Consider the following 121896-nt stretch of genomic DNA (forward strand, 5'->3'; position numbering starts at 1 on the left):
TACTAGCTTATAACCACTCCTACATAGGAGAGACCCACTCAGCAGGTTCTTGTTTATCGCAGGTGCTTGCTGGACATTCTTCAATTGGATGGTTTTCCCTGAAGTGAGCTTCAGATCTACCGTACCAACACCAAGAACAGAAGCACGCATTCCGTTTCCCATTAAGACGCTGGAAGTCCCTGCTGCCTGATATGAAGAAAACAAGGAAGCATCAAAACATACGTGAACATTTGCACCAGTATCAACCCACCAGTCGATAGACTGAAATGCAGAATAATAAACAGGAGATTTACCGTACCCTCCTGAAGTCGAGGCCTCGCCAATGGTCACATTAGTGAACTTTTTGCTCAGTTCAGTGGTCCTGTCCTTGCGGTCAGGACAATCCTTGGCAAAGTGACCAGGATTACCGCACACAAAACAGGTGAGATTCTTCAGATCCTTCTTCTCTGTTTTCTTCTCTGTTTTCTTCTTTTTAAAGCTAGTAACCTTATTCGTCTTGGGACCCTTCTTCTTGTTAAATTGTTTCTTATTTTGAACAAAATTGGCACTGTTCTACACGTTCTTCACCTGCACATCTTTTGCCCTTGCCTTCTCTTCCACATCAAGAGCTGTAATGAGATCTTCAATATAAATCTCTTCTCTTTTGTGCTTCAGAGCTGTAGCAAAATCACGCCACTCTGTAGGAAGTTTAGCAACAATCACTGCTGCAACAAACTTTGGAGGTAAGCACATCCCAAATGTGCAATCTCGCCAACTAGAAGCTGGAGGTCGTGTGCTTGTGTTACAATTGATTTAGCACTGTCCATGCTGAAATCAAAGAACTTTTCGCATACATACAGCCAGCGACCGGCTTCGGCTTCTGCATATTTTTGCTCCAAATCCTTCCACAACATGGTGGCTGATGAGTAATTCATATACACATCATAGAGTTGATCCGCCAAAATGGTGAGGATGCAGCCTAATGCGGTGTTATTCGCATTCTCAAACTACATGGTCTGTTCCTCTGTGATGGGAAACACAGGGTATATCACCCACCACAGCCCCAATGACATGAGCCAAAACTTGGCCCTTGTCTGCCATCTGTGGAAGTTCTCACCTCCAAACCTCTCAGGTTTCATGGCATTAGATGCATTATTTGCCATTGCTAGATCACAGGATTGCGCAAGGAAATTACTCAATGATCCCGCGCAGAACGTAGTCGAACGTGTTGAAGTAGATGTTACAGATCACCAAGCGGTCGCGTGTAGACGCTGCCCAAAAACCTAATTGCCGCCCCGTGCAGGAGTCTCACGGCAGTGGTTTCGGAGATCCCGCTCTCTTCAAGTCCGGTGCATGCTAAACTCAAAGGTCGACGAGGCGCAGCAGCGAGAAGCTCAGCACAACGAGTGGGAAGGTGAGCGTGTGAATGCGTGCCTTTCAACCATGACGTCTCCTGGTTTTATAGGCCTTCATAGTGCATCAATTCCCCTCATCAAGCAATAAAAATTGCCCAATTTAATGACAGAAAATGCTGCAATCAAATAGCAGAAACTGACACACCTTATTACTGTTTAAAACGGCAGTTTCAATCACATTAAAGCGCCATTACGCTCAGCATAAAAAATAGAAACTGCACAAATAATAGCCTGCTGTACACGTACGCGTCACGCTCGTCGCAAGTCACAAGTCACATGATTTTCACGCAAAAAATGTGCGCAAGCTACGCGTGCGTGTAGCAATAGTCTCCTTCTCTCTTATTTTTACCTATTTTGCATAGAGAGGAGACTCCCATATTTAAGCAAGGCAACCTCTCCTTGAATTAGCAATATGGGACTATAGGTTGTGCATGCTTTGGAATTTTTCAGATTAGGCCAAACATGGGCCTAAATCCAACAATATGCAATTGTTTACTTCAACTTTATTAGCAAGATTGCTTCAGCCTTAAAAGCCCCAATTTGATTTGAAATAGTAACTGTGCCACATAATCTGAGAAAGGCAGAGTGTACTTGTATTCTTTACTAGTATAGTACCCGTGCTAACACGACGACTTTATTTTAGAGATGCACATGAAAACAATCAAACGACAATTTTTTTTCATAGTTCAACTTTTACACAATTATATTTGAGCATGTATATAATCCGAGAAACACTTTTGCATAAGAAGGCATAATGCGTTATTTCTCACATTAACCATCTAATTTACATTCTGCCTAAGTCCTTAAACATGCCTTGGAAATCTTCAAGAAAGCTATCAAAACATTCGTTTTCACGGCTCTTCAAAATATCTGCCAAGAATTCTGTCCTCAGTGAAGTTGATAACTGTGCATGACAAGATATAATATGTTTTTTTGAAAATGAAGTAAACAGTGAAATAGATTAAGATTCATGCAAAAAAAATACATAGTTAGGACAGGACGAATGGAACAACAAAAGAATTAGGCCACCAGCGTCAACCATTCGAGTTGACTTTCAAGTTTGTGAAGCTAATATTACCCAGCAAATATATTGCAAGATTGTGACACATTAGTCTAGTACATAGTGCAGTGAGCACTACTTATCCAAGTTACATTACATAGTATACAGTTTTTTAAAATAAATAAAAAGGTGAAAAATAATAAACTCCTCTCCTTTGCTAGAATCAATCTTCCAAGCAATGATAGCACCATTAGCACTCACTGAGTACGTCTCCCTACCACAAACTGCAAACCATGAAGTTTAAATAGAATTCAGTCCTAAGCCTTGAAAAAGAGGAAAAAGGAACGTCATTCAGGACCCGAGATATCAAATTTTCTAGTGCTATATGGCCCTGTTCGGCTTACCCCATATTCGACTTGTTCGTCTTCTTTTTTCAGCTAGAACAGTGTTTTCTCTCTCACAACAATTCAGCGGGAATAATGTTTTCAATCAGTTTCAGCCAAGTTTCAGACCAGCGAACGGGGCCTATGTCTGCAACTTGTCAGTTGTCAACTAAGACAATTCAAGTTATGGACAAATCATAAAATACAGTAACTTATGGCAGTTCGTAACAAACAGTGTCTTGCGCTTGCAAATGAGTAAGTATTGAGGGAAAGATAAACATACCATCTGCAGTGAAGGGCACAAACTCTGTTAACATCCTAAACCACGCTAAAAAGTAGGTGGGCCAAAGATGGTGAAAGGTACTTGTGTGGTTTTTGTAATTGAGTGACAACCTAGGTGGATTAATTGTGTTTATGTGAGATACACAGGTGATTAGTCCACAGGTACATGTGTGTGAGCAACATATGCCATGAAGGTAAAAATGGCTTAGAGATGTTGCAAAGCTCACACATGTGATGATGAAGGAGCTCATTGCAAATGAGACATGACATTGAGTCATGTGATCAAGGTGGAGAAGATCAAGACATAACTTGGCTTGATGGACCGGTTGCAAGCGTGAAGGGCAAGTTGGAGGCTTTGGAGCGATGGACCGCGTGGCGGTGAAGCTTAAGCAAGACTTGGTGCCGATGGACGAAGGCAACGGTGAAAAGCAAATGAAGTCAAGATCAATGAACCAATATGATCACGCGATGATATGAAGTGGATCATATCATTGTTGATCGTGTTGGTGCATGTGTTGCATCGACATTGAAGGAGATGGAATGGAATGCGCAAGGAAAAGGTATAACCTAGGACATTTTATTTCACCGGTCATAGGTGTGTAGAAAAGTTTATGATCGGGTTTAGGATAGATGGCCGTACTATCAAGAGGGACAAACTTGTTTGCATATCGGTCATCTAGTGCCACTCGAGTGATCTAACTTTACATCGTCACTAGGATTGAGTGGCATGGCAAGTTGAGTGGCTAATCCTTTGGAAAATGATTATGAAAATGCTAACACACATACACACGGTGGTGTACACTTGGTGGTGTTGGCATATTTATAAAGGAGAAGAAGATGAAGTTGATGTGGATTAACTCGGTGAAGGAACGGAGGCAAGGGGTCGAAACTCCATCGGCGGAGTGTCCGCCCGTAGAGTGTGGATAGTCCGATGATGCCACCGGCACCCTATACAGAAAAGACAGGGTCTCACAGAGTGGACTGGACGCTGGTCACGTGGTGACCGGACGCTAGGGTCCTACGTCCGGTCAGTGACAGCAGTGAGCGTGTGGTCTCGGTCTCGTGACCGAACGCTGGCGCGAAGAGTGACCGAACACTGGCTGGGCACATCCGGTCAGTACTGACGTATGGTGATGTAGGTGGCGCTAGAGTTAGGCACACGGGCATAGAACTGATCGGACGCTGGTCTGCGTTCGGTCATGGTGGACCGGACACGTCTGGTCGCAAAACCAAGGCTCAGGGAGCTCTCTAGAAATAACTGGACTCAGGCGCAGTAGTGTTAGGTCATTCACTATGCAGCGTCCGGTCGCAACTTAACCATTGAGATTGGGCGGCTCTGGTTGAACATAGAGCGACACGTGGATGGCGTAGGGCAACCGGACGCTGGCAGGGTGCGTCCGGTCGATCTGACCGGAGCGTCCGGTCGTCCCAAAATTTGCCCAGTGAAGGGGTAACGGCTAGTTTGGCCCATAGGCCTATAAATAAAAGGTGGTCTCGGCTATGGCTGGTGCTGAGCACCTCGAAGAACTTTGTGTCCATGCTTGAGAGTGCTTGGGAGCCCTGAGAGAGCGATTCTAGCGTGATTGCATCATGAAGTTGCATCGAGTGGCACTAGGTGACCGAGTTGCATGCCGGTGGTGCTTGTTACTCTTGGAGGTTGCCATCTCCTAGATGGCTTGGTGGTGGTCTCCGTTGAAGCCCGCAAGAAGCTTGTGCGGTGCTCCGAAGAAGAGCTTTGTGAGAGGCATTGTACTCGCCCCGCGGGAGCCGCAAAGAGCAACTCTAGTAAAGCGTGTCATTGAGCTACCCTCACTTTTGGGGTAGGTTCTTGCGGCGCCCGACGTGCGGGCTTGGCGGGTGATGCCAATTAACCACCGAACCACCAAGTGTGCGGTCGACACAATGGGGACTAGCGTGTTGGCAAGCACGTGAACCTCGGGAAAAAATCACCGTGTCAACTTTATTCTTCTTGTTGGTTTGCATCCTCATTACACAAGCTTGTAATTACTTTCATATACATTGTGCTTGTGTAGTTGCTCTTGTAATTAGTTTGCTTGTATAGCTCACTAGTTACCTTCTTGCTTGTGTAGCATAGAAGTAGCTCCCTTGCGTGACTAATTTGGTTTGTGTAACCTTGTTAGTCACTTAGCTTAGTTTGTGTAGCTAAGTATTTGCGCGCTCTAATTTGGCATTGGTTGCCTTGTTATTGAGCATTGCTAGTGAGCTTAGTTGACTTTGTGCTTTTGCTTACTAGCATGTGTAGGAGCTCCCCGTTAGTTAAAGTACTAGTGGCATAGGTTTGTGTGACCTTGCTTCTAGAATTGATTAGGTGAGCTCTAGTTAGCCCAACACCTTTGTTGCTTAATTAGGATCTTTGCAAGGTGCTAGAGAACAAAGATAGAGGGGTGTAGTCTTGGCTAGACCGATAGTATTAATTCCGCACTTGTTTCGGTGAGCCGACGCGATTAATTTTAGAAATGACCATTCACCCCCCCCCCCTCTAGTCCGCCATCTTGACCCTACAGATGGGTACTCTTAGAGATGCTCTAAGTTGTATTCACTGGGAATTTAAGAAGAAGAGTTCAATGCATATATATTCATCTTCCATTGCTTCTATATTTTAAGAAGATAAAACATAGTCTTATTTTAATAAGAACAGAGAACATATGAGGTGATTGAAGATGAGACTGAGAACCGTGACAAAGAAAATTGAACCAATAGTAACAAATACAGGTGCAGGTTCAGACTTCCTGCTTGGTATATCATGTACCTTTTAGAATGATCGTGCATGCGTTAAAGAATTAAGCCATCAATTTGACACAAAAAAGGTGCTGATGTTCAACTGTTTTGTTAAAATTCAGAGTGGTGTAATGATGCCAATGTTCAATAGCAAGGTAGTTCACCGGTTTCTAATTATTCTTTGAACTAAATAAGGTCTAAAGCACATGTCTAATGTACGTGAGAATGAGATGAAGCACACAGCTTTTCTTTTGCCATTTCGTAAGTATCAAATGTATGCTTCCCAATACTTGGTTCTTTTGTTAAAATTCAGAATGGTGTAATGATGCCAATGTTCAATAGCAAGGTAGTTCACCGGTTTCTGATTATGCATTGAACTAAATATTTCAAGTCTGAAGCACATGTCTAATGTACATGAGAATGAGATGAAGCACACAACTTTTCTTTTGCCATTTCCTAAGTATCAAATGTATGCTTCCCAATACTTGGTTGCATCACAAAATTGACAGAATCAGTAGTCTACCAGACGGTTACAAGTATTTGATCAAATTAACAAAATAACAACCCTATAATAGCTGATTAAGCACGGTTCATCTGATTTCAATCACATCAGCCCTAGAAACATGATTGTATACAAGATGTACGATGGTCAACAAACACTCAAGCCAGAACAAGAGAGGGAAAAACCATCCATGTTAATCTCAATTGTGTTACCTTCCATCCTGCACATCCTTGTCGGTGTACAGAACGCGGGTCATGGACGGCGCGGGCGAGTCAGAGAACGAGGCCAGCTCATCAATCTGCGAAAAGAAGCACACGCTGTTGGAAACCAACACCTCACTTCACAGCCATAGCCTGCACATCATGAATGCACCTGACGCTGCAGGCCCTCGGAGTCGACGCGGAAGTCGTTGGAAGGGCCCTCGCCATCGTCGTAGGCGGGGAAGCTAGTGAGCTTCTCCATCGTTCGCCGCATCATCGTGGCCTTCGGCGGCGCTGATGATGCCAATGGGCTTGTTTTTCTTGCTTTCGTTTGGCTTTCCCTCCATTAGCTAGTTGCTGCAACATGCAGAAAAAAGTTAAGAAATTGAATCAATCTAAGAAATCTATAAAACAAGTGTGCATTGAAATACAGGTTCATGACAGTAGGAATTACTCATCTTGAACCATATAAATACACAAGCTTAGTTGATGACAGACAACGGTTTGCAAAAAAATCATTTATACACATCTTGAAATCAAAGAAGGGGACAGTTGATGGCCATATAAAAAAATAAACTATCACGAATCTATGAAAGCTGATTTCTCCTAATTTTTAGTGACTCCTCCATGACCATGAAGACAAGAAAAAGACAAGTGCAAAGATGATCATCCAGGTAGGCATTCGGTCATGAAACAGTCATGCTTAGATTGTCGAATGTCAGACAATGGTTTGCAAAACAAAGATTCTCTTATCAAGTATACATCATATTGTACACTGAATTACAAGTGCTATATCTGACAAGAAAAGTGATAAGAGAAACCTCACAATGCCAAAAGTTCATATAGATAAGCTGCTCCACGATGCATATAGCCAAACCTCCAATTACCAATTATCCGTGACTCATCAAGAAATTAAGTTAAAATGCTGGAAGCTCAAAATGATCCATTTGACCAAATATCAGTAACCCATTAAGGAGACAATACCCAACTCATTAGATCAATCAATCACCTGAAACTCGTGAAATTTGTATTCTACCTACCCAGATCACAGCACTACGACCATAATTAACACGATGGGTTTACACAAAGATGTCAAAACTTTACATCCTAAAATTTCAATCCAGGATGCATTGCATTATATCCCAAATTTCACAACTCAATTCATCTCCACCCAAGAAAACAAACAAATTAACCCAGCTTATTTTCTCTGTCACCTATATAACCAGATCGGGGCCCAATCCCCACCAATTCACGCCTAATTACGGCAAGACTATCCGCAACAGATGGAAACTACTATCGGATCATCACAAAGGAGCGGAGCGGAGCAAAGGGCACTCACGAAGCAGTCGTACTCAATGGTGTAGATGTACTTCTTGGTGACCATGTAGCCGAAGCAGCGACAGACAGAGTCTTTGAAGGAGATGCAGGAGGCCTTGGGCCCCAGGATGCGGTTGATGTCGTTGCGGTTGTAGAACTCGTAGTATTCCCTCGGGGACACGAATGGTCGGTGGATCCTTGGAGTCGCGGTAGTGGGAGGCGGAGGAGTCACGGTCGTCCCGCTTCGTGAGGACGTGGAAGTGAGGGAGGACTCTGCATCCGCCGTGCCCTTTGCCCAAATCCTAGGCGTGGGCACTCCTGCGTGTGGAGCCGCCGCCGCCGTCTCCGATCCCGATCCTGATCCCGACCCTATCTCGCTTCCCCACCTCCGGCTCCGGTGGCTCCGCCCGGCCAGGCAATGCTGTGGCGACAGCGTGGTCGAGGCTGTCTTCAGAAGTGTGGAGCCGTCGACGTAGGGTTTTTGCGTGGGCGCGTGTCCTATTTTTTTCGTTTTCTTTGTTTTTTTTTCGGTGGTACGCGGGTTCGATCGCGGGTGGGTTTGTGGTGGACGCCGGTTGTCGCGTGTTTGAAGCCGCGCGTGTGTGGTTCGGACTTCGGAGGGCGTGTGGGGTGCGGCGGCGTTTGAGGCCTCGCATCAAACGTCGAACGTCAGCCATCGGATTGGGTTTAGATATTTTATTAGCCCTTAATTTTAATGATGACGAATTTCTGTGTGTATTTTTTTGGGTACACGATGGTTGGAGGCTTTCAGCGGGGACGTTTTTCTTGGGAGATCTAGTATAATTTTAATTGGTCCATTATATTAGAAAAAGATTACTAGTCCATAAAAGCATCAATTCATATCATGTCATACTTATTCGACATGTTTCCAAATTTGGGCACAGCAAAATCATATGAGTATTCCAAAAAAAACGTCATTATAACCAGTAATTAAGTACCCTAAGGTTATTGCACTAGGGGAAAAAATGACCATGATCTCTTTAGGAAAATAATAGGAGCGCAGTTAAACACTAACAATGCCATTTAAGAATGTAAAAGTGTGTTATCACTGTTTGAAGTACTTGTTCTGAGGCCAATCTCAGTGGGTGTTTAATGGCCCAGTTACCAACGCACTTATATTTTAGAAACAGTGCAGAAGAGTTTCATCCCCATGAAACTATCTCAGCTCCCATAAAACTTTCATCATCTTTCTTCACCAATACAATGTCATATCAACATATTTAATGTCCATGAAACCCTTATGAAACCTCCATTGAAAATGGCCTGATGCCTTTGAAGCCTTGGAGGGTGTGCTAGGGTCATTGTTTCCCATTGGTTGACAAACAATGCTTCTGGCCAATCAGCTTCCCCCAATCACTCAATTGCAACCCAAATACCATCAGCTGACGTCTTGAACAGGCGTAAGTCTTCCCATTCAACCCAAGAGAAACAGACACTAAGATGCAATATTTAAAAAAAAAACATGTATTAAGGAGGTGTTTGGCACAGCTTCTCTGCTTTTTACTAGAAAAACGTTTGGCAGGGCTCCTCCGAAGGAGCCACTCTCTTCGTTTGAAAATCAGAAGGTGTATTCCATCTCGTTAGGAGGAGGTTTTATGCTTTATCCAACAATTACTCCATTATTATGTCATTATGTGATATAACATCATAATTGTAAACCGGCATATTTCAATATGATATGAATCTATGTCTCACAACAATCGAGCACTAATGTTTAATGTAGGGAAAGCGTGAGATATAATCCAGCAGAGCGGGGTCATAGCAAGCACGTGACTCGTCTCACCCGTCCCAGGAGGCACGGCCCCCGCGGGGAGACGACGGGGCAGACGCGGGCGAGGATGCCACGCCACGCGAACCACGGGTGGTAGGGACCAGGCGGCGCACCACGGTGGAAACTACCGGTGGGTGGGTAGGCGTGGCGGCGTGGGCAGGTATGTGGCGGAGGAATTTTTTATATTTTTAATTCCTTTTTATTTAATATTTTAATAATAATCACACCTAAATTTTTTTACTGATACGACCCTTTTAGTCACGCCAATGCCGCAGGCGCGACCAAATAACGCTGTCGCGCCACATAAATTGACGCGACAATACCTGCTACGTTAGACAACGTCTCGGACATGAAAAATCTTGTCGCGCCACTTCGTTTGTTGTGACTAGGCTTAAACTTAGAAAAATCATAACTTTTCAATACGACGTCGGATGAAGATGATTTTTATATAAAAATTATAGATCTTGACAAGATCTACAACTTTCTAGTCTTGAGTTTTTTTTCCATTTAAGGATGTTAAGATGCTCAAAAAAATATATAAAATTTCAGCAGTATACCCGGGCTAAAATTTTATATTTTTTTCTCGAGCATCTTAACGGCCTCAAATGTAAAATCTCAAAACTATAAAGCTGTAGATCTCATTGAGAGCTACAACTTTGATATAAAAAGTATCTTCATTTGACCCATACAAAAATGATACTATTTTTTCTAATGCGACAAGCGATAGTATGCGATTATTATGCAGCTGAAATTTTATATAATTTTCTTGAGCATCTTAATATTCTCAAATAAAAAAACTCAAAATTAGAAAGTTCTAGATCTCGTCGAGATTTACAATTTTCATATAAAAATCATCTTCATCCGACGTCGTATCGAAGAGTTATGATTTTCAAAGTTTGAGGTCGGAAACGTTGTGTAACGCGGCAGGTGTTGTCGCGCCAATACATGTGGCGCGACAGCGTTATTTGGTCGCGCCAGCAGCACCGGTGTGATCAAAAGGGTCATATCCGCAAAATTTGTTTAGGTGCGATTAAAAAGTATTAAAAAATAAAAATTCTCCTGTGGCGGATGGGTGAATTTTTTTTTTGCGAGGGAGACGTCGCCCGTCCTTCTACGACTTACGCGACTTTAATGGGCCCACCGTTATTTGGATTGTGCACCATTAGATCTAAAGACAAAGTAAATCCTAGGGTTATAATATGAGGTGGGTAAAATTTTTTCATGAAAAGCCACTTGGTCGTTTGAGCCACAACACCTAGTGCCTTGTGAGTGACGACATCTATCTCGCATAGTTTTCATGACATCAGACCAAGGTGGCAATGTATCAAAAAAAACATACCAATGACAGCAGGTGTGAGCTCAATAACATGCCACGAGCTACTACTCCTTCCATGTATTTTTGGCTACCCATCACAGTTCATACTAATCCCTGCTCAAAGAAAATCACGCTCGACGCGTTGGCTACCCATCACAGTTCATACTACTCCTTCCATGTATTCAGGTATTCACAGGAACCAGGAAGCACTCATTAGCAGGTGTGGAGCCTCGACAACGTGGTTGAATTCTTCTCGCCCTACACAAATTTCAGATTAAAAACGACAAAACAAATGAGACACAGTCCAACCATGCATGTTGCTAAAAAAAGGACCAAATTGGAGAATCTCATTTCAAAGCTATGTCCTACATGGTCCTATCACCGAGATTTTGTGCAACAATAAGTGCAATGTAGATGCCAAGCATTTAAGACAAATTTGTAACTAGCTCAAAGAATATTTTCTTATATTTTTAATAGGAGAGAGAAGAGCTATCTCTTGATCAAGAGATAGTCTCATGCACACACTCCAAGATTGTGCAGACATGACGTGTGGGGTCATTCATATTATGAGCTATGTGCTAAGAGCTAGATCATTGGAAGGGTTGTCTCTAAGAGTGCTTAGAGCTAGGTACTAGCCCATACCATTGGAGGAGGCCTAAGTGCAAGTACAATAATTGGCTTATAGCTAAGCTAATTAATATTTTTGCTGACGTGGAAGAGAGAATGAAGGAGAGAGAAGAGAACTTGCTCTTATGCAAGCACCAAGCTGGGCACAAAAGCATAGGTAGTAGTGGGTCCCGATATGAATGTATGTGAGAAGGAATATGAAAGAAAATAGAAATATATAACAATATAAAAAGTTTGTAGACAAATAAAAGACTAACTATTGTGTAGCTTAGCTTTTATAACTTGTCTTATAGCCAAGGACCTTGCTCTAAGGGAAGGTTACTAGTGAAACTCACTGGTACATTAAATACAGGGAATCAAGCAAAACAAGACAAGTTTGAATATTTGACACACTCACCAGATAGGTGATGGCAGGGCTAGAAAATGTTCACTTCACAAAGGACTTCAGTATCCTCAACGCTGCGCAAGCACCTGAAGAGAAGGTCCTTGCATTTGGAATATCCACTGAACCAAGATTCCGCTTCTGTATCCTCAACGCTGCACCAGCACCTGGAGACAAGGTCCTTGCATTTGGAAGTTCCCCTGAACCAAAATTCTGCTTCTGGACCTGAATCGAAGAATGGAGGGAGCATCGATCATTGTATCAGGAGACCTAAGGACTGCAAGCTATATTTAGAATAGAAATAACAGCTAAATAGCTTAGTATGCAGCAATTCAAAACAAGTTCCAAATAGAATAAACATAACCAAAACTATTATAGCTAACTAATTCATCTGATTGAACACTTCAACCAGATTATACAGAATATTCAGCGCTGGGCAAACAGGGCAACTTACAAATTCTGACAGCACAGTTAATAACTCTTGGAGCCTGCTCTTGTGCAGGTATAGGCTCCTTCTCTAATACACGCAACTATGACATGATGAATTCTGGGATGCCAATGTCCTCTTGTAATATTTTCATTTTGGCTAATGCTAGTTAAATATTAAATATGGAACACACATTTGTTTTCAGAAAATTGGTTGGAGAAGCATGGAAATGCTCCTTTTCAGTATTTCTAGGCTGTTACTGAATTGGACAATTCTTTGCCCTCCCGACAAGAAGGATCTATTGGTAGAATATATCAACAAGATAAAGGCAGAAGCGGGCAAGATTTCGTGGCTTCCATTTGGGCGCCTAAACACCACCTGAAGTTTCATAGAGGTGAAAATGAAGGAGTGACCTAGAGTAACAAGGAGCATGAAGACCTGATGGCTGAACTGAAGCTTCCATGGTGGAGTTCTTTGAACATCTCGCTCAACTTGGCCTGAAGACTTGATCCTGATGCTTTGGCTAGTTCTTGATCCAGCTGTTTCTTTTAGAGTAAAGCTATATGTCACTCAGGTGATTTTTGGGCTGCTGTCACTCGATTTTTTTATATTCGCACAATACACATTTGATGTTCACATAGTATATAAGTGATGTTCTATGAAATCTGACAGATTTACATATATTATACATGTGATGTTCTATGATGTTTTTATGATGTTCATATGGTATACAAGTGATGTTTTATAAAATCGCGTTTGGGAGGCATGTAAAGCAACCAAAAATGCCAAGTACCAAAAATAGTACATATAATGTTTATATAATATACATGTGATGTTCTTTGATGTTTTATGTGATGTTCACATGATATACAAGTGATGTTCTATAAAAATCGTATGAAAGAGACGTGTAAATCACTTAGATGTGATATAAACATACTCTTATTTTATGGATATCTAGTATGTTTTCTCTTATTCAGTGTTCTAAGTCCTGGTGGACACATTTTGTGGCTTGAACCCCTGAACTGTAATAACTCTTGGCCTTTTGATTTTAATTGAAAGGCTAGGGACGTATGCCCTTGAACTCTAAAAAAATGTTCTGGCGGTCCTTAATAGCTAAATTTAACCACCAACTTTCAAATAAAATCCACTCAAATGAACGCCAAACTCAGAATTAGAATTTATAACTAAAATATTCCACAAGTTTAATTTTGATGATTTATCATTTGTAGAAAGATATTTCTAAAAACCATAGAAAACATACCCAAAATATGCAATAGGAGAAAGCATAACACAGATCCAAAACAAGCAAATGAAGGAATGCCTACTTACCTGAGGATCCCGGGCCTCAAACCCACATAGACACGGCCTAGGACTAGCAAGCAATTGACATGCAAAGGACAGTTGGGGGGAGGCACAGCCAGGGTGCGGGCGCACCCTCAGCGCATCGGCTTCCCTCCTCCTTCCACATGGCGCTTCTTGGTGAACTCCCCAAGGCGGTTGTATGCGGACATGCGAGGAATATTCCTCCAAACCGACCTTCTCTATGGCCTTCTCTATTGCTATAAATAGAGGGGAGAAGCTCTCCATTCACACACACCACAAGGGCAATCCTCACTCTCTTTGCCAAGATGTAAAAGTAGTATAGGATTAGTTAGGGAGTTAGGGAGAGAAGCTTAAGTTTCGGAAGAGCCCCCAGAGTTCCAGTATAATCTTGTATCAGTTCTTCATAAGGATCAAGAACTTTATATTTATCTTCTCTAAATACTAAATTGTCCTTCATGGTTATCTATTTCTTGCCTTAGTTGGTTAGCTAAAGCATGGTTAGTATAGTGATTTACACCTTGACATGGGATCTCTGCTCGACCAAGTGCTCTAGTTGTCATATGTGGCTAGAGTAGTAATCGATAGTGTAGACGTGGTGTCTAGACTATATATTACTTGAGTTTGCGCTCAACCCCATGGATAGTTGTGCTAGCCCCGGAGGTAACAACTCCGACCAAGCCCCACCACGTTCGGGTTGGTGTTTTCATAGAGCTTTTGGTAGCCTGACCCCGATCACCCTTCCCAGTCTTTTCGAGGATCGAAAAGGAACTGCTGCTCCAAAGTATCTTGGTGTGATCGCTATGTCTGACCTCTGCTTAACTAATCCCTCTGGTTTGAACTACAATAGAACCATAGTAATAGTGAAGTGCATAGGAACCTTGAGCTCTCCCGCTGTCCTCCCATCTTAGCATGTCTGCTCTTTTATCTTATCATGGAGTTCTCCTATGTGTGTCACTTATACAAAACTCCTATTTTACCACTTACCCCACTTTAGTCTAATCGGTATACTAGTTAGTGGATACATGATGGTCAACTATCAAGGTTTTTAACCATTGCTTCCCTGAGGATAAATACGATACCCTAGAATACTCCTGGGTGAAAGCTACAATGGTATCCATGCGCTTGTGGATTTCTCTATTTGCGTTAACAAATACCAACATGTACCACACTCACCTTAGGATTCCTTGGCCATGGGCGCGTGAACTGTGCACTAAGAAAGTGTGGTATTTCCCCTGCCATGTCAGCATTTTCATCAAGTGCGAAGGTTGACCAGTCTTAGCCTTAGATGACCTTAGACCAAACAATTGGTTTTATGGGAGTACATAGACTAAATCTAAAACACCTTTGGTTGTTTCGATTCCTGTTAAAGTTGGAATTATTGGGAAGATATCTTCTTCACGGTTAAACTTTCTTACGAGATAGTAATGCAATTTGGACCGCCCCTATGAGCTCCACCTCTTAATTTTGGGAGATGCAGAAGGATGCATCATATTCAAAGTCAACTCTTCTTCTTCGTCTTCTAAAGTATCACAGGTCCAATCAAGGACTTTATTAGATTTCATAGCTTCAATGCCATAGGTGATGAGCGTGGCACAAGCCTTCCGGACTTCAGGTGGAACAGGCAGCTCATCCTTGTAGGTTGAGAGAGTTTTGCATGCTCTTCTGGCTGCAGGGATTCCCATCTAGACATCATCATGATTACTGGTGGGACACAATCCTTTTTCACTATTGTAGTCTGGGAGGTAGCCTCTAAGCATGGACCGGTTTCTTCCATTTGCTAAGTATGGACAATTATGGGCTTGATGATAATACTCAAAATGTCCATGCTTGTTCTCAATCCCATAATTCCACCCTTCCCTTCCATCAATTGCCAAAGTTACAGAATGATCTTCAAAGGTAATGGTCAAGTAGAAGGTTCCGAACATGGCAGTAGTAAATATCACCATGTCAATTACTTAAAAAAAAGATCACCATGTTAGGCCCTAGCACTAGTATATAAATTTTAATGGAGACGGGCATTGCAACCGCCTCCAATCAAAGGCCTCCGTTAATATAGCATTAATGGAGGTGGACGTCTTAACATGCCCGCCTCCGTTAATGTTATCTAGAAAACCCCAAAAAACTTGCGACTTTGGAAAATCAAACACACGACCTGCCACTCAACACTACCATGTCTCTACCACTGCACCACACACTCATTCATGTCTATATATAATATGCTATATTTTTATATCAATATTTCCAAATCTTATATTGGATATTTTGGCTACTAAATGAACTCAAATGAAAAAAATTTAACAACAAAGTTTAAATCTTGTCAAGTACTACAACTTTGGTATAGGATGTATCTCCATCAGAGATAGTTTGAAAAATTCAAAAAATTGAGTCTCAAAACATTTGACTTTCAAACACATATTTGACACTCTAGATGACTTTAAATAAAAAAACTATCAATATCAAACATGTAGATCAGCTCGGCCACAAGAACTTTGGTATTAACAACGTGAACATTTGAGATCGTTTAGGAATTCTAAATTTTAAATTTTAAAATCTATAACCTTCGAACACACATTTGTAACTCTAAACATCTTCAAATTAAAAACTTTTCAACTACAAAGTTGTAGATTCTATTAAGAACTATAACTTTTGTATAGACCATATCAACATCCGAGATCGTTTGATAATTTTAAATTTTAAATTTTAAAATATGTGCAATTACAACAATATTTTAGAACCCTAAACAGTTTTAATTTAAAAACTTTTCAACTACATGCCTGTTTGGAAGCCTAGTTTTGAGCTCAAAACCGGTGTAAATTACAGGTCTGGAAAATTTTACATGCTCATTCAAAAACTGCTGCTTGGATCAAACAAGAACATGCATGCATATATGTATGATGACTATTTCTTTTGCGAGAAATTATTTGCTTGTTATATAAAAAATATATGATATGAGAGAACAAAACACTAGCTATCTGGTACACACTCTTTAGAACATGTGGTATATAACATGCATATATGTAGTGATGCCTACATTCTTGGAACGGTATGCAGGTACAGTTCATAGAGTTTTTATGTGTATATAAGGTTCAGAACACATGCACTTTCAGAGAGTCTCTATGTGTATTTGAGTTCTCGAAGAAAAGATAGATAGCAATGTCCTTACTTTCTGGTATGTATATTGCAGTCTAGCAAGCTTGGTAACACTAGATTTATGTATGTATCATGTCAGGAGATGGAACAATGGAAGTAACACTTGATTGATTATAGAGATGCATGCCGTGTATCAGAAAGAAAGGGAAAGAGCTAGAGAGGAAAAGGTTGAGATGAATCAGGCTAGATTGGAAGCAGACAACAACAACAACAACAACAAAGCCTTTAAGTCACAAACAAGTTGGGGTAGGCTAGAGTAGAAACCCAGCAGAAGCAATCAAGGTTCAGGCACGTGAATAGCTATCTTCCAAGCACTCCTATCTAATGCTAAGTCTTTGGGTATATTCCATCCTTTCAAGTCTCCTTTTATTGCCTCTACCCAAGTCAACTTCGGTCTTCCTCTGCCTCTCTTCACGTTACTATCCTGGCTTAGGATTCTACTATGCACCGGTGCATCTGGAGGTCTCCGTTGGACATGTCCAAACCATCTCAACCGTTGTTGGACAAGCTTTTCTTCAATTGGTGCTACCCCTAATCTATCACGTATATCATCGTTCCGAACTCGATCCCTTCTTGTATGACCGCAAATCTAACGCAACATACGCATTTCCGCGACACTTATCTGTTGAACATGTCGTCTTTTCGTAGGCCAACATTCTGCACCATACAACATAGCAGGTCTAATCGCCGTCCTATAAAACTTGCCTTTTAGCTTCTGTGGTACCCTTTTGTCACATAGGACACCAGATGCTTGCCGCCACTTCATCCACCCTGCTTTGATTCTATGGCTAACATCTTCATCAATATCCCCGTCTCTCTGTAGCATTGATCCTAAATATCATAAGGTATCCTTCCTAGGCACTACTTGACCTTCCAAACTAATATCTTCCTCCTCTCGAGTAGTAATACCGAAGTCATATCTCATATACTCAGTTTTAGTTCTATCGAGTCTAAAACCTTTTGACTCCAAAGTCTCCCACCATAACTCCAGTTTTTGGTTCAGTCCTGTCCAGCTTTCATCAACTAGCACTACATTGTCCGTGAAAAGCATACACCAAGGGATGTCCCCTTGTATGTCCCTTATGACCTCATCCATCACTAAGGCAAACAAATAAGGGCTCAAAGCTAACCCTTGATGTAGTCCTATCCTAATCGGGAAGTCATCCGTGTCTCCATCACTTGTTCGAACTCTAGTCACAACATTGTTGTACATGTCCTTAATGAGCCCGACGTACTTCGTTGGGACTTTATATTTGTCTAAAGCCCACCACATAACATTCCTTGGTATTTTATCATAAGCCTTCTCCAAGTCAATAAAAACCATGTGTAGGTCTTTCTTCTTCTCCCTATACCGCTCCATAACTTGTCTTATTAAGAAAATGGCTTCCATGGTTGACCTTCCGGGCATGAAACCAAATTGGTTCATAGAGACCCGCATTATTGCTCTCAAGCGATGCTCGATAACTCTCTCCCACAGCTTCATAGTATGGCTCATCAACTTAATTCCCTAGTAATTAGTACAACTTTGAATATCCCCTTTATTCTTGTAGATCGGTACCAATATACTTCTCCTCCACTCATCAGGCATCTTGTTCGATCGAAAAATATGGTTGAACAGCTTGGTTAGCCATACTATAGCTATGTCCCCGAGGCATCTCCACACCTTGATTGGGATACCATCCAGTCCTATCGCCTTACCTCCTTTCATCCTTTTCAACGCCTCTCTAACTTCAGATTCTTGGATTCTCCGCATAAAGCGCCTATTGGTGTCATCAAAAGGGTCATCCAACTAAAAGGTTGTGTCTGTATTCTCACCATTGAACAATTTGTCAAAATACTCTTGCCATCGATGTCGGATCTCATCCTCCTTCACCAAGAGATGCTCCCTTTCATCCTTAATGCACTTAACTTGGTTGAAGTCCCTTGTCTTTCTCTCACGAACCCTAGCCATCCTATAAATGTCCTTCTCTCCTTCCTTCATACTCAAACGTTGGTAAAGATCTTCGTACACTCTACCCTTTGCCACACTTACAGCTCGCTTTGCAGTCTTCTTTGCCACTTTGTACTTCTCTATGTTGTCCACATGCCTATCATGGTACAAGCATCTATAGCACTCTTTCTTCTCCTTAATAGCCCTTTGGACTTCCTCGTTCCACCACCAAGTATCTTTAGCCTCGCCTCCACTTCCTTTGGTTACTCCACACACCTCTGAGGCCACCTTCCGAATGTTAATTGCCATCTTCTCCCACATGTTGTTTATGTCCTCTTCTTCCTTCCAAGATCCCTCTTTGATAACCCTTTCCCTAAATACCTCTGATGTCTCCCCTTTCAGTTTCCACCACTTTGTTCTTTCAATCTTAGCTTGTTTATCCCCACGGGCACGCACCTGAAAATGAAAGTCTGCCACCAAAAGCTTATGTTGAGAAACAACACACTCCCCTGGTATCACCTTGCAACCCAAGCATGCTCGTTTGTCCTTTCTTCTTGTGAGGACAAAGTCAATCTGGCTAGAGTGTTGTCCGCTACTGAAGGTCACTAGATGAGATTCTCTCTTCCTAAAGAAAGTGTTGGCTATAATCAGGTCAAAAGCTACCGCAAAGTCCAGAACTTCCTCCCCCTCCTGATTCCTACTACCATACCCAAAACCTCCATGAACTACCTCGAAACCTGCGCTTGTAGTACCTACATGCCCATTAAGATCTCCTCCTATAAAAAGCTTCTCACTACTAGGTACAGCTCTAATCAGGCCATCTAAGTCTTCCTAGAACTGTCTCTTAGCACTCTCATCGAGGCCTACTTGGGGGCATACGCACTAATTACGTTAAAGACCATATCACCAATGACAAGCTTGACTAAGATAATCCTATCTCCTTGCCTTCTCACTCCCACCACACTATTCATGAGGCTCTCATCAATCAAAACTCCTACTCCATTTCTATTCGCAACTGTCCCAGTGTACCAAAGCTTGAAACCTGTATTATCCACCTCCTTCGCCTTCTGACCCTTCCATTTAGTCTCTTGAACGCATAATATATTTACACGCCTCCTAGTCGCGGTATCAACTAATTCTCTTAACTTACCTGTAAGCGGCCCTTCGCACCCTAGTCGTGGATCCTAGTTGGTTCGACTAGCTTCCTTACCCTTCGCACCCATCGACTCAGATGTGAAGACCCTTGCTCATTTTTCACTACACCCGAGCGCCGATGTAGCGTGCCACTAAGGATGTGACGACCCGATCCTTGCTCACTTGACACTGTGCCCAGATCACGACACGGCACATCACGGGGGTGATGACCCAGCCCTTGCTCATTTAACACCATACCTGGGTTCCGATATGGCATGTCGCTAAGAGGGTTATGCCCCAATGATTTTCTTTCGGGTTTCATCTCCATTAGAATGGCTAGATTTAACATTGGCTCGCCACGCCTAACACAACCCTCCTCCTTTACCAGGGCTTGGGACCTGCTATGTTGAGACAACATAGGCAGAGTTAGATTGGAAGCAGACTGATAGCAGTATTGCTGCAACTTTAATTTGTGATGATGAAGGTACCTTGATAGCTTTTGCTGCCAATACTGCATTTCCTTGTCATGATTTTATCAATCACTAAAACTAATAGAGGAACTATAAACATGACTATTTGTGGAGTACAAAGAAGGCTACACTAGCAATTATTGTCTCCTTTGTTTGGACCAACATGGGCTCTGATATTATGGTTTTTAGCATGGGCACATGAACAACCTTACAATATATAGCTCAATTTTGACTTGATTTTTGTTGCGGATGTTGAAACAATCTATGGCATGGCTCAATTCTTGGATGTTGAAACATACTTATGTATCCCACCAGATTATATGATCCTTCTCTGAACTATCTTTTTTAGTTTGGACATACTCCTATGGAAATGCCTTTTGGACTTCTAATCTTGGCTTTCACTTCCATGATATGAGTGTTAGAAACCACACTAGCTGCTAAATGATGGTCATGCATAGATGTATTTGTTAATTTATGCCATTAACCTTGCACACTCATTTTTAGGTTAACTTTGTATTTAGTCTCCATGTAACTGGTAACATTCATCATTTCTAGTTTTTGACACTAGTTCAATGGTACACTGATTGCTATTCTCGATATGGTTTGGTTTACATATGTAGCAGTCTAGTCAGTCTTATTCAATTTGTAATGGAAACTCTTTGAAAATGATTACTTGTTTGTGTTTTTTATCAATGCTGCACACTCATATTTATAACTCTGTGTTGCAGGTTAGCGGCTTCAAAAAATTTGAAGATCTTGCAAGATCATGGTCTTGTGTGAGCTTTACCAAAAAAAACATCTTTTTGGTCTGAAGCAACCTATATTTCCTTGGATGGGTGATGACATGTAATTATCTCATTTTTTCAATTGAGCAATGACATACCTACTGTGATGCCTAGTTCAGTGATGGCATTTGATCCATCCATAAACATCTATATACCATTTTTTTTAGAATTGTGATGGTAACTGTCGACATGAGACCCACAGGATACCCCACAAGGGAGAGAGAAGGTCTAGTCCGACTAAGATTCTTCCCACGTAATCTTAGTAGTAGAACTATTAAGTAATCCTACTAGGAAATCTCATTGTAAACCGACCAGGACTCTGGCCTCCTGACTATATAAAGGAGGGCAGGGCTCCTGAGAGAAAAAGAACATAACACAACACATCACAATCAATCCAACGCAAAGGCTAACGCCGACTGGACGTAAGGTTATTACTCGATCTACGATCGAGGGCCTGAACCAGGATAAATCGACTGTCTCTTGCGTTAACCATCAAGTTCGGCATACGCCGAAGCCCGAACATACTGCCCTGGGTACCCCCGTGGCAGGCTATCGACAGCTGAAACATCGACAACTAGCGTGCCAGGTAGGGGCTTTCGGTGACTTTGCATCCGAGAGCTCGATGGACCTCGACAACATAATCTTCCCGAGGGGATCAACTTTTATCTTTGGCTCATGGATCTACGAGGCAGACAACAATGGCAAGCTTCAGGGCCATCTCCTCAAAGATCTAGATCAACATAAAGAATTTCCTATTTCAACAACTGCAACGGATCAGCTCACCAGAAGATTCGCGCAGCTCATAGTATCCAATTCAAATCAGATTTCACGACCACTTGTATCTGATTCGAATTCAAGCTCCAAGGTGAAGTTTTATCCGAGTGCTTTCAAGAAACTGAGTTCTTTTTTGGCAAGATTCCAGAGCACAACCCAAAACAACTCGGATTACCCTCAGAGTTCTTTTAAGAAGTCGAGTTCTTTTCCATTTGGGCTCGACAACATGGCAAAATCCTATCAGGGACAGTTTGAAAGATCTTTCAATCCAAGTTTCGGGATACCACTGACAGGAGCTCAGGAGGGTCTCGTGCTAACGATAACATCGCAAGACTGTATCATCCACTGGCCAGGTTCCGTTCCTGAGGGTAGCGGAACCCAACTAGTCGGCACAACAACAACAGCTATTCTACCTTACCAAGAAGGAGACTCGATCTACGATATCGAGGCATCTACTAAAGTTATCAGCGACTCTGACATCATGAAAACTAACGCCAATAACAGAACGACTCATGCACGAGAAGTGCTCATGGTTCGACGTTCGCGGTCACCATTAAATCCCTCAGAAGCACCCGATGTCAGATCATCAGATGAATCAGAATCCAACATATCACCCTTTGCCTAGGGCTACGATGGAGAAACCGAAAGTCAGAAACAAGCTAGAGAAAGAAAAAACAAGTTGAAGCAAGGGCGCCAACACCATGCTAGGCAGCGCAAGGAAGCTTGGATCAAATATGAGTCAGAATTGGCTGAGTACAACAAAAGAAAATCGCAACGAGAAGCCGAAGGAAGACGCACGGCAAATACGCCTTACGATAAGATTCGAGAAGCATTAGAAGAGCTCGGAGCAACTTCACATCCTGGTGAGAAGTATGAACAACTCCAGGACTTGCTCCGATCGACGATCCTGAGAACGCATGAAGAGAGAGCTCGATCAAGACTACCCGCCAGATCAACAACCCACATGCAAGAAGATCAAAATCAAAGGAAATCCGCTTTCGAAAGACTTGGGCCAGGTGGAAGCCATGACGGAGGAAGTAGGAAGGAACATAATCAGGGCCACCGATTTGAACAACCAAAGAAGACTAGGAGTAGGGTACCTACCTAGACAACCTCGCAAGATTATTCCCATCAGAACGACAGTTGGCCATAAGAAGGCGCCGAATCTAAATTCAAAGAAGCCAAGGCACACGACAGGTTCCCCTGTTTCGCGAACAGGCTTGCATTGGTACGATTACCTCACAAATTCAAACCGTCTAACCACTCCAAGTATGATGGCAAAACTGAACCAAGGCAATGGCTCAGAATATATTCACAATCAATTGAACTAGCCGGAGGAGACAACGATATCAAAACCTTTTCTTTCCCATGGCACTAGAGGCCATGCCCCTCCAATGGTTCGACAAACTGAACCCAGGATCTATCAGAAATTGGGAGGATTTGCAAAGAGCTTTTTGTGAGAATTTCGCAGGAATCATTACACACCCAATCACTCATGCAGAACTAAAAGGACTCAAGCAAAAGGGAGGTGAAAGTCTCAGAAATTACTATCGATGATTCGGCGAACTACGAGCTCAAGTGCATGACATAACCGAATGAGAAGTAATTGAAGCTTTCTCTCACGGAATCATGGCTAGGTGGCAATTTCAAGACTTCTGCAAAGAAAATCTGAGAAACAATGAAGAATTCAGACGAATAGTAGAAAAGATGATTACTGTAGAAGAAAAAACACAAGAGAGGTTCCCGGATAGAAGCAACCAGGACAACTTGGACAAGCAAAATCACCGAAATAGCAGACATCAAGAAAGAAAACGTAGACCAGACAATATTGTGGCAATGGCCGACAAATCAAAGAAGTTTTCCAAACCCAGAAGATATGATGACATTGAAAACATACGTTGCCCATTGCACCCTAGTGGGAGGCACACCATCGGAAATTGCTACACTTTCAATGATCGATACACAAGAAAAGATAGTAAGGAAAACACCAAAGAGGACAATCAGAAAAGAGAAGAAGACAACCACGAGGACAAAGGATTCCAAAAACCTAGGGGAACGGTAGCAGTGATCTTCTCAGGGGCTCCGGATTGCAGAAGCAAACACCAAGAAAAACTAGCACTGCGGACCATTATGACAGCAGAACTGGCTACACCAAGATACCTTAATTGGTCACAGTATCCTATCCAATTTACCAGAGAAGACCAATGGACTAGCGTGGGAAACGCAGGCCATTATCCGCTGGTTCTAGATCTGACTATTGCTGGTATGACCGTCACCAAAGTACTAATCGATGGAGGAGCTGGACTCAACATCATCTTTTCAGAAACTCTAAGGAAAATGGGACTACAACTCGCCGGGATGATCACGCCAACAAGCACACCTTTTTACGGAATAGTACCCGGCAAAGTAGCCATGCCACTCGGACAAATTACTTTACCCGTTACCTTTGGAACTCCTTCAAACTACCGAACAGAGTTTATCAAATTTGAGGTCGCCAACTTCGATTCGTCATATCATGCAATCCTCGGACGTCCAGCACTGGCCAAATTCATGGCAATACCACATTATCCGTACTTACTACTTAAGATGGCAGGACCCAACGGTATCCTTTCTCTTCGAAGCGATTTGAAGCGTGCTTTTGACTGCGACATTCAGGCAATCCAAATTGCAGCTAAAGCGCAAGCCGACAATGGAAGAAAAGAAATAGCCGCAATCGCTGCAGAGACAAGCCAAGAAGAATTAGAAATACCGGCTAAAAAGCCCAGCATCATCGCACCACCAAAAGAAGCCGACGTCAAGCAAATCGACTTAGGCACAGGCGATACCTCCAAGACAGCAACCATCAGTGCTCACCTCTCGGCAAAATAGGAACTCGCGCTCACCAACTTTCTTCGGGACAACAAAGATATCTTCGCTTGGAAGCCGGCCGACATGCCAGGAGTCCCAAGGGAGTTGGCTGAGCACAGAATTGATGTTAATGAAAGCTCCAAGCCTGTAAAGCAACGGCTATGATGATTCTCACCCGACAAAAAGGCAGCAATTAAAAAGGAAATAACAAAACTGATGGCAGCCGGATTCATCAGTGAGATCCTTCATCCAGACTGGCTAGCAAACCCGGTCCTTGTGCAGAAGAAAAACACGGACGAGTGGCGCATGTGCATCGATTACACAGATCTCAACAAACATTGCCCAAAAGATCCGTTTGGGCTACCACGCATTGACCAGATAGTTGACTCAACAGCAGGATCTGCACTATTATCTTTTCTCGATTGCTATTCAGGGTATCACCAGATCGCACTAAAAGAACAAGACTAGAGCAAGACATCTTTTATCACCCCGTTTGGTGCCTACTGCTACAAGACCATGTCGTTTGGACTAAAGAACGCTGGCGTCACGTACCAAAGAGCTATCCAGACTTGCCTTGGGAATCAAATCGATGAAAATGTGGAGGCATATGTGGACGATGTGGTGGTGAAAACAAAGAACCCAGACACTCTAATTAAAGATTTAAAGCAAACCTTCGAAAACTTGAAGAGATGGAGATGGAAATTGAACCCAAATAAATGTGTATTCGGAGTTCCCTCAGGACAACTACTCGGATTTTTGGTCAGTCAGCGCGGGATCGAAGCCAGCACCAAGCAAATTCGAGCTATAACAGAAATGGGCCCACCTAGAAGTGTCAAAGATGTGCAGAAACTAACAGGATGCATGGCGGCCCTCAACCGTTTCATATCAAGACTCGACGAAAAGGGGTTACCTTTCTTTAAACTACTAAAGAAGACAGACAAGTTCGAGTGGACAATAGAGGTCGATGAAGCTTTCAAAAAACTTAAAGAATACCTCACCTCGTCGCCTATCCTAACACCTCCAAAGAAAGATGAAGATATGATGCTATATATTGCGGCAACTCCTATCGTAATCAGCATGGCAATAGTCATAGAAAGAGAAGAACAAGGGCGCGTGTATAAAGTGCAACGTCCCGTATACTACATCAGCGAAGTACTGTCAGAATCCAAAATCCGGTACCCGCATGTACAAAAACTACTCTACGCTCTACTCATCACCTCACGGAAGCTTCGCCACTATTTCGAAAGCCACAAGATTACCGTGGTGACAGATTTTCCACTCGGAGACATCCTACACAATAAAGATGCCACGGGGCGCATATCCAAGTGGGCAGTTGAAATCAGAGCTCTTGACATCAATTTCACCCCACGAAAAGCAATCAAATCTCAAGCCCTCACCGATTTTGTGGCCGAATGGACAGAGATTCAACAGCCTTTATCAGATACAATCCTTGACCACTGGAAGATGTACTTTGACGGATCACTCAAACTAGGCGGGGCCGATGCAGGCGTTCTCCTCATTTCTCCAGAAGGAAAACAACTCAAGTACGTCCTTCAGATATTATGGCAAGCTACAAATAACGAAGCAGAATATGAAGCCCTCATCCACGGGCTACGAGTGGCAATTACCCTCGGAATAAAAAGATTACTCATATACGGCGATTCAGCAGTAGTCATCAACCAAGTCAACAAAGATTGGGATTGCACCAAAGAAAACATGGGTGCTTACTGTGCTGAAATACAGAAACTTGAAAAATATTTCCAAGGATTAGAAATTTTACACGTCCTACGCGATTCCAACATTGCAGCAGATGTCCTTGCCAAGCTCAGATCAGACAGAGCAAAGGTTCCACCTGGCGTATTCATAGAAGAGCTATCAGTTCCCTCTATCAAACAACCCGGTGAAACAACACATGAAATTCAGGCTAAAAGCGTTCAGATCTTGGTAATCAACACTTCATAGACCCAAGTTTTCACCGACTATATCAAAGAAAACAAATTACCAGCAGATAAGGCAGAAGCCACCCAAGTTGTTCGCAGAAGCAAAAACTACGTTCTAGTAGGAGATAAACTTTACAGAAGAGCATCATCATCAGGAGTACTCCTAAAATGTGTCTCATTTGAAGAAGGTAAAGAGATCCTAGATGAAATACACTCAGGTTGCTGTGGAAATCATGCCGCCTCAAGGACACTGGTTGGCAAAGCATTTCGCACCGGATTCTACTAGCCAACCGCTTTGAAAGACGTAGAAGAGCTTGTCAGAAAATGCAAAGGTTGCTAAATGTTTGCAAGGCAAGCCCACGTACTAGCTCACAATCTTATCTGCATCCCACCCGCTTGGCCTTTTTTCCTGCTGGGGGCTAGATCAAGTAGGACCCCTGAAAAAAGCAAAAGGCGGCTTCGAGTACATCTTTGTAGCAATCGACAAGTTCACCAAGTGGATTGAATACAAACCACTCGCGAAATACAGCACAACCAAAGCAGTCGAGTTCATCCAAGACATTATGCACCGCTTCGGCATGCCCAATCGAATCATCACAGATCTAGGCTCCCCCTTCGCAGCTACAGAATTCAAGAGCTGGGCACAAGACTGTGGTTTCAGTATAGACTATGCGTCTGTTGCACATCCAGAAGCCAACGGACAAGTAGAAAGGGCTAATGGACTCATACTAGCTGGATTAAAACCAAGGTTATACGAAGAATTAGTGGACTATGGGTCCAAATGGATTGAAGAATTACCAAAAGTAGTATGGGGGCTACGAACTCAAATAAGCAGAGCAACAGGCTACTCACCCTTCTTCTTAGTTTATGGGTCAGAGGCCGTACTGCCCGCTGACTTGATCTGGACATCCCCAAAGATAGAACAATATGATGAAGGAGAAGCAGAACACACAAGAAGATTAGAACTCGATAGCTCAAAAGAAGTCAGAGTAAACGCAACCCTCCAATCAGCCAGATACCTATAAGGTTTAAGATGGCATTACAACAAGAGTACCCAACCTCGATCACTACAAGTCAAAGACTTAGTACTAAGAAGGATATAGAAGACTGACGGACAACATAAGCTACTCAGTCCATGGGAAGGTCCGTTCATTGTCACAAAAGTCACCGGACCAGGCACATACAAGTTAATAACCGAAGATGGAAAAGAAGTCAGCAATACATGGCACATCAGCCAGCTAAGAAGATTCTACGCGTAAAAACAACTCAAGAAAAAACAGATATGCAAGCCACAAGGGACCAACGTTCACAATCGACGAAAAACAATACTCTTCAACAATATATGTAGTAGTTTATACTCATGATCAATAAAGATGATATTCATCCACAGCATTTCTTGTCATGACTTCCAACGAGTTGTTTTCACGAAACAAAAAGCAAAATGGCTGAAAACATGCCTGAGCATCCCGGCCGAGAGCAAAATAGCTGAAAAGACGCTTGAGCCCGCCGATGAGGGTAGCTAAAAGCTAACACCCGAAACAAAAAGCAAAATGGCTGAAAACATGCCTGAGCATCCCGGCCGAGAGCAAAATAGCTGAAAAGACGCTTGAGCCCGCCGATGAGGGTAGCTAAAAGCTAACACCCAAAACAAAAAGCAAAATGGCTGAAAACATGCCTGAGCATCCCGGCCAAGAGCAAAATAGCTGAAAAGACGCTTGAGCCCGCCGATGAGGGTAGCTAAAAGCTAACACCCGAAACAAAAAGCAAAATGGCTGAAAACATGCCTGAGCATCCCGGCCGAGAGCAAAATAGCTGAAAAGACGCTTGAGCCCGTCGATGAGGGTAGCTAAAAGCTAACACCCAAAACAAAAAGCAAAATGACTGAAAACATACCTGGGCATCCCGGCCAAGAGCAAAATAGCTAAAAAGACGCTTGAGCCCGCCGATGAAGGTATCTAAAAGCTAAAACTAGTCGACCAAAACTGAACTTCAAAAGACCCTCCAGCTCTTCGTTCCGAAAAGCAAGAGGCTCAGGGGCTACATCCAGATAGGAATATTTTTTCCTCAGAAAAGCACAAGCGCCAAGTTCATCAAGGCAACATTCTATGCTGAGTCGTTTTTACATAGCGCGGATGAAAGGTTATCAACACAAAGATTTACATCTAACAAGTCATAGCATGGACAAAGCACTCGACGGATCACAAAAGAGGAAGAAAAGAAAAGTACTCGACAAATCGAGGGGTCTCGTCAGAATAACGCACAGAGTTGTTTTGTGGAGCAGAGACAGAAACAGGACAAAGTACTCAGCAAGTCAAGTAACTTCAACCGCACCCAGGCAAAGAATACATCAACAAAAATAAAGAATCTTCATTTAAAGAGGAGTATAATATTACAAGGGGATTGCTCAATCGAATCAGGCGTTGTCATTAGAAAGGGAAATGTCAATATTTAGACTGTCTACAACCCTACTGGCTAGACCTTCGACCTTAGGCTCCATCCTCTCAACGGCATTAAGGTATTCTTGGCTTTCAGCTTCCTCGGCTATCTTGGACAGAGGCGCCTCTGGAGCAAGGACCCGGACCTGGGCTAGCACATTCTTGGTACATACTTGGGCACACTTCTTCGTGAACTCTTGGAAACGAGTCAGAATCCGGGGAATGAACTGCGCCCAAGATTGCCCGTCATCCGCTGGAGTCCGGAGGACATCAGCTACTGAATGAAAAGATTTCCACAAAATGTTCCAATTTTCAGTAGCCGTCGCCAGCTTCCCGGACAAGCCTTCAATAGTTTTTTGAGCCTGCACAAGATCTCTGTCAGCTCCGTGCCTAATCAGCTTAGCAAGGGCAAGTTCTTCCTCAGCATGAGTAATTACCTCCTCAGCTTTATTATGACTAGAGCGGACAAGAGCCTTCATTTCATCGATACTCTCCGAGAGCTTCTGCTTCTCAACTCGGAGAACTAGACAAGACACCCAAGAATAAGCCAGCGGAAAAAGAAGTCAAAATACAAGAAGAAACAGGCAGAACCCGCAGCACCTTTGCATTCATTCTTCGCAGACTCCACCGCAGCATCTCTCTGCTTCTCCGTCTCCACTACCCGGGCACAAAGGGTCTTCTCCTCCTTTTGGTGCATTTGACGCTCTGTCTCCAACTCAGCCCGGAGAAGGTCGAGATCGGCTTTCAGAGCGTCCACCTCAGAAGACAGCTTTCTCTCATTTTCAGATGAGAAAAAGAAGCCAGAATAATCACGAGAAAAAGACTGAGCGAAAAGAGGCAAAAAGAAACAAGGCATAAGGACAGAAGAAGAACAAGCACGTAAAAAATAGTGGCAGTAAAACCTACCTGGAGCTTTTCACCAAAAGAAGTCGCGAGGGTCGACAAGCTCCCCCAGGCTGTGGTCAGCTCCGATAACCGATGAGTGGCATCGAACTGTTGCACCACGCCACCAGAAAAAGAGGGACCACTGGAAGCAAGAGAAGGGGAAGGAAAGGCCGGCTAGGGCAAAGAAGGAGCAACCAAAGCAACCTCTAGAGAAGCCGGAGCCAAACCCTCAGAAGAACCCGGCACGACAGCCACAGTCACCTCCGGAGCGGCCAAATCCGCAACTTCACTAGGTAGCTCCGAAGCCCCCGCAGCAACTTCATCAATAGAATGTTGTGAGTCCTGAGGCTCGGAACTCGTTACCACGGTGGGAGGCAGAGAAGAAGTTGATGGAGAAATGAGAGAAGACGAAACACTAAAAGTGATAAAAAGAAGCACCGATAAGAACCAGAAGAAGGAAGAAAGAAGCCAAAAAGATAAAAGCCAGGATTTACTCACCTGACTACTTTCTTCTTTGCGAAGCCAAAAGAAGGCCTCGCAGGGGAACCACGACGGCGAAAACATCCCCGCCACCCGGCGACGGAAGCGGGATAGCCGACAACGGAGCCATGGAAGAAGCCGGGGCTGGAACCATGAAAGAACTCTACACTAGAGGAGCGGTAGAGCTCAGGACAGAGGCAACCAAAGAACTCGACACCGGAGCTTCAGAAGAAGTCGGCGCGGGAGCCTCGGAAGAACTCACACCCGACCTCCGATTACTTCAAAAAGTTCAAGACTAAAAGTCAAGATAAAGAAGAGAAATTCAATGCAGCAAGAATATGAAAAACAACTCACCGCCGCATGATGAGGGGTACTTCATCATCCTCTTCTCCCTCAGCCAAGGAAACCAGAGCACCTGCTAAAAAGAGAATAAAAAGTACTCGAATCAAGAGAGAAACATGAAAATAAAGGAACAAAGAGTATTAAATGTGCTCACCTAAGAGCATGCTAGCAATGACTAAAGTACCTGAGGGAGTACTTGGTTTGCGAGGCTTCTTGGAGACAGGCAGGCCAGATGAAGACCCATCCGTTCGCCCCCTCTTCGGGACACTGTGAGGACCGCGAGGGACTAGACGAGGAACATATTCTTCATATACATCAACAAATCTGGAAGAAACCCTAGGAAGGGCTGTAGAGGTTTGGGACTTACTAATTGCAGAAGTTCCAGCTGGACGATCCCCAGTCTCCGCCATGGCAGGGAGAACATCAAGGGGGATCAGATCGACAAAGTTCCACCCAAGCTCCTGCGAATAAAGATAAAACACTGAGACAAGGGAAAGCTAAGCAAGAACGGATGCAGCAAGAGTACATAAAGAACTCAAACAAAAAGGTAGACAACTCACAGCTGGGGGCGGGTTGATGGCTGAGAACTCGGAGATGGCAGGAGGAATGACGCTCACTCCTTTCAGCATCTTCTGGAGGTGCTCGAGTACCTCCTCACCGGTCAGCTCAAGAGCTAGGACCATGCGTGAAGGATCCTTGGCCCCAGAATACTCAAAGCCAAGATGCTCCCACTCCTTCAAAGGCTGAACCCGGCGACGGAGAAAGCTCGAAATGATACCAAAGCCGGTCAAACCCTGCTGTTTCAGCATGCTAATCCTATCAAGGAGCGGCTGGATCACTTGAATCTCAGCAGGTGACTCAAGCTTTTTGTCCCATCGGTCATTCACCACAGGACCAGATCCAGAGTGGACGACGAGGGAAGGGATCAAATTGGCAGCGTAAAACCACTCGGCACGCCAATCTTTTACGGAATCGACTAGGTCATAGTCAAAAAATTTAATCTTGAGACCCTGGCAAAACTGAATCCCACAACCACCAAGAACGCTGGTTTCTTCACGGCAGGGTTGGGGTTTCAGACGAAAGAAAAAGCAAAAAAGAGATAGAGAAGGAGGGATCCCAAGGAAGGCTTCACAAAGGTGAACAAAAATAGAAAGATGGAGAACGGCATTGGGGGTTAGATGGTTCAGACTAACCCCAAAATAACCAAGAAACTGATGAAGGAAGGCAGAAGCAGGAAGACAAAGTCCGGCGCGGACAAAGGAGACAAAAAGGACAATCTCACCAGGACCCGGAGCCGGAACCCGATGCTCGCCCGGAACTCTCCATTCAGCGATGACTTTGCTTTGGATCAAGCCATCGCTAACAAGCTCGCACAGCTAGTCTTCGCTTGTTGTTGGAGCCGACCAAACCTTCTGAGCAGCCCTCATGGCCACGAACTCCTGGTTTTCGATCAAAGAAAGGGACGACTCCTCGTCCACAAAGGTCGCCTGAGACTTGCTTGCGGTTTTCTTCTTTCCCATGAACTGGCGGAAGCAAAGAAGGCACTAGGGAAGAGGAAGCTACGATGAAGGTGCTCGAGTGACAGCAATGATGGCGGTGGCGGATTTCAAAAGGCTAGGGTTTAAAGGCAAGAGCTAGGCAGCAAGGGAAAGGAAGATAAAAGGTCTTTAAATAGATTTTTCCAGTAAAAACGGCCCACAAGGCCCGTTAAAACGTAGTGTGAGAACGCAACGGTCCATTTACCGACGTAGCTAAAACGACGGAGGGCATGAATCCACACAACGGTACAAACCAACGGGCAGATTTCAGACTTATCCGCACAGCACCACGATAGGGTTATCAGATAACTACAAGAACAACTCGTCGAACCAAGAAGAAAGAAAAGGCTACCTCGCAAGGAACAAAGTAACCCGGTTATTTAAGAAAGAACTCGGTAATCTCATGAACGACAGGGATCACAGCAGGAAAGTAAAAGACAGCTCAGAAGACAAGATTCGTTACATTACAAGCAACTTCAAAAATAGAAGATTACAAATCTTACAAGACCCAACGAACTTGGCGCCACGAAAAGCAAAGTAGCAAAAAGGAACATGGACATGGCTAGGCTCTGGAACGACTACGTGTCCCAAATTGCTACTCAGAAGGACAGACCGCCATCAGCTACACTGTTTTCTTCAAAGGACGGACGCAGTGCATCCAAGGCGAAAATTGGCAGCATGGCAGGGCAACATGGAGCAGAGAAGGCCGGCGGGCATCTGTCTACCCAAGACCGATGTGATGCTAGATATGGTGTTGATCTGCACTGGACAGTCTCAAGACAGGCGACGAGGATCAACCCAGAACTGCCGGATGAAGGAACAAAGCCCACATCACAAGACTTCCTCCAACTACCACCACGTACATCCTGGCACAATGCTGTCGTGGGATTAGCCTACCTCTAATCCCTATCATAAGACTTCCTCCAGCTACGACAAGACACACAGGAACTACAAAATATGCCCGGGGGCTGCTCTACTTCACAAACTACCATATTCACAACCGCGAAGGTTTTAACAGAATGTCCAATGGATGAAAACAAGCACTCCAGGACAGTATTTATAGACCAAAGGAACGGCGCACATGGACTAGGAGTACCAACGAAATAAGCCTAACAAAGGACACAGTGAAAAGACAGGACTCAATAATGGATGACTCAGGCGAGAGAAAGCAGTACTCGAAGACGGGCATATTCGGAAGAATATACCAGCACAGTACAACCCGTGAACAAAAGGCATTTACACTCAACCACCACCATACAACTACATCTGACAACAGCAGACTATCTAAGAATACGCCAAGACCTCGCATCCGAGTTCTTCCTGAGCAAAACAACACGGATATACGCTCGAGGGCTCGGCCAGCATCATAGCTTAATCAACACTAAGCTAGGGAGTTCGGCCTTCATTTTCAACTACTCCCGGAGGCTCAGAACCAAAGACAAAGGACCAAGAATACAAGAAACTCAAGACTACAACGACGATGATACATCAAGACTCTTCATCCGACTTCTTTTCTAAAGAGAAGAACTCGGAGAAAGCACGAGGCTGCGGGATACAAAGCCCCAGAATTTTTTGAAGACAAGAATCTGGACCCTCCAACTTTTGCAAGCAAAAGCAAGAGGCTTGGGGGCTACACTCAGTGAGTGCAATTTTTACAAAAAATTGCACCCACCCAAAAAGAACCCAGACATAAGCTCGAGGGCTGCATGCCACAAAACTACTCGGACGATGGTTTAAACCAAGACTAAAGGGCCGCTTCGGGAAGATGCCGCAAAACTACTCGGATGACAACATAATCCAAGTCTCGAGGACTACTTCAGAACACAAATTTTCAAACAACATAAAGGATCAAGACCCTCCAACTTTTTGTTCCAAATAGCAAGAGGCTCGGGGGCTATACTCACTTTTTTCTTTGAAAAAGCGCACGTCACCAAAAGACTTCCTCAACACAGACCACTTCAAGACATTACGACGAAAAGAACCCAGAACGAGCCGTGTTCAAGTTCTTTTTGATAAAACTTCAACGAACAATCAGAGCAACTTCAAGACAAGATCCTCCAGCTCCTTATTCCAAATAGCAGGAGGCTCGAGGGCTACAACCAGATGGATGCACTTTTTCTTCAAAAAGCACTCACCACCCGAAGATCCCAAGAAGCGCTACAAGGTTTCACTCCAGAAAGCACTCAGATGACATTTTGTTCCTACTCGACAAGACTTGAAGGAGCAAGGCGAGACTTTCAGAGCTCAACCATGAAGTGCTCGGGGGCTTGTCGACACGGGACCCACAGGATACCCCGCAAGGGAGAGAGAAGGTCTAGTCCGACTAAGATTCTTCCCACGTAATCTTAGTAGTAGAACTATTAAGTAATCCTACTAGGAAATCTCATTGTAAACCGACCAGGACTCTGGCCTCCTAACTATATAAAGGAGGGCAGGGCTCCTGAGGGAAAAGAACGTAACACAACACATCACAATCAATCCAATGCAAAGGCTAACGCCGACTGAATGTAAGGTTATTACTCGATCTATGATCGAGGGCCTGAACCAGGATAAATCGACTATCTCTTGTGTTAACCATCGAGTTCGGCATACGCCGAAGCCCGAATATACTGCCCCGGGTACCCCCGTGGCAGGCTATCGGTGGTGAAACATCGACAGTAACATAGTATAACATTTTTCTTAGAATTGTGATGGGTGACAGTAGTCCTACCATTGCAAAACATACTTGTTAAATAGGCTAGTAACTAATGCATGCAGCATGGGGTATACGAGGATACAACCCTGTTCGCACGTTTGTCTTATGAGCCGTACTATTTCAGTGAACGAATAATATTTTTCTCTCACAACAAATCAGCAAACATTATTTTCAGTTATGGCTTTTTAGCAAAACGAATAGGGCCACAAGCAGAACATGTACGTCACATAGTAGAGCCAAGTATATGGGAGCACGCGTGGTAGAGCAGCTAACAGATGCAATCGGATGACTTTTATCCAAACAGTAGTTTACAAGGGTAAAATAAAACAGTAGCATTCTTGTGCACAACAAATTACAATCAAAAATGGTTTGCACTTGAAAAATAATACTATACTACCAAACAGGACCTAAAAAGTTGTAGATCTTGTTGAGAGCTACAATTTTGATATAAAGTTTGTCTTCGTCCGAGTTTATATGAAAAAGTTATGAATCATTTTTTGTTGCAATCATTAACCGAGGCGGACATCTTAAGACACCTGTTGTGAGGTCAAAACCGTGGCAAGCAATGTTGTTCATCAGGTGTTAGAGTGCATGTCTCTGATGGCTTGGGTGAACTCAAGAACACAAGAATCACAGAGGGGACACAACAGTTTATTTTGGTTTGAGCTATCTAGGCCCTACGTCTAGCAGCCAATAATCTCAAGAGCACCCAAAATCTAGGGGTTACAACAGAGTGTAAGAGAGAAAGAGAGAGATTTGGTAGGGGATCGCTCGGTGTTAATCCTAGGAAGCCTCGCCACCGATGAGGTCTTCCCCATCATCGGAGAGGAGGAAGACGATGGGAGCCATAGAGGAGCTCTCGGTGCCCCTCTCTAAGTTGCTCTGCTCTCGGTGCAGAGCATGAGCTGAACGATGAGGACTCAAATGATCTATCTCTGGGAATTTTCCCCTAGGAATCATCCTCCCCCTCTCTAGGATCCGTCCTCCCCTTATATATCGAGGTTGGTACATGGTGGTTTGAGGGAATTGAGCCTATGGTCTACATGTACCGGAGTCCAAGAGGGTTGAAAGCTCTAGTTTGGTTTTGGTTAATTGATGAAACCCTAAGTGCTAACCTATTTGCTCTAGTGATCATGAGATAGGGAAGCACATTTCAAGTGGTGAAGCAAATGAATGAAGATCATGATGGTGGAGGACATGGTGATGATCAAAGAGCTCAGTCTTGGAAAAGAAGAAAGAGAAAAACAAAAAGCTCAAGGCAAAGGTGAAACTTGATAGGGCCATTTTGTTTTGGTGATCAAGACACCTAGTGGGTGTGATCACATTTAGGATAGATAGCCGTACTATTAAGAGGGGTGAAACTCATCGTGAGATGCGGTTATCAAAGTGCCACTAGATGTTCTAACTTATTGCATATGCATTTAGATTCTAGTGAGTGCTAACACCCTTGAAAATATTTGTGAAAATATGCTAACACACGTGCACAAGGTGAAACACTTAGTGGTTAGCATATTTGATCAAGGGTGGCGAAGTTGGAGAAGAGGAGGCACTATTTTTCACTAACCGGACTCTGGTCCTAGAGTGACCGGATTCGGAGGGTGCGTCCGGTCATTTATAGCAGTGAAGGGCTCGGTCTCAGTGTGAGATCAGAAGCTAAAGGAGAAGTGGACCAGACGTGCAGGGCCTATGTTCGATCAATGTTGACATATAATAACATAGGCTGGTGTGCGAGGCTTGTGAGGATCAGACACAGGGGTGCATCCGGTCACATTCCAGCGGACATGTCCAATTGCTATTTTCTGGCTCTAGAACCTCTCTGGATGTGACCTGACGCTGTTTAGGGGTGCATTCGGCCATCCTCTTAGCGCGTGAAGTCACAACACATAGACAAAGTGGGAGCGCACGAGCAGACACCGGGCGGATGCGTCAGGTCTGGTCACAACTTAATGGTCGAGTGCGTTCAAGTTAGCCGTTGGAGATCAGTAGCTCACGTTTGAAGGTGGTGACACGTGGCAGTAATCCAGCGACCGAACGTTGGGTTGGCTGTGTCTGGTCAAACTAACTGGCGTGTCCGATCACCTCGTGGAGGCAGGCAGTGTGAGCCCAACAGCTCTATTTCATGGGGCTTCTATTTAAGCCCCATGGCCGGCTCTTGCTCACTCTCTTGGCCATTTCTATTGAGAATACATTCCTCGTGTAACTAAGCTCTTTAGTGTAATTAGTTTTGAGAGCTAGCTTGTGTCTTGTCTAGTGGTTAGTGTGGCTCTTTAGTTAGTCTTTGAGAGCACACTAACTTAGTGGTAGTGACTTAGCCTCTTTGTGTGTATTAGAGATCATAGCAACTAAAATTGTGGATAGGAGGCTTGTTTTTTTAGTAGGTGAAAGTGCATTTGCCCCCTATGTGGGTTTTGGTGTATTGATGACATCCAAATTAGGGACTAATGAGATCTTAATGAGATATATTACAGCTTTAGTCCCTTGAAAGTTTCAAAGAGTTGATTTAAGATGAAATGGTATCCCTCAATTTTTCAAGTGCAAAAGGCGAATGAATCCAAAGCACTCTTCATAGCATTTTTATTCTGTTTTGGGTTTACGTATGCCATACTATAAAGAGGGATGCGAGTTTAGGTGGTCTGAGGAAGATAGAGTGCTCAAGCATAAAAATAAAATCTAAAGAGAGACACAAAATCACCTCATGAACACTTAGATATAGTTCATGGTCTTTTGGTAGCCGGAAGTCCCGACGTGAGCCAGGAGTTCCGGCCATCGGAAGTTCCGGCATTTGGTGCCTAAAGTTCCGACACTTGAGGACTTAGCCGTTAGGCCGCATGCGCTCGCTCACCCATCGAAAGTCCCAACAAGAGTCGAGAGTTCCAACTACCGAAGTCCTGGCTCCTGTCGAAAGTCTCGGTGCTTTGGGACTTAGCCCCCTAGCTCGGCTCTGGGTCAGGAGTTTCGACGTGAGTCGGAAGTCCCGACTGCCAGAAGTTTCGGCATTCCACCGGAAGTTCCGGCTCCAGCTATATTGACCACCTTTGACTGCGCCTTGAATAGTGTTTTACATAAGGACCAAAAGTTCCACCGATCTGTGTCGGAACTTCTGACCTAGATCTGAACGGTTGGATTTCACTATGAGTATAAATAGCTCTCTCTTCTCTTCTAACCGGGAACTAATTATTCATTGCTCACCAACCTTCGTCCAAAATAGCTCCCAAGCATTCAAGGCACTCCTCTCCTCTCCCCTTTTCTCCAATCTTTGATCCCCCTAGGGTTTTGGGTGAAAGGAGAGTGGATTGAGTGAGAAAACACTTTGGTGAGCTTGAGCACTTGATTTCTTCATCAAGCTAGTTGGATTTGTGTCTATTACTCTTGGGTTATTGGAACCCTAGCTGGCTAGGCATCGCCCAAGAGCTTCCATCTTGTGAAAGAGCCTTGGGAAGTTTATATTGCCCTTGATTTCTTAGTGAAAAGCACAAGTAGCCTTTGTGATTGCTTTGAGATAGGTAAGGAGGTGAAAGAGACTCCGACCTTGGTGGTCACCTCAACAACGAGGATATAGGAGCTCCTTTGTGGAGTTGCCAAATCTCATGATAAATCTTTATGTCTCATGTGCTTGTTGTTGTTGTGATTTGTTCTATCATATTTGTTCTTGTTGGTTTGTCTTCCTCTCCAGCTCTCCTCTTAGGGTTTGGACTCAATTTATGGAGTGGTGACCTTTCGGCGTTAAAGGAGCAACCCCAACACTTCATCTTACCACTAGGGAGTGGGGTTGTAAGATATCTTTCACTCAAAGTTCATTTTAGCACTTATAGTGAATTTCACGTAGGTGCCGAAACTCTCGGCTGTTTGCGTCAGAACTTCCGGTTGCCGGAAGTTCCGGCCTAAATAGCCAGAACTTCTAACTGTCACTGATATTTGACTTTGAGTTTACATAGAAATTTTTAGATATACCTATTCATCCCCCCTCTAGGCATTGTTTAGATCCTTTCAATTGGTATCGGAGCGGGGTATTCTTTTAGCACTTCACTACGTGAGAAGAAACAACATCAGAGTCTGACAAGATGCAAGCCGATGCCGTCGAGATGGCCAAAAGATAGTTGAAAAGTTGATGGCTGCTCAAGTCAAGTTCTTCCAAGATGAAATGAAAAAGATGCAAGATGAGATGAGCAAGATGAAGGAAGAATTGAGCAAGAAGATTGATGATGCAATAAGTGGCAAGAATGATGCAACAAATGGCAAGAATGAAGCAAACAAAAATGCCACTAGTCATATTGGAGCCAGTGAGCATGCTCATGGGAAGGGAATATATTTAAACATGAACTTCAACTATGGACAACTCATCAAAGGTTCACCTCTACATACTCCTTCTGTCAATATTGGCAAGCCACCTCACTTTGATGGAACAAGATACACCGATTAGTCCTATAAGATGAAGATGCATCTCATTGCCACAAGACTTTAGGAAGTTGTGGATGTTGGTGTGATAATTCCTACCTATGAAGATAGAGAGATAACTCTGGAAGAAGTGCACAATCTCCATCAAAATGCACAAGCCGTAGCTTTGCTTGTGTCAAGCTTAAGTTCGGATGAGTTTAGAAAGGTAAATGGAATGGAAAGTGCAAAGCAAATTTGGGATACTTTGAAAGTGTCATTTGAAGGAGATAAGAGTGTGAGAAAAGGCAACATTAAGTTGCTTCATGGTGAATTGGAAAGATTTGTGTTCTTGCAAAATGAAACTACATAATTCATGTTTGATAGGCTTATGGCATTGGTCAACCACATAAGAGCTCTTGGAAGCACCGAATGGGATGACAACATGGTTGCTAGAAAGATGTTAAGAACCTATAGAGCCAAAAACAATATGCTAGCGTTCGTGATCATGGAAAGGCCTAGTTATGATGAGATGACACCTCAAGAAGTTCTTTCAAAGCTCAAGTATCATGAGTGTCTAGATGAAGATGCAATCAATGATCACAATCAAAATCCTAATGCAATGGGATACAACAAGAATACAGCCCTAAAGGCAACTCAAGCTCATGAAGGCAAACCCTCTAGTCAAGAGAAGAAGAAAGTGAAGGATGATTCCTCAAGTGAAGAAGAAGAGTCCGATGAAGAAGTTGCACTCATCATTAGAAACTTTAGAAAGTTCATAAAGAAGAAGAGCAACCAAAAGACTTATGGTGATGGGAAGAGAAGGAACAAGAAGAGGTTTTGCTATGGTTTTGGTCAAACCAGTCACTTCATAGCTGATTGTCCTAATGAGAAGAAGAAGCACAAGTACGACAAGGATGAAGACAAGAAGAACAAAGGCAAGAGGAGAGGTGAAGCTTATCTTGGTGAAGAGTGGGAGTCAAATGATAGTGACTCAAGTGTTGATAAAAAGAAGAAGAAGGGAGCCACAAATATCGCCATCGACCACTCTTCGTCACCGACCATGATCTTCCTTGATGTAGCACCCGGTTTTAAGAACAAAACCAGATACGCACCATATGTGAGCCTAGGAAGTCAAATCTCACATATAGCTACAAATAAAGGTAATATCAAAAGACAATGCTTAAATACATAGCGTATCAGTATAAAGAATATATCCTCAGAGTATAGATAGTGGAAAGACAACTCCGATCTTCAAGCGAAGTCTCCAAATCCACAGGGATAACTGACTGGTTGATCACAAGCCAAATTCCTCCATACTCTAGCAATCTGTTACCCATCTAAGATTTTTATCCAAATAATTGAAAATAAAGCAAGCATAAGTACATGTCGTACTCAACAAATATAACATGGGGTTCATGAGGCTCAAAAGACTGACACTGGTTAACTGCAATTAGCTTTTAATTATCACAATTTTAGCAAAGGAGTAGCAACAAGTTTATCACAAGCCCATAAACACATGATCAGGTAAACATGAACAATGAATAGCATAAATAGTGATCATTAATGAGCATCTTCGTCATCCATATCATTAGTGATCATCTATTCCGTAAATGTTCCAAGATCGCTTGTGACCGTGAGCACGGCTGATATACCAGTTTTACACTCTACAGAGGTTGTACACTTTCACTGTGAGTTGTGATTTACCCTTTCGCCCGAGGTAGCTAATCTCTTGACCCACTTCCAAGGAAGGTCGGTAGGGTTCACTATGAAGCCTTTCAAAGGTTCGTCTAACAAGTTAGGGCCATTAGATTCACTCGACAAACAGATGTAGAGCCCCCCTTCCTGATGGCACATTGACACGCAGCCTATACACATGGGGACAGAGGCCGCTCTATACCCGATTCGGCAAGCCATTCTTACGCCAATAAAGGTAACCTCTAACAAGCTAGAAAAGGTCCTCATACTGAGCTAAAGCCAGAGCCATGTAGCCCTCACAGCTATACTGTAAGTCCCGGATGATCACTTACAGATAAGTCCTTAGGGAGAGGAATCTAGAGCACCATGAATAGCCCAATGCTCTAACCCCTTGTTCCATGTTGCTAAAAGGCATCTTTTAGTGTTTATTGCATATACCATTAGTCAAGTTACAAGATCATGGTTGTAGTTGAGCAGTAGCATCAAACTACCCAATGCAATACCCCATAGGTGACAAGGTACAAGTACAAAAGACTAGAATATCCTTAGTGGTAGTCAAGGTAGACACATGCAGTATGAATTGAATGATTAAAGGTGAATAGGACAACAAGGAAGGTCCCATGCTATACTTGCCTTAAAACACCGATCCTTCGGTAAGCTTTAATCTTCAATGTTCTTCTTCTTTTTCTTCTTGATCACCACGTATATCTCACCGACTGGACTTAATCATAAAGCACCACACAAGCATCCATACAATCATACATGAAGCAAACAATAGATCTAAATTAGAACAATACACCAAACATCAAATTAAGATGAAAAGTTTGTAAAACGAATCTACGTCTTACTATGAACACACAGACACGAAAAGCACGCTAATCGGAGCTACGGTTAAAAAGATACAACTATCGATAGATTTACTCATAAAACTATTAGCTTCATGTGTCTTAATGGTATAAAAATATATATAAGATATTTTATAGAGATTATAATTAAATTCAAATTTAGATTTGATTTATAAAACTAAAGTGAAACAAATCATATTCTATTTATAAAATCCAGTTGCATAATTATTAATCCAGATATGATTTAAACATGAAATTTTAGAAATAGTAATATGGTAACCACTGTTACTAACATGTAGATCTCGTCGATATGAATCTAACGCAACTTGAATGGACTAAAACGGATCTAAGACGCAGAAGATATGATTTAAACAAGATTTCTTTTAGTCGAATATTAGATTAGATCTAATCATGAATTTTAAAAGTTAAAAACATACTGAACAGTAGTATGAACATGTAGATTATGAAATTACGAACCTAACGCAAGTTGAACGGATCAAATCAGAGTTAAAACGGAGAAGTTATGGCTAAAACAAAATCAGTGGCAATTCTGTAAATAGTTGAAAACGTATTTTGGATCAAACCGACGAAACTACGCTTTTAAAAGAAGAAGACGAAGTCTGAGAAAATATTTTGGATGGCGGTCTTACCTAGGGGTACCTCGGCGGCGTAGGAGGAGCAAGACAGCAACGGCAACGGCGACGGCGACACCAACGGCGAGAGAAAGAGGAGAAAAATATAATTTACTACACGAGGGATTTCCCAAACTAGGGGCTTCCCTTACGGTAGTTTTGGTGTGCTTTGCCCAAGGAGTTGGTTGATATATATAGGAAGAAAAACTCCCCACATCCACGTCAACTAGCGATATGGTACTAATTGATGTTACCCCTTCCACATTTACTAATGGGCCTAAATAATCATTAAAGCCCATTAGTAAATAAATGCATGGGCCTTTAGGTTTTATTAGGATTATTGCACATGGGCTTTGAGCGTTGGGATAAATGAGAGATTTATTATTTTTGGAATTAATTAATTTCATGGATAAAATAATTCTAGAAAAGTCCAGAATTGATATTTAAGCCATGAAAATACTCTGAGACCTCCAAAAATTTGGGGAAAATTTCTAGAGACACTTTAGAACATGATGAACCCAAATAAAGTATTTGGAGCTCATAAAAATATTATTGGGAACTTGGAACATAAAGATTAAGGTGAAGGAGGTAGGAATTAAATTCCAGGAAAAAGCTGGAAAATTCCTAGAGATAGATATTCGTCTACTAAATGTATAAAAAACACACATTTTGCACATAGAAACACGAGGTGCGACCGGCATGAATGCAACAAACATGTTTCTACCTTATGATAAATTTTAAATTAATGAAAATTTTTATTTTCCTATGTTTTCATGTGCACAAAAATTCACAAATAAACCATTTTAACTCTATTTTCAAAAGTGGCAAATTTTGGGGTGTTACAATTCTACCCCCCTTAAGATGAATCTTGTCCCCGAGATTCGGAAGACGTCGACTAGGAGATAGGAATACTCTATCGTTGAATCCTTCTTTACTTCCTAACGTAGTTCCATCATCTTGATAATGATCCCACTTCACTTTGCATACCTGTTAATCTTACTCCAAGTAACTTGTCAAAACTGATTCCAAGATTTTGACAGGTACTCCAATCACTAGGCCACCTTTCCTATAATACCAATTCTCTTTCTTAAAATATCCACCTTCCAACGAAGCCTGACAAATCACTAGGTCCTTGTTTAGTTTTGGTAATTGAGTGACAACCTAGGTGGACTAATTGTGTTTATGTGAGATACACAGGTGATTAGTCCACAGATACATGTGTGTGAGCAACATATGCCATGAAGGTGAAAATGGCTTGGAAATGTTGCAAAGCTCACACATGTGATGATGAAGGAGCTTATTGCACATGAGACATGACATTGAGTCATGTGATCAAGGTGGAGAAGATCAAGACAAGACTTGGCTTGATGGACCGGTTGCAAGCGTGAAGGGCAAGTCGAAGGCTTTGGAGTGATGGACCGCGTGGCGGTGAAGCTTGAGCAAGACTTGGCGCGGATGGACGATGGCAACGGTGAAGAGCAAGTAAAGTCAAGATCGATGAACCAATATGATCACGTGGTGATATGAAGTGGATCATATCATTGTTGATCGTGTTGGTGCATATGTTGCATCGACGTTCAAGGAGATGAAATGGAATGCGCAAGGCAAAGGTATAACCTAGGGCATTTCATTTCACCAGTCATAGGTGTGTAGAGAAGTTTATGACCAGGTTTAGGATAGATGGCCATACTATCAAGAGAGGCAAACTTGTTTGCATATCGGTCATCTAGTGCCACTCGAGTGATCTAACTTTGCATCATCGCTAAGATCGAGTGCGCGTGGCAAGTTGAGTGGCTAACATCCTTTGGGAAATGATTGTGAAAAGCTAACACACATACACATGGTCGTGTACACTTGGTAGTGTTGGCACATCCTTCAGCACTTTTGAGAAAATGGAATGCCTATTTGCTATTGCGTCGGATGCAAATTCTTGTGGTTGGCTCATTGGAGCAAGGGTGAAGAAGTTAGAAGTGAAAATGAGTTGGTTGCAAAGATGTTGGCGTCGGTCAACTGACCGGACGCTGGACCTGAGATGCATTGGACGCTGGTTTCTGCGTCCGGTCAAACTGACATGGCGACACAGTGACTAGGGTTTAGCACCGGACGTTGGTCTGTGTCCGGTCAAGGTGGACCGGACGCGTTCGGTCGAAGAAATATGCCTCGGGTACCTTACTGGAAACGATCGGACACTGGGGTCCAGCATCCAATCAGTTGAAGCTGCTGCATCCGGTCAGGTCAAGTGACCGTTGGAATCGGGACACGTGGCCGTCTGCGGGCGACCGTACGCTGAGGTCCAGCGTCCGGTCAACACGACCGGAGCGTCCGGTCGGCCCGATTTTTGCCTAGTGAAGGGGTAACGGCTAGTTTAGCCCTTGGGGCTATAAATAGAAGTGGCCTTCAGCCATGGCTGGTGCGGAGCACCTTGGGGGACTTTGTGTCCATGCTTGAGAGTGCTTAGGAGCCCTCCATCTCACACATACTTGATAGCGATCATCCGATTGTGTGAGTGAGCGATTCTAGTGCGATTGCATCGTGAGGTTGCATCGAGTGGCACTAGGTAATCGAGTTGCAAGCCGGTGGTGCTTGTTACTCTTGGAGGTTGCCACCTCCTAGACGGCTTGGTGGTGGTCTCCGTGGAAGCCTGCAAGAAGCTTATGCGGCGCTCCGGAGAAGTGCTTGTGAGGGGCATTGTGCTCACCCCGTGGGAACCACGAAGAGCAACTCTAGTAAAGCATGTCATTGAGCTACCCTCACTCAAGGGGTAGGTTCTTGTGGCGCCCGACGTGCGGGCTTAGCGGGTGATGCTAATTAGCTGCCGAACCACCAAGTGAGCGGTCGACACAACGGGGACTAGCGTGTTGGCAAACACATGAACCTTGGGAGAAAAATCATCGTGTCAACCTTGTTCTTCCCATTGGTTTGCATCCCCATTACACAAGCTTGCAATTACTTTTATACATATTAAGCTTGTGTAGTTGCTCTTGTAATTAGATAGCTTGTGTAGCTTGCTAATTACCTTCTTGCTTGTGTAGCATAGAAGTAGCTCTCTTGCATGGCTAATTTGGTTTTAGTAACCTTGTTAGTCACATTGCTTAGTTTGTGTAGCTAAGTATTTGCGCTCTCTAATTAGGCATTGGTTGCCTTGTTATTGAGCATTGCTAGTGAGCTTAGTTAGCTTTGTGCTTTTGCTTACTAGCAAGTGTAGGAGCTCCCTTGTTGCTTAAAGTACTAGCAGCATAGGTTTGTGTGACCTTGCTTCTAGAATTGGTTAGGAGAGCTCTAGCTAGCCCGGCACCTTTGTTGCTTGATTAGTATCTTTGCAAGGTGCTAGTGAACATAGATAGAGGGGTGTAGTCTTGGCTAGACCGATAGTTTTAATTCCGCACTTGTTTCGGTTAGCCAACGTGATTAAGTTTTAAAAAGGACTATTCACCCCCCCTCTAGTCGCCATCTTGACCCTTCACAAGCTTAAGCACTTGATTTCTTCATTAAGCTAGTTGGATTTGCATCTATTACTCTTGGGTTATTGGAACCCTAGCTGGCTAGGTGTCGTCCAAGAGCTTCCATCTTGTGGAAGAGCATTGGAAAGTTTGTATTACCCTTGATTTTTTAGTTAAAAGCTCAAGTAACCTTTGTGGTTGCTTTGAGAGAGGCAAGAAGATGGAAGAGACTCCGACCTTGGTGGTCACCTCAACAACAAGGACGTAGGAGCTCCTTTGTGGAGTTGCCAAACCTTGGGATAAATCCTTGTGTCCCACGTGCTTATTGTTGTTGTGATTTGTTCTATCATATTTGTTCTTGTTAGTTTGTCTTCCTCTCCAACTCTTCTCTTAGGGTTTGGACTTGATTTATGGAGCGGTGACCTTCCGGCATCAAAGGAGCAACCCCAACACTTCACCTTACCACTAGGGAGTGGAGTTGTAAGATATCTTTCACTCAAAGTTCATTTTAGCACTTGTAGTGAATTTCACGTAGGTGCCGGAACTCCCGGCTATTTGCATTGGAACTTCTGGCTGCCGAAAGTTCTGACCCAAACAGTTAGAACTTCTGACTATCATTGATATTTGACTTTGAGTTTACACAGAAATTTTTAGATACGCCTATTCACTCTCTCTCTAAGCATTGTTTAGATCCTTTTAGTAGGCTAGCGCAGCACTTGCTTCACCGTTTAATTGCCTAACATCTTGGCTCAAGTGTTGTTGTAGATTTTTAATAGACTATTTACCCCCCTCTAGCCATTAGGATGGAGCCGTGGTCACCGTGATTTGAGGCTTAACAACTTTCGGTGTCAAAATGGCTCAAATCAACAACACCAAGAAGCCACCCTAATTTAATGGCTCCAATTATCCTTATTGAAAGGCGAAGATGACAACATACATCATGTCAATCAATAGAAATGTGTGAAAGGTGGTGGAGACCAAGATTGAGATAGCCGATTTGGACTCTCACCGCGGTCGAAGAAGTGCTACTCCAAAACAATGACATTGCTCTTAGTGCCATTCATGATGCATTGGATGAGAGAACATTTGAGCAAATCAAGAACATTGAGATGGCTCATGAGGCATGGAAGAAGTTGGAAGAATCATTTGAGGGCACACAAGCAGTGAAGGGTGCCAAGGCATGCATTCTCAAGGAAAAATTTGCTAGCTTCAAGATGAAGGATGATGAGAGTGTGCCGGAGATGTTCTATAGGCTTCAAGTGCTTGTCAATGATCTCAAAGCACTTGAAGAAGAGGTGAAGGACAAGGACTTCTCCTACAAGTTCTTGAGATGCTTGCCATCAAGATTTGGCACATTGGTCACTATTCTAGTGAGGAGTGGTTTGGACACCATGACACCAAACCAAGTGTTGGGAGATGTGATGACTGATGACACCTATAGAGATAATGATGAGAAGGAAGAAAAGAGCAAGGTGAAGAAAGATGACAAAAAGGATGACAAAAATAAGACTGTGGCATTCAAGGCCACCACATCATACAAGGGCAAGGAAAAGCAAGAATCATCAAGTGAAGATGAAGATTTAAGCTTTGATGAGATGGATGATGAGAAGATGGCACTCTTTGTGAAGAGATTTGGCAAGTTCATGGTTGAAAGCCCTAGTTTGGTTTTGAATAATTGATGAAACCTAGGACTAACCTTTGATCTAAGTATGTGAATTAGACAAGGTGGTCCAATCCAAGTGATTGAGCAAAATGAGGTCCATGGAGTTGAAGATGGACATGAGATGATAATGATCAAGCTCAACTTGGAAAAGAAGAAAGAGAAAAACAAAACCAAGGTAATCAAGGCAAAGGTATATGATAGGTTTTATTTTTGGTGATCAAGACACTATAGAGAGTGTGATCACGTTTAGGATCGATAGCCATACTATAAAGAGGGGAAATCTTTGACTAAATGGTTTATCGAGTGTCACTAGGTGACATGACTTCTGCATATTCATTTAGTAACCTAGTGTGCTAACTTTGACCCTTGTAAAATGCTTTAAAAAATGCTAACACATGTGCACTCAAGTTCTACACTTTGTGGCTAGCAAGTTGGAAGCAGGGACGAAGTGGTTGTAGACTTAGAAAATGAAAAGGAGGCAAAGGTGCACTGACTGGACGCTGGCATCGGCTCGACCGGATGCTGGAGCAGCGGAGGAGCTTCGACACATGTTGGTGATTGTTTGTGGCTGGCTCTAGTGATTATGAGGGGTCTTGCACCTTCCCCGGTGAAGCGCCGCAAGGTAGCTCTAGTAAATTACTCGTGTCATTGAGTTACCTCACTTGTGGGTAGGTTCTTGCAGTGTCCAATTGTGTGGACGAGGTTCGTGCAACACCTCTTAGCCACCGAACCACCAAGTATTGGTTGACACAACAGGGACTAGCGTGCCGGCAAGCACGTGTACCTCGAGAGAAAAAATTGGTTGTCTCTTACCCTTTGTTATTCTCCCGATGATTGAATTGGTATTCATCTTGTGATTGGTTCACTCCTCTACACGGCAGTATATTCACCCTACTCACTCATTTACATTCTAGCAAACTAGTTGTAGCAAGCTCTTTAGTGTAGATAGAATTGAAAGCTTACTTTGTAGCTTAAGTTCATCTAGTGGAGCTCTTTAGCGTAGCAAGTGTGAGAGCTCTTTGTGAGTATTGGCTTAGCCAATTGTGTGCCTAGTGATTATAGTAACTAGAATTATTGGATAGGTGGCTTGCAACCCTTGTAGAGCTAGAGCAAGTTTGCATTTCGCTATTTGTCATACTAATCAAATTGCTCTAGTGATCTTATAGATTTTTAAATAGGCTATTCACCCCCCTCTAGCCATATTAGGACCTTTCAAGTGGTATCAGAGCCATGATCACCGTTTGATTGAAGGTTTAACAACCTCGGTGTTAAATTATGGCTTAAGTTATGTTCAACCATGTGGGGGACAAACCACCATTCTTTAATGGCACATGCTATGATTATTGGAAGAGAAAAATGAAGATATATCTTGGTTCAATCAATGATCAAGTGTGGGATGTGACCGAGAGTGACTATGCTATCACTGATCCCGACAATCTCACCAACCAAGACAAGGTCAACAAGTAATGCAATACAATGGCTCTCAACACCATATACAATGCCATTGATTCCAAGGTGCTTGAGCAAATCAAGAATTGTGATAAAGCTAATGAGGTGTGGAAGAGATTGGAAGAAACATGAGGGCACACCGGCGGTGAAGAGTGCCAAGTTGTATATTCTTAAGGACAAGTTGACAAGCTTCAAGATGAAGGAAGATAAGAGCATTCTGGAGATGTTCCATCGATTGCAAGTTATTGTCAATGATTTGAAGGCATTAGGTGAGAAGATCAATGTTGATGATATGTCTCAACAGTTCTTGATGTGTCTACCTCCAAGATTTGAGATATTAAGATTGCTCATCATAAGAGGTGGATTGAAGATCACCCTTAACCAAGTACTAGGTGATGTCGTGACACAAGAGACATACCATGTGGAAAGGAAGGGGGTTGACAAGGATGACAAGAAGGAAGATGAAGACAAGAAGAAGAGTGTAGCATTCAAGGCTAGCTCATCATTCAAGAATAAGGGCAAGTCCAAGAAAGAATCAAGTGATGATGAAGATCTTAGTGACATTGATGATGAAGCTATGGCTCTCTTTGTGCGTAAGATGGGAAAATTCATAAAGAAGAAGGGCTATGGTGCAAGAAAGATAAGAGATCACACCAAGAGCAAATAATATATGAGAAGATGCTATAATTGCAAGAGCTCTGATCATGTTGTAGTGGATTATCCCTACAATAGTAACAATAATGAGGATGAGAAGAAGAAGCACAAGAAGGAAAAGAAGGAGAAGAAGGAGAAGAAGATGACCTTTCAAAAGAAGGGTGGATGCTATGTGGTCACTTGGGATAGTGATGGCTCTTCGGATAGTGATGGCTCTAGTGATGATGACAAGAAATCCATCAAGAAAGCACTAGTAAGCATCACCATTAACAACAAGCCTTCCATCTTCGACACTCCATTGACATGCCTCATGGTAAAGCCTACCAAGGTAAAATATGATGTGAGTGATGATGATGAATGTGAAAGTGATGCTTGTAGGAGTGATGATGATGATGATAAGGAGTACACCAAGGAGGAGCTCATGGACATGTGTGAGCAAGTGCACACTTGCTTTGAGATGAAGAGAAAGAAGTGCAAATAATTGCGCAAGAAAGTCAAATTTCTTGAGCAATCCTTTGATGAGCTCAATGCCACTCATGAGAGGCTAATGGAAGCCCATGAGAAGCTTGAGAAAGCTCACTCTAAGCTTTAAAAGGCTCACTCCTCTCTCATCGAGCAAGCCAAGAAGGAGCAAGTGATTGTGTCATGTGATGTGGGACTAACATGTGATATTATTGATAAATCTTTTTATAAGACCATTGTTGTTGCTCCCACTAACCCTTCTTGTAGCACTACTACTTCAACTTCACCTTTGAGTGATGGTTTCACTTGTGATTCCTCACTAATGGTGAAAAATGAGACCCTCAAGAAGGAGGTGAATGAGCTCACTCGTGCCTTAGTCAATGCCTATGGTGGAGATGCCCACTTGCTAAAGTGCTTGGGTAGCCAAAGGTTTTCTCTCAACAAAGAGGGATTAGGCTATACCCCCATGAAAGGCAAGGTGGCCTTTGTCACTCCTAAAGCTAGCTTTGTGAAGGGAAATGGTCGGTTTTGCAATAGATGCAAGCAAGTTGGGCATATAGAGCAATATTGCAAGACTAACAAGAACAAGCAACCTAATGTATCCTCAATTAGATTTGATTATTGTTACATGCTTATTAAGGGTGCCAATGGTGTAAAGGCTAAGTTCATTGGTACACCAATTATGGGCTCAAAGAAGAAATCCATTTAGGTGCCAAAGATCTTAGTAACTAACCTTCAATGACCCAAACAAGTTTGGGTACCTAAAAAGAATTGATCTTCTTTTGTAGGTCAATTACAAAGCTGGAGGAAGGCATTAGGTGCTTGATAGTGGGTGCACACAATACATGATCGGTGATTCAAGAATGTTCAATTCAATCAATGAAAATGAGAGCAATGGGATTGATAGTATCATATTTAGTGACAATGGCAAAGGCAAGGTCAAAGGTCTTGGTAAGATTGCAATATCCAATGACTTGAGCATTTCCAATGTGCTACTAGTAGAGAGCTTGAACTTCAACCTATTGTCCATAGCTCAATTGTGTGATCTTGGTTTCAAGTGTATATTTGGTGTGGATGATGTAGAGATCATAAGTGTAGATGGCTCTAACTTGATATTCAAAGCATTTAGATATGAGAATCTATACTTGGTTGATTTCAATGCTAGAGAAGCTCAAATTGTCAATATGTTTGCTCACTAAATCTAGCATGGGTTGATTATGGCATAGAAGGCTTGGTCATGTTGGAATAAAACAATTGAACAAGTTGATCAAGTATGACCTAGTTAGAGGCTTGAAGGATGTCACATTTGAAAAGGATAAGCTTTGTAGTGCATGTCAAGCCAGAAAGTAAGTTGGTAACACACATCCTAAGAAGAGCATGGTGAGTACATTTAAGGCATTTGAGTTATTGCACATGGACTTATTTGGGCCAACCACATACACTAGCATTGGTGGAAGCAAATATGGATCTGTGATTGTGGATGATTTCACTAGATACACTTGGGTGTTCTTTCTTGTTGACAAGAGTGATGTATTTGCAACCTTCAAGACATTCATCAAGAGAATTCACAATGAGTTTGAGACAACTATCAAGAAAGTGAGAAGTGACAATGGAAGTGAGTTCAAGAACATAAGAATTGATGAGCTTTGTGATGAGTTTGGAATTAGGCATCAATTCTCGACCAAGTACACTCCTCAATTAAATAGCCTAGTTGAGAGGAAAAATAGAACTTTGATTAACATGGCAAGATCAATGTTGAGTGAGTACAATGTGAGTCATTCATTTTGGGCCAAAGCAATCAACATGGCTTGCGACTATAGCAACCGACTCTATTGTCATCCATTGAAGGAGAAGACCCTATATGAGCTCTTGAATAATAGAAAGCCCAACATTGCATACTTTCAGATTTTTTATTGCAAATGCTATATATTGAAGAAAGGCACAAGATTGAGCAAGTTTGAGAAAAAATGTGATGAAGGCTTCTTGCTTGGTTACTCCACTACTAGCAAGGCTTATAGAGTTTGGAACTTGGCTAGTGGTACTCTTGAGAAAGTGCATGATGTGAAATTTGATGAAACAAATGGTTCCCAAGAGGAAGTGAGAATCTAGATGATGTAAGAGGCACTCAATTGGTCAATGCAATCAAGAACATGAACATTGGTAATATAAGGCCTAGAGAGGTGATTGATGTTGAAGATGACAAGAATCAAGTGCTCTCTAACTCAAATGTGCAAGCTAGTGGTTCTCATGATCAAGTTCAAGCAAGTACTAGTGATGACAAAGTGCAAGATCAACAACAAGAAGTGGCTAGTTCATCATCTCAACCAAGTGATAAATCAAATGCAAGCAATCAAGTGCAAGTGCTCCAACCAACCAATGTTGCAAGAGATCATCCATTGAATTCTATCATTGGTGATATTTCAAGAGGTGTGCAAACAAGATCAAGATTGACATTATTTTGTGAATACTTCTCATTTGTGTCATCCATTGAACTAAAGATGATAGATGAAGCTTTGAAGGATGTTGATTGGGTGAATGCTATGCATGAAGAGCTAAACAATTTCACAAGAAATCAAGTATGGGAGTTAGTTGAGAGGCCTAAGGATCATAATGTGATTGGAACCAAATAGGTCTTTTGAAACAAGCAAGATCAAAATGGGATAGTTGTAAGGAACAAAACAAGATTAGTGGCTCAAGGTTACACTCAAGTTTAAGGTCTTGACTTTGGAGAAACATATGCCCTGATTGAAAAATTAGAAGCAATTAGGATCTTGTTAGCCTATGCTTGTGCTCACAACATCAAGTTGTACCAAATGGATGTGAAGAGTGCATTTCTCAATGGGTACATCAATGAGCTTGTGTATGCTGAGCAACCTCCCAATTTTGAAGATGAGAAGGCCATTTGGGTACCAAAGAACTTAGTGACTAACCTTCAAGGACCCAAACAAGTTTGGGTATCTAAAAAGAATTGATATTCTTTTGTAGGTCAATTATAAAGTCAGAGGAAGGTATTAGGTTCTTGATAGTGGGTGCACTCAACACATAACTGGTGATGCAAAAATGTTCAACTCAAATAACACCAATGATAGCAATAGTTATGATAGTATCACATTTGGTGACTATGGTAAAGGAAAGGTCAAGTGGCATGGTAAGATTGCAATATCCAATGACATGAGTATTTTCAATATGTTGCTAGTAGAGAGCTTGAACTTTAATTTGCTATTCATGGCTCAATTGTGTGATCTTGGATTCAAATGCATATTTGGAGTAGATGAATGTAGAGATCATAAGTGTAGATGGCTCTAACTTGATCTTCAAAGGCTTTAGATATGAGAATCTATACTTAGTTGATTTCAATACTAGTGAAGCTCAATTATCAACATGCTTGTTCACTAAGTCTAGTATGGGTTGGTTATGGCATAGAAGGCTTGGTCATGTTGGAATGACACAAATGAATAGATTGGTTAAGTATGACTTAGGTTAGAGGCTTGAAAGATGTTATGTTTGAGAAGGATAAGCTTTGTAGCTCTAGTCAAGCCAGCAAACAAGTTGGAAACACCCATCCTAAGAAGAGCATTATGAGCACTAGTAAAGCATTTGAGTTGTTCACATGGACTTATTTGGACCTACACAACACACTAGCATCGGTGGAAACAAATATGGCTTTATGATAGTGGATAATTACACTAGATATACTTGGACATTCTTTCTAGTGGACAAGAGTGATGTGTTTGCAACTTTTCAAATCATTTGTCAAGGGCATTCACAACAAGTTTGAAACAATCATCAAGAGAGTTAGAAGTGACAATGGTAGTGAGTTCAAGAACACTAGAATTAATGAGTTATGTGATGAATTTAGAATAGACATCAATTCTCGGTCAAGTACACTCCACAATCAAATGGTCCTTGTTTAGAGGAAGAATAGACCTTGATTGACATGGCAAGATCAATGTTGAGTGAGTATAATGTGAGTCAATCCTTTTGGGCCGAAGCAATCAACATGGCTTGCTATTGTAGCAACCGCTTATATTGTCACCCATTGAAAGAGAAGACACCTTATGAGCTCTTGAATGGTAGAAAGCCCAACATTGCATACTTTCGGGTCTTTGGTTGCAAATGTTATATCTTGAATAAAGGCACTAGATTGGGCAAGTTTGACAAGAAGTGTGATGAAGGATTCTTGCTTGGATACTCAACCACTAGCAAAGCATATAGAGTTTGGAATTTGGCAAGTGATACTCTTGAGGAAGTTCATGATGTTGAAATTGATGAAACCAAGGGTTCCCAAGATGAGAATGAGAACTTGGAAGATGTTAGAGGCATTCAACTTTCAAATGCCATGAAGAACATGGACATTGGTGAATTGAGGCACAGACAAGTGATAGATGAAGAAGATGATCAAGTGCAAGTGCTCTCTAACTCAAATGTGCAAGTTGACACCAATCAAGCACGTTCAAGTGGCTCTCATGACAATGTGCAAGATCAAGTGGCTAGTTCATCATCTTAACCCAATGAGCAAGCAAATGCAAGCAATCAAGTTCCAATACTCCAACCAACTCATATTGCAAAAGATCATCCACTGGACACTATAATTAGAGATATTTCTAGAGGTGTACAAACAAGATCAAGATTGGCTTCATTTTGTGAGCATTTCTCATTTGTGTCATCCATTGAACCAAAGAAGATAGAAGAAGCATTGATGGATGTTGATTGGGTAAATGCAATGCATGAAGAATTGAAAAAACTTCACAAGAAATCAAGTATGGGATCTAGTTGAGAGGCCAAAGGGACATAATGTGATTGTAACCAAATGGGTCTTTAGAAACAAGCAAGATCAAGATGGGATAGTAGTAAGGAACAAATAAGATTGGTAGCACAAGGTTACACTCAAGTGGAAGGTCTTGACTTTAGAGAAACATATGCCCCTAGTTGCTAGATTGGAAGCAATTAGGATCTTACTAGCCTATGCTTATGCCCACAACATCAAGCTCTATCAAATGGATGTCAAGAGTGCATTTCTCAATGGCTACATCAATGAAGAAGTATATGTTGAGCAACCTCCCTAGTTTTGAAGATGACAAAAAGCCCAACCATGTGTACAAGTTGAAGAAAGCATTGTATGATTTGAAGCGAAGCACCTAGAGCATGGTATGAGAGATTGAGGGACTTTCCTACTCTCTAAAGGGTTCATTATGGGAAAGGTTGACACCACTCTTTTCACCAAGAAGATTAGGAAGGACTTGTTTGTGTTGCAAATCTATGTTGATGATATCATATTTAGATCAACCAATCAAGACTTTTGTGAAGAGTTTAGGAAGATGATTGCTAATGAGTTTGAGATGTCCTATGATTGGAGAGTTGAGTTACTTCCTTAGTCTTCAAATCAAGCAAATGATGAATGGTATATTTGTGAGTCAAGGCAAGTACATCAAAGACATGCTCAAGAAGTTTGGAATGGATGATGTCAAAGCAATTAGTACACCTATGGGCACAAATGGAAACTTAGATAGTGATGCAAGTGGCAACATGGTGGATCAAAAGTTGTATCGGTCTATGATTGGAAGCCTACTCTATGTGACCGCATCAAGACCGCATGTCATGTTTAGTGTGTGCATGTCTACCATATTTCAAGACTCACCAAGAGAGAGTCATTTGAAGGCAATAAAGAGAATATTGAGGTACTTGAAGCATACACAATATGTTAGATTGTGGTATCCCAAAGGAGCAAAGTTTGAGCTTGTTGGATATTCGGACTCCGACTATACGGGATGCAAGGTTGAAAGGAAAAGCACTTTGGGCACTTGTCGATTTTTGGGAACACCACTTGTTTCATGGTCATCAAAGAAGCAAAATAGAGTTGCATTATCAATCCGCCAAAGCCGAATACATATCCGCCGGTAGTTGTTGTGCATAAATACTTTAGATGAAGGCCACCTTGAATGACTTTGGAATTAAGTTCAAGAAAGTGACATTGCTATGTGACAATGAGAGTGCAATTCAAGCTAACCAAGAATCCAGTTCAACATGCAAGAACAAAGCTCATTGATGTCCACCACCATTTCATAAGAGATCATTAACAAAAAGGGGACATTTGCATTGAGAGTGTGGACATCGAAGATCAACTAGCTGACATATTCACCAAGCCACTTGATGAGAAGGGGTTTTGCAAGCTAAGGAATGAGTTGAACATATTATATTTCTTAAATATGTGTTGATGCACCCCCACTTATATGACATGCCTCTCCTTCGAGCAATCCAAGGTAAAAGTTGTTTGGCATGGCATACATACTTTGCTAAGGACATGTTTAATGCATCTAGTCATTCCTCACATATAATAGGTTCATTCCTGAAAATAAAATGAATTTGATGCTTGTATGGTACCACTATTGCTTCTATGCTTGACTTAATCTAGTGGTAGCATATGACATGTTTGTGGGCTTGTGAACCTAGTGTTTGATCTAGAAAATGAGCTATAAGTGTTTAACTCAACATGGTCAAGATAACCCTTGAAATGAGGTGTGAAGAAGCTTGTCCTTGGATCAAACCGAGTTAAATATCTTTACCAAGTGTTCTACATTGGACCAAATTTAGGAAAATGATCCCCACCCCATAGATTGACAATGATAATTCTAATCTATCTAAAATTGAACCTTTGTGGTCATTGATGACAAAGGGGGAGAGAAACAAAAATAAAGTGATATGGAGAGAAATTGCAAAGATAAGATGACAAAGGGGGAGAGAAATTGCAAAGATAAGATGACAAATGGGGAGAGATATGAAAGGAAAGGGATCAATTAAAATTTGAGCACACAAGTAGGGGGAGAAAGGAAAGGGATCAATTAAAATTTGAGCACACAAGTAGGGGGAGCAAGCTCATAAACTTGTATGTTGCATTTGAATGTGCATTACATATGTAAGCTTGCATGGCACAAGTTTTAAATTCAATATCCATGCTTGTGTGGTGTATGCTAGTTGTAGGCTTCAATGATGAAATGAGAAACTAGCATGCATAGGATGATAGTTAGATATGCCTTGCTTGTGTTTTTCAAGTGGTACTAGAGCCATGCATATAATGTTGATCTCATGGGGTATCTAGTTCTTTATCTTTGCAAGTGCTATCTAACTAAGAATGGCGCTAAGGATGGTATATTAGTGCACTCCAATTGGTATCACGCTTCAAAGGTCCATCTCTTACACTTTAGCATCATTTGGTAGACATTACTCTCCCACAACTCTAATTCATGCATACGTGCAAGCCTCAAATCTAAACTCTTATCACATATGTAAGGGGAGCTAATGCTACCAATTCGAGTTCATGAAACCTATCCATATCCTTTACACATGGTAAAAATGCTTGGGCAAGCAACATGGATTCAAATTGATTTTAATTCATATCTTTATAAAAGTGTTGTCATCAATTACCAAAAACGGAGAGATTGAAAGCTCTAGTTTGGTTTTGGTTAATTGATGAAACCCTAAGTGCTAACCTATTTGCTCTAGTGATCATGAGATAGAGAAGCACATTCCAAGTGGTGGAGCAAATGAATAAAGATCATGATGATGGAGGCCATGGTGATGATCAAAGAGCTCGGGCTTGGAAAACAAGAAAGAGAAAAACAAAAACCTCAAGGCAAAGGTGAAACTTGATAGGGCCATTTTGTTTTGGTGATCAAGACACCTAGTGGGTGTGATCACATTTAGGATAGATATCCGTACTATTAAGAGGGGTGAAACTCATCGTGAAATGCGGTTATCAAAGTGCCACTAGATGTTCTAACTCATTGCATATGCATTTAGATTCTAGTGAGTGCTAACACCCTTGAAAATATTTGTGAAAATATGCTAAGACATGTACACAAGGTGAAACACTTGGTGATTACCACATTTGATTAAGGGTGGCAAAGTTGGAGAAGAGGAGGTGTTGTTTTTCACTGACCGGACTCTGGTCCCGGAGTGACCGGACTCGAAGGGTGCGTCCGATCATTTATAGTAGTGAAGGGCTCGGTCTTGGTGTGAGACCAGACGCTGAAGGAGAAGTGGACCGGACGCGTAGGGCCTGCAGTCCGGTCATGCTGACGTATGATTGCATAGGCTGGTGTGCGAAGGCTTGTGAGGATCGAACGAAGGGGTGCGTCCGGTCACGTTCCAGCGGACAGCGTCCTGATCGCTATTTTCTGGCTCTAGAACCTCTCTGGATGTGACCTGACGCTGTTCGGGGGTGTGTCTGGTCATCCTCTCGGTGGCATCAGGTCACAGCGTGCAGACAAAGTGGGAGCGTGCAAGCGGACACCGGGCGGCCACGTCAGGTCCTGGCTCGATGCGTCCGGTCACAACTTAACGGTCGAGTGCGTTCAAGTTAGCCATTGGAGATCAGCGGCTCACGTTTGAAGGCGATGACACATGGTAGCAATCTAGTGACCGGACGCTGGGTTGGCTGCGTCCGGTCAAACTAACCGGCTGTGTCGGTCGCCTCGTGGAAGCTGGCAGTGTGAGCCCAATGGCTCTATTTTGTGGGGGCTTCTATTTAAGCCCCATGGCTGGCTCTTGCTCACTCTCTTGGCCATTTCTATTGAGAATACATTCCTAGTGTAGCTAAGCTCTTTAGTGTAATTAGTTTTGAGAGCTAGCTTGTGTCTTGTCTAGTGGTTAGTGTGGCTCTTTAGTTAGTATTTGAGAGCACACTAACTTAGTGGTAGTGACTTAGCCTCTTTGTGTGTATTAGAGATCATAGCAACTAGAATTGAGGATAGGAGGCTTGCATTTTTAGTAGGCTAGCGCAACACTTGCATCGTCGTTTACTTGTCTAACATCTTGGCTAAAGTGTTGCTGTAGATTTTTTTAATAGGCTATTCATCCCCATCTAGCCATTAGGACCTTACAAGGGTCTTGTAGAGGCATCGTGTGGACCGTGACAATGTCGTAGAGCCAAATAAGCTCTGGGCATTGTCTGGCTGCTCTGTTCTGACACACTGAGTGTTAGGTTGTGTCAGCTTGGACCGGCCTTCACCGGGTGCACCTTCTAGAGGCTTCTTGGTGGTGAAGGCGGCCGGCTTGAGGGACTGACACGCGGGCCTAGAAGCCCCCGAGCCCTTGAAGCCAGTGGAGGAGTTTGTCTTCTTGCATCACACCCCGTGCGTGACCCTGTCGGAGGAGCAGCTGATAGCACCGCGCCTACGGGCAGTGCTTGGGAGCCCCCGAGCCTCGGTGGCTCAGGGCGCCTATCTCGAGCCCGGGCTTGGATATCGCTGAAGGCCGAGAGGGAGCCAAGGATCAGGTCCAGACTCCTATCTATCGGGAGCCTGAGGCTCGAGCGAGCCCCCGAGTCCCGAGCAGAGGCAGCGGGCGTGCTCAGGTTTAGGCCCAATACCTTAGCTGGAGGGTGGGCGCGAGCGTACCTGATGGGTATAGCCCCCGAGTGATCCTAGAAGGGTCAGTCGGGGGTCTCTCGGTCGGGAACCTTTCATCTCGAGGTTTAACATACCCCTATGTTAGGATCTCGTCAATGCCCGCCTCCGTAAATCGATTTACGAAGGCGGACGCTTATAATGATCGTCTCCGAAAATAATCCATTAACCAAGGTGGTTGACTTACGGTGTCCGCTTCGGTTAATCCATTAATGGAGGCGGTTGTCGTAAGGCAACCGCCTCGGTTCATCGTGGATTAACCGAGGCGGGCGCGTCCATTAATGATTAACCGAGATGGTTCACTCGGCCGACCCTGCCGCCTCGGTTCATCATGGATTAACCGAGGCGGGCGCGTCCATTAATGATTACCCGAGATGGTCGCTCGACCAGGCCCTACCACGGATTAACTTGCGGCAGCCAAAAAGCCCGCCCGCCTCCATTAAGAAAAGGACAATGCCACGCAAAATCTATTCTGTACTAATGCAATATAGAGCTTACGTCTAGGAGCTGCCCCCTGACGAAGTACCATAGCCTTGTGGCTGGATGCATAAAGGTGTCCAGCCTTTCAGCTTCTGAGCAGGACCATTAAGAGGCCATGTGACAGTGTTAAGAAAATTAGTAGATGTTAAGAATGTTAGACGATATATGAAAAGAAGTATATTGTGCCCATCACTTACAAATATTTGAGTCCCGCCATAGAAATCCATTTAGGCATGAGACTCTTCGGTAGATACAGACAGTAACATTTTTACTCGCTTGTCAATGAGCCCAATTGATTCACTATAGGGTGTAAGCCAAACCTTTTTTTTGTGTCAATTTTCTAATAGGTCGGCGTTTGAATTGGGGGAAATAAGAGTTGTTTCTTAAAAAGAAAGGATTGGAATAGATCATATCCTATGTTTGGTCAGTTGGAGATACTAGATAAATAATAGAGGCAAGTGCTTCACTATAAGTCAAGTTATAAGAGCCAAGCTATACAATAGTTAGCCTTCGATTTGTTTACAAAATTTCTTTATTATTATTATATATTTTCATTTTCTTTCCTATTCCTTCTCACATACATCTCTATTGGAACCCACTACTGCCTATGCTTTCCGTGCCTAGCTTGTTGCTTGCATGACAGCCAAGCTCTCGTCTCTCTCCTTCCTTCTCCCTTCCACATCAGCAAAAATATTGACTAGTTTGGCTATAAGCCAATTGTTGTACTTGCTCTAAGTAAACCAACTACTATATGAATTGGCTAATAAGTGGACATCCGTACAGCCAACTGAAGGTTGTACCTATATATAGAATAAAGAAGGGGCTTAAGCGTTTCTACCCTTGTTTTTAAGCGAAATGGTGATTTTACCCTTGTTTTTTAACTTTGTGAATTTTACCCCTACGATTTTAAAACGAAGGGAAACTTTACCCCTGGTCTATGAAATCCTTCTAACGGTGTTAACTTTTGGACAAAAGGATAATTTTGCCCATGTGTTTTTACCCCTGTTTTATTATAATATTTTTGTTTTTACCCCTGTTTTAAATTAGCAAGTTGACATTTTGTATACATATTTTTTAGAAAAAAATTGACAACATTTCAGCTGACAATCCATAAAAACAGAATTTAACATCACACATATTGCATTAACGACAACAAACCAGATCCATATAACATGCCATCGTAGTACCATATTTAGATGTCAATATAGTGGTCCAAATAATATGTTAAACACCAACATATAGGTCTAAATGACATGTCAAACAAAAGTAGAAACTAGTAGTGAGTTTCCTAGGCAACTAGTAGTGAGCTACATATCAAGCATTGAAACCCAACAAAGTAGCAAGCCTCCCAGAAGTTGCTCCTGTTCCCCTCCTTCCTGTTCCCCTAGCTAAAGCACTTGCACTTTATATGAAAAAGAGCATAACTATGTTAGTAAAGTTACTAAAATATGTAGTCAAGAGAAGCAATGATGGCTTATCTTACTCTGTCTCATTGTTAGTAAAGTTACTAAATACCTCTGCATTAGCCTCAGAAGCACTTTCTTTGGTGATGGCTCTCTTTTTTTTTGGTGGACATTGTTTTTTTTATATGTGGCTGTGGTTGTTTCGTTTGTGGTTGTATCATGTGTGGCTCTCTCGTTTGTGGTAAAGAGAAGCAATGGCGGCAGCTATTTGTGTCAACAACTTTGGTTTGCAAAGTTCTACCTTGCCACCATGATTTTGGGACCACTGTCTGGCAAACTAAAAAACGACTTGCACTCTAATAACAAGTTTCAATTCTCTATGATTTAGCCTACAAATCGTAACAGCTGAATAAACAAGTCAACACATCTACTAATCATTGCTATTTTTCATTGCATTGAAACACACATATCATGAATTGGTGAAATGCCTCGGTTCTTCCATGGCTGACCCGAAGCAGGTCGGAGGCAAGGGGCGTAGGTCGAGGCCACCAGCAACCGAGCAGCGCCACAGCCTACCGCGCCAGCTAGCCGGGGGAGGTGGGGCTAGGCGGCGGGGCGAGCCCCCAGCCATGCCGTCGAGGGCGCGTGCCGGGGGAGCAATCGCGTCGGAGGTACCAGCGCGAGACGGAGGGTAAGGGGGGCGGGGAGAGGGGGAGGGCGACAGGGAGAAGGAGCACCGTCGCTCGGAGCCGCGTCGCCAGTCGGCAACCCTAAGCCGCGCCCGACGTGTTTTTGCGAGTGAAGGCCAATTCGAGCGGGTGCCGAGTAGGAAAACCTTTGAGGGGCATTGTTGTCTTTTGGTCCACCTGCCTTTTCTTTTTCTTTTTTTCTTTTTTGCCATTTAATCCAACCATTACCAACGGCGTTGAAGAGCGGGGTAGACGGCGCCTTCGTTTGAAAATAACGAGAGTAAAATCGCAAAGTTAAAAAAAGAAGGGGTAAAATCACCATTGAGGTTTAGAACAGGGGTAGAAGCACCAAAATCCCAATAAAGAATATTTTACACGTGGAGTGAAGATGATAACAGTTGCTAAACAAACTTGTAATGTCTTGCTTTGGTTTAATCTTTTGAGATAATAATACTCCATTACCATCGGATTAGGTACGGAGTGTCGGGATGAACTGAAGGCGAGGGAACACATTCACACATTTCATCAGTCTGTCAGTGTCAGCTCGCAGATTTGCCGCACTGCATACATCAATGAATGAATGGCCAATCAAAATCATCCCATGCATGGGTTCAGTGGCTCCATTTGCAATGGCAAGCACATTCAACATGTCCAGCGGTAGCTCGTTCACTTCTGTCAACGTTCGGTTTTCAATAATGTACAGCTACTAGTAGTGGTACCAAGGGGTCTGAATCGCCAAGAGATCAGGCTTACCAACACACTGAACGAAGAATGATGGATACACACATCAGCAATGAACTACCTCTAGGTCCACTTCAAAGATGGGAGAACCTGGGTCATTAGCTCCGCTCCTGTGTGTGCCCGCCTCTGCTCAACGCGCACTGATGGAGCAGAGCTCAGGATTGCATATGGGCTCAGACTTGGTCACACCCACCGCAGTTGCCCTTGGTGTTCCAAGCTATGGCGGATGTCGCCATCGACAGCAATGACATGCTTCCTCAGCGCTGTAGCAGTCGGTTTCGTGTTATATTTCACTTGGAACCTTCCGACTGGGCCTGTGTTGTTGTTGACTGAGCCTTCTGGGATAATTTCATCCAAGAACTCATCAGCCACGTCGCCGTCTTCATCAATCCTAAGCCTCCTTGTATACCACCTAAAACCCTGGTGGAAAAAACACATGAACCAGATCATAATTATAATGGATGTTTTGAAATACTGGGTAAAAAGGGTTGCAAGCAGTAAAATTTCAGACAGCTGACAACACTGAATGAATTACTCGTTTTCCTCAAATACAAATTACATACTGAAAAGCACAAACATCCAAAAGCCTTGTGTTTAGTAAGACCATTTTAGCTTGATGCAATCTATGCACATGACTGGAAATAAAGGCACACCATTACATAAAGAAATACAACAGCAGGGGGAAAAGCCTACTATGATAGTGACACACTTTAAAAAAGAAGACGTGTAACACAAAATTTGTTAGGTAAACAGATACACAGATGTTCTTCGACATAACAAGAAAATGTGTTACATCGACTCCTTTTATACAAGATATCCCCTTCTTCTGTAAGGGCCAAAAACATTCACGGAACACGTAATATACACCCAAAAAGATGAACTAATATAATTAAAGTCTGGTATCGAATATCAAGTTTACAAGTTTCATGTCCTACAACAGGAATTACAAGATCTACTTGAATGATAGATGTGTGTGTAATAGGTACAGATGCCCACTTGCTAGTTTTATGTCCTACAATAATAGAACAGTGCTTTGAAACAGGTTGACAATATAGAAATATTAGTTGATGTAGCATTATTTTTCAAAATGTATTATGGAAATTCATTGTGGAATCCACAGGAGGAGATAGTCATACAGGTTGAAAATTGCTATGCTATGAAGAACTTGTTGCCGAACAGGCAGCAAAAGACAGTGTCTCATAATGCCAAATCAAAAGGTTTGGTTCCACCAAACACCTCTCATTTTTGTAACCAAGCAGGAATTCACAGATAACTCATGCCCAAAAATTGGTATACACAACTACAAGCTTTAAAGGGTTGTTTAAAACGATTTACAAATCATAATGTTAAACCTCTTCCACCTCATTGTGGAAGAGGCCGACGCCTGGATCACTTCCGGCTTCACTAGCCTCTCGTCGCTGGTCGCCGCACGCGCCAACTAATGCTACGCGCGCTCGCCCTTTCTGCTCTACGTCGCACCATTGTTCCTTTAGTTAGTACGTCCGCGTAAGTTCCACCGTTTGGCGGTGATCTGTGTTTGTGTTTACCCGCATGCTCGGTAGCACCTCGCCATCTAGTGCTGTTGGGCGTGTACTCAATTTAACTCCTGCTTAATGAAACACGTGCTAAGCACGTTCCCGAAAAAAATAATGTTAATCCTCAGACAATTAACCAACTATGAAATATCTCAACAATCTTTTGTAAACCTCTACAAGTTAGCAATACACATAGATCAGCTAATGAATCATTGATAGCAACAAAAGCACGAGAACTCCATCAAACGAAAATAATGTAGATAACCATAATTGATGTAACCAAATCAAAAGAACTTGCAGACAAAAGAACACTAAAAGCAACCAATTCAGATAAAGGACCAAGACATGGTGACTACTTGATTAGACCGAGATGATCTAAAAGAACCCAAGAGCTATAGCTAAAGTCTAGACATGCCTAGTAGCAAAGGTAACTAGATCACATCAGATATAAAAAAAACAAAGCAGATAAACTCGTAACATGGTTCATTACTTTAATTAGATACCGTCATTGCTTGGTATTATCAGTTTTGAGATAACCAGAATCCAACAATGAGGCAAGCGGATGAAAGGGCGTACCCAGTGCAGAGAGCTCCCGCTCTGTGCGGGGTCTGGGGAAGGGTGTCAGTGGCAAGCCTTACCCTCGCCTATGCAATGCGAGGAGACCGCGACTCGAACCCAGGACCTTCCGGTCACAGGCGGTAAGACTCTACCGCTGGCACCAGGCAAGCGGATGAAACAAGATAAATTATTGAGTGCAGACGGTTTGAAGATATACTTTATCAATCAAATGGATTTTTAGGACAAAGACACAATCACACAACCTAAGGCCCTCCTATGTTCTGAACTACTGATATTTATCATCCATGTAATTTAAAGTAAGACATGGCATGTATACCTTCTCATGCAACAACCCACAGATATAGCACTACAGTAGCACATGTAACCTTAGAGTGAAAGAAACTTGGGCTCAAATTGTTACATCAACTCTTAATGCACTACAGAACACTAGCTGAAGACCATAAGGTCTAACAAAGGTGATCCACATTGGTTATTGCTTGAATTAGGTCGTTCCTACTTAAATTTATCTATGGCCATTTTCCTTGACTATCTTTCTCTTATCTAATCGACTACAAATGATACAAACGAAGTTCAGCAGCGCGAGTTTGCAGCTCTGAGTCCCTGACACTAAAATGAAGTGTACCATTGTTTTCTAAACTGCATGACAATAAGCTGCCATAAAATGCACCATTTGTGTTCAACTACTTCTCTTGGGCATACAATGATTGTCACATAACTAACATGGAAGTAACCCAATTTGATGCTGAGCTAAGGGCTAACTCCTTATCTTCAGTTTTCAGTCCAGAATTCAGATTCACAAAAGGAAAATCATCCATGAAGGACGAGAAGCTAATAGTGCTACCCACTACCCACACTTGTTACATTCTACACATTTGCACTGAATTGGGCAGTGGGGACTAGTAACTTTCGCATAAGCAAGTCCGGTAAGCCATGCCACAAAACCAGTTTGACACGGAACCATCTGCATGTAGTTAATTGTGGTTATCTAAGAGAAATCTTCAAGCCCAGCAATCAACAATTCAGAACGGCTCGAACTCCCACCGGAATTCACGGGAGCCATCCCAGCAAGTCCAAGTCCAGACCTCGGAGCTAGCAGATATTAGCGCAACAGCACACCACAAGCACCATAAAAAGAAGAAAAAGAAAGGGGCCCTTTCCATGAAACCAGATCCCGTTGACTCCGGAGCACAAGTACAACCGACGCCATCATCGCAGAGGGGAAAGGAATCTCCCGGGGGTACCTGCACGCCGCCGTCCCCCTGCGGGCAGGGCACCAGCACGGGCCCGGGCCCCTGCCGCTCGACGGGGACGGGAACCTGGACGCTGAAGCCCCGCCTCGCCCCGTGCGCCGCCGCGGCCGCAGCAGCCCTGTCATGCGGGAGTTCCGCGGCGGCGGCGGCAGAGGACGGGGAGTCCGGGTGGTCGGCGTCGTCCCGCGAGATGCCGAAGAAGCTGCCGATCTTGCGTAAGAAGCCCATCGGCGGCGAGCCCCCCAGTCGATCCGACGGCGGCGCGGTGGGAATGCCAATGGCCCGCCGACGCGATGTGATTATGTGAAGAGTTGGGCAGTGAGTTTTATATATACTCTCTCCGTCTAATCTTAAATTTAGATTTATAGAAACTTATATTAACATGTATATATCTAGATAGATAGGATCAACATAAAAGTATATAATGTAATTAACCTAATAATAATTATTTGATACTATAAATTTTTGTATTTATTTATATATATTTGGTCGAATTTAAGTTTGTTTAACCTCTCTAAGTACGAGATGTGTACTTAGTTTGATATGAAAAAATAGTTTTTATTGCGTAGTAGTGGTGGTGGTGAAAGGAGGAGGACAAGTGGAAAGGGCAAATTATACATCTTTTTCCAATTTCTTATTTTATTTATTTTTACACTTTTATATATCAAGTGTCTGATTTTTTTTTTTTTTGTTGTTGTTGTTATTCAGGTAACATGTAATTTCCATCACTGTTTGGCTATAGAAAAAATTAATTATTGTTTCTTGTGAGTTGTCCTTTCAATTGTACTAGTTATCTTTTTGTGAGTTATTGCCTAAAACTTTCCAACAATTTAGGCACCTCAAATATAAGAGCATCTACAAGAGTTTCCAAAACCCACTCGCAATATAGATTTTTTAGCAAGGTTGAAAAATTTGCTCTCCAAGAACTCCCTATCTCTCCACATTTGGGAAAATCAATCCAATCGTGCGGAAATATACGCGTGTGTATCGACGTGCCAATCTGGAGGTGGAAGGATACAGGAAGAATAAAGAGTATGACATGATCCCTGATACAAATGTAAGAGAGAAAGAAAGTATAAAAGTGGTTGGAAAGATTAAGAAATAGTTCAGGATTCCTAATGTAAAATTGTCTTGAGCGAGGTTTTGGAAACTGGTGGAGAAAGGCCAACAAATATACTCTCAACTTTTTTAGCCACTTACAAAACTCATTGGTGTACCAACTAAATTTTGGGAACTATTGGAGATGCTCTAACAACTCTCTTATTTTTATCCTTATTTTTTTTCTTCATCAAGTTATGATTTTTGTTTGGTTTACTTTTAGATGTATGTAAAAAAGAGCATCATATGAATTATGATGAGAGAGGATATTATAGTTTGGGTAGGGTGTGGTTGAGAACTTTGAGATTGAGACGATGATGCATGAATGAGCAAATTATGAAGAAGGGATGGTGATTATTACTTAACGGAATGAACGAGACATGCAAGTGCATGGACAGCATGATGACTCTTCATGGAGATTAGTGGTCTGAGTAGTGGGGCAAGATAAGTAACGGTGGGTTAAAGGTTGGATTATTATTTTATTTTTATCTTTTTTTTTACAATTGTTAGCTTTTCGATTGAAAATTAATGGCCATGAGACAAACATAAATTGGATGGATATTTTCCATAATTGTGTGGTTGGATTAAGCCATCTTTGAATACATAACCTAGGACACGTATAGGTAGTGGGGATGGGGTTCCTCTTGCCCATGATTTAAAGCTATTTTGTGTAACTCCAAGTTATCTATGTGGCAGACTCAGGAGAATATCCAAGTTCTCCATACAGATATAATTGTAAATTAATACATCGAAGTGTCATCTTCAACTCGATCTAAGTTCTCTCATCTACGGTGCAAATCAATACAATTCTCAATAATCCTAAATTGAAACCCAAATAGCCTATCACATTAAAGGCCAGTTTAATAGGGCTCTTTCTCTGGCTCCTCTTGTAGACAGCTTCTCTTGAGCTGAAGTTGTTTTGAGCAAAAACGGTTCTAATGACAGTTTTGTTATAATTTGTGCCAAATTCGTGAGGACGAGCTAGGAGAAGCCATATTTTCGTCGCTCCGCTCACATAGTATAGAGTTAAGACGGATTCGACTCCTCTATGCTTATTCGTAGGAGCCATTTCTTGGATGGCTGTTTGGCAACGTTTCGGATAGCCTCCCTCCAGGAATCAAGAACAAGAATAATCAAGGACAAATAAATGTAGAGGCACACACAAAAGACTCGACTTTATTCTCAAAGTTATGCTACGTACAATGACTTTCACCAAACAAGTTGGTGCAAGTGGTGACAAGCACCATATGCATGCATCTATATACCTTGCAGTAATGCAAATCATTCACTTATTCATCCCTCTCATAATTCATCCCTCTCCTCCACTCTCCCTATGTATATATATCGACACACATCTAGATACTTTTAAGGGCTTGTTTGATTGTACTTCAGTCCACCACAATCTATGTAGGCCGGAAGGGATTAGGCGAAAAATTGGTTATTTTTTCACCTCGATTCCTTCCAACCTATATGGATTGGAGTGAATTGGAGTGCATATAGATAAGCCCCTCGCTAGATGACATCAGTGATAATGATACGTTCCGATCACACGCTATACATGTGTCATGGCAAGTGAAGTTCGTAATGGTGTGGAAGAGATACTACTGTGATTGATAATCATATACTATTTGGAGTGGAAGTGATGATCATAGAGTATTATGGAATGGAACTAGATAGAGTAATTAATTGGTGATAGGGATGAGCCTGCCGTAGGCCTTGCGATCGTTGTCCTTGGGCACGGTGACGGTGAGCACGCCGTCCTGGAGCGCCGCCTGCACGGCGTCGGTGTTGGCGTTGGGCGGCAGGCGCACGGTGCGGACGAACCGCTCGGAGCTCCGCTCCACGCGGTGCCAGCGGTCGCCCTTCTCCTCTGCGGCGCGCTGCCGCTGCCCGCTGATCTTGAGCACCTTCTCCTCCTCCACTTCCACCTTCACCTCGTCGCGCCGCATCCCGGGGAGGTCCGCCATGAACACGTGCGCCGTCGGCGTCTCCTTCCAGTCCATGCTCGCCGTCGCGAACGGCTGCAGGCCCAGCGCCGGCGCCGCGAACGCCGCCAGCGTGATGGCGTCCACCAGCGGCTGCTCCTTGATGTCGATGCTCACCGGCTCCACTGCCGCGGCCTCCGCGCCGCCGGCGCCGGCGCCACTGCCGGTGCGCGCGGTGTTGCCCTTCTGCTGCTGCCCCTGCTGCTGCTTGCGGCCCAGTATGCTGGTGATCATCGACATGATGATGCCTCGATCTTGATCAGTCGCTGTGTAGTGTAGTCTGTGTATTAGTGCTCACTTATTGGTGGTCCAGTACGTCCATGCCATCTTGTCTATTTATAGACGAGCAAAGGCAAAGTAATACTTCTTGGTTGGTGATGACTTGGTGTATATGCCATCGCATACAGCATGCATATATGGTCTAGCTTCTAGGAGCTTGTATACCTCTTATGTGATGACGATGAGAGATTCTCACGAAAGAGCCCCTCTCTCTCCCCCCGAGGCCCGAGATTAAGTTTTTGAATGACTTGAAAACTTAGGTTTGATTTTTAGTGAGTTAAAACGTTTTCCTTTAAATTAACCGACTTGTTGAAAGAAGTCCAAAAGAATAGCCTAAATCACTGCACCGAAAGCTAACCAACTTCTTCCTGCCGAGATCTGATGAGAACCAACAAATCTAACATAACGTATACTCTTACAGACCCTTTGCAAACCTTATTCCAATACACATCATCAGTCATCACCACCGCACCTTGACCAACATAAAATTAAATCTACGAATAGGCGGGTCCTCCTCCTCTAGCCATTGCTGCTGCTGCGGCAGTGGCGGATAAAAAGATGTTTTTTTTATGAAAAGAAAAGATGATTATGGTTAGGTCTTAGGTGTTTTTTAGAAAAGAAAAGGTGATGATTATCTTGTCTATTTGTACTACCGCACTATGCTTCATATAGAGATGTTATTGAGCTCTTTTATATATTGATTTCCAGATTAAAGCCGGTACTTTCAAGTAGTTTTACTTCTAATTTATTCTGATCATCTGATTTAAGTAAAACATTTTGAAAGTCTATTTACTTAAGGGTAATAGAGTAATTGTTGCCCAACCTTCAAACAGCCGGGAGATCACTCTCATCAACCACGTACGCCACCACCTCCTCTTCCTCCCCATCGTCCATCCAGCATCACGGTCTGTGTCCACGCTTCACGGTCTCACGTTGACGTCCTACTCTCTGGAGCCATGCAACACCAGAACTGAACGGCGCCGTCGTGGAATGGAACTCGACTCCTCCGCCGCTTTCATCACTTCCTCCTTCATGCTACCCGTGCCACCGGCCACGGGCAGCGATGGCCGAGCCGACGTATGATGGATTATGGATCAGAAGAACATTGTGCCACTCATCCATTTTTCCTGCAATATACAATTACTAGATTACCCATAGTCAATCAAACGATAAAAACTATAAAACATGCTGATAATGGTCCCACATTTGTTCTACCAACCCCACCAATTTAGTACGCATTTGGTATCTTTTAGTGCTTTTCCTTTGGTAACTTTAATTATTAGCCATTAGAATTCATCTCACCGGCGATCCTCTTTTTTTTCAACCATAATAAAATTTCTCGCTGTTATTACCAACTTTGCTCAACAACTTGTTTGATGTAGAGTGGCAGAGATAACATACATATATCTCTTGTTATGTTCTCGACAGCATAATTTGTGTACTCACGTTTTTTTTTCACATGAATTTCCCCTTGTTTAAGTACTCAGCGAAGGAACCATGTGTAGTGTATATGGACATGCATCATGTATCATCAACCATTCGACCCCAGGTGCAAATTTGATTTCCCCAAGAAGATATGTGTGGGGTTGTCTGTACATCATACATGGGAATATGAGGTACATGCACATGCACTGGTGCCATGGAATTTTCACAAAGAGGCCGCACAAGCGTGGGAAGCGTGGTTGCCCTCACTCCCACAAGCGAATAGATTGCGTATCCTATAATATCAGACCGAAGTCATATGCACATCTGTTGTCAAAAAAAAAGTCATATGCACATCTGCCTACTTCTTTTGATCGACGTTCTCTCATGTTCTACAAACCTCCAACCAACTTCGTTTTTTAAGCCTCTCTAGAACGTGGGATTCTCAGAATACACGAATAACGTGGGATCCTCAAACGAGAGGCTAGCGCCGGAACTTTCGTACGTCCAGGGCGGGTGCCCGTCCGTTTTCAATAATGATACCTTTATGATGTCTATGGATGCAGCTTCATGCTCTACGGCCATGTTCGCTTCTCTTATAACATGTACTTTTCAGCTTATTTTTTTAGCCGGAACAGTATTTTTTCTCTCACAACAAAACAGCCGGAACAGTGTTTCATCTTGTTTTTTCAGCGAAGCAAACGGGGCCTACGCCTGCTGCCTGCCCATGCATGCAGATTCGTGCTCCACGCTTGACGCCCGCCCATGGATGTAGTTTCGTGCTCCACGCCTGTTGACACGCCCATGTATACAACTTTGTGCTTCATGCCTACTGCCACGCTCGCTTCGCTTCCCGCGCGCATGTGGGGACCACCTTCGCCTGCGTCTCCTTGTCGCGTCTGCTCATGAAACACTTGTAACATAAAGTATTTGCTGCAACATACGTCCGAAACAGATAAAACATTTACAACATACACTCGCAACATATGCGTATGGGCATTGCAACATATGCAACATTCATATAAAATACTTGGAACATACTCCCTCCATACTAAAAAATAAAGTCATTTTGGACAGCGACACGATCTCTAAAGTATAACTTTGACTTCTTGTTTTTATAAAAATATTTATTGAAAAGTGATATATGTATATTTTTATGAAAGTACTTTTCAAGACAAATCTATTTATATGGTTTTCATATTTTCAAACTCAACAACTTAAAAGTTATTCATGATTTATATTCTCAATGTTTGACCCAAGCCTTGTCCAAAACGACTTCATTTTTTAGTACGGAGGGAGTACGTTTGAAACAGCTGAAACATTTGAAACATACACTTGCAACATATGTGTATAGCCAGTGCAACATATGCAACATCCAGATAAAGCACTCGCAACATACGTTTGAAACAGCAGGAAACATTTGAAATATGCAATTGCAAAATACGTGTATAATCATTGCAATATATGCAACACTTATATCTACTTTTGTAACATCCAGATGAAACATATGAACATACATCTGAAACTGCATGAAACATACGGTTGTAACATGTGATCATCTACTTGTTGCCCCCCAATGGACGCTCGTTCACGCGGAGCTTGATGCTGGCATGGAGCTCGATGCTACGGTGCGGAGGTCGGACCTCAGCTATGCGCAACGCGAGTACGAGTGGGAGGCGTAAGGTGCGGCGGAGCGCAGCGCGAGGCGCGGGTGGAGTGCAAGTGCGTGAGGCACGAGATGCGGGGGTAGGCAGGGTCCGTCCCGTCTAAGCCAAATGGACACTCGGTAGAGAGCATTATCAATTCTCAAAATACATGAATAGAAAAAATACAGGATTGAAATTGTATGAAAAACTTACCATCCTACATTGTAGCATTTGGATACAATCTCTACAACTAAAATATTCATAACTATTCCGTCCACAGGTGCAACACCAAAGCCGCTCCATGCGATCAGATCAGGAAGGCAACGCGCACTTGCTCCATGTGATCAGCCCAATCCCCATAATAGCAGCAGCAAATCAGGAAGGCAAAAATCAATTCTCGTAACAATCGTGATCAATTCCGCGATCACCCCACGCTGCCAATCACGCGAGACCGCGCCGTCACCTACACCACGATCTCCCTGGCACTCTACAGTCGCACGGCACCACATCCTCATATCCTCGTGCCTGTCCCTTGCGCCACCTTCACCATCGCACATGTTGTCCGCCGATCAACGCCATCGTTCAATCGTGCCCTGTCCACGTCCTGCCCCATACCGGCCCCGTCTGATGCCCCATCTTGTCCCCATCATCTCAACACCGCTGGAGCGCCCGTTGCCTCACCTGCCCTGCCCGCTAACGCTGGCGTACCCTGCCATGACGCCGAGCTAAGCGACGAGCACCCACCTAGGTACATCACCAGAACCCTATATCCACATCTGTCTTCCCTTCCAGGCTATGCGAAACAGAACACCCAAACCCAAATCCTAACAGCAGCACGTGGCCGAAGACGACCATGGCTAATCCTAGCAGAAGCACACAGACGACGACAACCAGTGGAGCCGTCGCCGAATCACCCCGCTCAAGTCTCCGTGGCGCCGCGCCCTCCCCACTGACGCTGTTGCTTTGCACCGCCGCTGGCCTCAGGTCTCCACCGCGGCTGACACACGCTAGGCATGTGGAATCAGGACGCCGCTCCGATGTTCGTTGCAACAGATCGCTGATCTCGCCACCTGCAGTCCGCGGAGCCTGCAATAGATCGGTGATCATAGGCGAGTGGATGAGCTCCTTAGCGTGAACCACCATCCCACCACTACCTAGCTGGGCAGCACAAGCATCATGCCCTGTGAACTCCTACGTCGCACCGCCATTGCCAGGCGTGAGCTCGCTCCAGGGAACAGCCAGTCCCTGGCCTTGCTCCTCCGCCCTTGGTAAGTCAGTAGGTGAGCTTCCCTGCACCCCTACGCTCCTTCTCCATGCACGTGCGCGCGTAAGGCACACTGCGCAACCGCAAGCTCACGTTGCTGGGAAATGGCCACTGAGCACCGATCGTGCTCTGCTTTGCACGAGCGTTCCTAGCTTGTTAGCTTGATGACATCAGGATGACATGTCCACACTTTCTTGCCAGTTTTCCTTTAGAAGAATAAAAGAGGAAATACATTGGAAATACAAGGACCCATACCCTTCAGCATGGACTCGGTCCATGGTGGACCACTCACACACCACACCGCCGATCCATGGTTCATGGACCTGTCAGTGTTTTATTTTTTATGTGGACATTCTAATAAACATCTTGTTAGTTGATAATAAATTTTCTGAGGATGTTTATGAAACTAGAATAGTCTCCCTTTGCATGATCGGTTATCAAGACCATAATGTTTATAATTACATTTTTCATTACACCATGGTCAACTACTCAACTGGAAGCTAAATGTGCTCCTTTTCTTTTTTTTCTATCTCTGCATTATGGTAATGCTTTAGATTTAGTGCATTTTGGATAGTTCAGAGTGAGCTCATTTGTTTGAACAAGAACATATGTCATGCTGTTTGGGTAATTTGCAGTGAGTTTGTTTGGTTTTAGTCCATCCATTTTGGTTGGAATTTTGAGCTTTTTGCACTGCCTGATGATCGTCAATTCAGTCCTCATCTTGCCATGCAAACCACATTTCATTTCTTTTGCCCACAAAATTTGCTCGTACATAGGTATTGGGCATGAAAAAGTAAGCGGAACAAAACTTTTTTTTTCTAAACACCTGTTGCTATTTACTTGCAAGTTCATAGAGTTGCCTTGATGATATGCAAATACGGATCGCTCATGTCATCTTAATAGGTCCGTTGGGACAAGCGGCCACAAACAACGCCTAATGATCGAAGCACGATAGGAAACTGGTTGTTGAGGCCTCCCCTTAGGGAAAGGCTCCGATGACTGCAATAAGTCTTCTCTGCTGAAATTGATTTTAATCCAAACTTGTGATTACTGGAAAATTGGTAGTTGTTAATATAACTCATCAGCCTCGGCTGTTGCAACCACCTCTAAAAAACAAAAGATTTAGCCATGCTTTTCTATGGTTGGGGATGGGTAGGTTTGAAATCTATGGTGTTGTTTAGATCCTCAATTTTTTGTCAACTTTTTCAGGTACTAAAGTTACTTTGTTTTGAAGACAAGGAAGTTCGATTCTCTGCCCCTACCTCTCCTAAACCTAAGAAACAGAGGGAGTTTATACTGAAGATAAAAAAGGTTCTCGATATATGATTCATTCATCTTTTGACCATTTTAATGTAATAACCGCACATATTTATACTTTTACCTACTTTCTTTCAATCTAACCGGAATCAGAAATTACGTGTTTCAAATGTGTAGAGGTACAATATTAAACCTATGAGTATTAGACAATTCTCAGACTGATCACATGTACATATGAGTGCATAGGTACATGCATAAAATATTATTTCTAATTTAGCAAAATATGGTGTATCATCATTTTGTTTATCGTTTGAGAAAATATTTCATCATTTTGTTTAACTTGCTAGCATGAAATAATTTAGAGCCACTTTGGTTTCATAGTTTATTGTTTACAACTGTAAGAACGATCACATTTTTAGAAGATCGTTATTTCTATATCTAAAAGACTATTTTCTTTTTAAAAAAATTGTCTACATAGTATTTTTAGACCTCTTTCCTGCATGGAGCCTAATGAAAATCACAGTTGTCGCATGCCATTGAGAGACTTGTCAAACCAAATAAATAAAGGTAAATACTGATGTCGATGTGTATATGTATGTGAAAATTTTAACATCTGATAATTAATGATGTTAAGTCTGTCTTCTAAAAAAAAGCAGAAGTTGAAAATGGATCTAATCCACTTCCACAAGTCTCCGATCCTAGGGAACTTAAAAGGCAAAGGGACAGAGCAAGGCTTGCGGAGCATCATGCGGCAATGACTGAAAAACAACGGAGCGAAATTAATAGAAAGCGACGTTAAGCATATCACAAGAAAAAAGTCAATTCTAAAAACGATAAACTATCTATAGGTGACATTATTAGCTTTATTATGTCACACTACATGTAATGCCCGTGTGTTTAATATTAATAATCTAAAATAGCATGCAACTTATTTGTAGATGGTGACGTTGCAACCGACATTGAAAACACAGTTGACACCGAGAATAATGATTGGCTCCATATTAACCAGTCGCACCAACCTGTGTGAATTGGTATGGAGAATACAATATTGCAATATATATATATAGTATATTTAGTAGCCAGCTACAAAATAAGTTATTATGTAGCCACCTCCATTTACGATAATTTTATATACTAATTTACGATAATATCAATACATATTTACGACAGTTGGGTTACTATAACACATGGCGATATTTACCAGTAACGTTAGAGTAAACCACTTAGTAAGGAGTTACTATAATCTCGTAAATTAACATAATAATTATCGTAACTCAAAGTGGCTACAGAATAAGTTATTCTATTGCTAGTTGCAGAGTAGTAGTTCTATATATATATATGTGTGTGTGTGTGTGTGTGGTGTTGTCTAGGATAATGGTGTCACCTTATAATAATGAACAAAATTTCTTATATAGGTGAATACTCGGTGATGAGTGTAGATAATAGTAGCATCATTGACTTGAATAAAACACCATCTACAAAAAACTGTGTGGACACCAATTTAATTCATGATTGTGGTGCCCCTGCTACTTTTGATAAATCCCGTCAATAGTACTTTAGGGAACGATATGTAAATATGACACCAGAACAGATGGAGGCTAGACGCGAACAACAACAAAAAAGTTATAGGGCGCCTGGCGAAAGGGGGTCAAAGTAGCGGGTAATAAAAGACGAAGGGAGATGCAAAAGGACACCCTACACCGGGATTCTATCACCATAGAGAACCCATTATTTGTTTCTGAGCTTGTGTGGCCCACTGTAGGCGCATCTGGAGTTCATGGATCCATGGTGAAATCCAGTGATTGGGCTATCCCAGAGTCTAGTGCAACACCTCTTTATATTCTTCCACCTCATGAGGAGGCCGATGATGAAGGATGCGATGAGTTATTGTCTGGCCATATGACACAAAGATCACATGTTCCATCTGGACAAAGACATGCGTTGTTAACGCGTCGTAACACGATGTTTGAGCGTCGCATTGGTTCGAACACAAGGGCATTTAATAAAGATGGTGACTGCATGGCTGAAGACCGAATGGGTGCTAACACACCCTTGCCTCAATCAATCGTGACCAACAAAGGTATATACTGATGCCTCATTATCCTATTTAGGGGACCTATATACCATATTATACCTAACCGATCCATGGTAATTCCGTGATTAACAGAAAGGGTAGGACCCAACATTCAGGCTACATCATCCACACTGATGGCACCACTGTTTGATGATTGTGAATGCATGGCTGAAGAATACCCGAATGATAACACACCCTTGCCTCAATCAATCCTGACCAACAACGGTAAATACTAATGCCTCATGACCCCATTTAGGTGACCTATATTGTATACCATATTATACCTAACTCAACCATGGTCATTACATGATTATCAGAAAGGACAGGACCTAGCCCTCCACCTACATCAGATGCACCGATGACACCACTATTTGATGACAGTGGTAATTTACACTATTTTGTAACATTCTTTAAACTATTTGAACTCCTTTATTATTTTTACCCATAGTTCTACTAACTCATGTATCTTTGACGGCCATAGATGATGATGAGGGAGATATATTTGAAGAGGATGATGAAGAGGATAAGGGATACATGTTTGTTGGGCAAGGTATTTGTATGAAAGACCGAATATAAATCAAATCTTCCACTACTTTATCTAAACTATTACGGCTTAAATGTTATTTCAGAAGAGGAAGATAATGATGATGTCCAAGACAATGACCTTGAGGAAGACATGACTTATGTCCCTGAAGTACCTGACCGATACGATGAGGTGTATAGTAACATGCCTTCAGATACCCATATGTTAAAACCTGTTGCAAATTGCAAGCACTACGATGCGAAAAGGTTTGAGCATGAACCATGTGGGTTCTGTTGTTGTGACGGAAAGGTCGAGCTCAATGAACTGAACGTACCTAATGAGCTTATGAGGCTTTGGTCAAGTAATGACGTAGATGCTAGGCACTTTCGTAACAACATTAGGTTTTTAAATGGCCATTTCTCTTTCACTTCTCTATATTGTCGCCTCGATAGCGCTACTGCAAGCTGGAAGAACAGTGGCATATACACCATTCGTGCACATGGCCAGATCTATCATAACATAAGGTCATTTGGCAGAGAAGAGGGTAAGGAGCCAAAACATCTTAAGCTTTACTTCTACGACGATGATCCAAGCCTTGAGCACCGCTATCGACGATGTCGTGAAGAGAAGTGCCAAAAAGACAAGGAAGTCATTAAGAGGCTTGTGGCCATCCTTCGTGACAATCCATAGTCACAACATCTTAGGAGTGTGGGCCAAGGCTCACCACCTCTAGGACTATCATGTCACACTAAACCTTGACCAGAGGCTGGACCAGAGAACATACAATGTACCATCAACTTCAGAGGTGGCTGCTGTTTGGATCGAGGGAAGCGAACTCCTTGGTCAGTTCTAGAATAGTGTTGTCCTGCATGGGAAAGATAGAAGCAGACACGACATCCGCTCATATCATGGATGTTGCGATGCTCTTTCATACCCTCTATTCTTCCCTAAGGGTGAGCTTGGGTAGCACATGGATATTCCAAAGAAAGGAGTTAGTATGGAAGAAGTCATCGAGTATCGTGCCCTATAGAAGGCTCGTAGTGGATCAGAAGAAGAAATAGGTTTGTTATTCATTCTTATTTAAATACTTCGCATACATGTACCTCAGTGGTTATTCTACAAACAACTCTAATTCATGGCTATTTTTTGTAGACTCCCCTAGTAGACTATGTGTGTCTGTGCGTGACTACTACTACTACAAGTTTCAGATGCGTCCAGGAATATTTAACTCCATACTATACTGACAAGCGTCTATTCCAGCAGTTTGTAGTCGACACGTACATCAAGATCGAGAGTTCTCAATTAGATTATATACGCAATCATCAAGATGATATTAGGGCCGACCTTTACCAAGGATTGGTTGATAGCCTACATGCTGGTGAAGGTAGAGCAGAAGCTGTTGGAAAACAGATAGTGATGCCTTCATCATTTATTGGAGGCCCACATGACATGAGGCGTCGGTACATGGACGCCATGGCTCTCGTACGGAGGTTTGGTAAACCGGACATCTTCCTGACTATGACATGTAACCCAAAACTAGGATGAGATCAAGCAGTGAACTCTACCCTGGCCAGACACCATAGGATCATCCAGATCTCGTTGTTTGGGTCTTTAGAGCAAAACTACAAGAGCTAAAGGATAGACTACTAAAAAAGGATATCCTTGGAAAGGTGCGAGCACATGTTTATGTTGTGGAGTTCCAGAAGAGGGGTCTGCTGCATGCACATTTTTTGCTAATCATGGATAGGAAGTACAAGATCATGTGTCCAGAGCAGTATGATCGCCTCATCTCAGCTGAGCTCCTAAACAAGAAGAAGTACCCTAGTCTTGTACAAGATGGTTACCAAACATATGATGCATGGCCCTTGCGGACTGCTTAATCATGATTGTCCATGCACAAAGGGTCAGTGATTCCTACAAGAACCATTACCCTAGACCTTTCTGCGATGTCATAGTACAAGGCAAGGATTCATATCCAGTTTACAGACGGCGTGAAGATGGCCGAAAAGAAAAAGTTCAGCGGACACGAGCTTGACAACAGATGGGTCATGCCTTACAACCTGTATCTCCTCCATCTATTCAACTACCACATTAATGTTGAGGCATGTGGGAGCATCAAGGCAGTCAAGTATCTAGTTTAAGTACATTTACAAGGGTCATGATCGGGCGTCTGTGGCTATGAGAGAGGCTGACAAGGAGGATAGTGAAGGGAACGTTGATGAGATCAAGCAGTACAGAGATGCTAGATGGGTAACCTCCCCTAGAAGCCTTGTGGAGGATATACAGGTTTGATTTGAGTGATAGGTACCCTTCTGTTTTGTCCTTACATCTACATCTTCCAGACATGCACATGGTGTCATTTCACCGGCGCTAGGGGATTTGACGAGTGCTTGATCATCCAAGTGCTGACAAGTCAATGCTTACAATGTACTTCGAGAAGAACAGGACAGATGAAACAGCTCGAGGTACATTGTACCAGGACTTTCTGAGTTCTATACGTGGCAAGCACAGGGCAAAGTTTGGCAAAATAGGGTACGTCGTGATACATTATGATAGATTAGAAGAATCGTGTCTGCCAATCCAGCCGAGGGGGAGCGTTACTATCTTAGGGTTCTCCTGAACCACGTGGTAGGTGCAACCTCCTTTGAGTGTCTAAGGACCGTGGATGGCAAAATCCTACCGACCTTCCGTGAAGCTGCAGAAAGAAGGGGCTTAATCGAAGAGGACAACACACTGAACGAGAGTCTCGCTGAGGCAACTGGGTGGATGATGCCATATGCGCTGCGAAGGCTCTTTGCAACAATATTGGTATTTTGTGAGCCTAGTGATATGTTTGGACTGTGGGAGAAACACAAGGAGGCAATGTCGGAGGACTACAGGCGCAATAATCAATCCACCTTCATGGTAGAGCAGATGGTCCTCATGGATATTCAAAAATTGCTACAATCAATGTAGAAGGATATAAAAAAGTACCCACTTCCTGATATTGACGAACACATATGATGCCTCTCGTGATATTCCTAAAGAGATTTTTGAGGAGGCTAGCATTGAGGCTAACGAGGATGGTGTGGCTCTGTCAGACACCCTTAACGAGGAGCAGCGGGCTGCATACGATGAGATCATGTCCTCGGTTGATACCGAGGATGGGGGTCTCTTCTTTGTGGATGGTCCTAGGCGGGACCGAAAAGACTTATCTGTACAGAGCACTTGTCGCTACTATACGTAGTTAGAAAAAGATTGCTGTGGCAACAGCTACATCTGGTGTCACAGCCTCAATAATGCCTGGTGGTAGAACCGCCCACTCGCACTTCAAGATTCCCCTCACCATTGATAATGGGGCCTTTTGTACCTTCACAAACAGAGTGGTACTGCCAAGCTGCTTCGAGCATCATCTCTCATTATTTGGGACGAGGCTAGCATGACAAAGAGGCAGTCTGTCGAGGCGCTGGACAACAGTCTCCGTGATATAATGGACCGACCAGAGCTATCAGTTCGGTGGAAGACCGTGGTGTTCGGTGGAGATTTCAGATAGGTTCTTCCCGTTGTTTGGAGAGGGTCGAGGGCTCAGGTGGTTGGTGCCTCGCTGCGTATGTCGTACCTTTGGGATTCCATGCGACATCTAAAACTAGGTGCGCAACATGAGGGCAAAGAGCGACCCATGGTTTGCAGAATACTTGTTTGCGTCGGTGGAGGATCTAAGGAGGTGACTGTTGATGATGAAATCCTGTCTTCCTCATGATATATGCATACCGCACACTGGGGAAGATAGTGACCTTGATACTCTAATTGACTGCATATTCCCTAACCTCAATGCGAATATGTCAAGCAAAGATTATATCACCTCTCGAGCGATCTTATCTACGCGGAACTGACTGGGTTGATATGATTAATATGAAGATGATAGGTCGTTTCCACAGGGAAAGAGATGGTGTACCATAGTTTTGACTGTGCGGTGGATGATCTGCACAACTACTACCCTGAGGAATTCCTTAACACTTTGACACCCAATGGTCTACCTCCACATGTGTTGAAGCTGAAGATTGGTTGTCCGGTCATATTGCTTAGGAACACTGACCCTGCAAACGGACTTTGTAATGGTACTAGGCTTATCATATGGGGGTTTCAAAAGAATACCATATACGCGGAAATTGTGTTGGGATAGCACGCTGGAAAGCGGGTTTTTCTGCCTCGTATACCCTTATGCCCGTCGGACGATGAGATGTTCCCTTTCCAATTTAAGCGAAAGTAGTTCCCTATCTGGCTCAGCTTCGCGATGACCGTTAACAAGTTGCAGGGGCAGACTATCCCTAACGTCGGGGTATACTTGTCGGAACCAGTGTTCTCGCATGACCAATTGTATGTGGCGCTATCAAGAGCTACGGCAAGATCGAACATTAGGATCCTAGCCGTGCCGGCTGTTGAGAAGGACGTGAACAAGGGGAAAGGGAAGGGGAAAAGGAAGGGGAAGAAGAAAGCGACAAAGGATATATTCACAAAGAATATCGTATATAAAGAGGTTCTAACTCCATAAAAGAGGTAATGCATCACACGTCGATACATATTTTTTTAGATATCAAATGGTACTTTAACTTTAAAAATTAACAAACAACTTATATGCAGGATACTTCTAACTACAGCTTCAGCCATCTGCATGCTTCAGCTGCAAGAAGTCAGACGCCGCATCTTGGACTAGAAAATCTTCTGGATCATCATTGATTGGTGACCAACTACAGCTTGGTATTCGTGCAAAGCACGTTCTCTTAGTCGAACTATTGAGAGATTAGATTCTTAATTGTAGAATAGATTCTAAAACATGTATTGTGAAACACAAACTTGTTATGATTGTCTTTCCGTAGCACTTGATTCCTAAAGAAGTGCAAGCTTATCTTTCGCGTATCGTAGGCATGAAGTGATGCGACAATTGAAGTTGATGTTTTAGTTTTGCATTCAAATTTAGAGTTATATTTTAACTATCTATCTTTCGTGAAGACTTATGTAATATTGATTGGAACATTATGATTGCGGTATCTATTTTAGATAACAGTATAACACACGCTCATATATATGTTATCGTGGTATTATGTGTTCTCGTTGCAGCGCACGAGCATTTACCTAGTATAGGAAAAATATAAAAATTTCAAAAGTTTCCGTGAGGTATCAGCCTCATACACACTAGTTTTCGTCCAAAACTCCAATGATTTTGTACATATTTATCAAATTAATCCAAAGGAGATTCATAGGATTTAAATCCTTTCTTCCAAAGCGACATAGGTAATTTCCCTATAGAATTGGAAACCTCGGAAATTCCTATATTTTTCTTTTGTTTCAAAGGGCCCCTTAGGGCCTGTTCAGCTGGTATTAAAGCCGACTGAAGTTGTTTTGTTGTGAGAGAAAAATACTGTAGATTCTAGCTGATAAGCCGGCTGATAAGTTCAAGCAAACATGCCCGCTCGTATTCTTGCAGATGGTTGAGCCAGAAAGCCAAAAATAAAAATTTGATGGACCTGCGCTAGCCCACTCTCCTAGGCGTAGCCCAAAACGGTCATGGACCCGCAACGAGCCAAGGATGAAAATCAATTAATCATCTGTAATGCCAAGGCAGCAGAGTGAAACAGGGCGGTGTCTGATTCCCAATTCCCAGACAGCAACTCAAGCACATGTTCATCACCAAATCTGAAATACTGTTCATCTGAGCATCGGTTAGAAATCTAATGGCCTAAACCGGCGCAGCAGTGACAATTTCCCACTACGCTGGCTTCATTATTATTACACGAAGACACATTAGACATCTGCTCTGGGCGAATCGGTGCGACAATCTTCACGTTCCAAAAAACAGTATACTAGATGGCTGCAAGAAATAGATCCTTACACCATCAGCAGCGCAATGTCCTTGCGGAAGACGCCCTCCATCAGACTCTTACTCTTCGCGGTGATTGACGGGAACGGGGTGTAGGAGATGCGCCTGCACTGGCTGCTCGCGCTGATTCTGTTGGGCTGCGTCATTGTGGGCAGAACAGGGAAGGACTTGGGCCGAATGTTCAGACGCGAGAACAGCATCTTTCCACTGGAGTCATGGGGCGAAACTTTAGAGGCGGTCTTCTGCGCCCCCGCGCTCCTGCTTGCGCTCGAAACATGTCTGTACTGCTCAGAGCTGCCGTTTGGTGGGCCTGGAAGACGGGGGCGGATCTCTGCTGATGGCTTCATGCGATCAAGCCAGCGAAGGATTGCGTTTCCGAGGTTCCGACCAACCTCTATGTCTCTCTGCTGAATGTTCTTGTGCACTGACACTGCAACATTGAAGACATCCCGTGTGCGCCTGCAGAACACAGAGGAGAAGAAAAAAAGGAATCAATCTCAATAGCATGGGACAAATGATGTGAGCTTTGGTTGGTCATGTAAAATGCATTGAAATCATTGAGTAAATCTGTTGAGTGCCTAGTTTGGCTAATTCCTCCATGGAATTCCCAGGAGAAAATATAGGGGCCGCCTATCTGAATTTGTTAATACTTACTCTTTTTACAAAGGTCAGTATAACTGGTTTCAACACAAATGCTAGTAGAACTTCTCCCGAATTAAGTGAAAGGTTCATAGAACAGATATATTGCTATTTACAAGCCACCAGTGTATGATATCATTATTGCACACTAGCAGCAAAATCTGGATGGTGAACAAATATCATGGTGATGCACAGTTTCACCAATGAATGAAGACAAGTTCAATTATGAACAGAATGAGCTTTGAAGGGTTAACCGAAAATTACATGCTTCATCTAAAGTACAGGTTCGGTTGATTGAGTTCGTTTGATTGAGTAATGAGTACTCCTAGCTGTCACAATGTAATGTGTGCACAGCTAAAATGTCAGCACAACCAAATATTAAAACTGCTGGATGAAAGTGAAGCTGAAACGTCCCAAGATACAATGTACCACACCACCAAACCCCATAACCATGTATGCCCAGCTTCTCCTCGTAAGAGGAAACACTGCCTATTTGCAGTCTTAAAGGGGGGCACAACCTCCTCAGACTGCCTCAGAGTACATGTATGCTACTTTCAGTACTGGGATACAAAACTACTGAATGCACAAAAACATAGGTTCTTAACAGGAAATGTGTGTTCGCCGGGAGAAGTTTGGACTATATCATATACTATTGAGGAACAAGAGGGAGTGAATGCTAAGGACACAGCAATCCCTTCCCGTAGACACCGCTTACTATGCTGTAGCAAGTACTTGGACATGGACATACATGAACAAAAAGGAACACCACAACTCCAACATAGCAGCTCGTGCTAAGTAAGGTGAAGGATGTTGCCTAAAACCGAAGCTGCTATGTTCTAAGGTAGAGGCAAAAGGATGTTGCCTAAAAAAGATTGTATGGCGGAACCCACATTGGCAGCAGTAGAGAGGGCGGGGAGCGGCAAATGTGCGTGCCTATAAGCAGGCCGCGAGGAGAGATCCCGGATCAATGGCCGTGCTACTCTGCAGCCTGATTTTTGGACATACTGAATCAGCCCCCTTCTTCTTCACTAAGTTATACAATTTGACATCGATATAGAGGCGGTCTCAGCCCTCAAACACGGATCGAATCGGGACGGATGTCCCGAGCCGCACAGCACGGCGAGGCGAGGCGGATGGGGGAAACGACGAACAGGGCAGCAGTACCTGTAGACGAAGTCCCGGGTCCTGGGGTGGTTGGGCGGGATGAGGCGGCGCTGGATGCGGAGCGCGAGGCGGTAGGTGCGCCTGAGCCCGAGGAAGTAGGCGGTGATGGCCGTGAGCTCCCACAGCACCATCTCGACCCCGCGGCCCGACCTCGGCGGCGTCTCCTCGCTGGGGCGGACGGACGACCCGGTTCGGCCCGGACTACTAGTAGCGGCGGCGGCGGATGGGGGAAGAGGGCTTTATGGCGGCGGCGGAGTTGCTGGTAATGGAACAAGGGGGCGGGGCACGAGGAGAGGGAGGAGGGGGAGAAGGGGGCGCGGCGCATCTTCTAGTAGTATCTGCTCGAGAACAAGAAGATGCCGTGCCGTGTGTCCGTGCGTCTTCCGCTTCGCTTTCCTTTCTTGCAAGAGGGGTCTGTCATCATGTGTTACGTGTTAGAGAGAGGCGACGCCGCGATGGCCCGATGGCTTGCCGAGTTGCCGGGACAGGCCTCACCTCACCTCACCTCACCGTCTATGTCAGCAGCAGGTTGCAGATAGACCAGGCCAACCAAATGAACGAATAACAGTTTGTTTAGAAAAAAATGGGAGAAAATGTCTACATAATCCTATCGTATCAGTGTGAGATTCGACCATTATCTTTGACCCACAACAACCATATGCGGGTGTGGGTGTGAGTTTTGGGATGAAACCTAATCCAATCCGGAAAAACTCCGATCCGACATGGAAAACCGGCCTAACCTAAGGTATAGCCCGAATTGAGCTGACACGTCCTTCGGATGAGTGTGGATAAAAAAAAACTAGCTCGGCATAAGTTCACATTGAATCTAGACCGTCAACAAATATTGGGTTTTTTACCGTACCTGACACTTGATTAGATTTTGAGGTGGCTCGAACCTTTACTCTGCACCCGTGCAGTAGAAAATGGGGATGGACCGGTCTGGCCCTAGCTCCATAGCCTCAAGGCAAATTTCAAATGGCAGAGGTTGATACATTTCAGTCAAAGGCTATGATGTCGCTGGACCAAGTAACACAAGTCGACCTAAATATTTTGTTATTACCATGGACCAAGATACTATGGACACTATTAGAAATATAAGATACTGTCGGTGTTTTGGACCAGCGGACCCTCAACCAACTAGTAAAAATGTACTGTGTGCTTCTAATTCTGGATGGTGATGCAAAGAAATACAAGGTTTATACTGGTTCGGGCAATAGGTGCCCTACGTCCAGTCTGAGAGATCGATCTTGTATTCCTTACACCGAAATGCTCGTAGTAGGGGGTTACAAGCAGGGTGAGAGAGGGAGCTAGTTCTAGGTCTCTGCGTGGAGCTGTGTGGATTGCTTGAGGTGCTAACCTCAGGCAGCGGGGAAGCGTGCGCGTTACAGAGTATCGAGCGTGTGTTCGTCTATCTCGTGAGAGCGTGAGCCCGTCTATGCCTGAATGTGTGCGAGTGTGCGAGTCAGTCCCCCCTGTACGTGTTCGTCTATCTCGTGCGCACGGGTCTCCCCCTAGAAACGGCCCCGATCCCTCTCTTTTATAGTTGAAGGGGGGACAGGGGTGATACATGCGTTAGCTACGAGGCGTCGTGCGAACAGAGACGGCATGTCCGAGCCCTGTAGCCTGTTATTGTGGCGGTGTGGTCGATGGAGTGGTCCTGTCCTTGAAGTGCTGGAGCAACACGCCGATCACATCCGATCCTGTGCGACATGGGAGCTCCAGTGATAGCTTGACGTAGGGCCTAGCGGGCGACGTGCCGGTCGTTGTGTGTCGACCGCGTGAAGAGCCGAGGCTCAGTTGGTGCCGAGGCCGATCCATCATGGGGGGCTCAACGGGCGCGAATCCCAAGGCTACCGAGACCCTGAAGTGGATTGCCGAGGCCAGAGGAAGCAGTTGGTGCCGAGGCCGAGCCATCGTGGGGGGCTCGGCGGGCACGAATCCCAAGGCTGTTGAGACCCTAAAGTGGATTGCCGAGGCCAGAGAAAGCAGTTGGTCCCGTACACTGATTCCGAGGCTACAGGGACCCGAGCTTAACTCCCCACGCCGTGTTGTCCTCGGAGCAGTTGGAGTTAGGAAGCATAGTGCAGTATGGGTGTCCGTCGTGGGCACAGTGCTAAGTACAACGGCCGGTAACCCCTGCTTTGTCCTGTCTCGGACGGCATGGCTTCGATGTAACTGGTGTCTCGTCAGCCACTCTGTTGTGTCGAGCCGTCGTTCGGCTGATATCACGGGAGCGGTTGAACACGCTGATCGGACGTGACATCTTGTCTGAGGAGTTGGTCGAAGCGGAGACGACGGGGTTGTTTGCCGAGCCAGCTTTGAACGAGGCAGAGAATCGATAACTCGTCCGAGGCCTTCCGGGCGGGGCCTTAGGCGAGTTGGAGAATCGGTTCCCCGTCCGAGGCCTCTCATGTGAGGCCTCAAGTGAGGCGAAGAGTCGGTAGGCCGTTTGAGGCCTGCCGTGCGAGGCCTTGAGCGAGGCGGAGAGTCGGTGATCTCGGTCAAGGCCGGGGGTTAGCCAGTAGTTCATCTCTTGGCATTGGTTTTGACGGGGTCTAAGCGTTTTTTTCGGTTGTTGCTTAGGGGACCCCTTCTTATGGTACCCGACAGTAGCCCCCGAGCCTCAGGGAGAGTGTGAGCGCTCTCCTTGAGGTTTTGACGAGACTCGGCTCGCAGCAGCACCTGGCGGGATGATGTTTCGTACTTGAGGCCTCGGTGGGTGCGCGCGAGCACACCCACCGGGTGTAGCCCCCAAGGCCCTGGAGGAATGAATTTATTCCTTTAGGGGCTTTTCTTACGTCGTGAGAGGGGTTTTATTACGTTTGCCGAGCCCATGAGTGCGAGTTCGGGTTGCTGAGCCTCAGCAAAGTTGCAGAAAGAGCCCCCTAGCCTCTGCACGAAGCGAGAGGGCCGTCAGAGGTTCTCCTGGCTTTTTGTGCGGCCCTCACACATCCTTTTCGTTCGGAAGGAGAGGTGGAGGGTGTCATGCTACCCTCGGTGGGCGCGAGCAGTGACATCTCCGATGAGCTGTTATCGGGTAAGTCTAAGTGGAGGCCCATGCCCTGTTCGATAGGGGTCGGCTAGCGGTCTAGAGACACACTCCAAAAGTACCAGAGGGCTTCTCTAGTGGGTGCTGGGGCCGTTCGATGGGCCCCGGTGGCTCGATGCCTCCATATGGTGGGATCCCATTCGGAGACCTCCCTGCCGGTCTCGGACACGACTTAGGGCGTCCCGAGCGATCGTTTGCTCGGGCCTTGGCCATGCGTGGGCTCGCCCATAGTTGTCCCTGACTCTGCTGCCCTGGGGCGGCTGTCGAAACCCTAGACCCTAACGGGCTTGATGCCCTTTATCGTGTTTTTCCGAGTCTTCGAGTGCGAGCTTGGGTTGCTTGTCTTCATCCTGGGTGTAGGAAGAGCCCCCGAGCCTCCGCACAGAGCGAGAGGGCGGTCAGGGGTTCCCCTGGCTTTTTGTGTGACCCTCGCGCATCCTTTTCATTCGGACAGAGGGGTTGTTTACTGAACCCCCTCGAGTGTGAGCCTAGGTCGCTGGGTCTCAGCAAAGTTACAGGGAGAGCCCCCTAGCCTCCGCACGGAGCGGGAGGGCCATCAGGGGTTCCCCTGGCTTTTTGTGTGACCCTCGCGCATCCTTTTCGTTTGGAAGGAGGGGTTGTTTTGCCGAGCCCTCGCGTGCGAGCCTAGGTCGCTGGATCTTGGAAAGGTTGCAGGGAGAGCCCCCTAGCCTCCGCACGAAGCGAGAGGGCCGTCAGGGGTTCCCCTGGCTTTTTGTGCGACCCTCGCGCATCCTTTTCATTCGAAAGGAGGGGTTGTTTTGCCGAGCCCTCGTGTGCGAGCCTAGGTCGCTTGGTCTCGGCAAGGTTGCAGGAAGAGCCCCCTAGTCTTTGCATGGAGCGAGAGGGCCGTTAGAGGTTCCCCTAGCTTTTTGTGTGGCCCTCACGCATCCTTTTCGTTTAGAAGGAGGGGTGGAGGGTGCCATGCTACCCTCGGTGGGCGCGAGCAGTGACATCTCCGGTGAGCTATTATCGGGTAAGTCCGAGTGGAGGCCCATGCCCCGTTCGATAGGGGTCGGCTAGCGATCCAAAGACACACTCTAAAAGTATCAGAGGGCTTCTCTAGTGGGTACTAGGGCCGTTCGATGGGCCCCGGTGGCTCAGTGCCTCCCTATGGTGGGATCCCATTCGAAGACTTCCCTGCCGGTCTCGGACATGACTTAGGGCGTCCCAAGCATTTCGCTTGCTTGGGCCTTGGCCCTGCATGGGCTCGCCTGTAGTCATCCCTGACTCTATTGCCCTAGGGTGGCTGTCGAAACCCTTGAGGGCCCAGCCTTCAAACCCCTGGACCATAACGGGCTCGGTGACCAATTCCTTCGTCTGAAAGGAATCAGGTGGGGGATATTCCCCCCCATCGGCTTGACAACGGCAGGCACGCCTTTTGAGGCAATTTTCTCGGGGAGGCGGAACAGCGCCTGCCGCTGCAGCGGTCGGACACGACGCTGTGTCAGCGGATGGAACATAACTGTTCATGCGATTAATGAGGAACAGGTGGGTACATGGGCGGTAAAATCAGATCTGGATTAACTATGCCGGATCTAAGGGAAACTTTCCCGATTTTGTCGCCTGCCCGTTTTGCCTCCTTCCTGCATAAATACGCAACGAGCCTTGCCCCTCCCCTCCTTACCTTGCCTACATTCACCTTTGCCGCCCTTGAACCATTGCTAGAATAGAGAGCACCAGGGAGAAGAAGGGAGAAGGGCGAGGCAGAGAGAGGCATACCGCCGTAGTCGTATTCTCCATCGCACTCATGGCCAGCGCTGTTGTCATTGAGGTGGACCCTTGGGGTCAGTCCGATGTATCCGTGGAAAGGCTCTAGTCGCTCATCGACGACGGCCTTCTTTGTCCGGTTACCGACCCCAACAGGCGGGAGTGGATTGCTCCATCGGGCGAGCCGGAGCCGAGGCCACGCGACGGCTACATTGTGAGCTTCGTATCTTTTCATGAGCACGGCCTCAGCCTGCCGATGGACCAGTTCATGCGGGCGCTCCTGCACTACTACGGCATGGAGCTCCACAACTTCAACCCCAACTCCATCGCATAGGCGGCCATCTTCGTTGACATCTACGAGGGGTATCTAGGGATTGCTCCCCATTGGGAGCTATGGCTCCACCTCTTCTGGGTGGGGCATACCACCAAGCCGACGGGCACGATGGGCACGAGGAAGGCAGTGAGGGCCGGCGCTGCACTCTCCAAGTGCGCTAGGACCGTCAGCACCTTTACATCCCGGCCCAGCTCGCATCAACCAATCGCCGCTGGTACACCAGCTGGTTCTATCTCCGCAACGATGATGGCGGACTTCCTTCCTACACTAGGCGGATCGTGGAGAGCTGTCCAGAGAAGTGGAGGTATGGCGTCCTGAAGGAAGATTAGCCCAAGCTACAGCCGCTCCTAGAGGGGCTGGAGAGGCTGCGGAGCCGCTGCCTAACGGTGGCTATGGTCATGGCTGCCTTCCACCACTGGAGGGTGCTGCCGCTGATGGCTCGGTGGCGGCACCTATTCGAGATGAGACCGGATGAGCCGATTGAAGGCATCCGGATGTCTGCCTCCGCCCTCTTCGATGAGGAGATTCTTCGTCGGGTGAGGGAGACGGTGGAGGCGAAGCTGAGGAGCGGTGGTGAAGGGGTCGAGATGGCGGACTAGAGGGGGGGTGAATAGTCTTTTCTAAAACTTAATCGCGTCGACTAACCGATACAAATACGGAATTAAAACTATTGGTCTAGCCAAGACTATACCCCACTATAATGTTCACTAGCACCTTGCAAAGATAACAATTATGCAACAAAGGTGCCGGGCTAGTTAGAGCTCTCCTAAATAATTCTAGGAGCACGGTTACACAAACCTATGCCATTAGTATTTTAAGCAACAAGAGAGCTCCTACACATGCTAGTAAGCAAAAGCACAAAGCTAACAAAGCTCACTAGCAATGCTCAATAATAAGGCAACCAATGCCTAATTAGAGAGTGCAAATACTTAGCTACACAAACTAAGCAATGTGACTAACAAGGTTACTAAAACCAAATTAGCCACGCAAGGGAGCCACTTCTATGCTACACAAGCAAGAAGGTAATTAGCAAGCTACACAAGCTATCTAATTACAAGAGCAACTACACAAGCTTAATATATATAAAAGTAATTGCAAGCTTGTGTAATGGGGATGCAAACCAACGGGAAGAACAAGGTTGACATGATGATTTTTCTCCTGAGGTTCACGTGTTTGCCAACACGCTAGTCCCCGTTGTGTCGACCGCTCACTTGGTGGTTTGGAGGCTAATTAGCATCACCCGCTAAGCCCACACGTCGGACGCCGCAAGAACCTACCCCTTGAGTGAGGGTAGCTCAATGACATGCTTTACTAGAGTTGCTCTTCGTGGCTCCCACGGGGCGAGCACAATGCCCCTCACAAGCACTTCTCCGAAGCGCCGCACAAGCTTCTTGCTCACTTCGATGGAGACCACCACCAAGCCGTCTAGGAGGTGGCAACCTCCAAGGGTAACAAGCACCACCGGCTTGCAACTTGATCACCTAGTGCCACTCGATGCAACCTCACGATGCAATCACACTAGAATCGCTCACTCACACAATCGAATGATCACTATCAAGTATGTGTGAGATGGAGGGCTCCCAAGCACTCTCAAGCATGGACACAAAGTCCCTCAAGGTGCTCTGCACTAGCCATGGCTGAAGGCCACTTCTATTTATAGCCCCAAGGGTTAAACTAGCTGTTACCCCTTCACTGAGCAAAAATCGGGCCGACCGAACGCTCCGGTCGTGTTGACCGGACGCTGGACCTCAGTGTCCAGTCGCCCGCAGACGGCCACGTGTCCTGATTCCAATGGTCACTTGACCTGATCGGACGCAGCAGCTTCAACTGACCAGACGCTGAACCCCCAGCATCCAATCGTTTCCAGTAAGGTACCGACCTTGACTGGACATGTCCGGTCACACTTGATCGGACGCAGCCCAGCGTCCGGTCACACTCTAGCTTCTGTGTCACCGTACGTCAGCCTAACCGGATGCACCCTGCCAGCGTCTGGTGCTTTTAGACCCAGCGTCCGGTCAGTTGACCGGCGCCGGCATCTTCGCGATTAACTCGTTTTCACTTCTAACTTCTTCACCCTTGCACCAATGTGCCAACCACAAGAACTTGCATCCGGCGCAATATAAAATAGGCATTCCATTTTCCCGAAAGCACCGAATCCACCATGTGTATGTGTGTTAGCTTTTCATAATCATTTCCCAAAGGATGTTAGCCACTCAACTTGCCACGCCACTCGATCCTAGCGACGATGCAAAGTTAGATCACTCGAGTGGCACTAGATGACCGATATGCAAACAAGTTTGCCCCTCTTGATAGTACGGCCATCTATCCTAAACCCGGTCATAAACTTCTCTACACACCTATGACTGGTGAAATGAAATGCCCTAGGTTATACCTTTGCCTTACGTATTCCATTCCATCTCCTCCAATGTCGATGCAACACATGCACCAACATGATCAACAATGATATGATCCACTTCATATCATCACATGATCATATTGGTTCATCAATCTTGACTCTACTTGCTCTTCACCGTTGCCATCGTCCATCGACGCTAAGTCTTGCTCAAGCTTCACCGCCATGCGGTCCATCACTCCAAAGCCTTCGACTTGCCCTTCACGCTTGCAACTGGTCCATTAAGCCAAGTCTTGTCTTGATCTTCTCCACCTTGATCACCTGACTCAATGTCATGTCTCATGTGCATTTAAGCTCCTTCATCATCACATGTGTGAGCTTTGCAACATTTCCAAGCCATTTTCACCTCCATGGCATATGTTGCTCATACACATGTACTTGTGGACTAATCACCTATGTATCTCACATAAACACAATTAGTCCACCTAAGTTGTCACTCAATTACCAAAACTAAACAAGGACCTTTCAGGTGGCCTGACCTCCATCATGATGCGACCGTTGCAGGGGTACCTCTCCCTAGTAAGTCATGCACCGTTGTAGCCCCTGAGGCCTCCCCGTTCCTCACCATTTCCTATTCCCTTACCCGTGTTCGTTGTTCCTGCAGGGGATGAGGGATGTGTGAGCCTCCCCACCACCCGTTCCCGAGGATGTAGCGCGGTGGGCGGTGAACCGAGTGCACGCCGAGGCACAGAAGAGGCAGAAGGATGCCAAGGAGGCAAAGCATATGAGGAAGATCCTCGCACATGAGGGACTGGAGAAGCGCCACCGGCAGCAGAGGTAGGACGGTCTCCCAGTGGAGTCATCTCCATCGCCGTCACTATCGACGGACGCTTCGGATGGAGATGACGAGAGCGAGAGGGGGTGGGGTCCCCTGGACCATCTCCCTGATGTCAGGGAGATGGCGCTCAGGGCATCGGTGAGCAGCCTAGCGCTCCCAGGAGGAGGAGGAGAGGACGCCTTGGGGCCGGCGATCACCCGCCCTAGGGCTGAGGCCAACACGCCCGAGGCGCAGGTGTTGGGAAAACGTGCCGTCAGCCTAGTGGGCTCGATAGCAGAGGTGGAGCAGGTGGCGGCAGGGGCGACGCAACTGCCCCATAGAGGACTAAGGGGGTGCTAGAGTCTGGCGAGGGCCGGCTAGCACTAGCAGATATGGAGGCCATGCCACCGCCGCCGCCACCGCTGTTGTAGAGGCGGGTCGCAGTGCCGAAGCGGTTGCACCCCCGCTCAAGGTGAGTGTTTTTTCAGCGGAGTTCACATCGTTTCCCGCTTGCTTTATGGTCATATGCTGACCAAGTGGGTGTTTTGCCTACAGTCGAAAGCGTAAGGCGGAGGTGCCTGCCCTGGCGCCAATTAAGTCGCTCAAGGTGAGCACGGGCTCCACCGCTCATCCGGTGGTGGAGGCGTAGGCCGCCACACAGCATGGCGGGGTGTCGGCGAGGGCTGACCCGAAGGAGCTGGTCGCCTAGGGGGAGGTTACCGGGGCGGCCATGGAGCGAGCGAGGGAGGAGACGCCTACGCCCCGTGAGGCCGAGGCCCGCGAGTAAGATGGGGCTGAGGCGCCCTCAGTTGCCGAGGCCACCGAGGGTGAGATAGAGGCCCCCTAGACTTCTAAGGCCGAGGTGACGGAGGTCGGGGTGCCCAGGACCGCCGAGGCCGAAGTGGCGGGGACCGGAGCCCCCGAGACCACCGAGGCCGAGGTGGCAGGGACCGGAGCCCTCGAGACCACCGAGGCCGGGGTGGCAAGAGCCGACGTGAGCACGACGAAGCCGGCGGCCCAGGAAGTGGAGGCAGAGGTGGGGCAAGCCTCAATACCGCCGCCGGTCCAAGGCCCGCCGCCGTTGTAGGAGAGCGTTCGGGAAGTGGAGGTCCATTTGATCTCCTTTGACGATACTTCCCGAGCGAAGGAGATGGTCGATACCGAGGTGGCCGGCACTATGGAGCAGCCAGCTCTGACCTCGGGTGAGGGAAGTTTGGCCCTTGTTTGGGTACGACCCGAGCCCCATGGGTGGGATCACCCGCGTGTCCTATGGCAAAGCCAGGATGACCCTGAGGGGGAGCCTCTGTTCGCCCTCAAGGACGCGGCCGAGGGGGGCGCTGGGACACCTTCGAGCAATACCGCTAGCTGGTGGAGTGATCACTGTGGACAGCGCTATCCATCGTGGCTGATGATCTGCCCGGGGTCGTCCAGGCTCGCGCCTTCTTTTCTCATGTGGTGTCATCTTTTTTCGAGTTTTCTCGTAGTGAATGACCCCTGTTTTGCCTATCTAGGAGCTCGAGACCCGGTCCCTTGGGAAGTCATTGTTCCTCCAACGGGAGAGGGATGTCTGGGACCAGCTCCAGTGATAGAAGGGCTTGCTTGCTGATGCCAATGAGCTTCTATCGGCGTGGAGCATGGAGGTGGAGGACCTCCGCCTCCGCTGTGCCGATATGAAGGCCGAGGCAGCCATGGCTTAGGAGTAGGTCTCCCCTTTAGCGGTACGGGTCAAGGAGCTAGAGGAGGACTTAACTCGGGTGGCCGACGATCGGGACGCCTTTTGGTCTTGGGCTAAAGAAGCGATGGCCTCCACCAAGGCCCTTGCTGGGCAGCTAAGGGCAGAGCAGGGTGCGCACCTGCTGGCGAAAGGCGCCCTGGCAGAGGCCCTCAAGGTAGCCAAGACCTCCCGGATCAAGGCTGTGGTCTAGAAGGGAAAGGTCGAGGGTGAGTCCTGTTCCCCTTGTTTTATTTCTTTCTCTTGTGTTCGACTTCTAACTCCCTAGTGTGATGCAAAGCTGGAGAAAGAGGCTTCCAAGGCAGCCGAGGCTTCTCGGGTCGAGGTCCAGGGTTGGAAGGAGAAAGCTGAGGCCTGTCGGGTTGAGGCCCAGCGCTGGAAGGAGAAAGCCAAGGCCTCTTGGGTCGAGGCCCAGTGCTGGGAGGAGAAAGCCAAGGGTGAGTCCCATAGGCCTCTGCCCCTATTTGGCTTGTTTTCCTTTGCGCTTAACCCTATTCTATTTCTTTTGGCGTAGAGTTGGAGAAGGAGGTCACTCGGGCAGCCGAGGCCTCTGCCGTAGTGTAGGCGGTACTTGAGGCCGAGATCGGGGAGCATGACATGCTGAAGAGTGCTGCCCGTACCATGTGCGAGGCCCTGGAGGTTGAGGGGGCCCAATCGGGCAGCTCCCTTAAGAGCCGCTTGGTCGCGTTGAACGGCCAAGTGCGCGAGCGACTTCGGGGGGCGCTGCATGCGGGCGTCAAGCGTGCCCTGGCCATCATCTCCTCGCACTATGCTGGTGTCGACCTCGAGGCTATCAGTGATGGCTATGTCTTGCCAGAGGACGACGAGGAGGCCGATGAGGAGGTCACGAAGCTGATGGAGTCAGCCGAGGGCCCCGGCACGGCGCTGGCCAAGCTATTTGAAGAGGAGGTGGTTCCTCCCTCGCTATCTACTGATGCTAGAGACCCTGAGCCCTGACCTGGGCCCAGAAGGCCATGTACATAAATTAGGGATTTCATTACTGTATCATAACGCTGGTGGTCTGTCGAGGCCTTTTTGAAATACTTATGTGTCTATGTTTCTTAATCGTTTTTCTTTATTGTATTTCTGAGCCTCTGCCCTCTGTCTTGTTTCTAAACATATCATTCGCAAAAAACTTCCTCGGAGCCTAAGTTGTCCCTCGGGCAAAAAGGTGGTGAGGGAGGGCCGTAGCCTGGAGGCGTAGGCCGTCTCGCGACTCGTCTGGCCTTTTGGCCCTGAGACAAACTTTCGGTCCTTAGGTTCTTTACAATTGATTTGTCAGAGCGTGCTAGAGGGTTTGGCATGGAAATTTTTTCGAAAAATGATTAAAAAGTGGTGCGTGGGACTTAGAGGGGAGTCCCCCCCCCCCTTCTAGCCCCCAAGGGAGGCTCGGTTCTGCAGAGGCAGAGTCGTGTCTAGTTCAAGCCCCATAGTGGGCACCTCTCTAGAGGCGGAGCCGAGTCTCCCTAATGAAGTTATCGTATCGCTGAGGCCCTTGATTGGCCCAGGGGGTTTCTCAAAAAATTAGGACAGCTAAAGAACGCTTCTTAATTGTATTTCGAGAAACAATGTATACAATGCTTGGAAATTTAAGGGTAAAAGCGATGTAGCTGTTCTATGTTCCAAGCATTGGTGAGGATTTCACCCTTCTCGTTGGCTAGCTTGTAGGTTCTGGGCTTCAGCAATTGGGCGACGATGTATGGTCCTTCCCATGGCGGGGTCAGCTTATGGCGGCCCTTGTTGCTCTGCCTTAGCCTCAGCACCAGGTCGCCCACTTTTAGGTCTCGGCTTTGAATTTGCCGGGCTTGATAGTGTCATAGGGCTTGTAGGTACTTGGCCGAATGTAGCAGCGCAACGTCTCGGGCTTCCTCCAGTTGGTCGAGGGCGTCTTCGCGGGCAGTGCGGTTACTTTGCTCGTTGTAGGCCTGTAGCCTCGGGGAACCGTATTCCAAGTCAGTGGGGAGGATGGCCTCGGCTCCATATACCAGGAAGAACGGTGTGAACCCCATGGCTCGACTTGGGGTGTTTCTCAGGCTCCAGATGACTGATGGGAGTTCGGCAAGCCATTTCTTGCCAAATTTCTTCAACCGGTTGTATATTCTTGGCTTAAGGCCTTGTAGGATCATGCCGTTGCCATGCTCTACTTGGCCGTTTGTCCTAGGCTATCCTACGATCGACCAGGCCACACGGATGTGGTGGTCGTCATAGAATGTTAGGAATTTTTGGTCGGTGAATTGTGTCCCATTGTCGGTGATGATGGTGTTTGGAACCCTGAACCTGTGGATGATATCGGTGAAAAATAGCACCACTTGCTCGGACTTGATTCGATTGATCGAACGAGCCTTGATCCACTTGGAGAACTTATCGATTGCTACCAGCAGATGGGTGTAGCCCCTAGGGGCCTTCTACAGAGGCCCGACCATGTCGAGCCCCCACACAGCGAACGGCCATGTAATAGGGATGGTTTGGAGGGCTTGAGCTAGGAGATGCGTATGTCGCACATAGTACTGGCATCCCTTGTAGGAGCGTACGAGCTTGATGGCGTCAGCAACCACTGTTGGCCAGTAGAACCCTTAGCAAAAGGCGTTTCCAATGAGCATTCAAGGTGCTGCATGGTGCCCGCAGGCTCCCGCATGCAAGTCCCAAAGTAGGGCTTAACCTACCTCGGTAGTGATGCATCATTGGAGGACGCTAGATGGGCTTCGCCTGTACAATTCACCATTGCTGAGAACGTAGGTCTTGGCTCGACGAGCAAGCTGTTGGGCTTTGGTCCTGTCAGCGGGAAGCTCTCCTCGGATGAGATAATCAAGGAACGAGACTCGCCAGTTCGTGCCCTGATTGGCCTCGGGAGGCTCCGTATTGACTTCCATGACCTCGGGCTCGTTCGAGAGAGTCTCGAATACAGAGGGGGCCCTGAGCCCTATAGGGGGCTTGACCGCTGGGCCCTCTTTCACCGCCAAGGCGCAATCAATGGAAGGTTTGTGGAGGTCTTTGGCGAAGATGTTCGGGGGGACCGGGGCCCGCGCTGACGCCATCTTTGCCAGTTCGTCCGTGGTCTCGTTGAATTTGCGCACGATGTGGTTGAGTTCGAGACTGTTGAACTTGTCTTCAAGGCGACATACCAGCTTGCAGTACACCTCCATTTTGGGGTCATGGCAGTTCGACTCCTTCATCACTTGATCGACAACGAGCTGTGAATCACCCCGTACGTCGAGACGCCGTACTCCAAGTTCGATGGCGATCTACAAGCCATTGACGAGGGCTTCGTACTCGGCTGCATTATTGGAGGCGGCGAAGTGGAGCCAAATCATGTAGCACATGTGTACTCCGAGGGGTGAGATGAAGAGTAGACCCGCGACCGCCCTAGTCTTCATCAGGGACCCGTTGAAGTACATGGTCCAGCATTCCGCTTGGACTTGGGCAGGTGGCAGCTGGGTGTCGGTCCACTCTGCCATGAAATCGGCCAAGACCTGAGATTTAATTGCTTTCCGAGGCGCAAAGGATAGAGCCTCCCCCATGAGTTCGATGGCCCACTTGGCTATCCTACCTGAGGCCTCCCGGTTATGGATTATCTCTCCTAGGGGGAAAGACGATACCACGGTCACCTAGTGGGACTCGAAGTAGTGACACAGCTTGCGTCGAGCCAGGACCATGGTGTAGATCAGTTTTTGGATATAGGGGGTAGCGTGTTTTAGTCTCGGAGAGCACTTCACTGATGAAGTAAACATGTCGTTGGATGAGTAGAGCATGCCCCTCTTCCTGCCTCTCAACCACTACGGCCGCACTGACCACTTGGGTCATTGTGACGACATAGAGTAAGAGGGCCTCGCCCTTGGCCAGTGGTACCAGGACAGGAGGATTGGTGAGCAATGCCTTGAGTTTGGCGAGGGCTTCCTTGGCCTCGGAGGTCCAAGAAAAACATTCTGATTTCCTCAAGAGGCGGTACAGGGGCAAGCCTTTTTCACCAAGGCATGAGATGAAGCAGCTTAGGGCCGCAAGGCATCCCATGACCCTCTGTACTCCCTTGAGGTCTCGAATCAGTCCCATGTTGGTCACGGCCGAGACCTTCTCCGGGTTGGCTTCGATACCGCGTTCTGAGACTGAATCCTAAGAGCATGCCTCGAGGGACCCCGAAGACACACTTCTCAGGGTTGAGCTTGATCCCCTTTTCCCTAAGGCATCTGAAGGCTATTTCCAAGTTGCTGACGAGATCACTGGCCTGCCTAGACTTGACCACGATGTCATCCACGTAGGCCTCGATGGTCCGCCCGATGTGCTCGCTAAAGACGTAGGTCATGCACCGCTGGTATGTGGCCCCAGCATTTCTAAGGCCGAACGGCATAGTCACATAGCAGTACATGCCAAATGGTGTGATGAAAGAAGTCGCGAGCTGGTCAGACTCTTTCATCTTGATCTGATGGTAACCGAAATACGCATCAAGGAAGGATAGGGTTTCACATCCTGTAGTGGAGTCAATGATTTGGTCGATTCGAGGTAATGGGAAAGGGACTTTTGGACATGCTTTGTTTAGACCAGTGTAGTCTACACACATTCTCCACTTCCCATTTTTCTTCTTAACTAATACAGGATTAGCTAACCACTCTGGATGGGATACTTCTTTGATGAATCCAGCCACCAAAAGCTTCTGCACCTCCTCGCCGATGGCCCTGTGCTTTTGCTCATCAAATCGGCACAAGCGCTGCTTCACCGGCCTAGAGCCGGCCTAGATGTCTAAGGCGTGCTCGACGACCTCCCTCGGTATGCCTGGCATGTCCAAAGGACTCCATACGAATATATCGGCATTCGCACGGAGAAAGTCGATGAGCACGACTTCCTATTTGATGTCAAGGGTGGCGCTGATCCTCAGCGCCCGATCATCGAGGTAGGTGGGGTCGACTGGGATGAGCTTGATGGCCTCCGTGGGCTCGAAAATCCTGGCGTGACGCTTGGAGTCAGGTGCCTCGCTACCGAGTCGGTCGAGGTTGACGATGAGGGTCTCAGCCTCTATGATAGCCTCGGCGTACTCGATGCATTCGACGTCGCAGTCGTATGCATGCTTGTACGTGGACTCGACAGTGATGACGCTGTTGGGGCCCAGCATCTTGAGCTTGAGGTACATGTAGTTAGGGACTGCCATGAACTTGGTGTAGCACGGCCGCCACAGGATGGCGTGGTACGTTCCCTTAAACCCAACCACCTCGAAGGTGAGGACCTCCTTGCAGTAGTTGGAGGGAGTACCGAAGCAGACGGGTAGGTCAATGCGTCTAAGGGGCCGCGTGCGTTTCCCCGGCACAATGCCGTGGAAAGGCGCGGCATCACCCCGGAGCTACAACTGGTTGAGCTCTAGGAGCTCCAGGGTGTTGGCGTAGAGGATATTGAGGCCGCTGCCTCCGTCCATCAATACCTTGGTGAGCTGGGTGTTGCCGATGATGGGGTCGACGACAAGTGGGTACTGCCCAGGGTTCGGGACATAATCGGGATGGTCGTCCTGATCAAAGGTGATTGCCTCCCAAGACTAGTTGAGGTACCGGGGAGCAGCCACCTTCATCGAGAATACCTCCCGGCGCTCCCTCTTCCACTGGCATGCCGTGAGGCCCGCTAAAGGCCCGCCAAAGATTATGAAGGCATTGTGCACCTCGGGGAATCCACCGTCCTTGTCGTTGTCCTTATCGCCGGTGCCCCTCCCCTTGGCATCATCGTCGGGGAGCCCGAGCTTGGCATAGTAACGCCGGAGCATGGTGCATTCTTTGAGGGCTTGCTTCACCAGGCCCTGGTGGTAAGGGCAGGGTTTCTTAAGCATGTCATCGAAGAGCCCAGGGCCTCTAGGGCCTCAGGGATTTTTGCGCTCTGCGGCCGTGACTAGGCCAGCCACGAGGACTTCCTGCTTCCCCTAGCGACCCTTTCTCTTTTTCTTGAGGAGGTAGGGAGCCAAGACCCCGAGGGCCTCATCCCTCTGCTTCCCCATGGCGTCGTTGTCGGGGAAGATGGCCCCAACGACCTCCTCACCCGAGGTGAAGTTGGTGGCAATGTCGAGGAGTGCGGCCACCGAGGTTGGCACGTTTCGGCCCAATTCTCGGACCAGGTCTCGGCAGGTGGTGTCAAAGAGGAAAGCCTGGACAATTTCTGAGTCGCCAACGCTAGTCAACTCAGTGCATTTCTTGGAGAAACGCCGAATGAAGTCTCGGAGAGACTCGTCCGTGCCTTGGCGAGAACTTTTGAGGTCCCAGGAGTTCCCAAGGCGCACATATGTGCCCTAAAAGTTCCCGACGAAGACCCTTACCAAGTCGCGCCAGTCATGGATCTATGAGGGAGGGAGTTGTTCAAGCCAGGCTCACGCTGAGTCTGACAGGAACAACGGGAGGTTGCGGATGATGAGCAGGTCATCATCCGCGCCACCTAGCTAACAAGCTAGGAAGTAATCGGCTAGCCAAAGTTCGGGATTAGTTTCACCGCTGTACTTTGTGAGGTTGGCTGGTTGCCGAAACCGGGCAGGAAAATGAGCAGCGCGGATGGCTCTGCTAAAGACTCGAGGACCAGGCGGCTCAGGGGAAGGACTGCGGTCTTCCCCACTATCGTAGCGGCCACCTCGGTGCGGATGGTAGCCCCGAGCGGGCCCCTCATTGTTGTGGCGCCATCGCCTGCTGACCACCTCGTGGTCGCCCTACGCCTCATGTCAGTTGCCGAGGCAATCATGCAGCAAGGGTACCCTGTTGATTGTCGGTGCCCGAGTGGGCTTGGGATGAACTGAGGCCTCCCTATCCTACCGAGGCAGTGCCATGGGAAGGTCTAAGGCGCCTCCGCACCGTCAAGAGGTGGAACTCTCGGCCTGCTGCACCACGATGGTCTCGAGGAGATCCCGGAGCTCACCGCGGACCTATCGCCCCTCCATGGTAGAGGGCTTGGGCATTGTTCGAACTAGCATCGCCGTAGTCGCGATGTTCTGGCTAGCATGATTGAAGATTGGGGGTTGCTTACCCCCTTCGTCGTCGTTAATGCGGTGGTGGACGTTGTGGGCCCTCCGCCGGGCTCCTCCGCCATCACCGTGACCTTGCTGCTCCTGCTCGAGAGTGTCTCAGAGCTGCTGCAGGAGGAGTCAATCTTGTTCAACCTTGGCCTGAAGCTCTCGGAGTTGTTCTAAGTCCGGGCGTTGAAGTTGTCCGGGGGCAAGGTTCTCATTCCACGCTGCCGGTGGGACAACGCGTGGAGGTGTGGCATCGCCTGCTCCCTGGTGAAGCGGGGAACGGTTGCCTATCCCCTCGTCCTCATCGCCCATGCTCGGCATCCCAAGTCCAACGTGGAAGCACTCACGAGTGGGGTCGTAAGTGCCTTCGTCGTCAGAGTTAGAGTAGCTGAAGCAGTAGTCGCTCGTGGCTAGGAAACAGCGCATGGCTTCAGGGTCGTGAAGTCTAGAGAAGTCTGCTCTGGCCCACGCCTTGTCCTCCTCTGAGGGGTCAGCATGGGTGTGAGTTGAAGTCGTGGTGCTGAAGTTGAGGGCGAAGCGTTGGTGGCGTCCTAAGGGCTCTGCGTGAGCAGAAGCGTAGGCAGAAGCATATGCGGCGGCGACATTTCTCAACCTGAAGGGATACGGGGATGGTGCCATCGCCAGGCTTTGCTTCGCCGAAGTCGACTCCTCAGGAGGTGGTGGGGCAGAGCTTGATGATAGGGCATCGTCGTGCGCCACCGACGTCTTTCCCTTATCCAGGTTTAGGCTATACAGGTCCCCAACCAGGGACCTTATGCCAACAGCTGGGCGTGGGATACCGGTGGAGCACGGCGCGTCACCCTGAGCTTGCGCGGTGCCGGAGTGGCCCCGCTCACGTCATGCTTGGCGAGCGCGACGAGAGCGGCCGCCTGGGCACCGTCTGTGCCTAGGCTGCTGATGCGTGATGTCGTCGTCGGTCGGTGGGGCTTGGGGTGTGAGGAGTACCATATCGTATTCACATCCTAGAGACATGAACTCTAGGCTCCCAAACTAGATCACCGTGCCAAGACACAGTGTCGTACAGGGTCTACCATCCGGAACTCGTTAGGATGATGAAGCTAACATGTAGATGCCCCTACCTGGCACGCCAACTGTCGGTGTTTTGGACCAGTGGGCCCTCAACCAACTAGTAAAAATGTACTGCGTGCTCCTAATCCCAGATGATGATGCAAAGAGACACAAGGTTTATACTGGTTTGGGCAATAGGTGCCCTACGTACAGTTTAAGGGATCGATCTTGTATTCCTTGCACCGAAATTCTTGTAGTAGGGGGTTACAAGCAGGGCGAGAGAGGGAGCTAGTCCTAGGTCTCTATGTGGAGCTATGTGGATTGCTTGAGGTGCTGACCTTAGGCAGCGGGGAAGCGTGCGCGTTACAGAGTGTCAAGCATGTGTTCGTCTATCTCGTGAGAGCGTGAGCCCGTCTATGCCTGAATGTGTGCAAGTGTGCGAGTCAGTCCCCCTGTACGTGTTCGTCTATCTCGTGCGCTCGGGTCTCCCCCCTAGAAAATGGCCCCGATCTCTCTCTTTTATAGTTGAAGGGGGGACAGGGGTGATACATGCGTTAGCTACGCGGCGTCGTGCGAACAGAGGTGGCATGTCTAAGCCCTATAGCCTGTTACTATGGTGGTGTCATCGATGGAGTGGTCCTATCCTTGAAGTGCTGGAGCAACGCGCTGATCACATCTGATCCTGTGCGATGTGGGAGCTCTAGTGATAGCTTGACGCAGGGCCTGGCGGGCGATGTGCCGGTCGCTGTGTGTCGACCGCATGAAGAGCCGAGGCTCAGTTGGTGCCGAGGCCAAGCCATCGTGGGGGCTCGGCGGGCGTGAATCCCAAGGCTGTTGAGACCCTGAAGTGGATTGTCAAGGCCAGAGGAAGCAGTTGGTGCCGAGGCCAAGCCATCGTGGGGGGCTCGGTGGGCGTGAATCCCAAGGCTACCAAGACCCTGAAGTGGATTACCGAGGCCAGAGGAAGCAGTTGGTCCCGTACACTGATTCTGAGGTTACAGGGACCCGAGCTTAACTCCCCACGCCGCGTTGTCCTTGGAGCAGTTGGAGTTAGGCAGCATAGTGCGGTATGGGTGTCAGTCGTGGGCACAGTGCTAAGTACAACGGCCGGTAACCCCTGCTTTGTCCTGTCTCGGACGGGCATGGCTTCGATGTGACTGGCGTCTCGTCGGCCACTCCGTTGTGTCGAGCCGTCATTCGGCTGATATCGCGAGAGCGGTTGAACACGCTGATTGGACGTGACATCTTGTTCGAGGAGTTGGTCGAGGCGAAGACGATGGGGTTGTTTGCCAAGCCGGCTTTGAGCGAGGTGGAGAATCGATAACTCGTCCGAGGCCTTCCGGGCGGGGCCTTGGGCGAGTCGGAGAATCGGTTCCCCGCCTGAGGCCTCTCGTGCGAGGCCTCGAGCGAGGCGGAGAGTCGGTAGGGCCGTTCGAGGCCTGCCGTGCGAGGCCTTGAGCGAGGCGGAGAGTCGGTGGTCTCGGTCAAGGCCGGGGGTTAGCCAGTAGTTCGTCTCTTGGCATTGGTTTTGACGGGGTCTAAGCGGTTTTTTCAGTTGTTGCTTAGGGGACCCCTTCTTATGGTACCCGACAGATACAAAATTCAAAGTATCATGATAACTCATGATAACGCATTGAGAATACCATGGAGCGCATCAAATAAGTATCATGATGTCTATATTTTCAACTTGTATACCTTTGTTTTTGGTTGGAGCTTTTCTACGGACTTAACGCCACTATGTGCCTCTATTGTCTTTGTGCCTTGCGGATAATAAACACTCGCTTAGCCAGATTTGTTTAAGGTTGATAAAGTGTGACAATTGTAACACACGAAAATATTTTGCAACCTAATCTTTAACCCTGTTACAACATAAAAATCCTAAGTAAATTATAGAATGAAAAGAGAGTGCTAGGAAGACTCAATTTTTTCATGAGATATTGAAGTGTCAGTACTCTTTATTAGTTCTTGTTGGAGCATGAATTTTTTTAATGAGTTCATACCATTTTTTTATTGATGTTAGCAATGTTCCTAGTTCATGGGAACTATTGTTTCATGTTTAACACAAAAAAATATTCACTTGAAAAATTGTCATAAAGAGAAAATTGTTTTTATTTTAGAAAAATGTTGTTATGGCTTCTTCGTTTGTGAAATTGGTATATGTTATTGTGAAAATGGCTTCTAGCTTCAATAGAAAAATATCCAACCTTAATAAAATATAAAAAGTTTCATTTACTTATTTACAATGTACTGTATATTTACTAGCCACTGATAGTGTCCAATGAAGGGAATAGATATGAAATTTCTGTTATGTTATTTAAAACAAATGTTGTACTAGCCATTGAGAGTGTCCAATGAAGAGAATAAATATGAAATCAATAAGAATAAAAAATTAAAAGGGGTAGAAAGAAAAAAAAGAAATTTTCAAAGAAACTGAAAAAACGGCCCAAAAGAAGCCCGTGCGTTTTTTTTTTCCGCCGTCGATGCATAACTTGCTTCAGTGCTTCCCCTTCCGTCCGCTGCATCCCTCTTCCCTCCTCGTTCTGTCTCTCTCTCTCGCGCGCGCGCTACCCTCTCGCTATCAGACGACTGTTGAGCTGCCGCCGCCCTAGGCCAGGTGCTGAGGCTTTCGTTGGTCTCTTCGCCGGCGACGAGCACCCACCAGGTACTCCCACCCCTTCTCTTCCCTTCCCTTATGCTGTGCGAAGCTGAGCACCGAAACCCTAACCTAAAGCTATTTAGCTATTTGACAAGCCTCCTAACTTCGAAGTTTTTGCAAAAATTATTGGGTGTACATGTGTACACCCATGTCCCTTTACTGGATCCGCCCCTGGTTGGTGGCTGTGCCGCGGTGGGGCATTTTTCTTGTGCCAATCATGCCTCCGGCTTGAACTGAAGATGGGTAGCATTCTGTGCAATTTACTTGACGATTCCTTTTTTCAGTTGCTAGTATGAACTGAAAACATAGTACTGTTTTTATTTCTTTTTTCTTTTTTGCTACTCTCCCTATTTAGATACATAAGACAGTGTTAGAACTTCAGATGCCAAAAATCCTTAACTTTGTGGTTTCACTTCACCATATGTTTTTTAGCCATATAAATTTGACCAAAACATAATGTTTTCAGTCAATGGGTGGTTCACTAAGATGGGGCATTTGTTGTGATACAACTGCATGATGTTTTGAGTCATTTATTCAAGAGGAATTGTAAACCTGAAGGGGTGATATGAGTCTAGTTCAGTGCCAGGCTTGGTGTTGTGTGCATTCTACATGTACTAAATATGTCTATTGGGTACCTTCAATTTTTAACATACTACTAGGTCTGAACTAATATGTTATTGTTGTGTCACTTACTGATGCATTATCTTTCCCTCCATTTGTTAACTGTGCATCTCCTTTTACTATTTCTTTGCAGTGTCTGGTCTCCCAAGAGAATTCCTTATTTTTGTTCAAAATTTCTTGATCTGTATTGTCATTATGCTATGACTTGTATCTCTGTTCATCTTATCAATTTAGCTTTTGTTCAGTAATTATTGTCAGACTGACAATCCTGCCTAGATATATGTATGCACATTCGTATTTTATCTGACTTGTACTTTATCCTTGCTGAGTGATAGGATTGGGTTCTGACAAATGTATTCATGTATCATCTGGACCTGAGCGCTATTCTCGGCCAGAATTCAGCTATCAATAGGCTTTGGTTATGGTCGTGTCTAACCCAAAACTGGTAGGTGGGTTCGCTAATTAAATTTTTGGGCTGGGTTGGGTTGGCAGAAGATGTTCTTGAGCGGTGGCCGGTGGGTTGGGGTGGGCAACGGTTTGATCCCATTAACAGGGCTATCCAGCACAGAAGAAAGTGCTGCAAGAAAACCTCGTTGGTGCTCCTTTGGCCCTTTTGATTCCGAATGGTACTTGTGGATAATATGAGATTAACTTTGCTTTCTTTGCTCTGCATGGAGAATTGCTTGTCTAGCTCATGGTTATCCCTGCAAAGTTAAGTGGTCATGCATTTTTTGGTGGTTTCGATGGGTTCACATGGCACCAATTTATTCAACGAAAAAAAGTACCCAGTGTAGAGAGCTCCCGCTCTGTGCGGGATCTGGAGAAGGTGTCAGTGGCAAGTCTTACCCTCGCCTGTGCAATGCGAGGAGACTGCGACTCGAACCCGGGACCTTCTGATCACAGGCGGTAAGACTCTACCACTTGCACCAGGCCCGCCCTTCATTCAACGAAAAAAGTACCAACCAGAAATTTACCAATGGGGCATATGCATCTTTTACTGAAATGTTTTGGTAACATACAGGAATTTGCTAAGGTTCTTGAGCCATGTATAGACTTGCCACTAGAATAATGTCTGTTGTTTGAAATAATCTTGTTTATGTCAAATACACAACAACAACAACAAAGCCTTTAAGTCCCAAACAATTTGGGGTAGGCTAGAGTTGAAACCCAGCAGAAGCAATCAAGGTTCAGGCACGTGAATAGCCGTTTTCCAAGCACTCCTATCTAAGGCTAAGCCTTTGAATATATTCCATCCTTTCAAGTCTCATTTTATTGCCTCTACCCAAGTCAACTTCGGTCTTCCTCTGCCTCTCTTCACGTTACTATCCTGGCTTAGGATTCCACAACGCACCGGTACCTCTGGAGGTCTCCGTTGGACATGTTCAAACCATCTCAACCGGTGTTGGACAAACTTTTCTTCAATTGGTGCTACCCCTAATCTATCACGTATATCATCGTTCCAAACTCGATCCCTTCTTGTATGACTGCAAATCCAACGCAACATACGAATTTCCGCGACACTTATCTGTTGAACATGTCGTCTTTTTGTAGGCCAACATTCTGCACCATACAACATAGCAGGTCTAATCGTTGTCCTATAAAACTTGCCTTTTAGCTTATGTGGTACCCTTTTGTCACATAGGACACCAGATGCTTGACGCCACTTCATCCACCCTGCTTTGATTCTATGGCTAACATCTTCATTAATATCCCCGTCTCTCTGTAGCATTGATCCTAAATATCGAAATGTATCCTTCCAAGGCACTACTTGACCTTCCAAACTAATATCTTCCTCCTCCCGAGTAGTAGTGCCGAAGTCACATCTCATATACTCAGTTTTAGTTCTACTGAGTCTAAAACCTTTGGACTCCAAAGTCGCCCGCCATAACTTAAGTTTCTGATTCACTCCTGTCCGGCTTTCATCAACTAGTACTACATCATCCGCGAAAAGCATACACCAAGAGATGTCCCTTGTGACCTCATCCATCACTAAGGCAAACATATAAGGGCTCAAAGCTGACCCTTGATGTAGTCCTATCCTAATCAGGAAGTCATCCGTGTCTCCATCACTTGTTCGAACACTAGTCACAACATTGTTATACATGTCCTTAATGAGCCTGACGTATTTCGTTGGGACTTTATGTTTGTCCAAAGCCCACCACATAACATTCCTTGGTATTTTATCATAAGCCTACTATTACACTTTTAAATTTTTAATGTAGAATCTTATATAGTGGCCAAAGTGGTGTTACATATACATATCATTAGTTTAATGATAGCATTATTCTTCTAGCCTTTAGTTATTTAACCCCCTCTTACTCCGTTTCAGGATCCACCATTGCTGGTTAGCCTGATGACGACAGACGGCGCAGGTGGTGGCGGGAAGCTTCCCAGGAAGCGCTTCTACCGCGCCAGGGCGCACAGCAACCCACTCAGCGACTCGCACTTCCCTGTCCCGATATCGCCTGAAGAGGTTGACCTCTCACAGCACTACCCACGGTACTTCCCCGCCGACAAGGGCGGTGACGGCGAGGAGGCTGCAGCACCACGACGGATCCGCTTCGCAGACGTGGGGTGTGGATTCGGCGGGTTGCTCGTAGGGCTCTCACCTCTCTTCCCAGACACGCTCATGATTGGCATGGAGCTGAGGGACAAGGTAATTACTCTTGTTATTTTGCCTTCTATTGTTCCCTTGATTTATCTGGACGCCTTGTAGACTTTTCTAAGCTTAAAGTTACTGGTAGTATGAACATAAACAATGCATTTGTCATGGTTTGTAATTATAACAATGTTAAAATTTTAAAAATAAATCAAATTCGACCACATGCTTATCATGTAACATGTGAGTTTATAAGCCAATAATCTTTAACACATTCCAGTTAGGTTTCTGATATGAAATTAGTATTCTGCCACACCAACTTTCTTTCTTAAGGAATTAGTATTTGCTTCAGCTTTGCAGTAAATGTGTGGTTAAAATTTAGTCAACTGTAACAGGCTTGGATTTCTGCTTAGAAAATGATGTGGTTTCAGAAAGCTATTTTATTCAAATTTTCAAATAGCCTAGTTTAGGATTCATTGGGAAATATCTGAATTCACTTATTTTTGCCTGTCATTTATTCTGGTACAGGTAACTGACTAACTGAGTATGTGAAAGAGAGGATTTTAGCTCTAAGAGCAGCAAACCCAGGACAGTATGACAACATATCTGTTGTCCGGACGAACTCAATGAAATATATTCCAAATTACTTCAGGAAGGCTCAGCTCACCAAGATGTTCTTCCTGTTCCCTGATCCTCACTTCAAGGAGAAGAACCACCGAAGGAGGGTTATCAGCATGCAGTTGTTAGATGAGTATGCTTATGTGATGGAAGTGGGAGGAATCATATATACCATTACTGACGTCGAGGAACTTGGAGAGTGGATGCGGTCGTGTCTAGAGAAACACCCATTATTTGAAACTGTCCCTGAAGAAGAGATTAAAGCTGACCCAGTTTTCAAATTGCTGTCTACTGCCACTGAAGAAAGCCAGAAGGTCGCCAGAAATGGAGGACAAACTTTCCATGCCATCTTCAGGCGGATCTCCTTACAAGAAGAATAAGTCGCTTAGGTTATTAGCTCGTAGTGTACTTCCTGAGATTGTGTTACATGTCTTTGTCATTTTTATACATCTTTTAGCAATTGTTGTTGATGAAGGAGTGCTTGATATTAAATATTGCAATATTGCATTGCAAGGTTCTACAGACCCAATTATGTTGTTCAGCTTTAAGAGAGTTTACCAAGACGATTTTGCTGAGTTTACCAAAACAATATTCCTTTGTTTTAGCTAACCGTACGGATGGTTGCAGAAAACTGACATTGATGTGCAAACCTGTTCCTAATTGCATAGAGCCAGACACCGGGAACGTATGCAGCTCAGTCAGAACTCTAAATACACCAATAGAAAATCGTTATAAGTTGCCATCTTCGCTCGTAAACATAAAATTGTATAAAACTACAAGTACAAGATAACTGTTTTTACTATGGGAATTTCTTATACGAATCAAAAGTTGTATTGTACTGAGCTCCAGATCCAGTTGCTATGCAAAATTTACGGCAGCTCAGCTCTCTGAAACCGACTCGGGTGCTAAAAAAAGCTGAATCCGACTCGAAGTCTTTTGAGCTGAATCCGACTCGAAGTCTTTTTGCTGCTACTTGCCGTGATACTTAAGCTCGCTCTCTCATCTCTTCCCATCTTCCACCCGCCGTCCACGACTAGATGTAACACGCCCACCGCCGCCATGGCCAACGAGCACAGCGGGAGCCCCCTCCGAAGGTGGAGGCCTTTCTACGGCGCTTTCAGCGCCATTGACGGTGCGATCGAGGCAGGCGGCCACCCGCGCTCCGCGTTTAGGGAAGTGAGGAGCCGGATCGTCGTGCTGCTCCGTAGCGCAGCGGACGACGGCGTGGCCGAGCGGCTCTGCGCCGCGCTCGACGACACTATGGTGGAAGCGCTCGAGACTCTGCGGGTGGCGCCCGTCCCGCACAGCGCGCTGGCGTCCACCGACCTCGCAAGGGCCGTCGGCGCCCTCGGGAACCACGGGTCGGCCAGGATCCGCAGCCTCGCGAACGACGTCGTGCACCAATGGAGCGCCGCCATCGACGACGACGTCGCCACAGCTACGGCAGTCAAGGAGCGGCCCGACAAGCTCTTTGTCTCCGGTGATCGGATCCCACGCCAGGGCATCTCTACAGTGGTCGCTGATGGCAACGCGCGTGAATCTGGTGTTCCCGCCGCCGCCTTGGTACACAAGAAGCTGCTGCACAAACCACCACCAGCGAAGATGCTTCCCGCCGCTGCCGTCGAGGTACACAAGAAGAAGCGGCACATATCACCACCGAAGATGCTTCCTACCGCCGCCGCCGCCGTCGAGGTACACACGAAGAAGCTGTACATACCGCCAGCGAAGAAGATGCTTCCCACTGCCACCGCCATCGTCACCGAGGAACAAAAGAAGAAGTTGTATGTACCGCCAGCGAAGATGATTCCGACTACAGCAACTGTGTCGGGCCGACAGAACACGAGTGAGGCCAAGAAGCCGATCGTCGCTCAAAGCGAGAAGATGGAGACTACTAAACGAAAGCTACGTGAGGGTTACCAAGAAGCGGAGAGGATCAAGCGTCAGCACACCATTCAGAAGATCAACGACAAGGATGCGGCAAAGATGTTTGAGCACAAGCAGCGAAAGATGCATCCCATCGTACAAGGGAGAGGCCCAGCAACATGCAGGACTTCCTTAGGCGTCAGTCGTTCGTTGCTTCCCTCTCTTCAGATGATTTAGGGCTCAGTCTAGTTGTCTGATGACCATTGTTAGGGTATTAATGTCAGTTATATCTCTGTATGTATATGTATAGTGAGATGTGATCATATTGAACAAAACAACTGAACTGCTACAACTGGAAGACTGCTGCATGTATATCCACAAGGTTCATTTTTTGAGTCGTGTCAAACAGACTACAGACAGACCATTGACAGAATTCTAATGGCACAATCATAGAGCAATCTGTCAGATCGCTTGGAGTTGACGGTCAAGAAAAACTGCCTGATGACCAGCACCGATAATTCCTTTCTTGTTTCTTTAAGCTGCATCTGGACCCTTCATCATAAGCTATGCATGGCTCATACGAGGCTGCATTCGCTAACTTTTGGCTTTTGTTCCCTGAAATCTGTGGCAGAGCGAAATCACACTCCTCTATTTGCTGGAATAAGCTTGACAAGCTTTGCAAGATCATATGACTTGAAATCCCTTCCAAAGCATAAGCTTAGATCCAGTGCAGTCCTCCCATCCTGTAATGTGTTCACAGAGAAACCAAACAATATTTCAGACATAACGATAACATAAAGTATTCATACAAATAGCTCGAAGAACAAGTTGTAGCAGGAAGAGCGAAGAGTTATCCTATTGACATCATCATATCAGACGACGGAAGCCATGCAACTTATTACTTATTTTGTGAAACATCAGAAAATGTAAGGCAGCAATCAACAACAACAACAACAACAACAAAGCCTTTAAGTCCCAAACAAGTTGGGGTAGGCTAGAGTTGAAACCCAACAGAAGCAATCAAGGTTCAGGCACGTGAATAGCTGTCTTCCAAGCACTCCTATCTAAGGCTAAGTCTTTGGGTATATTCCATCCTTTCAAGTCTCCTTTTATTGCCTCTACCCAAGTCAACTTCGGTCTTCCTCTGCCTCTCTTCACGTTACTATCCTGACTTAGGATTCCACTACGCACCGGTGCATCTGGAGGTCTCCGTTGCACATGTCCAAACCATCTCAACCGGTGTTGGACAAGCTTTTCTTCAATTGGCGCTACCCCTAATCTCTCACGTATATCATCGTTCCGAACTCGATCCCTTCTTGTATGACCGCAAATCCAACGCAACATACGCATTTCCGCGACACTTAGCTGTTGAATATGTCGTCTTTTCGTAGGCCAACATTCTGCACCATACAACATAGCAGGTCTAATCGCCGTCCTATAAAACTTGCCTTTTAGCTTCTGTGGTACCCTTTTGTCACATAGGACACCAGACGCTTGCCGCCACTTCATCCACCCTGCTTTGATTCTATAGCTAACATCTTCATCAATATCTCCGTCCCTCTGTAGCATTGATCCTAAATATCGAAAGGTATCCTTCCTAGGCACTACTTGACCTTCCAAACTAACATCTTCCTCCTCCCGAGTAGTAGTGCCGAAGTCACATCTCATATACTCAGTTTTAGTTCTACTAAGTCTAAAACCCTTGGACTCCAAAGTCTTCCGCCATAACTCCAGTTTCTGATTCACTCATGTCCGGCTTTCATCAACTAGCACTACATCGTCCGCGAAAAGCATACACCAAGGGATGTCCCCTTGTATGTCCCTTGTGACCTCATCCATCACTAAAGCAAACAAATAAGGGCTCAAAGCTGACCCTTGATGTAGTCCTATCCTAATCGGGAAGTCATCCGTGTCTCCATCACTTGTTCGAACTCTAGTCACAACATTGCTGTACATGTCTTTAATGAGCCCGACGTACTTCGTTGGGACTTTATGTTTGTCCAACACCCACCACATAACATTCCTTGGTATTTTATCATAAGCCTTCTCCAAGTCAATAAAAACCATGTGTAGGTCCTTCTTCTTCTCCCTATACCGCTCCATAACTTGTCTTATTAAGAAAATGGCTTCCATGGTTGACCTTCCGGGCATGAAACCAAATTGGTTCATAGAGACCCGCGTTATTGCTCTCAAGCGATGCTCGATAACTCTCTCCCATAGCTTCATAGTATGGCTCATCAACTTAATTCCTCGGTAATTTGTACAACTTTGAATATCCCCTTTATTCTTGTAGATCGGTACCAATATACTTCTCCTCCACTCATCAGGCATCTTGTTCGATCGAAAAATATGGTTGAACAGCTTGGTTAACCATACTACAGCTATGTCCCCGAGGCATCTCCACACCTCGATTGGGATACCATCCGGTCCCATCGCCTTACCTCCTTTCATCCTTTTCAACGCCTCTCTGACCTCAGATTCTTGGATTCTCCGCACAAAGCGCCTATTGGTGTCATCAAAAGAGTCATCCAACTGAAAGGTTGTGTCCATATTCTCACCATTGAACAATTTGTCAAAATACTCTTGCCATCGATGTCGGATCTCATCCTCCTTTACCAAGAGATGCTCCCTTTCATCCTTAATGCACTTAACTTGGTTGAAGTCCCGTGTCTTTCTCTCACGAACCCTAGCCATCCTATAAATGTCCTTCTCTCATTCCTTCGTACTCAAATGTTGGTAAAGATCCTCGTACGCTCTACCCTTTGCCACACTTACAGCTCGCTTTGCAGTCTTCAGAAGACTGCAAAGCGAGCTGTAAGTGTGGCAAAGGGTAGAGCGTACGAGGATCTTTACCAACATTTGAGTACGAAGGAAGGAGAGAAGGACATTTATAGGATGGCTAGGGTTCGTGAGACAGCAATGATCATAGTAAAATATTTTTTTGGTGTATACTGCTCATCAGCAAAGATATGAAACAATACCTTGGTTCTTCTTGTCTTATCCGCACCATTGACGAGCAAGACCTTTGCTATATCTCTATTTCTACTCTGTATGGCTAAATGGAGTGGTGTCCATCCATCCTGCATGAAAGGAAATATTATTTAAGAGAACATTCGCTGTCCTTGAAACAGGGTTGAGATGATATGAAAATTGGTACACAATTGACTTACATTATCAACAACATTGACATCAACCTTGTACTTAATCAGTAACTTCACGGTTTGCAGGGCACCAGCTTGAACAGCATAATGTAATGGTGTGGCTCCATCCTGCACATCAGCTGATCAGCAGACTTAATTCAAGGGCCAGCAACATAGGAAACACATTCTTGTTCCCGACGGACCAAAACCAATGTGACAACAGCTAACTTTGCTTCAAGAAGTTTCACGAAACTTCACTCCTTTTGAAATCATGGACAACAATTGACAAGAAGGGAGTATTCCAGGTACCCTCTTACCCTATCTCTAACATGGGGATTTGCCCCTTTCCTCAGGAGATGGCTAATGACAGCCTCTTTTTTTCCTATGACCGCCTTGTGAAGAGGGGTGAAGCCATCCTGTATCAGCAACACTTGCGTAGTTAACTCTGCCTTCCCAGATGGGGTTTCTCAGATACGAACGAAAAATGAAAATCATAAGCACGTAACTTACTTGATCAAGTAAGTTGATGTCAACACCACTGTCCAGAAGCTTGTCCATGAGGGGTATCTGCAGTGCCAACGCGTAACTATGAAGTGGATGCCATTTCGGCTGCACCAAACAATTCATCAGGAATTAGATTCAGCATCTCAAATCTTCAGCAGCAAATCGAGAAATGCATCATACACAAAAGAAAGATGGTTCCTAGTAGATATTAAGACAGCTGGAGGGAGCTTAACTGATGATATTCTAGTGACGTCAGGGGTCTCGTGCTGATCCAAGATAGCCTTTTCTTCAGGCGTTAGGAGAAGCTCGATTTCTAGGCAAACCAAACAAAAAAAAATTAGTGGTAGATTCAAGTGTAGTAGAACACAAAGTAGTAGAGCGGAAGGTCTCTCAAAGAGTAGACCAAGAAGCAGCGAAGTAGTGAATTTGTGTGGGTATAAATCCTAAATCAACTAACACCTCTCCGGAGGTCCTGTTCTTGCTGCGCCGCCGCCTCGAGCCTGGAGGACGGCGAGTAAGACGGGAAACGCGAGGCCCTCCTTTGCTCCGGGCCGTCGTCCTCGTAGTCGCTCCCGGAGCCGTCGTCTGGCTCCTCCCAGAAGACGTCGCCGTCGGGAGAGGCGGCGCGCGGCGGGGGGTTGAGACCCGCGCACAGCAGCCGCGGAAGCGGGCGGCAGAGAGGCGGTGGAGGGCGGGGTGCCGCGGCGCGGAGGGGAGGAGCAAATGAGACGGCGGCTGCAGTGCTGGGTGGTGACGCGGTGACCGCCCATGGGAGCATCTCGAGGAAGCCGGCAGCTAAAGCCCCGAGTTTCCCGTCGGGTTCTGGCCTCCTGGGCACCGGCGGCGGATTTTGGTCGGGTGGCGCGGCTTCGCTGCAACTGCTTCTTGCGTCTGATGGACTGACGGAGGTAGCCGACGACACCCCCTGGCAAAGGGGAAGATGGGCCGGCCCAAAATGATGTGTTGAGCAGAGTCGGGCAGTCCAGCCCAATAGAGAATCGCTGTCCGTTCGGCCCGTCCTGTTCGTCAGCTCCAGAGTCGGCGCTGGCCCGCTGCACACCGAATCCTCACGGCTACTTTCCTCAGCTTACAAAGAAGCTGTATAAAAGCACGCATACGCATGTTAGGAGAAACTTTGATTTGTTATTTTGTCGATTTGTGTTTCACAAAAAAGGAGAGTACCAAAATGGATTGGATTGCTCACTAGTCAATTGCACAGTTGTATACTGATTTGATTTGATTTGAATTGAAGACCAAGACATGCATGGTGAACTATGTGCGTGGACAGGTTACATAGTTACTTAATTATCACTTGTTAAAGTTGTTTATTCTTTTGTATTTTGATCTTTTGATGTATAGTGAACTATGTGGGTTATGGAACAAATTAAATGCTTCATAGCATCTTTATGTGCTTTCCATGTGAGAGGTAAACATCTTGTGCATTAGATTATACAGTAATTGTTACTAGTATGTGGTTTTGGGCTAAAATATGGGTTTAACCTTGCGCGTGTACCTAGCAGTCTATCCTACCTATAATCTTGTCTTGGGTCCGCTACTGCCGGCTCGGGCTTAGGTCAATCTGATTTAGTACACAAGAGCAACTACATTGTTATTCCACACTTTGCTTCTTAGAATAGCAAGCCTCCATATTCAGATTGGTTCTTTGCTTCTCTATCCGCTCTACTGACTTCTCCAAATATGACACTCTATTTTCAAATGACTATTTTTTGAATGGCTACAATTTGAATGGATGTATTTTCCAACTTCTTTTTTTTCTGCTATATTACATGGACTCCACTTGACAAATGATGACCACAATTTTCAAGGATGACGCGGTTCATTGCCTGGACGAAATAAGTTCTACCACTGGGCAATATTGCTCAAGTTGTGGGCTATGAAATCCAATGTTCTCTACTTCTCTTGGTCAAGTAAGAGCCCGTTTGGAGGGGCTCTGCCCGGCTCCGGCTCCCGCCCCGTGCAATACTGTAGCGGAACCGAGCAGAGCCACAATCAGGCAGCTCCGGTGGCTCCTCTTTGAGCCCAGGCGGAGCCAGAGCTATTTCCTCCTGTGCCACAGTGATCTACAGGATCCTACAGTGTCCCACCAGGCAGAGCCGGAGCTATCATGAGCTGCACCAAACGTGTCCTAAGTCTGGAAAACAATCAATTGGAACAATCTACATTATAATATAAATAAAAAAAGTCTATAAACTTCTAAAAATTAAAAAGATAACTTCAGACACATGAAACCAAATAAAACATTTAGAGCTCGTGAAAAATATCTTTAGAAGCTTAGAAAAATTAGATTTAGCTCTAGAAAAGTGAAAAAGATCGCTAAAATAAAATTTTAAAATCATTTGAATTGACATCTAAATACATTTAAAAACTTTCTGTGACAAAAATATAAGATGCAAAGAATAAGAATGCAACATACCTCTGTTATAATGTTTTGAGAATTTTCTTGATATTCTTTCTGTTTTCTTAGATATAAATGAAAACTTTTGGTTGTTGGAAGCTTTTAGTTTTAGGAATACTTTCAAGAGCTATAAATAATTTATCTGGGTTTGTGGTGGTCTGAATTTTAACTAAAGGAAGGTAAAACCACATTGAAAGTCACTTCTATCCGGAGAAGCAAGATAGCTTAAATGTTTTTTGAGAACTAGCTAGAGTTAAGATATTTGGTTTTGGAGTTTTTTTTTTAAGAGAACAGCAATGTTAGCGTCCGGACGTTTCGGACACGTCCGGACACCCACGCATGCACTCTGTTTCCCACATCCCACGTGAGGGTCACATCGCCCGAACGTCACCAACTTCGAGAAGAGGGGGAGGGGGCATCACCCGCCTGCATTTCTGGTTCGGAAGGACCTACGGTGTGCCCCGGCCGCAGCGTCATATCGGATGCTCAGCCAGCGTTGGGAGGAGGAGACACCGATGTGAGGTAGCAGAAGACGAGGAGGGAGGTGCAACAACCGATCTACTTTTAAAATATCCAAATGAAAACACTTGCAACATACGTCTGAAGACATGAAACACTTGAAACATGCGTTTAAACACAATTGCAAAAACACCTAAAAACACTTAAAACCATTGTAAACATACGCAACATCCAGATAAAACACTCACAACGTATGTATGAACACATATGCAACATGCAGACAAACACACTTGCAACATACGTCTGAAAAAATAGAAGAAACATTGAAACAGAAGCTTGCAACATACGTGTACAACATATACAACATCCCGATCTATTTTTGCAACATCTATATAAAATACTTGCAACATACATGTGAAACATCTGAAACACTTGAAATATGTGTTTTACAACATATGGGAGGCCGAGGCCGCTCGATTCTAGCCGCCGGGGTTAGAGCCGGTGACGAGCGGCGACACGCGAGCACCACCACCAGCAGCGGGCTTGGCTCGGTCGGACGGGCAAAAAACAACACGGGAGGGAGCGGACGGCGCACACGATGGGTGGAGCGCGCACCACCAGCACCAGCGCTTGTGGCGGCGCACAAGCACCACCACCACCACTGCTTTGGCTCGGCTGAGCGGGTGGCGCGGGCAGCACGTGCGACACGAGGGAGCGGGCAGCGCGCACGACTCCGAGGCGGAGTGGGCGCGGCGTCTGGACGACGTCCGCGTCCTATCATTTACCGAAGAAAGGGAATTGCTATTAAACAGGCGTCTGATTTCTTTCAAAAGAGCAGGCGACGTATGCTGGCCAACGGTCATAGGCTTTTTCTTCCTTCTCTCAGCTCAGCAGCAAAGCAGTAGGTCGGGCCCTGAACTCGTTGCCTGAGAGCTGAGACAACTGAACTCTAGGAGATATGCCGAAGAAATAAAGGATCATGGCAGTAAAAGGGATTTTTTTTTGCTCGCTATCCAGCCACTCCTGTGATCGTATCGTATCCAATTGATTAATATAGTGGATTAGTGGCACTGGCACACGCTAATATCCATCCGTCACCATTACCATCACCGGCCGCTACTACACGAATCGAATGCTACATGTCCGCCGCGCGCTTCTTGAGGTCCCTGTCCCTGTCCCTGGCGGCGGCGGCTGCGGCGGCTCTGCTGGCCGCCCTGCCGCCGGAGCGTCGCGGGCCCATCCGCCGCCGGAGCGAGAAGCGAAGGTGTCCGGTGTCCTTGAACCGGCGGCGCTCTGACTCGACGACGTCGCACTCGGGGAACGCGGCGGGGTAGCGCAGCGTGTCGTAGCAGTAGGAGTAGACCATGTTGCGCTCCCGGAACCGGCGCATGGCCTGCTGCTTCTCCACGGTCATGACGGCCACGTCCGACGCCCTGAGCTTCTCCTCGGCGGCAGCGCACCGCCCCGCCGCCGGCACCTGCTGGATGGGCCCGTCGACACGGCAGCCGAGGAGGGCGAGGTCGGTGAAGGACGCGACGAAGGGCCCGTACCGGTAGTTGACGCGGTACCGGCCCCCCGCGGTGGCCCAGGTGGAGGCGTCCCAGACGGTGGCGTAGATCGACATGGGCTTGGAGGGGAAGTCCCCGCCCATGGCGTCCGACCGCCGCACCTCGCGCACCGGCACGTCGTCGATGTAGAAGGCCACGGCGGAGGGCGTCCACAGGATGGAGTAGCGGTGGAACTCCGTGGTCGGGTCGAACGGGAGCACGTACCGCTCCTCTCGCCCCCGCCCCACGCTGCCGTTGCCGTACACGTTCGTCTGTACCCGCCATGGCTTCCCTCGGATGTTGCCCAGGAACTCGAAGTCCAGCTCGTCGTGCCGCTTCTCGAACACGTCGCCGTTGGACGCCTGTGGGGAGCATGCATGCAAGCAGGAAGCATATCTATGTTATGTTTATATATATGTATATGTATATATAGAAATATGCAGAGACAGACTGACGACGTACGTAGAAGGCGACGACGACGCCGGCGGTGTAGTCGGAGGGGAGCTTGATGGACGCGCTGAAGAAGCCGTGCTGGTACACGGACGACGAGGTGAAACCAGACCCTGCAGCAAATCCAATCCACCCCAAATTCATTCTCGTTCATCAATCGGATTGTTTGCTCATCGGATAGATGTTTTCGAATATGATCGACCAGCAATCCAACAATTGGATTGTTTATCGATGAATGCGTTGCGATGGACAAGGCGTGCATGTGCAAGGAAACTAACAAACAAGCATGCAGAGTATATATATGTAATAATGACCGGTGGAGCGGTCGAGGAGGAGGCTGACGGTGCGGTGGTCGGCGGATCGGAGGATGTTGCCGTGCCCGAACAGCGGCGCGTACCCGTCCTCGAACGCCATCGTCGTCACGTTGATCGCCGGGAGCGCGGACACGGCCGCGGCGGCGGCCACCAGGAGGAGGACGACGGGTAGCGCCACCGCCGCCATCTGCGTCTGGCGGACCATGTATGCTCCGCTCTCCGGCCGGCGGTCGAATTCGATCGCCGGCGCGTCAGGCGGACGTACGGCGATGATAATGATGCTGATCAACGACGGCCGGAACTGTTATTCTCGGCCAGGCAGGGGCCGGGGCTGGGACCGGGATGGTGAATCGCTGATTATTATTGCGTTGCCTTATTTTGGAGGTGGTGATTCAAATGAGGAGAGCTCCAGCTTAGGAAAATGGCCGCCGCGTCGCGCGCGCGCGGTGACCAGGCCGGGTGGGGGAAAGGATATGATCGGAGTCGGAGACGACGCCTCCATCACCGCGCAAAGAACAAAAATGGAAACAATCTCCGCGCATGCAGGCCAGGACAGGCTGGCGTGGCATTATCCGTAAAGTAGCTGCCATGGAGTATTTATCATAACTACACGAAATGTTCGTGATGAAGGATAAAAGAGGCCTTCGTCCACTCCCAGATATGCCATTTCTGTTGTATATGTATTTTTTGTCAATTATTACTTATACTCCGTTCTAAATTATAGATATTTTTAATTTTTGAATTCATTTTATTATGTATCTATAAACATAATGTATATATTTAAGTATATAATAAAGTAATGCTATGTATCTAAAAAGTTTGTATTTTTTTCAAACAATTTTTGAAAGAGGAGTTCCTCACCTAGTTAGGTAACAAAAAGAACCGCGGGACCAAACAATCTCGTGTGTGTTGATAGGATGCTCGAAACACTTAAGGTAGACTAACTAAGCAAAGAGTGGTGGTGTAGGACAACAAATTCGACAAAATTGTATTCTCTCCATAAAAAAAGCTTATACCCCGTTTGGATTTGTAGAAATTCACTCTAGGATTTTTGGAATTGGCATTGAGTAGCTCTGGATGTGGTTGTTTGGATGGTTAATAATTAGGAATTTGAA

General features: G+C 45.5%; 7 protein-coding genes and 2 pseudogenes across 9 annotated transcripts; 3 read left to right on the forward strand and 6 right to left on the reverse strand.

The window, feature by feature from the left end:
- Nucleotides 1–11053: 11053 nt before the first annotated feature.
- Nucleotides 11054–60509, reverse strand: LOC136464943 (uncharacterized; annotated as a pseudogene).
- Nucleotides 60510–62581: 2072 nt separating this feature from the next.
- LOC136462523 (uncharacterized) lies at nucleotides 62582–66716 on the reverse strand. The gene is made up of 2 exons (XM_066461618.1): nucleotides 66375–66716; nucleotides 62582–63439 (listed from the first exon to the last, which is right to left on the reverse strand). Exons 1-2 carry the CDS (start codon nucleotides 66609–66611, stop codon nucleotides 63203–63205), a joined length of 474 nt encoding a protein of 157 aa, XP_066317715.1. The 5' UTR covers nucleotides 66612–66716; the 3' UTR covers nucleotides 62582–63202.
- A 1917-nt stretch (nucleotides 66717–68633) lies between these two features.
- On the reverse strand, nucleotides 68634–69846 carry LOC136462524 (18.9 kDa heat shock protein-like). The gene has a single exon (XM_066461619.1). It carries the CDS (start codon nucleotides 69704–69706, stop codon nucleotides 69164–69166), a length of 543 nt encoding a protein of 180 aa, XP_066317716.1. The 5' UTR covers nucleotides 69707–69846; the 3' UTR covers nucleotides 68634–69163.
- A 6917-nt stretch (nucleotides 69847–76763) lies between these two features.
- LOC136465027 (uncharacterized) lies at nucleotides 76764–78784 on the forward strand (annotated as a pseudogene).
- A 4751-nt stretch (nucleotides 78785–83535) lies between these two features.
- LOC136462525 (uncharacterized) lies at nucleotides 83536–85976 on the reverse strand. The gene is made up of 2 exons (XM_066461620.1): nucleotides 85592–85976; nucleotides 83536–84247 (listed from the first exon to the last, which is right to left on the reverse strand). The coding sequence occupies exons 1-2, from the start codon at nucleotides 85720–85722 to the stop codon at nucleotides 83797–83799; spliced, it is 582 nt and encodes a 193-aa protein (XP_066317717.1). The 5' UTR covers nucleotides 85723–85976; the 3' UTR covers nucleotides 83536–83796.
- A 20180-nt stretch (nucleotides 85977–106156) lies between these two features.
- LOC136462526 (tRNA (guanine-N(7)-)-methyltransferase-like) lies at nucleotides 106157–110697 on the forward strand. Of its 2 annotated transcripts, none has more exons than XM_066461623.1 (4): nucleotides 106157–106256; nucleotides 107207–107316; nucleotides 109201–109539; nucleotides 110016–110697. In XM_066461623.1, the coding sequence occupies exons 2-4, from the start codon at nucleotides 107293–107295 to the stop codon at nucleotides 110466–110468; spliced, it is 816 nt and encodes a 271-aa protein (XP_066317720.1). In that variant the 5' UTR covers nucleotides 106157–106256; nucleotides 107207–107292; the 3' UTR covers nucleotides 110469–110697. The 2 variants fall into 2 exon arrangements, with proteins under 2 accessions (XP_066317720.1, XP_066317719.1); XM_066461622.1 differs by having other exon boundaries at nucleotides 109201–109527; nucleotides 109999–110072.
- A 31-nt stretch (nucleotides 110698–110728) lies between these two features.
- LOC136465028 (probable mediator of RNA polymerase II transcription subunit 26b) lies at nucleotides 110729–112266 on the forward strand. The gene is made up of 2 exons (XM_066463930.1): nucleotides 110729–110773; nucleotides 111079–112266. The coding sequence occupies exons 1-2, from the start codon at nucleotides 110729–110731 to the stop codon at nucleotides 112186–112188; spliced, it is 1155 nt and encodes a 384-aa protein (XP_066320027.1). The 3' UTR covers nucleotides 112189–112266.
- Nucleotides 112267–112308: 42 nt separating this feature from the next.
- LOC136462527 (ankyrin repeat domain-containing protein EMB506, chloroplastic-like) lies at nucleotides 112309–116560 on the reverse strand. Its single transcript, XM_066461624.1, has 7 exons — nucleotides 116055–116560; nucleotides 115829–115908; nucleotides 115602–115700; nucleotides 115409–115507; nucleotides 115122–115220; nucleotides 114933–115031; nucleotides 112309–112694 (listed from the first exon to the last, which is right to left on the reverse strand). Exons 1-7 carry the CDS (start codon nucleotides 116371–116373, stop codon nucleotides 112590–112592), a joined length of 900 nt encoding a protein of 299 aa, XP_066317721.1. The 5' UTR covers nucleotides 116374–116560; the 3' UTR covers nucleotides 112309–112589.
- Nucleotides 116561–119324: 2764 nt separating this feature from the next.
- LOC136462528 (probable xyloglucan endotransglucosylase/hydrolase protein 30) lies at nucleotides 119325–121217 on the reverse strand. 2 transcript variants are annotated; one of them, XM_066461625.1, is made up of 3 exons: nucleotides 120810–121217; nucleotides 120480–120580; nucleotides 119325–120413 (listed from the first exon to the last, which is right to left on the reverse strand). In XM_066461625.1, the coding sequence occupies exons 1-3, from the start codon at nucleotides 120984–120986 to the stop codon at nucleotides 119606–119608; spliced, it is 1086 nt and encodes a 361-aa protein (XP_066317722.1). In that variant the 5' UTR covers nucleotides 120987–121217; the 3' UTR covers nucleotides 119325–119605. The 2 variants fall into 2 exon arrangements, with proteins under 2 accessions (XP_066317722.1, XP_066317723.1); XM_066461626.1 differs by having other exon boundaries at nucleotides 119325–120379; nucleotides 120782–121217.
- Between the last annotated feature and the right edge of the window lie 679 nt (nucleotides 121218–121896).

Source organism: Miscanthus floridulus, chromosome 7 (assembly GCF_019320115.1).
Source record: "Miscanthus floridulus cultivar M001 chromosome 7, ASM1932011v1, whole genome shotgun sequence".
NCBI lineage: Eukaryota > Viridiplantae > Streptophyta > Magnoliopsida > Poales > Poaceae > Miscanthus > Miscanthus floridulus.

What these genes read in the sequence shown, in the direction of transcription:
- LOC136462523 (XM_066461618.1), bottom strand. Translation starts at nt 66,611, where the DNA reads ATGGGCTTCTTACGCAAGATCGGCAGCTTCTTCGGCATCTCGCGGGAC. An exon ending in AGGGGGACGGCGGCGTGCAG is followed by an intron (nt 63,440 to 66,374) that starts GTACCCCCGGGA and finishes TTTTTCCACCAG; the next exon opens with GGTTTTAGGTGGTATACAAG.
- LOC136462524 (XM_066461619.1), bottom strand. Translation starts at nt 69,706, where the DNA reads ATGTCGATGATCACCAGCATACTGGGCCGCAAGCAGCAGCAGGGGCAG.
- LOC136462525 (XM_066461620.1), bottom strand. Translation starts at nt 85,722, where the DNA reads ATGGTGCTGTGGGAGCTCACGGCCATCACCGCCTACTTCCTCGGGCTC. An exon ending in ACCCGGGACTTCGTCTACAG is followed by an intron (nt 84,248 to 85,591) that starts GTACTGCTGCCC and finishes TGTGTTCTGCAG; the next exon opens with GCGCACACGGGATGTCTTCA.
- LOC136462526 (XM_066461623.1), top strand. Translation starts at nt 107,293, where the DNA reads ATGGTCGTGTCTAACCCAAAACTG. An exon ending in TCGTGTCTAACCCAAAACTG is followed by an intron (nt 107,317 to 109,200) that starts GTAGGTGGGTTC and finishes ACTCCGTTTCAG; the next exon opens with GATCCACCATTGCTGGTTAG. An exon ending in GGGACAAGGTAATTACTCTT is followed by an intron (nt 109,540 to 110,015) that starts GTTATTTTGCCT and finishes TGACTAACTGAG; the next exon opens with TATGTGAAAGAGAGGATTTT.
- LOC136465028 (XM_066463930.1), top strand. Translation starts at nt 110,729, where the DNA reads ATGTGCAAACCTGTTCCTAATTGCATAGAGCCAGACACCGGGAAC. An exon ending in TAGAGCCAGACACCGGGAAC is followed by an intron (nt 110,774 to 111,078) that starts GTATGCAGCTCA and finishes GTGATACTTAAG; the next exon opens with CTCGCTCTCTCATCTCTTCC.
- LOC136462527 (XM_066461624.1), bottom strand. Translation starts at nt 116,373, where the DNA reads ATGCTCCCATGGGCGGTCACCGCGTCACCACCCAGCACTGCAGCCGCC. An exon ending in AGAACAGGACCTCCGGAGAG is followed by an intron (nt 115,909 to 116,054) that starts GTGTTAGTTGAT and finishes TGGTTTGCCTAG; the next exon opens with AAATCGAGCTTCTCCTAACG. An exon ending in ATAAGACAAGAAGAACCAAG is followed by an intron (nt 112,695 to 114,932) that starts GTATTGTTTCAT and finishes AACACATTACAG; the next exon opens with GATGGGAGGACTGCACTGGA.
- LOC136462528 (XM_066461625.1), bottom strand. Translation starts at nt 120,986, where the DNA reads ATGGTCCGCCAGACGCAGATGGCGGCGGTGGCGCTACCCGTCGTCCTC. An exon ending in GATCCGCCGACCACCGCACC is followed by an intron (nt 120,581 to 120,809) that starts GTCAGCCTCCTC and finishes GATTTGCTGCAG; the next exon opens with GGTCTGGTTTCACCTCGTCG. An exon ending in GCGTCGTCGTCGCCTTCTAC is followed by an intron (nt 120,414 to 120,479) that starts GTACGTCGTCAG and finishes AACATAACATAG; the next exon opens with ATATGCTTCCTGCTTGCATG.